Here is a 121,896-nt window from a genome sequence, read left to right as displayed (position 1 = left end):
TCTCTAGGCTTGAATTTTTTAAAATTAAGGGGAAATATCTTTATGTGCTTGAAACATAGTAAAAGTTGAGTAATGGATTATTTATTTTGGCTGCTTCTGACATAATTAAATGCTTATTGGGTGTGTGTGGGGGGTACCAGGTGTTGAACCCAGGGGCACTTAACCACTGAGCCACTTCCCCCAGCCTTATTTTGTATTTTATTTAGAGACAGGGTCTTACTGAGTTGCGTAGGGCCCTGCTAAGTTGCTGAGGTTAGCTCTGAACTGTGATCCACCTGGCTTTAGCCTACTGAGCTGAACAGATTACAGGCCTTGGCAAATTTATTCTTTACTTTAAAAGAACTGCCAGTTGCAGGTTGGAGTTGTTAAATGGGTAGAGTGCTTGCTTAGCATGTGTGAGGCACTGGGTTCAATCCTTAGCATCACATAAAAATAAATAAATTAATAAAGGTATTGTGTCCATCTACAACTAAAATATATATATAATTTTAAAAAACCTACAATGCAATGGATCTTGCTGCTCAAGTCATATTTATTATTGGCTGTTTTTCTGTACAATTCAGAACCTTGTGGATTAAGATATACCAAAAGTAACTGATATTCTCAGTTTGTAATAAGTATGAGTGATTTCAGTGAAGAATTGACAAAGACCATTTCAGAGGATGACCAGGTGGAAACATCTGTGCTCACTGGTACAGGAATGTATTTTCCTTGGCTTCAGAAGCATTTAGAAACTGTAGGTAAGTAAAATAACAGAACCATTTTAACTTTAGTGCAAGGAAGTAGTAGATTCAATATGTATACAAAATGAACCATGCTGGTTTAGTTTTTAAGAATATATAAGTTGTTTTCTTGTTCTGACTATAAGCAGAAAGGGAATCATAAGAAATACTCTTTTTTGTTCTGGAATCCTTTTCTTTTGAATTAATATACAGTCTATATTATGTTGCAGCCACATTTTTTTCAGCAGTGCTTTCTGAGCACTAATATCTAATATATAAGTCTAAAATATTGGGGACTTATACATGAAAAAGATATAGTCTCTTCTTTTGAGAAGCACATAGCTTTCAAAAAAATAATATTTTTCCTTATTTTTATCTAATGTAAATACAAGCAAAATTTTCTATAGGATACATTTCTTAAAGATATATACAAGAATCAGTTATTTGTACATTGCCATGTTGGGTGGTATAGCCCCAGGAATACGTTTGAATCAACACTTTCTTTATTGCATCAAAATGTCTTTCTTATCCCAGCCTTCTTTCCCCTTTGACAGTGATTCCTTGGATCCTAGGATTAATTCCAAATTCACTTTGGCATTTGTCTTTCTTGTTTAGTTTGCCACCCGACATATCACTGCAATGAATCTTGCTGGTCAAGTGATATTAATCAGATGAAAAGGTGGCTGTTTTTCTGTACAATCCAGAAATTTTTAGATTAAGATAAAAAGTAACTAATATTCTCAGTTTAGAATAGGTATGAGTTATTTCAATGAAGAATCCTAAAGTTTAGCTCCCATTAAAAAAAATTTTACTCTTTTTATTTGATGATCTCAGTTAATCCTCAGTAAATTTATGTGCTAGGCATTTTAGTATGAAGAAACTGAGTTTCTCAAACTTATACTCTTAAGTATTGCTATTAGGAATCATGTGTATCTGATTTTAGAGCATTCACTTCTAACCACTGAGATGAAGGGAACTTAACCTGAGTCTAATATTCTTTTAGATGAACAAAGAATATTTCAAGGAAAGTGTGTTTTGTTAGTTTTCTGGGCTAGTTGCCAGGGATTGTTGCTGATTGAACAGCTTGAGTATAGATGTTGTTAAATGAAGTCTCTGATTTGGAGATCTGGATGGGGCATATTAGTCTGCATTTCTAATTAGCTTCTAGGTGATTCTAATGTTGCTAGTTTCAGAACCACATACAGTAGCCAGGCTCAAGATCCCAAGGTGATTTATATGTACCTTATTAGTGATTTATATGTACCTAGATCAATATAGTCTTTGACCTTTTCCACTGTAATATTTCTTTTTTTTAATCTGTGTCCTACTTTGCACAATTTAAAAAATTTAAAAATTTGTCTTCTAAAAAGTTTATCAGTTGCAAGAGATAAATTTCCAGCACATGATGGTGTTTTAATTACATTAAATTAAATTACTTTAAAAAGTAGATCTGGTAGAATCTAAATAGCAGAGATGTAATGTCCTTCCATTGCCAACCTTAAAACATTCAATGAAAAAACTTTTTATAAATGGAAATTTTGTATTGTTCCTGTTTTTGTAGTACATTTTACAGTAAAAGTATGTCTGTATTTGCACTTAATTTTAACGTCCTATAAATTTTTTAAGTTTTAAAATTTCTTGTGGGTTGAGATATGTGTTTTAAGTATTCAAGTAAATTTTAATTTTTTAATCTTAGCCCAGTTACTTCATGTATCATTAAGAATGTTAACTTTAGAATGAGAAAACATCTGGCATTAATTCTATATTTTAATGAATGTAAACTCTGAGAAACTTTAGTCACATAGGGAAGTAGAATGGAGTTTAGTTAAGCAAGTATCAGATCTTCGACTCATGAGTTACTCACAAAAAATTACATGTTCTATTTAAAATTATTAGAACATTCTACAGTTTTGATAAAAGAATTGGGAATCACTTGACTTGCAAAAGTAAATATTAGAATCATTCAGTTTTCATCATGTGTTGAAAATACCTTCAGGTAATATGTAATGATTTTGATTGTGAGACCTTGATTATGGGCATAGCACTCTAGGAGATTAATTTCAGGAAACAATATACAAGGAGGTAGAATCTGCAGATTGATTGCTTTAAGAGGATCTTTGCTTTAAGAGGACCTATTGGTCTATTGTATTTGCAGGGCTAAGGGTACCCAGCTAGAAGACTGCTAGCCTAGAGGGATCTGGTAGTTGTATAGGAAGGAAAGCATAGTAACCAGTCACTTATATAATGAGGTTGTTAACTAAGTCCAGATATCCTTAAGGGAATTGCTAATACTTAAGGGATACAAATGCTAATGTCTATAGCTGTTTTAATTTCGTGTGCATTTAATATCATTGTGTTACTGGGAAATTGGTACTTAAAATATAAAAGCCTAGCTAGGTGAGGTGGCACATGCCTGTATTCTCAGATAGTTAGGAGCTGAGGCAAGAGGAGGGCAAGTTTGAGATTCAGCCTAGGCAAGTAAATTAGCAAGACCTGTCTAACAAAAAAAAAAAGAAAGAAAGAAGGAAAGACTATAACTGCTCAGCAGTGGTAGAATACTCCTGGTTCAATCCCTAGTACTGTAAAAATAAACAAGTTTATTTGGAATTTTCAGAATATTGGTGGATAATAAAGACTGTGCTTGCATAGGGTGACTGGTGATTTTTACCTATTCTAATTACCAGGGCTTGTGCTTTGGGGGATCTTATTGAGAGATTCTCCTCATTTCCTCCATGGGTTGTGTACTTGTTTTCTACTCTTTTGTTCAAAAAATTGCTTAATGCCAAGACAAAAAGATTATTGAATGAGATTTGAAGGATCTGGTGATTGTAGTAGCCCAAGAATGTAATTTAGATTTTTAGAAATTTGCTAAAAAACAGTATGTGTGTAAGAGTTTGTTTCAAATGAAGTTGACTTTGATACTTGGGGATGGACTGGGTCAAGTAATACCTACTGTTCTATTTATCAGAACTTAAGTTTTTGTAATAGTTGAATTGGAGTCACTGGGTGACCCTTATCCTTCATCTTTACAGTGACTGGAGGGAAAAAGAAGAAAGATTTTGCTCAGACAACAAGTGCTTGTTTAAATTTTATCCAAGAAGCCCTTCTGAAGCACGAGTGGCAGCAAGCTGCAGAGTATATGAACAGCTGTTTGCAGATCTTGAAAGATTCAGACACCTACAAAAAGCATGCTGCACCAGAGGTAAACAAAGTGTGAGTCTGCTGAAAGAAACAGCAGATTTCTGAAAGATTTTGCCTCTAGCTCCATTCACAAAGCTTTAGGGGGATTTCAAACTGAATTTACTAAAAGCTGCTAAAAGTAATGTTGGATGTAGAAATTATATCAAGACTAAAAATAGTCTTGAGTTGTGCATTCTCAAATTTCCCAGTATTCATTCATTCCAATAATAATTCCTTCTTACCTTGTATTATTTTACCCTCGGTATAGGGTAAAATTAACACCTTTGTAGATGAGGTTAAGAAAAGATCAAATGGGAATGGGTGAGCACATCACACAGGAACCCTGATTACAGTGTTTTTTAGCAGAGGAGTGAATGAGGACTTAAGGTTTTAAAAGGTTCACTCTACATCATTAGACATTAGGAAAACAAAAATTTTAAAACCACGATAAGATATCACTTTAAAACCACCAGGATGACTAAAATCAAAAAGAGACAATAAGGCAAGGGTGTAGAGAAGCTGGAACCCTCAACACCTTTCATCTACAAAGGTGTTAATTCTTTTTTTTTTTTATTAGAAATCATTTTAATTTTCACTTACTCCACAGGTTGTGCACCTGTTTTGTACTCTCGTTCAACAAAACTTGAAAGTTTTTTTCTCCAACCAGAGTGTTCTTTTTGTCTTTTTTAAAAATAGCTTTATGGAGACATTAGCAAACCATACAATTCACTGACTTGTACAATTTAATATTTTAAATATTTTCACAGAGTTGTGCAAACATTAGCCACAATTTAAATTTAGGATAGTTTCCTTTTCTACAAAAAGAAAACCTATACCTATTTGCAGTCTTTCCTCATTGCTTCTCTACTGACTCATAGCCCCTGGAAGCTACTAATCTACTATTTTCTATGGTGGACATTTTATATAAATGGAATCTTATAATGTAATGGTCATTTGTGAATGATTTCTTTTACTCTGTAAAATGTTTTCAAGGTTCATTTATGTTGTAGTAAAAATATTCGTGCTTTTTCCTTTTTATTGGCAAATATTTTATATGGACATACCACATTTTATATATCCATTCATCAGTTTGTTAGACATTTGGGTTGATTATACTTTTTGGTTATTGTGAATAATGCTTCTATAAATATTCATGCACAAGTGTTTGTGGATGTTTGTTTTGACTTTTCTTGGGTATATTCCTAGAGTAGAAATTTAGATCATGTGGTAATTGTATTTAACTTCTCAAGAAACTACCAGACTATTTTCAAAAGTGACTCCACCATTTTATATTTCCATCAGTAATATTTGAAAGTTCCAGCTTCTCTACACCTGTGCCTTGTTGTTTCTCTTTAATTTTAGTCATCCTGGTGGTTTTAAAGTGATATCTTATCATGGTTTTAAAATGATTTTTGTTTTCCTAATGTCTAATGATGTAGAGTGAACCTTTTAAAACTTTAAGACCTCATTCACTCCTCTGCTGAAAACACTGTAATCAGGGTTCCTGTGTGATGTGCTCACCCATTCCCATTTGACCTTTTGTTTTCTTAATCTCATTTCCTGTTACTTGCTCACCTGTATTTTCTTTTCCAGTCTTACTAGCCTTGCTCTTATTAGAATAAGCCAGGCATATTCTGCCTCAATCTTTACCTTATTTATTTATTTATTTTACTTGGAAAGATCTTTCTTCAGCTATCATCATGTCTGCCCTTCTGTATGACCACTTTTCTTTGACTTCTGTGAGGTCTACCTTGATTATTTAAAATTACAACTGCATTTCTTGCTTTCTTATTCCTACTTTGTACTGGCACTCTTGAACTCCATGTCCTTCTCACGCTTTTCCAGTAATATTTGTCAATATAATTATTTTTCTTGTGTCTTGTGTGTCTCTCCATATCAAATGTACATTTCTGAGGGAAGGGGTAAAACAGTGCCTGAAAGGTTGCCTGGCATATACTGCTAAATTTGTTTAGTAAAAAGCAGTTTCTCCACAAATAACTTTACTTGACTATTTCAGGTGCTTTTACTAATATAGTAACCAGTGCATCAATCTAATGGAGCCAAAACCAAAAATACCAAATAGTACATACATGCTACTTGGTGTGTGTGTGTGTGTGTGTGTGTGTGTGTGTGTGTGTAAAAAGAAAATATAATTATTGACAAATTTTAATTTAGGGACTAAAGTTACATATATCTGTAAATCATTAGTAATGATTTACATTACAGAGAGACTTTTTTTTTTAAAGAGAGAGTGAGAGAGGAGAGAGAGAGAGAATTTTTAATATTTATTTTTTAGTTCTCGGCGGACACAACATCTTTGTTGGTATGTGGTGCTGAGGATCGAACCTGGGCCACACGCATGCCAGGCAAGCTCGCTACCACTTGAGCCAAATCCCCAGCCCCTACAGAGAGACATTATATACCTCTCTTTTGTCCAGATTTTGTTTTATAAAATGAAGAAATTAAATGAGTGGCTTCCAGATACTTGTTTGAATCCTTTTGAACTACCTAGGGCATGTATTGAAAAATACAGATTCCATCAGTCACTGTGGAGTACAGCTGAAATCCCAAGCAGCTCGAGGCTGAGACAGGAGGATTGCAAGTTCAAGACCAACCTCAGCAACTTAGTGAAACCCTGTCTATCTATTGCATGCGCGCGCGCGTGCTCTCTCTCTCTCTCTCTCTATACACACACACACACACACACACACATATACATACATATGTACGCATGTATATTTATTTTTGGTACTGTACTCCTGGGGCTTTTAACCACTGGCTTAGCCATTTTTATGTTTTATTTTGAGACAAGGTCTCACTAAGTTGCTTAGGACCTTGCCGAATGGCTGAGGCTGGCTTTGAACTCATGATCTCCTGCCTCAGCATCCCAAGCTGCTAGGATTACGGGCATGGTGGCTTAGAATATTTATTTTTAATAGGTGCCCCAGGTAATTCTTATGACTGGGTTTAAGAACAACTGTAGATAACTATAGATAATGGATAATCTTTAAGTTTTTGTTTTGGTGGTGCTGGGGATGAAACCTAGTACCTGCCTTGCTAGGCATGCTTTTACCACTGTGCTACTCCCCAGCCCTCTATAAGTTTCTTTAAGCTCCTCAATGCTACTTTTGATATTCTACAATAAAGTCGTGATCTTTTTTTTTTTTTTGTAGTTGCAGATGGACAGAATGCCTTTATTTGTTTATTTTTTATGTGGTGCTGAAGATTGAACCCTGTGCATCATGCATGGAAGGCAAGCGCTCTACCACTGAGCTGTAGCCCCAGCCCTGTTGTGTTGTTTTTTTTAAATTTATTTTTATTATTTTTTTTTAAGAGAGGAGAGGGAGAGAGAGAGAGAGAGAGAGAGAGAGAGAGAGAGAGAGAGAGAGAGAGAGGGAGAATTTTTTTAATATTTATTTTTTAGTTCTTGGCAGACACAACATCTTTGTTGGTATGTGGTGCTGAGGATTGAACCCGGGCCGCACGCATGCCAGGCGAGCGCACTACCGCTTGAGCCACATCCCCAGCCCTTGTGTTGTTTTTTTTTTAATTGGAAATATGAAGTTATTGTACCAAACAACCAATGTGTGCCTTCTAGAACTAATTGACTTTGAAGTTCACTTTAAAGTTGGTATGGTTGAAGTACTTTAAATGGGGGTAAGAGAAATGGACATTTGCTTCCATGAAAAAAGAACTCCCAAGTTCTTTCACCAGGATTGGTGATCTGAAGAGAAAATATTTTTTATTAAAATTTGTTTATATTTGATGACAGTTCTTAAATTTGTGTTGTAAATATTGGAATAAATATACTCAATATTGATAAGATCTTAAGAAACTAGTCTGTTGCACTCATTTTGCTGAGAATAAAGATGAGGTTGAGACCAGTTAAGAAGCCAATATTACCAAAACCTAGTTTCTGACTTATTCTTCCTATACTAATTAATTTTTATACTTAATAATATCTTAACTGCCTCTTCCTCTTTTAGACTGCTAATCTAATAATGGCACTGTTATACTTACCTAGAATTTAAAAACTAGTATTGAAAAGATTTTGTTATGCGAGATCTAACTTTATTTTTACTGGGTAAAGTACGATAACATAGACAATTATGATATCTAGGGAAAGGAATTTTAGGTTGTTTTTATATGTAACCAGAAAAACAAAACTTACAGGAAAAATAGAATAAAAGCAGGGTTGGACTTTACATTGGGTAATAATTTCTGCTTTGACAGGTTACTTGGAGACTTGGAAGTGAAATTCTCTTTTATCATCCCAAAAGCAATGTGGAGACTTTCAATACCTTTGCTGACCGGATGAAAAATATTGGTGTCCTGAATTATGTAAAGGTAAGAATATAGACTTTGTGAACTTATATTTCCAGTGTTCATATTGTTTTCTGAATTGTTTGTATCAGTGTAAATTAAACAATAATGAAGAAAGGGTAAGATACTGGGATAAATAAGAAAGAAAGCAGTGTTGTGCCAGCCATTCCTTAGTTTCTGATCACCTTCCATGTTGTCTGATGGGAAATACCTCCTCTTTGTTTATCTCTGGTTGCCAAAACCAGTCCATCAGATGTTGAAGTTGTGCTTCTACTGTTTGCCCAAGTTATTTGTGCTGAGTTGGTATTTTTGGAAAAAGCGAAACAAGTGGGGAATTTGAATGTGTAAAAACATTTTAATTCCTATTTGCATTGAACCTTGTCTCCAAGTTAATGTTTTATTAAAAGTATTACCAAAAGGGCTGAGACATTTTCAAGATTATCTCTCTCTCTCTCTCTTTCTCTCTCTCTTTAACTAACAGAACACTTTTCAATAAAATTTTATAATTTGCTTTTAATTATTTTTCAAGGCCATAAGGTTTTACTGGAATACAGCCACACACATTCATTTCCATATTGTCAATAGCTGTTTTTTAATGAAAATGAGTAATTATGAAGAAGTCATGTGCCATGCAAAGCCTAAAATATTTACTTTGTAGCTAGTTTTAAATTTTGTTTTGTTTTTACTTTTCCTGTTTTCTGGAATTTTAAATTGTGGTTGTATATAATGGACCATGCTATCTTAACCATTTTAAGTATACAGTTCTGTGGTATTAACTATATTCACTATGTTGTAAACTATCACCACTATTTCTAAAACATTTCCATCACTCCAAATAGAATCTTTATATTTATTAAGCAATAGTTTCCCATTTTCTCCTCCTCCCCATGCTACTGACAGTCTCTAATATCTTTTCTGTTTTTATGAATATGCCCATTCTAGATGTTTTAGATAAGTGGAAGCATGCACTTTCCTTTCCATTGGAATTGACATCATTCTCCAACACTCCCTGTTAAGGTGTTTTCTTTTGAGCTGATTTAATATATTTAAAATAGTTATATTATTGGTTGTCTACTGTAGCCCAAACTAGGAATTAGTAGTATGCAAAAGTTAAATCTCATTTAATTTTTTAAATTAATATTAAATCTCATTTAATCCTAACAACACCCTTCTGAAGGATTAAGAATTGCCTCATAAAACAGGTCAGACAAAAGGACGAATTAGTTATTCAGATTTATTTAGCATTTAATTGGCATATGAGCCAGGTCACTGTCTTCAAAACCCCTGTTTTTTATTGTTGTTTTTTCACTATTGTACTGTCTTCTGTTTGTAAGTTTACATAGCTTTCATTTACATAGTGTCATTTCATCTGTCTGTCTTCTTTGTTAGGTTGAAATTGTTGATGACAGGGACAGTGTCTTATCTTTCATATCCAATCAAGGACTTAGTCCATCATATATTTACTGTGTTTTTTGAGTAATGGTTATCTTAATGACTTCAGTGACAGTGTGCTTTTTCTTATTACTGGTGCAGATCTCCTTACAACATGCATTGTACCTTATGCATCATGGAATGCTTGAGGATGCAAACAGAAATCTAAGTCAGGCAGAGACATGGAGATATGGTGAAAAATCGTCTTCCCAGGAAATATTAATCAACCTTGTTCAGGCCTACAAAGGGCTTTTGCAGTATTATACATGGTCCAAAAAGAAAGCTGAATTGTCAAAGCTTGATGAGTGAATATGAATAAATTATTTTCTTATGGTGAAGAGACTGAAGAGCAGAAGGGATCTTAAGGAGTAATCTAGTAATCTATCTACTGACTTCATTCAGATAAATTCTTGATCATCCTTTATGATATTTCTGATATATCATAAAACTTCTAGGTCATAAATGAGATGATTTATTGCTAAATTCATGACCATTTTAATGATTTTTAAAATTTTGGTCACAGGTAAACAGCTGGACCTCAGTGGTCAAAACACATTCAGTAGGTTAGGAGCTAAGCTCCATTGCAGTTTGTATAGAGGTGATTCAGTGTCTTAAATAGAAAAGTTGGGGGGATGACAGTGCCTTGAGTAGAGTAAGAAAAGTGAAAAATTCTAAAGAAGGGCAGTCCATGTGAAACCCATCTGGATTTACTAACTGGGTTTATGCAAGTGAGGCATATACTCTCCCACAGAGAGTCAGGAGCCCTATCTTTAGAAGTGTTGGCTAGAACAAACTAAATTCTTTAGGCAGCCTTGAGTATACCATTTAAGGAGCCCTAAGGTTATCCTAGGGATATAGCCTCGCATTAGAAATTATCTTAGTGTTTCTTGGGGCTGGGGTTGTGGCTCAGTGGCAGAGCACTTGCCTCACACATGTGAGACACTGGGTTCAATCCTCAGCACCACATAAAAATAAATAAAATGAAATAAAGATATTGCATCCATCTATAACTAAAAAATATTTTTTAAAAAAGAAGAAATAGTGTTTCTTAAAGTCTTTATAGGTAGGCCAGGATTGGGGCATAGTCCAAAGAGGGACTAGGCTTAGAGGAGCTGGTTGGAGTTTGATCTAGGAGAGAGTCTTTGAATTTATGAGAAAGGTTATAAATTTTCTTTAGCAGCCATTATTGCATGTAATAAACTCTTCTTCTTGTGTGTTTAGAGTAGAGTTTAGTGTGTTCCATATTATTGTTCCCCAGAATAACGTTTAAAGAATACGGCAAGATAAAAAGTAATTTCTGTACAAAGGTTAAAATGCAATTTTTTTGATTTACTGGCCATACCAAAAATTGAGCACTCAGTTCTCAGGCTGAGTTCCCCTTCTCTTAACCTTCTTCGGTGATATCATCCTCTCCTACTCCCAGGTATACATTCTTTGAAGCTACATGATTCTCTGCACTTTTCTTTCCCTTGTGTAGTTTTCCTCCATAGCTTCTCTAGAATTAAGTATTTTCTATTTTCACATCCTTCATCCCAATTTTAGCCCTGGTATTTATCACCTTATAGGTGATAAACACTATTTCCTTATTATCCTTATGTAGTAAGTAATATTTCTTTTGTCCCTAGGCATGTAGATTTCACCAATCTCGGTTCCCATCCTCCTTCTTGTGTTACCTCTTCTTGTCTCCCAAGATTCTTCTCGAAGGCCCTAATGTTAATCTTGTGACATTTTTGCAGTTTCTTCATCTATCATACCCTCTGTCCTTTAAGATTCTTCAAAACCTGCCCTGGCACCTGATTCATAATACTTTAAACCTTCTATATCAGCTGCCTGTTCAGCTTATGTCATTTGGCTTTTCATCTCTTGCTTTTTAATTGTTCTAAGTTTTTTCAGGTATATTTTATGCTGTATCTTCTTATTTAGATTAAGCCATATTTTGATGTCACGTGTTTGTCTTCTATTTCTTTTAACTTTGCTATCATTTCTGATATAATTTTCTTTTTTCCTCTATTTTAACCTTGCTGTCATTTCTGGTATAAATTTTCCTTTTAAAAAGGCTTGTTGATATTAATTTATTAGGTGAGTTTTACAATCATTATTTACTTTTTTTATTACACATGGTTAGAAAAATCTTGAGCAAATATTTGACTAAAGCAATTGTAATATGACATTTAGACTGTCACTCTCATGACTAGATTCAGTACTTTTATGCAACTGACATTTTGTTCTCTGGCTATAAGAGATGAAGGTGAGATACTGTATAAAGCAATATGGAGTCCATATTGGTTCACTTAGAAAAGAATATCAACACCTGTTTTTATTGTGGTATTATGTTATGCTTCTACTAGTTGTTGCTGTTTAAACCTTAATGTTATGGAATATAATGTAGACAAGAAAAACATATGAAATAAATGAGTGCTGTAATGCATAAATTTAAAGTTGCATTCCTCTAACTACTATCCAGATTAAGGAACACAGCATTGCTGTCACCTTAATGTAAAAGTTTTCTATGTATGCTTTCCTGATCATACTTCATCCCATTCTGTATCACGAAAATCATTGTAAGGTCTTTTAGGGTTTTCATTCTCTTGCTTTTCTTTAAATGGTAAACAAAATTGGTTTTGCTTATATGTGAATTTCTTGGCTATATATAATTTTTTTACTGTGTTTATTTTTGGGGCCTTGCATATTTTATTCAACATTGGTTTAAGACAATTGTATTGTTGAATATAACTCTAGTTTATTTTTACTGCTAAAAAATGTATGTTATCGCACTAATTATTCTTTCTGTTATTGATGGCCTTTAGTGTATTATAGTTTAATGCTCCTTTGAAATTAACCCTTCATAAGCATGCATTGCTAGGAGTAGAATTGTCATAAAGTATATGCATCTTTGTCAATGTATGAAATACCTTAGGAAGCTAACTTTACAAAGAGAAAAGGTTTATTTAAGTTCATAGTTTTGGAGATTCAGTGTCCAAGATTGGGTGGCTCTACAGTAGGTAGAAGCAAGTGGTCACATCTTGAATATGAGTGCCACAGAAAAGGAGGGTGGAGCCAGGCTGTTTCTGTTCTAACAATCCTCTTGTTAGAACACAGGAGGCTACATGAGAATTAGCCTGAGGACCTGAGGACCTCCCACAAAGCTCCATCCCCCACTGTTTTCATCTCCCATAGTACCACACTAAGGCCCAAGCCAGTAATCATAGTGTGTCTTTGGGCAACAAAAACCATGGCAATATATAATATGCTAAACTCTTTCCAAAGTAGTGCCAATTTATATTCCACTGGTAATCTGATTAGGGTTTTCTTTTGTCAATATGTTCCTTAACATTTGTTAATTTCAGAATTTTTTTATATCTGTTAGTTTATTGGGTATAGTGGTATCATATTTAAAAAAAATAATAGCTTTATTGAAAATTGAGAATATAGTTTATATGCCACATAAACATACCCACTTAAAGCATATAGTTTTTAATATATTTATAGAGTTGCCCAGTAATCTTTACCACAATTAAATTTGGAACATTTTCATCACCTCAGAAAGAAACCCTGAACTCTCCATTTCTTCGTAAGCTTCTAGGCAACCACTAATCTACTTTATATCTTTAGAGATTTATTTATTCTGGGAATCTCATGCAAGTGGAACCATTTGTACAATATGTGCTCACTTAGCATAATGATTTTAAGGTTGCAAGTAACTGTATTTCATTCCTTTTTGTTGTTAAATAACATGCCATTGTATAGAGATACCACATTTAATCATTCCACGTTTATCAATTGATAGACATTTGGGTGGTTTCTACTTTTTGAATAATATTGCTGTGAATATTTATGTACAGTTTTATTTTTCTTGAATATGTTCCTAAGACTGAGATTTCTGGATTATATAACTATGTTTAACCTTTGGAAGGAGCACTAGATTGTTTTCCAAAATAGCTGCACTATTTTAAATTACCACCATTATCAATGGAAGGGTACTAAAGTCCATGGTATCTGTGATTTTAATTTGCATTTCTATAGGGACTAATTATGTTGAGCTCTTTTTATGTGCCTGTGAGCCATTTGTATGCCTTTGGAATAATTTTTATCTTTGCATACACTTTGATTAAACCATTAATTTTTAGTTATTGGGTCATGAGTTCTTTATATGTTCTAGACAGAAGTCTCTTAATAGGAGATATTTTCTCCTATTCTGTAGTTTGCCTTTTTACTTGCTTGCTGATGTCCTTTGAAACACACAATTTTTTTTTATTTTGATGAAGTCCAATTATGTGCTTTTGCTTTTGTTGCTTATGGTTTTGATGGCATATCCAAGAAACCATTGCCCACTTCAAAGACACAAAGATTTTCACTTACAAGAGTTTTATAATTTTAACTCTAGCATTTAGGTCTTTAATCTATTTTGAGTTAACTCTTGTGTGTGATATGAGTTAGGAAACAATCTAACTAAATTATTATGCATGTGAATGTCCAGTTGTGCCAACATAGTTGTTGAAAACAAGTATTTTCTTACTGAATTGTCTTGGTACCCTTCTTGAAAATCAGATACCATAAACATGAAGGTGTTGTTTCTCTACACTCAATTTTCTGTCATTGATCTATGTATTTTCCTCCTTACACCTATATCATACTGTCTTGCTTACTGTAGCTTTGTAATAAATAAATCTTCCAACTTTGTTCTTTTAAAAATTTTTGTATTCTATTCTCAGTCCCTGGGATTTTCATATAAATTATAGTTAGCTTGTCCATTTATACAAAAAGATTACCTGTGGTTTTGATAGGAATTATAGGACTCTGTAGACTAGTTTAACAATAGTGGTCTTCCAACCTGTGTATCTGAGGTGTCTTTATATTTATTTGGGTCTTTTGAAATTTGTTTCAACAATATTACTTTTCAGATGGAACTTTTCATCTCTTTCATAAAACTTACATCTTTTATTTTTAGTTTTTGATGCTTTTACAAATGGCATTGTTTTCCTAATTTCATTGTTTGCTTCTTCATTGTAAATTTAATTTTTTTGTATTTATCTTGTACCTGGCAACATTGATGAATTCATTTATTAATTCTAATAAATTTTAATGGAATTTTAGAATTTTCTAGACAGAAAATATAGTTTTCCTTTTCAGTCTAGACGTTTTTTTCTATAATTTGCTGAAAGCCTTTGCTAAAACCTCCAGTATAATGAATAGAAATAGTGAGAGGGGACATTCTTATCTTGTTCTTGATTTTAGGGAAAAAAGCATCCAATCTATCACTATTAAATTTCATGTTTACTGTGGGTTTTTCATAGATACTGTTTAATCAGATTGTGGAAAGTTCCTAGATTGTCCATGGTCACAAGATGATCATGTAGTTTTTGTTCTTTGGTCTGCTGATTTGGTTTAGATCAGTAGATCTTTATTTACATTAATAGATTTTCAGTTGTTAAGCCAACCTTGCATTCCTAGAGTAGATCCCACTTGAGCATGATGTATTATTCTTTTAACAATAGCTCAGTTTACTATTGTCTTAACAGAAGTTCTCAATACTAAACGACTTTTCTCTCTCTTTTTTGTTTTTTTGTGATGCTGGGTATTGAACTCTTGGCCTTCACCAAATGACTTTAAAAAATATTTTCTCTTCGGGCAGATGAAAATGATTATGCATACAGTTCAGCAACTCAAAGTATGCTCAGTGACAGCTGAAAGACATCTGTAAATATTTGTGGATTGATTAAAACTCCTGGAGTTTGGGACCCTGTTGTGAAGAGTTATGTAGAGGTAATTAGACTTTTCATAAAATTGTATTGGTTTTATTTTTGTCTTAAGCCTATGCGAGATTGCATTTCTAATTATCTTTATTGATCAGGAGGAAATTTAATGGAGAAAATTGTTAGGGTTAAGGGTTAAGGGTTAGGGGGTGGGGGTTAGGGTGTTAGGGTTAGGGTGGTTAGGGTTAGGGTTGGGGGTTAGGGTTAGGGTTAGGGGGTTAGGGTTAGGGGGTTAGGGTTTAGGGTTAGGGTTGGTTAGGATTAGGGTGAGGGGTGGGGTTAGGGTTTAGGGTTGTTAGGGTTAGGGTTAGGGTTGTTAGGGTTTAGGGTTAGGGTTGTTAGGGTTTAGGGGTAGGGGTAGGTGTAGGGTTGGGGTTAGGTTTAGGGTTAAGGTTAGGGTTAGGGTATTAGGGTTAGAGGGTTAGAGTTAGGGGTTGGGGCTAGGGTTAGGGTTAGGGGTTAGGGTTGGGGTTGAGGTTAGGGCTAGGGGTTAGGGGCTGTGGCTAGGGCTAGGGCTTAGGGTTGGGGTTGGGTTTAGGGTTTAGGGTGAGGAGTGGGGTGAGGGTTTGGGGTTAGGGTTAGGTTTAGGGTTTAGGGTGAAGGTGTAGGGGTTAGGGTTTTGGGTTGAGAAATGAGGGTGAGGGTTTTAGGGTTAGGGTTAGGGTTTTAGGGTTAGGGTTATTGTTAGGGTTAGTGTTAGGCGTTAGGGTCAGGGGTCGTGTTTAGGGTTAGTGTTAGGGTTCGGGGTTAGGGTTGGGGTTGGGTTAGGGGTTTAGGGTTAGGGATTTTAGGGTTAGGGTGGTTTTGGTGGTTAGGGTTAGGTTTAGAGTTAGGTTTAGGGTTTAGTGTTAGGGTTAGGGTTGGTTAGGGTTAAGTTGAGGGTGAGGGTGAGGATGAGGGGTGGGATTAGGTTTTAGGGTTAGGGTTTAGGGGTTGGGGTTGGGTTGGGGGTTATGGGTTTGGGTTTGGGGTTAGGGTTTGGGTTTAGGGTTAGGGGTTAGGGTTTGGGGTTAGAGGTTAGGGTTTCAGGTTAGTGTTAGTGTTAGGGTTGTTAGGGTTTAGGGTTAGGGTTTAAGGTTTAGGGTTAGGGTTGTTAGGGTTTAGGGTTAGGGGTAGGGGTAGGGTTGGGATTGGGGTTAGGGTTAGGGGTTATCGGTTAGGGGCTGGGGCTAGGGCTAAGGTTATGGGTTAGGGTTGGGGTTGGGGCTAGGGCTAGGGGTTAGGGGCTGGGACAAGGGCTAAGGCTTAGGGTTGGTTAGGGATGGGGTTGGGGTTAGGGTTTAGGGTGAGGGTGAGGGTTTGGGGTTAGATTTAGCTTTAAGGTTTAGATTGAGGGTGTAGGGGTTAGGGGTGAGGGTTCGGATGAGGGTGAGGGTTTTAGGGTTAGAGTTTTGGGGTTAGGGTTTTAGGGTTAGGGTTAGGGTTTTGGGTTAGGGTTTTTGGGTTAGGGTTAGGGTTTTGGGGTTAGGGTTTTAGGGTTAGGGTTAGGGTTTTGGGTTAGGGTTTTTGGGTTAGGGTTAGGGTTTTGGGGTTAGGGTTTTAGGGTTAGGGTTAGGGTTTTTGGGTTAGGATTTTATGGTTAGGGTTAGGGTTTTAGGGTTAGGGTTATTGTTAGGTTTAGGGTTAGGGGTTAGGGTCAGGGGTCAGAGGTCGGGGTTAGGGTTTAGGGGATAGGGTTTAGGGGTTAGGGTTAGGGTTTAGGATTCAGGGTTAGGGTTGGGGGTTAGGGTTAGAGGGTTAGGGAATACTCTCATGGACAAAGCAGATAGCAGGCAGTCTTTAAAAAATTTTTAAATTGAGTTATAATTAGTAAATTGGAATATACGGACAGAATGTGTCAAAAATGAATTTTTGGAGGTCTGTCAAAAAAGCAAAGTATTATTCACTGTATCGGTTTGAATTTAATCTTGATTTTTCAGATGATGTCTAAATGTTTATTTTCATAATAAGCTTCAGTTTCTCATTTTTTGTTGTCTATGTGAGGGGAAATGCTGAAATATTTAGTTAAGAAAAACACTTTCAATGGAAAAATTTTAGACAACCAGTTTGGATGTCATGCATATTTTAAAACCAACATTGACATGATTCTTGGACATAAAATGATTCAAGCATAGAAACCAGAACTGTTATTACCCAGACAAGGGATTTAACTGCATACTTCCCGTGATACTTCCTAAGAAGTATGACAACTATTTGTTTTCAGCTCTGACCCAGTGTTCAGGAGTGCCTGTTTCTTCAAAAAATCTCCCCAGCCCCTCAAGCAAGAGAATGTTGACCACGAAGGCAGCAAGCAAAGAGCCCAGAAACAGAAATTCAGGACCTGAAAGCCCTCAGTTACATTACTCCCAGAGTGCTAAATACCTGGAGGCCTTTAGGTTACAGGAAGAAAGTTCAGGAGGGCTGCATCCTTTCAACAAGACTGTCAGCAGCATATTTATAACCTGGATTTCTAGTTACTGTAGACCAATAAATAGACTGATGATTTTTTGCAATTAATTATAAAGACCCTGATAAAGAGAACAGATCAGCCCCATATTAGACAGCACCAGACAAGAATGGTTTAAGACACACTGAACATAACCCTAGACCAGAGTCATTTAAACAAAGACACAAATCCTAGCCCAACCAGAAAATATACAAAAATATTAGTACAAAGATGTGATTGTACATCATACAGACATCTCCTGAAGTGGAGGTATTGTAGTGCACTAGTCTGAGCAGAGTTGGCTCAGATACCAGCTTTGGCATTTTCTAACTATTGAACCTGAGAACAGGAAACTAGCTATTGTGTGTCTCACAGTGGGACTTACTTTACTTTATTTGAAAGCCTCTACTCTGGTACCCACCAGGTTGCAAATGGACAGCAAGTAAGACCTATTTTTCTTATGTTCCTCATTCTCTTGTTGCCCTAGTTACTCCTTTGAGATGAACGAGTAAGATACTGTATATGGTTTTCATTCTGCTGTGTCATGTTCAAATAACCTTTATGTTTTCTTCCTAACCGCAGAGTTTAAAGAACTCCTCTGGTCAAAGTCAAGAAGCAAAAGTAAGTAAGCAATGCCTACTCCAGAGAGGTGGCCTAACAAACCAAGGTATTTTGGGGGGTGCTAAGAATAAAATGTTTAGTACTTAAAAGAGTTCAGGAAAAAGGAGATAATTGTTTGAAGTGGGTCACAAAAGTATTACTTTTACTATAATTTCTATATCAAAGAATACTAGACAACAGGATGTTTAAAACATCCCTTAGAAAGGGTTCAATATAAAGTATATAGTGGCACTCTAGATTTATTATATCGAGTATATGTGGAATTGAAAATCAAATAAAATAGGAAATGAAAAAGGAAGTACAAAGTAAGTACATACTGTTTTATCATTCACAATGAAAGAAATGAAAATTATGTCTACCAGTTACAAAATAATAATTTTACTTATTAAATGAAACCATGTACTGGTCTCCTAGTGACACTAAATACAGCTAAATTCCAGACATTCTAGCTAACAGGGAAATAGAAATTATAGCAAAATATTTAAGATTAGGATTATTTTTTAGCTTCTAGGGATCAAACCTGGGTCTCAGGCATGCTATACTAACATTTTTTCCACTGAGCTACACCCTAGTCCCAAGATTGGGACTTGACACTTTGAACATTTTAATAAACTTATGCCATTTAATAAGTGAAGCAGCAGAATTACTGTAACTTCACTTGATCTGGTGCTACTTAAATAAAACATAATTCGCAGGAATGTTTGATTTTCACTGTCACTAAGTATATACTAAGAATATGTTATTCACTTCTGAGAAGAAGGGGAATGAGAGGGTCTGAAGCAGAGGTGACAAACAGCATCGTAAACTGCTGTCACATCCACATCTGCATCTTCTGCTTCCACCTCACTATTACTGTCCAGAAGGGAGAGGTGTCACTGCAGTGAATCATTTGGGCCCCTGAAGCACAATGCTGAATCCATGAAGAGGGTTTTTCCTCCTTGATTTTTTTTGGTCTGATAAGCTCTTCAAAAATAAAATATAAAAAGACAAAAAAATAATATAAAATACTAGAATAAGTTCTAGATCATAGCCACCATAAAGAACAGTTCTGTGTTGCTGTGTGTGTGTGTATGTGTTTCTTATTAACTGCTCTTATGTTCCCATAGGTAGTCTGGGTTCAGATTTCTTTACATATGAAAATCTACAAGCTCAGAGATGGAGATGTGGCTCAGTGGCAAAGCACATGTTTAGCATGTGCAAGGACCTAGGTTTGATTCGCAGCCTCTCAAAAAAAAAACTAAACCAGATATAAATACACAAACACACCCCACATTCTGTATATATGTGTATATAATTTTAGTTAGCTTTTCCATTCTTATGACCAGAGATCTGGCAAGAATAATGAGAGAATGAAAAGTGCATTTTGGCTTATAGTTTCAGAGGTCTCAGTCCGTAGACAGCTGGGCCTAAGGTAAGGCAGAACATCACGGTGGAAGGGCATGGAGGAGGAAAGCAATCAAAAAGAAGGGGGTGCATTCTAAAAGAAGAGGGTGCTTACTGTTACCATGCAGTCAATCCATATCAGTGGATTAATCCACTGATTAGGTTATAGTTCTCATGATCTAATCATTTCACCTCTGAACATCCTTGCATTGTCACACACATAAACTTTTAGAGGACACTTCATATCAAACCACTATATACCACACATTTGTAACATTTTAATAAGCATTTCTCAAAATGGTCACCAGGTTAAACATCAGTGAAGTGATTGTTTTCTGCCCAGTTACTCATACTTTTAGATATCCAATGCAGTGCCACCCTTCATGTTTCTAAAAATAGAGTTGGGGATATTATTATTTTTTAAAATACACCTACAAAAGCAACATATGTTTTTACTATGTTAATTGTGATTTGTTACAGAAAATAATACATGTTTTCAAAATTTCTTAAATCTATCAAAGAATCTATAAACACTCCTAACAAATGGAAAAATATGACTTACTCTCACACTCTCCACAAGCTTCTCACAGATGTTAGAACTAAGAGACTTTTTCCCTGAAATTCTTCAAAGAAAGTTCGAAAAATTGGGTGAAAATGATTGACAGACTGTTTCCTTCAAAATAATTGACCTCCACATATAACTCAGTGCCATTCACATGGAAAGACCTTAACAAATGCCTATGATGGATGTGTATGTTTTAAGTAGATACTCCATTATGATCATCGATCCACATTCTTAGCACCATAATGCTTCAATTAAACAGAAGTGCCAGTGTTTTACAATTCTGGTTTAAATTTCAGTTAGTCAGTCATCCAGTCACCTGCTATTCATTTGTTCATTCAGCGCCTACAATATGCCTTTGGGAGAATCAGCAGTGAATCCAATTGACAGTTTCCATTCCCCTACTGTCCTTTGCAGATGAATGAGGACAGGGGGCAGGGAGACGAAAATAAATGCACCTGTAAGACCATTTGAGTAGTGTTAAGTACATAAAACAGGAAAATAGGATAGAGTAGGACTTGAAGGAGAGGGAAGAACGATTTTAGACACAAAAGTGCTAACTGTGTAAGACAATGAATGGGATAGAGTTCGACTTGAAGGAGAGGAAAGAACCTTTAAACTTTCCTTAGAGGAAAAGATTCTGACAGATTGACTTCTGAACTAAATGTAGTCAGCCATTCAAATACCTAGAGAAAGAATTTTTCAGGCACACCAAAGAGTTAGGGCAAATAGAAGAAAAAGTATTTTGAATCTATCTAATTGCAATGAGAAGACATCTGAGAAAGGATTTTTTAAAATTATATATATTTTAAAAATTATAAAAATATATAATTTTTAAAATTTATGTGTAATATATATTATACACACAGTGGATTGAACCCAGTGCTTTACACGTGCTAGGCAAGCATTCTGCCACTGAGCCACAATCCCAGCCCCTGAGGAGGATTTTAATTCAAGTTTATTGAAGAATAATTTGCACACATGAAAAAATTATCACACACTGTATGGATGTGATGTGATGAATTTTGTCAAATGTATATAATCTTGTAAACACCACTCCACTGCCACAATTAAGATATAAAATATTTCCATCACTCCAAAAAGTTGCCTCATGCCATTTTTGCAGTCAGTGTCTTCCCCTGCACAAGCCACTAGAAATCACTACAATTTGCCATATAAATGGAATCAAAAAGGCTACCAAATAAATTGCCTCATGTAAGTATACAATGTGTCACCTTCTGGCCTCTTTAACATAATACTTTCATTCATCTTATTGCATAAGATAACAAGCATTGGAATGATATGGAAGAGAGAAAGCCTTTTTGGTGGGGATGTAAATTGGTGTGGCTATTGGGAAATTGTATGGAAGCTCCTCAAAAAGTTAAAAATTGAACCATCACATGATCCAGAAATCCTGCTTCTGGGTATATCCAAAGGAAATGAGGTCAGTGTGTTGAGGAGACAGCTGTGCTTTCTTGCTCACTGCAGTATCATTCAGAATAGCCAAGAAATGGAATCAAACTAAGTAAACATCAGTGGATCAATAAATAAATGGTGAAGTGTTTTAGTCAGCTTTTTCACTGCTGTGACTAAAAGACCTGATAAGAGCAATTTTAGAGGAGAAAACGTTTATTTGGGGGCTCATTCAGAGGTGTCAGTCCACAGATAGCCAGCTCCATTCCTCCAGGATTGAGGTAAGGCAGAACATTATGGCAGAAGTGTGTGGTGAAGGCAATCATCTCACATGATGATCAGGAAGCACTGATAGACTAAATTCAGCTCACCAAATATAGACCCCAAAGACTTGAAACCCAGGAACACATGTCTTCCAGCTACACCTTACCAGCCTACAGTTAACACTCCATTAATCCCTGTTAAGGAGTTAATTCACTGATTGGGTTAAGGCTCTCCTAAACCAATCATTTCACCTGTGAATATTCTTGCATTGTCTCACACCTGTGCTTTTGGGGACACCTACTATCTAAACCATACCATGATGTAGATATAAAATATTATTCATCCTTCAAAGAGAAGGATATCCTGCCATTGATGACAATATAGATGAACCTGGAGAAGTTTATCCTAAGTGAAATAAGCTATGTACAGAAACACAAATACTGTGTGCCCTCACTACAATATGCCATCTGGAGAAAAAATCATACAAAAGGAGAACAAAATGGTGGTAACAGGGGCTGGTGCTGGGGGAAATGGGAGATGTTCAAATACATACGATTTTCATTTGTCAATCATACTTGAGTAAAGCTGGAAAAGAATATAAGTCTGGGCCTCAGGATAAAGTTAAGATCTAGAGAAAAAAATCTGGAGTCTCAACATCTGGATAGTATTTCAAACAATGGGATTAGTCATTATCCAAGGGGAAAATGGAGGACCAAGTATGGAGGCCTTCAGAGTATTACAATGAGGTCAAGAATCCAGAACATTGGGAAGAAACACCCAGTAAACAAGAAAGAAAATAATGTTAAACCAAAAAAGAAGCATTTCAGAAAGGAAAAAGATTGGTCAACTGTGCCAGTTATGGTGTAAAATGGGTTCTTATCATTAATTATCAAACTGGAAACTGTCAGTTACCTTGATAAGTACTTTTTTAATATCCCTGTGCCAGAAATTTATTTAAAAATTGGGAAAACTATGGAGACAGTAAAAAAAATAGTCACTGGTTGCTGGGGATTAGAGAGAGGGAAAATCAACAGGTGAAGCCCAGGATTTAGGGCCCATCACCACTCTATGATAATACAACGTTATTTTAAATTTGTCCAAACCCATAAAATATATAGCACCAAGAGTTATCCCTCATATAAATGGTGGACTTCAGGTGATAATGATGTAGCGATGTAGCTTCATCAGTTTTAATAGCTTCATCAGTTTTGGTGGGGGATATTGTTTAACAGGGAAGACAGAGAAAGGCAAAGGATGTTATGAGAAATCTCCATATCTTCCTCTTAGGTTTGTTGTGAATCTAGATCTTCTCTAAATAATATTATGCCTTAAAGTTTTTTTAAAAAAAAATAAAGTACTTGAAATGCCACAGCGAATAAAGCACAAGTGATAATATGTTGGAATTTACAGTCTAATATGAACACCTTCAACTTGGTTATTTAACTGCATACAGAGATTGGGAATTGAACAAGTAGTTAATGGTTCAAAAAAAGTTTAGAAGTTCAGAGAAAATTTGAATTCTTTGGCTTTTCTTCTATTTCCCCCTCAACAAACTTTTAATACAATTACACTAAAGAAAAATAAAACATTATAATTTTTATGTTAACCATAGTAACATTATATTTAAAGAGAGATATTTACTCTTTAGTAAATTAATAATTTAGAATGTATTTGAAGACACAACCAATTAGCTGCAAGTAATTTGCATTTTTGTTTTTATTAGTTTACTAGATTCTTTTTCAGTGTTTCTATAATGTAAATATTATCTTTCAAAGGGAAATGATTTTTTTGTATTTGCCTGGTAATGAGCTTTCTTTAATTATCAATTGGCAAATTTCATACATTTCAAAGTAAATATAGCCATTTTTGTTGAAAGACTAGCAAACAAACCCATGTGTATTCACCAGGATTCTCTAGAGAAACAGAACAGGATATATACAGAGGAATTGATTTTTAAGGAAGCGTTCATGAGATTATGCAGACTGGAAAGTTCAAGAGCTGCAGGGTGAGTCAGCAAGCTGGAGACCCAGGAGAGCTGATAGTGGGATTATAGCCTGAACCTGAAAGCCTACGACCAGGAAAGCCAGCGATAGTACAGTTACCAAAAACAGCAGGCTCAAGATCCAAGAAGAATTCATATTTCCGTTTGAGTCTGAAAGTAGAAAAAAAATTAACATCCCAGTTTGAAGTAGTCAGACAGAAAAAAAGTGTTTTCCACTAGTTGAAGGCTGAACCTTTTTGTCCTAATCAGGCCTTCAATTGATTAGATGAAGACCACCCACATTAGGCAGGGCAATAATCTTTACACAGTCTATAAATTTAAATGCTAATCTTAACCAAAAATACTTTCACAGAAACCCCCAAAATAATGTTTGAACAAATCTGGCAATCTCGTAACCCAACAAATTAATGCATTGAATTAACCATCACTCTGTGCACAGCATTGTTTCGTTCCTTAGCTTAGTATCAAATTATTTTTCCATTAAAAATGTGTTGCCAATTTTTCTTGTTTCTGTATTGTGATTATTTTTTATTTTATTGCCTTTTTTCTTTTTTTTTTTTGAGCATCTACACATACTGAACACAGACCAAGAGTCATCTAGCATCAACCATGAACTCCACAAAGCATTGTAGACATGATTTATTTCATCCACACCACAGGGAGAAAAATCTCATTATTCCTTCCACCAAATGCACACAAATTTTTATTCTTGGGCTTAGTCTATTAGGGGCAAAAAAAAAAAAAAAAAAAAACTGAGATGTGTAGAGTGTATTATAAATTTAAAAGAAAAGCTTTAAAAATATAAATCCATCATTATCATTAATAAGTGTTTGGCACATTGGAAACTATATTAACCATCTGTGGTTTAATTGTTAATTGTTCAGTAAGCAAACTTTCACTCTAAGTGGTATCTTTAAGCAACTTAGGGGGCTCCTCTAATTACCTGGTTGATTAAAACTGGAAGGCAAAGGCTAGTTGCAAATATGTATAGATTTATGTTAACAAAATAAGTCTCCTAATTCTTTACAGCAGCATAAAAGAGAAATAAAGTATAAGCCAAAATAAAAATTGAAAAGGACAGGCTCTTTACAAAACAGTAACTCAAAATGGATCATATAGACCTAGGTACAAAACACAAAACTCGTAGAAGATGACATAGACAAAACCCTAGACAAATTTGGGTGCTGTGATGATTTCTTAGATACAAAGAAATCAATAAGCTGACGTAGTTAAAATTATAATTTTAAAAAGTTAAAAGTTGCTCTGTAAAACACACTGTCAAGAGGAAAAGGCTAGCCACAGACTGGGAAAACACATTTACAAAACACATATCTGGCAAAGGACTGTATCCAACATATATGTGAAACCCACCCTCTAACCTATTCAAGACTAATAGCAGATGAACTACTTCCATTCACATGGATTACTGAGAAGCCCAATTTGGTGATTCTGATAGCACTTACCTTATAATAGCCAGTTCTGACCAATCGTTTAATGTCCTCTGCTAGGGGGTTAGCAAAACAGTATCGGGTTTTTTTCCAAGTGATACATATTTATCTGCTGCAGAAGGAACGTGTTTTTTCAAGGATCCTAGGGATCTATTCTAAACTCTCCTATCTGGGGCTTGGCCCAGGCTTCAGTGCAGCCTTCTTTAGCCCCACCCACAGACATCTCTAATACTGTGAAGTCTGCCTGATCATTTGGTCAAACAGCAGGTTCACCTGTGCTACAGCCTCAATGTGCAATGGAATACTTTTTTGCTCTTAGCCCCACACAAATTTAGCTATCTTTCACATCACCTGCAATATGGTTGCAGCAGTATCTAAAGTGCAGAATGTGCTAACTCCAAAACCTGAAGAGGCTTACTAAGTATTATCCTATTTTCTTATTCATTTGGTGGGCCCTGAATGTATTATGTTATGCCTTCCACTCTCTGCAACACAAGTATCTTACTAAAATTTCCAGAGTACTTGCTATCTATAGCTCTTTGATGGTTAATTTTAATGTGTCAACTTGATCAGGCCACAGGGTGCACAGATATTTGATTTAAAATTATCCTGGGTGTGCCTGTGAGGGTGCTTCCTGATGAGATCAACTTTTAAATCAGTAAACTGATTTTCCTCCCCAAAGTGAGTGGTCCTCTTTCATTTCACTAAAGGAGTGAATTCAATAGAAAGACTGAGTAATGGAGCCTTCACTCTCTGTATCTGGTGTCTTCTAGCTAAAAGACCAGTCATCTTATGCCTTTGAACATGGACTCAGATTGGAACTACACAACAGGCCTCCTGAATCTCCAGCTTCGTGCAAACTGTGAGACTTAGCCCCCATAATCACCTCAGCCAATTCCAATCAATCAATCAATATTATTGATTCTATTTCTCTTGAGAAGTCTTCCTAATTCAAGGGTATACTCTTACCCTGGAAATATCTTGCACTCCTGGAAGCACACACCCTTGGAAGATATTTAAATAGCAAATAAAACAAAGAGCAAGTCAAAGAATTGTGGAAGGAAAAAAATGTTTTTTTTTTCTGTTTTTTAAACAAGAATCCCAGATGTTTTGTTTACCAACACTACTCGGTAGTTCAGTTCTGTAGCAGCAACTCCTGCTGTTAGCTCAGCCTGCAGAAAGAAGTGGCTACTAAGCTTCTTAATAATGCCAAGGTCCCCCTCACAGTGCATCTCTTATCACCTCAACAGAATATCCCCTGGGCCTCCCAAAGAATACAGTCATCCTGTGAGTTCACTGTTCTTTCATTTTAAAGAGACCTTAGCATGACTACTTCTCTGTGTCTGCTTGAACCCTTCTTCTACAGTCTGTTTTGACATTTCTACTTCATTTCATGAGGACCATCACTTCTTCCAAGCTTCTGGATATCTACCCCAGCAACATAAAATAAATCATACCCTGGGGCTGGTCATAGTGTCACATACCAATGATCCCAGTTACTCAGGATGCTAAGGCAAGTTTGAGGCCAGCCTCCTCAACTAACTGAGACACTATCTCAATAATTAAAAAAAATAGAGAGAAAAAAGGATGTAGCTCAGTAGTAAAGTGTCCCTGAACGTTGAAGAAAAAGAGAGAGTGCACCCTTTCCAGGGATTAAATGCTGTATTATGAGAGAATGCCCCCATAATGACAGTTCTTTATTATCCAGCTTTATATTCTGACCCATCAACCCAGAACTCTCAGGAGCCATTCTTGAACATACCCTCCACTGATACAGATGATCCAGGTCCTTTAACAGTCCCAATAATTTCCCAGTTGGGTCTTGCTGAGATAGATCCCTGGTAATTGCTCCAGCAACCAGGAGAAAAGTTGGGAAAAGTCCTGAGAAAAACAGCATAGTTTTATAAAACATTTATTTTATTTGAGGCTTCTACATATCTTTGAGTAAAGGGATTGAGGGATCCTATCTTCCAATAAAGGGGAAGACCCAGAAGTTTCAAGAAAATCTGCCAGTTCAAAGTTCTCATCATAAACCCTGGGGTATACTCTTCCTCTCAGGCCCTGACTTTGATTCAGTTTTTAAAAAGCTATACCCTATAGAATGCATTCAAACACTATCAGAACTAATTATCATATTTACTATCAGAAGATCAGCCAGCCAACAGCTCAGTCTACATAGCTCCATGTGCAAAATTAACTTCTTCATTTGTTACACAGCCCTTGAGGTCTCCTGTTTCAGAGCTGGGTGGCTAACACCCCTACCCTTACAATTACCCAAGCTCAAGTCTCACATTTTTCTTCTGACTCCTCTTTCTCAATCACTAAACTCTCAGTGTTGCACTTCCATTTGTAATTCCTCACAGCCTCTTTGGCAATTTCTCATTGTCATTGTCACTTCTTTCACTCCAAGTTATGTTCTCTGTTATTGATTATAATCTCCTTAACTGGTCTTGCTACCCTCTATGCAAGTGTCATATTCATCTCGCATGTGACTGTCAGATTAGTCTTTCTACAAACCACGTATGTCATAAGATGAGACCTTTCAAAACCCGCCAAGTATAAAAAGTCAAGATTCACCCTTTAGAAAGTGACTTGATTTCCTTTATGACCTGATTCTAGCCTAGTTTTATGTTAAAAATTTTCTTATTTACAATGTCTTCTCTTCGTATATCTCTCTTTCTAAATTGTGTGATCTGACACCCCATGTTCCTTTCATCTTTTCCTATATCTCTACTTGCTCTGCTAGTTCTCATGTGCAAAATCCACACCCCTCATCCTCCAGGACACAGCCACTGAGGGTTATCACTGTGTGGTTAAATGGCCAGACTCTAGAGCTGAACTGCAAACTGTTTACTGGCAAGTTATTTAACTTCTCTATGCAGTGGTTTTTCTTAATGGTCAAATAGGAGGAGGGAAGGGGAGAGAATGATAGAAGCTATCTCACAGAGTTTTGCAAGAATCAATTTAGGCTTATGACAACACAAGCTTGGAATATGGTTAGCAATTAATGGAGATTGGCTATTCCTACTAAATTTCCCTATCTTCTTATACTTTTCACTGATGCTTCTAGGAGGAAATAGCCTCTTTCTTCTCTTATATTGTATAATCAAATCCTTTCTATCCCTTTCTATCACTTCCTGCCATAGAATATTTATGTTGATAGCCTATTTCTCCATAGTGTGTGTGTATATATATCTCAGTTCATCATTGTATATCCCAACTCCATAATTTAATGTATTCACCATTACATTGAGTGAATGGATTTTGGGTTGTCAGATTAAATTTAACCAGGGTAAGATCGATCTCTCTCTCTCTCTCTCTCCCTCCCTCCCTCCCTCCCTCCTTCCTTTCCTCCCTCCCTCCCTCTCCCTCTCCACTATCACTACAAGGAGAAAGTATTAGCAAAATACAATAACTATCTGCATGCCCCATCCCTGCCTAGATCCTCTTTTGCAATCTTGTTTCTCACCAAAACTTAGGCTAATTATTAAAAAAAAATAGCAATGAGAGTGAACCAATAAAATCACCTTTCCTCTGCTCCCCATCCCTGTAAACACTATGGCAAACAAAACAAATCAACCAAGATCCAAAGAGGAGAGGTTTCTGGGGTTGCTTTCTTCTTCTTGTAAGTTTCTATCATGGGCTCAATAATGATACTTTTATTCTGTCTCCTACTGTAGACAACTGTATGCAGGTTATTCCAGCTCATGTTGTAACGATTAAAATAGAAGTTCCCAAGGTTATCCACAGATGCATTTATTTTTGTATCCCATACAGTGCCTTGCACAGTGATAAAAATAGTTTGACTCAATATTATATATTTGAAATACAGAAAAAGGAATCTTGATTTTTGTAGAGGCTGAACAATGCTAGAATTGAAAGGGAGAATAGAAAGTAGAACAAATAGCCAAATAGCATGAAAGCAGTGTTGTGATCCAGCCCTCCAAAGGCAAATTCTCAGTTACCAAAACCTAGTGAAGGAATGTAGACTTTGAAGTTGACCTGAAGGGGTTTTGAATATGTATCTATCATTCACTAGATATTTAAGTTTAAACATACTAGGTCCAAACTCTGAGCTTCAGAACCTCTTATGGGGAGTAAAATGAATATCTATCTTGAAGCCTTGAGAGAAGACTCACATGAGGTAACATAGATGATAGACCTCAGTATATACAGCATATATAGTGTGATAATGGTAGGTCTGTCTATAGTGACTTCATAAGGATTAGTATGTAATAAAGTAAGTGAAGCAACTCAGACACCCTTTTGAAAATAGCCAAGAGATGACATCAGCAATTAATTGAGGTAAAGGAGACAAGATGCAACAACACAGGACACAGTAGAAATAGGCCTTTCAGAATTGGGGAAAGACTAGATCTATGTGCTAGATATGCAAAACACTTAAGATAAAAAATAGGAGTCAATTTTATCAAAACAATTCACAGAATAATTGAGCTAGAAAATGTTTATTTCACTTTTGCAGAGGTGATCTGTAAGAACATTCATAGCTTATGTAGAATTCTTCATGGAAACAAAAAACACAGAAGTGAGGTCTTGATCACTGACCACAGAGAGGGAGACTTGCCTCACCACACTAGTAACCAATAGCAGGCATCTGCAAAGGGGACAGCCAATTAATAATTGCAATTGTCCATTGAAATTAAAAATATCAAAGCAGTTTTAAAAGTATACTCCGACAGGTATTCTCAAGTTCCTCAAGCCAAGTACAAGAGCAAATTGGACACAGAAAGGCTCGCTGATCTGCAATGTTCCCTTCGCTCAATTTTTTTTTTCTTTACTCATGCCTGTTGATTCTTGTGCCTCTCTGGTCATGGCAACTGGAAGACATAAACAAAGAAGTTACCAACCAGGAAGTCACCAATACCAAATTTTCACAATTAGAAGGGTCTCACCACTATATTACCACTGACACCACCTTATCTCCCTTGCCTAACTCTCTTGCATTCCGACCCTCCCTCCCCACAAAACCAAAACTGCTACAGCAGAGAGAGATCCCTGGCTATAATTAATAGATAATATACCTAATACAGCAATGGGCATAGCAGTTAGACTTACAGGAGCTTTTATTAGAGGAAAGGTTTCCTGGAAGATTTCAGCAAATAAGTTTATGAGAAACACTAGGCAAAACAATCATATGAAGAAATAAATAAAGCAAATAACTTAAAAACAATGATAACATAGGCCATGACTTTTGGAAGAGAAAATCATGATAAGTTTATAAAAGTGTATCTTTGAAGCCTAGTCAGTTGGTCGTCTTTCATATTAATGAAAGTGTAGTCATCATTTATAAAGAGGGCACTTTCATTAATACTTCGGGCAACAAATTTTCACTAAATACAAATGAATTCACATTAGGCTCTTCTAAAGTGTCAACGTACTCTGCTTACAAGAGAGCTAAGAAAATCTATTTATGTTCTTTTTTGTAACAAATACCCACTAATCAAAAGGAAAATATTCTCTCTCTGGCCCTTCTTCCCAGGTACTAAGCACTGTTTCTCTGATTAATGATCCAGGAATCTGCAATAACTGCAAAGCCAAAATTCTGTAGTTCTAACAGTGTCAGCTACCTCTGCCCAGGTGTTAAACTAAAGCCCTCTTCCTGAAGGGGCCTTTGGTAATTAGTAGGGCCAGCAGGTGTTTGCACTTGCTGCTGTTCCTGGTAGTTGAGCATATGTGTCAGGCCCCTGTTGGGAGGAGAAAGAGAGTGAAACAAGTGGTCCTCCCCAACTCCAGCAAGGTCAATTCCTCCCAGGAAGAGAAAGCAAACTTTCTATCTCTGCATCAAGCAGCAGCCTAGCTTACCCTCTAAACTCCTCAGCTAACTTTGAAGTTGGATTTGGCCCTTCTCCTGCTCCCATTAGTAATACTTTCTTATCATTGTTCTTTGCAGACAGCTCCCTTAGAAGTTGCTGTGCTCTGGGCCTTTCTGACCTGATTTTCTTCAACTGAAATCATTCTGTCCTGAATCTTACCACATTATCTCAGATTCTACTCCCTGACTTCCAAGGGGATCCTCAACCAGGCTGATAATGTAATTTTGCTGAGGTATGAGTCCTAACTGTAACCAGAAAAGGGCTTAATCCCACCTTAATCTCCTTCCCAATATATTTAAAGGTCTGCAGGTAAACTGGCTCTATTGGTGAGAGGGAGCACAATTTAAAGCACTGGCCAGTTTCCATGGTATAAATACCACCATCATTGCCAATGTCAACCATCTAGAGTTGCAGAGTTGGGAAGAGATGTACAGGACCAGCATTCACAGATTCATACAAATATTCTGAACATTGTATGGTTTATAACAGTTTCTTAAAGAAAGTGTCATTACTCCTTGGGAGTGAAAATTTTATGACTAGATTTAGTTGGTTTAAGATATTTAGCCATGGGCTGGGGTTGTGACTCAGCAGCACAGCACTTGCCTAGAACTATCTTCCAGAGAGATGTATATTAGTCAGTGCCCTTGCCTAGAAGGTGGGAGGCCCTGGGTTTGATCCTCAGCACAATCAATCAATCAATCAATGTATTGTGTCCAACTACAACTAAAAAATAAATATTAAAAAAACACACATTCAAAAAACAAACAAACAAACAAAAAAACACACATTCAACTTAAAAAAAAGAAAGAAATATTTAGCCACTCTGGTGGGAGACACCTGTAATTCTAGCTGCTTGGGCAGCTAAGGCAGGAGAATGGCAATTTCAAGGTCAGCCTGAGTAACTTAATGAGACTCTGTCTTGAAATATATTTTTTTTAATGTCTGGGATGTAGCTCCATGGGAGAGTGCTTTCCTACCACGTATGAGACCTGGGTTCAATCTTCAGTGCTGCATGGAGGAAAAAAGAGAAAGAAAAAGGAATATTTTAGGGCAAAAGAGGTCTCACAGAACACTTTAGATTGCATCGAGGACTCTTGCAAGACAGCAAAATTACCTTCATGCTTTATTCCTCTCCCTCTGGGGAACCCTTTAAAAATGCTGAAAGCTAAAAAATGTATGAACCTACAGCAAGAAACTGGAGGATGGGAGCCATCAGAGGATGATAGATAATAACAGGTCTCTGTGATTCAGAGAACAGATACAGCTGCGATCGATGCCACAGAGAGAGGAATCTGCTCCAGGAACTGGCACAATAGGGACTAGGATAGAAACCTGACAGCTTCCCAGCAGCTCCCTCCGAAACTTCCTTGACACTTTTGGGAGGCAAAAATGAGGGAGTGTGGGAAAAAGCTGAAAGCCATAAGGAATAGAGGGAAAGTCAAATGGTTCACATTGCTAGAAATGTTCAGCCCCTGCTGGCTGACAAATAGTTGGGCGAGACAGAAGAGAGGGAAACCTTGAAAATCTGGTGAAGCTTGCACAAAAAGAGCTCTGTCATTCCAACCAGATCAAAACCTTCAGAGATCCAGCCTAATAATTCAGACTAACTGCAAAGCATCAGTGGTAGGGGCCGGGAGGAATCTTCCAGATAGATGTAGATTAGTCAGTGCACAACAGTGCTCATGTACACTTTGAGCAAGAGCAGCCTAAACACCTTGTAAGCGTAGCCCATCATCCAAGAAGAGAAAATGTTAGAAAAGATGGTTGGAGTGCTTAGGAGTCTAATTCATATTTTGTGAAACTCAAACCTTAGGTGGCAGATAATTTTACTCTCAGACAAAAGGCTGTAACCATGTAGAACCTGCCTATTGAGTGAATGTTCTCAGCTCAAAGGCCCTGTGAATCCAACAAACAAATATGGGCACACCAGCACACCTACCAGATACAAGTTCTCAGCAGCTTGTGGAGATAAAGCATCAAGTGAGGTTTGATTTCAGTGTGCTTCAGTAGAGGAGGGATGATACCATTGCCCCTATGTAATCATGGGACCACAATGCCTTAAGAGAGGAAGGAGGTGAAAGTTCATAAGGGAGATGAAATATTTTCAGCTGGGTTAAGGTATTAGAGTGCTAGGGTTGCCAGATAAAGCACAGGACACAAGTTAGATTTTAATTTCAAAGCAAACACGAATATTTCTTTGTGTGCAAGTATATACCAGTGAACTCACTGGTACTCAGGGAATTGATTTCTGGAGGACCTACTGTGTACTGAGTCCTGTTCCAGGTGCAGAAGATTGAACCATGAATCTCCACCAACCTAGAGTTTTATGTACAGAAAACAAACCAAGTTATTAAAGCATACCACATGCCAAAGGAGATCAGTGTTAGGAAGGAAAATAAACCGAGAAAGGGGCAGGGATTATAGTGGTCAGGGAAGTCTCTTTGTGAAGTTGAAGCTGATCCTAGATGTGAAGGAATGAAAGTGTGAACCCTCCACACACCTGGGGGAGGAAATATAAGCGCCAAGCCCCTGAGGATGCTGTGATCTGGGAAGATGTGGTGCTGGCTACACAGTAGAAAACAACTGGAGGTCAGCTGGGGCTGGGCCTGGGCCACTTTTACCAGTGTGAGGAGTTGGACGGGACTTCATAGGCAGGAGAGAGCCAGCATAGGGTTTTAGGTTTGGTTTGTCTGTCACCACTGAGATCTCCAAACTAAGTACCCATTGACTTGGAGCTGGGTCTGTTAGGTTTAGAGGTTATAGTACTACACAAAGGAAACTCCAATTTTGTGAGAAATGTGCAAATACATTTTCAAGCATGTTTTAAGATTTTCAAAAAAAATTCTGTATTGTTATATTTATTTGTATGGTTTATTTCACATGCATTTTGGGGCTAAATTAATGCTGTGTGAATCAAGGTTCAACCAAATTACTAATGTTCCTTTCTTGACATACCCTTGGGCATGAATCCTGCTTTTCATTGTCCTCTAATTTACATTTGCTGCTTTCTGGAGAATTGCAGATGAATTTTAGGGACTTGATGCCTTTCAAGTTAAGGTATCAGGCAGGCTCTGTGTAGCTGAGTTTTCTTAATAGGCTAAAGTTGTTTCTCTGGTTCTCCTTTGATTTTAAAAATCTGTAGCCTTCATTAACAGATTATAGCAGAGTGTTTTAAGAATAAATTTAATGGCGTTTTAAGAATAAATTTCTAGACATATACATCAAACTTTCAATTATTATAAAAATGGATAACAGGAAATTGTATGCTGTGCACAAAACAGTATTTGTTGAATATTTTTGGCAAATTGTGCTTTGTTGGCAGGACTAGTTAGGAAGAGATTCCTTGAGTATGTAGGCACACATGAGATCAAACAGAGATAAATTTACTTTATATAAAAACACAAAAACACAAAAGTCTTTTAAATCAGAGGTTTGGGGTTTCTTGTGAGGGTTTTGTTGTATTATTTTGCAATACTGGATTTGAACTCAAGGCCTCCATGCCAGACATGTGCTTACCACTTAGCTCTGCTCCCAGCTTTAAAGATTTAGGTTTTTAGGTAAGATATTTTGGGAGGGTATTTCTTTGTAGAGCAGTAGTAAGGATCAGTTAGAGAGATAATTGTTGGAATATTACTCTTTTACTTATATTATCTTCCACTTGGTTTATTTTAAAGAATTTAGATAAATTATTAAGGTAAAGTTCACAGAAGTGTTCAAGTCTATTTGTAAAAACATTCCTTACAAAACAATTGCTAACTGATTTAACAAAGTTATTACCCTGAAAAGATTCCTTAATCCTACTTACAGACTATTACCCATTTAAAAATCATTATTTGCTCCTCAGAAGTCTGGCTGTATATGAAGGCATTGTTTGTCTTAACAAAAAAAATCCTGTTTTCCTGGAGGACAGAAGAGTTGAGATCATGTTTATGTTGTTCGGTTTTCTCTTCTTTGGATGGTTCCAAAGGTGAGCCTGCAGCTTCATTTCTTGGCTGCAGGATCTGTCTGCCTGTCCCCACAGTCTGGGGACCATCCAATGTGGGCCTGGAGGCCATGTTCCCTGGAAATGGACTTGGCCAGAGTGAATGTCAATGGTGTCCCTGCCCCTTTTTGTCCCGATGCTCAGGTCTTGTGCATTCACTGGAACTTGGAACTTTGCCCAGCCCTTGGCCGCCTCACTTCCCACTTCCTCGAATTGCCTGCCTGATGATAGCGCTGTGGAATTCAGCCCTGCCTCCTTCAGCTTCTGTCCTTAAGCAAGCTGTTTAACCCCTGGGAAGCACTGACTCCACTCTCTGGCACCTGGCTCATGCTCACGGAGTGCTAGCTGTTACCAGAAGCTTTGTCTCTGGGGTGCAGTGTGCTTCATTAATCTTGTTAACTGCTCAGTTGCAATGATGAAAAAATTTAGATCTTTCAAAGTGCGTATTTTCAGAGGACTGTATTTTTGTTGTTGTTGTTGTTGTTGTTTGAAGTTCTAATCACATTTCTTTTCACTGTAGTAGTTTATACTTTTGGATGAGTGCAATCCCCATACCTACTCTGCTGGTTTGCTCTTGGTTAGTTGACTAACAGATTTTAGGTCAGAGCATACATTAATATTTATAAAATGGTACTATAAATTATTCATGTCCTCAAGTACCTTTCTGACAAGAAGTATTAACTTGTGTCATATTATCTCATGTTGTGACATACAGAAGTGGCAGAAAGGAAGATAGGAGAGTTTGTCATTTAAGTTAGTATTTGTCTGACATGGTAAGGTGTATTATATTCATTCACTCACTTAGAATGTCATAAGTATTGATAAGTGCAAGGGTTTGTACAATGTAATGTTGAAGTCAAAAGAAAACTTGCGTTCATATTAATATTTTACAAGTAGGAAGACTGAGATCTAAAGATAATCCTCAGTTATTTCTAAATAATCAACTTTTTTTCCCCATCACCAAACTTACTTTCCAGAAAAGGTTTGGCCTTTAAAGACTCATATTGCTTTGCTTAAATTCAAGCCCTTTTGTCTTCCTCCCCGTTCCTGTTCATTCTTCATGTAGATTTTTATTTTGTTAAGGTATTACCTATTGAGTCTTACGATGGCTCAATGATGAAGAGTAAAACTATATTCTTATTGTCAAAGAAGTCACTTTCTGGTAGAGGAAAATTGATGATAAATTTCATTATACTGCTGTAAGTAAAAAATTTTGAATATATAATAGAAGTCCTACAGAGGAAATAATACATAATTCAGACCCTGTAGGGTGGATGATATCCACAGAAGTATAAAAGACTGAGAGGGGTTTTCAAAGCAAATGAAAAGAAGAAGCTTTGTAGGCAGGAGAACAGTTCATGGAAAGCCACCAGTATCATGCAACAACATGGGTGGCATAGGAAACACAGGTCACCTAGTGTTGTTGGAGAAAGGAGGATATGTGCTATGAAAGACAAGAGGTGGAAGAAGTGGGTTGTGATCATCTAAACAGACCTCATGTTCCGTGCCATGGATATTGGGCTTTATTTTGTAGACATTGCTTTGAAACTATGTTCTTCAGAAGTTTGATAGGGCTGTTTTCTTAACACACTTTGCTGGTGTTATGTACATTATAACCGGTCTGTAGGAAGATCCAACTCTGGGGACCAGGTATAGAAGGGGTAGCTAAAGATGGCTTTTAGAGCATCTTGAACAAGAGATGAACACACAAAAAAATAGAACACAACTAGAAGCTTCTCCCAAGATCATTTTCACCTCAACCAAGATTTGTTAATTTTTAAGCATCATTTGGTAACTGAGACTCTTCAAGGCTGGATTGACATGGAGTTATGTGATTTAAGGAACAAGTACAGAGACAACTACGTTGCTTAACAGTGGAATGAATGTGTCTGGATGTGTCTGACCAGTCCAGCACTGCCCGGATGTGGGTCAGGGGAGGAGACTCAAGGTTTTCCTTTAAAAATATGGGGATCTAATGTCAAAGAAAAAGATATGAAAGAAAGGTTGAGTTCTGTGGCACAGAGTACAATCAAACTAGTTGTAGCTGGACAAAACTTAAATGGACATTCAAACAATTGTTTTGATTGTTTAAAAAATCAGAAATATAGCCATTTAATGACTAACTTTGAGTAACTTTCTGGTAAAAACTATTATCCAGAAACTAATTGAAAAACATATTTATAAATATCAAAATAAACCAGATGAGCTAGTGTGTTCTCTGAAACTGTTAATCACAAGCCATTCATGAGGCTACTTAATCTTTTTGAAGAACTAATTTTTTTGTTTTGTTTTATTAACCACCTTTGTGGCCTTCATTATTTCTATCCTTCTTATTTATTTGGACTTCCTCTGTTGCTCTAATTACTTCCGTTGAATCATTTATTCACCTTTCTTATGTTCCCTGAGTTGCCCATTAAACATTTTCTTGGTTGAGTCCCATCAGCATTGACATGTGGGGCTTCAATTTTTCTTCATTTTAAGTATTTGTAAATTTGCCTAGAAATTACCCTCATTAAAAAAAAAGTCTTTCATAGATATGTCCAAATATATACAGTAGTGGAGATAATTGTATAATAACAGAGTGTTTCGACATTGCCAATTCATGACCATTCCTGTTTTATTAAATGAAAATTTTTTTGAGACCTTAGCTCATGAATTTTCTAAGACCAGAGGTGCTAGGAAGGTCATTGAAAGTTACCATTATATCAAAAAAACACTCCTGGCTCGTCTTACCTATGTGTAGTAATTTGGATTTTTCAAAACTTTTGATATAGTGTAATAATGGGAAAGTATTTTAAATTTAAATTATGACTGTCATAAATATATGATTTATGACATATATTGAGGGTAGTCTCTGTGACTACCCTCAATACATTGTTAACATTGTTCAATTTCAATAAAGATGGCAGAATCAAAGAAACATGAAGTCTATCGTGACCTCATGAATTATCCTTTCCTTCTCCTTTTTAATTAAAAAATTATAGCATAGAGAGCTACATATCTTGTTCAGGGTCTTCCAAGGCCAGATTGTGGTCTTCAGGCCAAGGCCCTGTCTGTTACACACCCCATCTCTGGATTGTCTATTTGTTTGTAATGTGGTTTAAGAGAGTTCCTGGTGTAGGCAGAATATAAAGAAGGAGGACAGCATGTTCTGGAGTCCCAGTCTCTCCTGTTCTCTTTTCTGATTTCACAAAATTCTTACTTCTAGAGACTTAGGTTATCTTATTTTAAATGCCTCCTCCTTGTTCCCCACTAGCTTCCTGCTGTCAGAAAGGAAATTATCCTTACCTTAACCTTTTCCTCTATTTCAGCAGTCTTAGGAACATTTTATTAATATATTTGGTGTGATTTTGATTAGAATACTGGAACTTTATACTGTAAACCTCTTTGCTTAGCACCTTGCTAAGGTTTTGATGCATAATAGATAACAATATGTGTTTAAGGAGCACATGATTGAAAGAAATAATTAATGAATGATATGCATTCTATAGTGCATTTCTGGTTCTCCTGTTACTTGTATTATTAAGGTATCTGATGAAAACTACAGTTTTGGAACATGTGCTTACCATTAATAAACATTATGTTGTAAACTGATTTAGTAAATTGGGCCAGTACTGCTTGTTTTCCAGTGAATTCCTCACTGAGACATAGTAGAGACAGATACTCCTGTCATTTGTTTTATGTTTAGAAGTTTGCATTTATTTAAGTCTTTAACAAATATTTGTGCATTTTAGCATTTTCGTTATTTTAGAGATTCTAGCTTTCTCCACTTTGGAATACAGTTTCATATACCTAACATGGTTTTACTTTGTAGAAATGCCTGTAAAACAGATTTTTTGGAACTTAAGTAATTTCTACTGATAACCATAAATTTGCCCTTCCTGCTTTGCATTGATTACAATACAAGAAAGAGAGGAAGAGGAAAGAACCAGCTTTGGAACATCAGCCTTAGGCCCAAAGCAGGGAGAATGAAAGCTCAGTGCATTAGAGTCCTCCTGGGGCTGAACTGAACACCCCATAACAGCCAGCTGGGATCCGGGGGAGTTAAGAGCAGCAATTTTACATTACACTGGAGTTTCTAGGCTGGCATGGAAAGAGATACCAGTATTAAATATTTGCATCTTACTGTAGCCACAGGGATATGTGGACAGCTGAAGAATTAATTTGATATATATTCCCAGAAGCCTCTCTGCTGCCAACAGAATTCCATTACTGTGAGCTTCTTAGTGTGTACCGTGAATTTGTTTTTTGTTTTTAATATCTCCTGTAGCATATTTCTGGTAAGTGGATTCCTACATAATGGGGTGCAGCTATCTCTTGGTTTGGAGTAAACTCCATTAACCTAAGCAGGTACAAGGTAGAAAAGGTAAGGCTATGAGTGTACAAATGCCTTCCACCTTGAGAAAGGCAGAAATTTTAGGTTAACACATAGTCCTCTGTCCTGTAAGTATAGTTGTAGCTGAAACATTTTATTTCATGTTGGTAGTAATTCAGACTTGAGCAACATGATGGAAAGATATTTTGATGGGCAAAGAGTTTGACTCCAGGAGCAGTCAGGCTTGAATGTGCACAGCTGGTCCCTACAGCTCCTGGTGTGTTGTGTGTGGTGGAGGATGCACCCCAGAGCTGCTTTCCACAGGTCTGGAATTGATGTGCTCCATACATAAATGAGGCCCCTTCCTTCACATCCTTCTTAGTCGCCCCTTTCCTGCCCTTAGGTTGGAATTTTGTTTTCCTACTAGCCTTTGCATTAAAATCTTCCATATAAATTGTTGGAGGAAGAAACTTAAGGCGTCTGCTTTGTGTGACAGAAAGACTTAGTCCAGGGCAAGACTGGATGTGGCTGTTGTAAGGACAATGGTTTTACTTTGGCATCAAATGTTTGCTCTTAAACAAAGAAAAAACGCACATTCTGCAAAATAATTTATTACACTAAAAATAAGAGCTGTTGGAAACAACAGTTACAGGAGGCCACTTAAAACCTGTAGAACTATGTACCTGGAGAATAAATGTAAATCATAAAACCCCAAGTAAAAATACTGACACAGGCAAGCCACCCTGGATTTTGCACCTGTGTCCCTGCCAACCCATCTTTTCCAGCTGCACATACTTCAGAGCTCATTTTGCTTACTGTCAGAGCACAGGTCCTTGAAGTCAGTTACTCTTAATGGAGACCCATTTCATCAAAATTAAACACAAGATCCAGGAGTCATTTTTTCCTCCTCCTTTTTTTTTTTTTAATACAAGGGGAAATGTCTGTACCTCTTTTGTTTGTATGTGCAAGCTCCTTAGATAGTTAATTGTGGAAATTTCAGCTATTAGAGCTTAAATGAAACATTTTTGTACTAAAAAAGGAATTTGAATAAAATTAGCAGCCTCAGGTCTTCATATATTTTAAGATTTTTTTCTTTCATCATGGAGGAGAGGGGAAACTCCTTTGGATTTTTTTTGTAACATTGTCCTGGGAAATGCCACGTAGAAACTAGTGCAACTTTTGCTTTATGTATTGACACCATTTTTCTATTAACCAATTGTATATTAGCTAAGTCACCTTACAGAAACATGCATTTTTATGGTTCAGTGAAAACAGGTACCCGGTATCCTTTGCTGTTCCTCAGACCTGGATCCTGTGCTCTGGTGGCTAATGTGTAGTAGCAGGTTACGATCATACTCTTTAGAACGGCATTCTCAAATTGTGGGCTCCCAACCCCTGGGTAGCCCCGGCACATTTTCAGATGGTACATGAGGTCAAGCTATGTCCATTATAATATTTATCTGTCCATATTCTGTCCTCTTTATGCCAACAGTGTAAAAATGTGGTATGTAAAACTATTGGCATCTTAGTCTGAAAAATTGAAGCCATGGCACCTAATTGTACTTTGTGTCCTCATATTTGCCACCATGCACTGTGATAATAATAAGTAAGTTTTTTAAAAGCCAGTTTCCCTTAAGGATACCTTTGATTGAATATAGTACAAGTTATTAATCTCATTAAATTTCAGCCTTTGATTGCATCACTGATGTTTTGTGGGATGAAGTGGTTATTCATGAAGTAATTCTGCCACACCCTGAGCCACAGTGGTTGTGCCAAGGAAGGGCATTGTATTGCCAGTGGCCTTCTGAGTGGAGATTTTGCTTAGCAGTTAGATATGTGTCTTTGTTCTAGTACTCACATATGTGGACAAATTAAATGTATGGATTTGAATTCATACCTGAAATTATTTGATTTTTCCTTTTCTGTGTACTTAGAGAAGATAATTTATTTAGTGTCCTGATTTGTTACTGTAACAAACTTTAAAATACATTTACAGAGGTACCTCTGTTATTTTCACCTTTCAGTCTAGGAGGCTACATTCTGTCATGTGTGGAGCATGAGGGGAAAAAATCATTTGTTTTAAATAAAGAGCAACACCTCTGTTTTTTAACCCTTTTTTCCCTGACAAGTCCAGGGGGAAATCAGGAACTAAATTGGAGAAGCAGAGCTAGGATCCTTTGCTGTATAGCAATTTCAAAACAGAGAATTTGCCAAGTACTGTCCAACACAACAAGTTGAGCATCCCTTATCTGAAGTCTGAAGTGTTCTGAAATCTGAAATATATAATGTAAAGTCTACTGAAATATTTCAGAGCCTGAGAAGCTCCTAAATTTGAAACTTTTTTAATACCAAGCATTTAGATAAGGGATACTCAACTTGTCTTGGGCTCAGATTCACTCAGATTTCATTTAATCTGTGATTGAATCAAATTTCTCATTATACTTTTGCTCCCAATCCCCGTTGATTTTCAGTTAAACTATTTTAAAGTATAATGTTCTTTAATAGAAAACTATAAAAGCATTTGTCTCAGAAGTGTATTGTATTTGATCCCATAAAACAGTTGCTGTGAAGGGAGCTATTTGTCAAAAAGAAAAAAAGTATTGATTAGGTGGGGGGGCAGGGGATTGAAATGTTTTCTCTCAAAAAAAAGTGTTTTAGATTTTGTGACTTCCAAATCAGTGATGCTTCCTTTCCAGGCAGATCTGTGATGTTTCTAAGTCAGACTCACCTATGCTTCTTCCAGTGCTGCTACCAGACAGTTGTTGCTGAGAAAGAAGCAAATGGTATGGAGCCAGGGAGTGATCAAGGGCAGTTGTCATTTAGTTCTGATTCCACATTCAGTGGAAGTGGTCTTCCTACAGCAAGGCAAGGAAATGCATATGGAAGGGAAAACAGTTTGGCTCTGAGAGGGGCTTCTTGGAAGGATTCTTGATGCCAGTCCTGGGATAAGAGGTTGCAATCTTAGAGCTGAGCTGGGAAGGAGGATAATGACAGATGATGCTTAGTGAGAAATGCACCAGCATGTCTAAACATTTCTTTAAAATGTGTGTCTAATACAGTTCTTTGATGATTAACAGTTAAAATAATATTTGTATTTTTAAACATGTTCTTTTAATAGTAAACACACACATATATGTATGTATGTATGTGTTTATGTACGTATTTACTGTTTTCCCAAAGTTTGGATAAGACCCCAGCTCTTGCATCTGAGAACTCTGTATATTGAGGAAATTTGACTTAAATAAAACCGCTGCAGGAGGGAGTGAGAGGCTGGAATAACTCATTCTCTTGAGCCAGTTGAAGATGACTTTTCAGAGAGGTAGCAGATAAACTGGGTCTTGAAGTTTGAATAGAAGTCATAAAAGAAAGAAGGGAAGGAGGTGTTCTGGGTAGATTAACTTCATGAACAAAGCATGGAGGCTGTTTCCATGAGTTTGTAGAGAGAATTTTGTGCTTAGAACATTAGGCTGTGGCAGAGACGGGTCAAAGAGGAGTCTGTAGAAACAGGCACATGTCAGTCCTGAAAAGGTTTGTATTCAACAATAAAAACTTCGGACTTTTTCTTCTTGGCAAGAAAGAAATACTTTGTTTATGGAGAAAGACAATTCTGGTAACTGTGAGAAATGAGGTGGAGAGACAGGAAAATAGTGGCAGGGAGACAGGTTAGAGAATTTTGTGGTAGCCCAAGAGGGTGATGTCTGCAGGAAGTTCCAATTTTAGTGGAGGGAAGGGGTTTTCACTGTGGAAACATTTCTTGGTAGATATGCAATATCTCATTGATACTGCATATATTTACCAAAATGCTAATAAGGCTTTCCTCTGAGGAATATGAAGTCTTTCAGTGGCTCAAATGTTACTTGAACTTCTGAGTTTGAAGGATTTTTTAATTACAGATGGACACATTCAATCACAGAAAGTCCTTCATGGAACATTTCACTGAAGTGTGTCAGGATAGTGGTACTAATAACACGTTGACAGGTAGACACAGAGATATCATTTAGACGCACCATTTTGTTGAAACTGAAGACAAAAAAAATCACCATTTCCACATTGAATTTGTTCCTAGTTTTCCTTTTGGAGTACTTGAGCAGTTGCACTGCCACTTGGAGATAAAAAGTTCCTTTCTGTAAATATTATATGCATTATATGCTTCTAGGATCAGATGCAGATTAAGGAGGAAAACATTTTAAAACAGATCATTTGTGTTTCGGTTGAAACTCTGAAGCCAAAAGATAATCATTTTACTGAGAGCTGAGGCTCTGGTCACATAAAGTGATCTCCTAAAATCAAAACACAGCAGATTTTCTCCTTTTTTTCTTTCAGAGAATCACCCTGAAGCTCTTTGTATCATAAATGATGTTCTTCTAAAGACATCTTGGCAATAAAATTATTTCACTGAGGGATGTTTGTCTAGTTTGTGCATAGAGCAATAACACCAGAAGCACATGTTAGTCCCATAAAATCCATAGCTGTTTGTTTATGCTCTCTTCTGTGAAAACACATTCCTTGTTTTTTTTTTTTTCTTTTTCCCCTAGTGCTGAGGATTGAACCCAGGGCTTTGCACATGATAGGCAAGTGTTTTCCCATTGAGCCACACCCCCAGCCCAACACACATTCTTAGGATGGCATTTATTCTTGCCTTAGTGTGTGCAACAGGTTTAAGGTTTCTCAAACTCAAGCACTTTTTAAAATTCTCTTCAGATATGGTTATCAGAAACATGTTTACTATTCAACAGTCAATCCTTAGTTCAGGTGTGATAAAGTATCTTTTAAAGATAATGTTAAGAGGGAGAAAAACCCATGTAATTTCCCAGAGACCCATAGAGAAACAGTCTGGTTTCCTGCAAGAGTTACTTTAACTACCGGGATTTGAGCCTGACTATGGTTTTGTCATGTTCGTTGGATTCTTCTGAGCTGGGCCCAGCAAAGCTTATTTTAAGATCTTTTGTATTTATTAACATCTACTCTATTTCGTGATCCTCACTCAGATTGGTCTCAGCTTTAGAATGAGAAGTTCTCAGTCTCTCACTAGGCCTTAGCTCATAGTGTTGGGGGCATTGCTGGCTTCAGCTCTGGGCAGTATTGGACACTAACAGTCAATTCCAAAGTGCAGCAGAGGAGGATCTCCTCCATTGTGTCTCATTCTTGACTCTTAATGGTATCTGATTTTTTTTAATGTTCATTAGTGCCTTAATGTATTAAGTTGAAGAACTGTCTCAAACCTGAGGCTAGCATCTACTGATGGAGAAAAAAAATGTAGTTTTAAGAACAATTTTGTAGTGCATGCCTGTAATCCCAGAGGCTTGGGATGCTGAGGCAGGAGGATCCAGAGTTCAAAGCCAGCCTTAACAATGGTGAGGTGCTAAGCAACTCAGTGAACCTCTGTCTCTAAATAAAATATAAAATATGCCTGGGGATGTGGCTCAGTGGTCTAGTGCCCCTGAATTTAATCCCTGTATAATAATAATAATAATAATAATAATAATAATAATAATAATAATATCATTATTATTTTGTAAATTGACAAATGTTGACTTCTTTAATTTTATTGATGATGGAAAAATCCAGGAAAATCTATTTAATGAAATCTTATTTAAATAAAAAATTCTAAAGGGATTTCAATTATTGTTATAACATGGAGGTAGTAGAATTTGAACACAAACATTTTATATGTATCTATCCATATGGCTATATTTTAGTCTTCTCCATTATTGGTAGGAGGTCAAGTTTCATTCTTTTGTACAATTTCAGCCAATTAAAATTGGCTTTCACAAATTGAGGTGTCAGAATTGGAAGTTCATCTTGACACCCCTGTATATTCTTGCTCTTAAACAGGTCTTTGAATGAAGCAGCAAGAAAATATTATCTGGGTAATTGTCTTGCAGATGAGAATTGGGATGATGACTAACTGCTTAGTTTTGAACCATGCATTGAAAACCTTATCTCTGGCTGCAATATTATCAATGGGAAATGTGAATGTGACACCATTCGGACCTGCAACAATCCCTTTGAGTTTTTAAGGAAGGATATGTGCCTTTCAGCTTTAAAGAGAACTGAAGGTAAGACATATTTTTTTGTTAACCACTCATCTCTAAGGTATAGAATTGTGTAACTCTGAGCCATGATAGTATCTGAGTTTGAAAAGGCAAAGACAAGCTTACAGAGTTCGGTCACTTTTAGAATCCTGAATGAGATGCATTAAGTGTACCAGGTGCTGGTGTGAGGTTGAGTGTATGTATTCCCTAGGAGGTGGAATGGAAATGCTGTGGTCCCATGAGCAGGGTAGCTTGTACCAGCCAACCTAGGTCACCCCTGCATAATGAATAATCTTGTGAGTGTTGTGCTTGAGATCAGCATCTGTTGTCATCAGGTCCATTCTGCTTGATTGACCGTAAGATGGTACTTTATGAGGAGAGCCTGCTAATTAGAAAGGCAGCTCATCTGTCAAAATGAGGAACTCTATAGAAGAGAAGGGAGAATTGTGCATTGAGGATTGAAGGCTGATGTTGATTTTACCAGGGAGCAGGAATCACATAGGTATGGCTAGACCATGAGGCACTTCACCTCTCGAGAGAAGTCAGAAGTTACATTAAAGTAACAAGAAAACTACACTGAAATGACCCATGACATTTGTACATTCATGCATAAAATCTAGAAAAAAATATTGAGAATTTTAAAATATTATGATTCCTAAACCACAGTAATACCAAGTGGAGTACCCAGAAGTTGGTACTGTGGCTCACAACCCATAATAATGATGGGGAAGAACTAAGCTTGTGTCTCATCTCTGTCTATGACCAGCATTGGATTATTCTTTAGCCCTAGTTTACTCTTGGGGAAAAAATAGAGAAAATGAGTGCTAATAGGACATTTAAAAATGTATCTTTTATCTCTGAAATTATGTCATTCTGAGGTGGAATGGTTGATAGTACAGTTTGGAATACCAATGATTTTTAACGTCCAAAAGACAAGCGTATAGGACAGTAGGGAAGGACTGAAGTTTTGGAAATGTGTTACATTTCCAAGTTCTATTAAATGGTAATAAAGAACAAGAAATTTATAGTAACCTGTAAAATAACATTATTCTTTGTATTTACCAGTGCTGCCAAATCATTAAAATTTAGCAGAAAACAATGAAAATAAAATTTTAGAACAGTTGTTACTTTTATGTAACTTTTAATCCAATTTTTGAATCTGAACTATACAGAGGTTTCACATAGTGGATGAGTTGCAGGCCTAGTAGTAGCCATGCCGTGTACCCTTCTGATCCCATCGTGACTCTGAGCCAGTATAGTCTGTTATCTGTCCTGATCGCCCTTTGCTCATCTCTGCCCCGTCCACCAAAATGAATGTTTTGCCAACTTCAGTACAGAAACTCAGATAGTTATATGTAGTTACATGTCTATTTCACTAGTTAATTTTGTTACATAAACGTATTTAAAATCATATTATATGAAATAAAAGCAATTAAAGCCATTGCTTTTTGCTATTTTTATATTTCACAAAACTATTTGATTCCAATGTTTCCAGTGCCTCATGGTGACATGGCTATCCTTGTTTTTATTTGGGCCACTTTCCAGTCATTTAATAGCCTGCTGATCATTAATTAACCTGCACATCCTCTGCACAGCCATCTAAGTTGATTGAGATGCAGCAAGTCTAAGTATGATGCTATCACAGGAAGTTATGTCTGCAAATACAATACCTGTACATTTGTAATAAGTTAGGTGCATTTTTATGATCTTTGCAGGGTAGTGATTAACTTCATTGATTTTTTAAAAGTAATTTTAAAAGCTTTTTTAAAGACCTAAGTAAATTTCTTTACACCTAATTGAATTTCTTTACTTTTAAAAAGTTTTAAATTTATTGTCAGATGACTTCTGTATACTTCAAAAGTAGAATTGGTTTGAGATCATTTGAATTTAAATGCTTTGCTATTGAACATAAAACACTTTGTAGCATGTGAAGTTTATAAGAAATCGGGATTAAGGGAGGTTTTCCTTTACTGGGAAATAACTTTGAAGGAAAAAGCTCTAACTTATATTCAAATACATATCATATATGAAAAAATTATTGATGACATCATACTTATAAATAATTAAATCATTAATATTATAAAAGTTTGACATTTGTGATGCCATAGGCATTCAAGGTCAAGAAGCATGACCCAGAATTGTATATGATAAGGTATCATGAACAGTTTGGTTAATGATGGATTTCAGAAATGAGAACATCATTGATAAAAGAATAAAATGTGGAACAGAGGATATGTATGACTTATGTGTAAGCTACTTATAGAACTGTTCTAAAAGAGCCAGGTTTTATGTCCATAGGTGGTTAATAGGAAATAAAGATGGGAAGGCCAAATGGAACCAGATTATGAAATGTCTTAAATATCGTGCAGGGACCTGAAGCCTAGTAATATTAGCTATCATAAATCATTACAGCTTTATGAGCAGAGAGAAGCAGAGTGTGGTCAAATCAATGTTAGGTAGAATGGGGACAGGGGCAGGTGCAGAGTGGATGGCAAAAGGAGATGCTACCTTCAGGAGGCTGTTGGAGAGCTGTTTCCATTACCTGTACATGGTGCCTTCAGAGGCTGGGCTAGAGTGGTAGCAGGGGAGACGGCAGCAAAACATCGATGAACAAACAGCCTTTCAATGAAAGAACTGACAGTATCTGTTAGTGGATAAGGGAGGGGTAGCAAAGCAAAAAATAATCCTAAGATTTCTAACCTGAAATAGTAGTATGATTGTGCAAGTAATAGAGATAGCATTTGGAAGTAACAATACCTGGTGATGTGGGTGGGAAAGGAATGATAAATCAAGGATGTATATTTTCCCTTTAGTAGGGAGAGGAGAAGATTGAGGGAGGCCTCAAGAGTTTTGTTTTGGGCAAATTAAATTTGACATCTACATAGAGCTGTTTGTCACTTAAGTAATTGCTAATGTAATTCACAGACTAGCCTTCATAAATGAGTTTCTCATGTTAAGTATACTGAGGACTATAAGGGTACGTCCCTGAGAAAGTTAGACCTGTCTACAAAGAGGAATAACCCTAGTTGGAAGATTGAAGAGAACAAAAATAACTCAAGTTCACACTGATTTATCACCAGATTGATTTATCAATAATAGAAGATATTTGTGTGGAAACCATAAAATGTGTTCTGAAATATTTTAGTCATTGCTGCATCACACATCAAGTGGGTTTCTACAGTGGTATAGGTTGTGTAAAATTTATTTCTGTTTTGGACCTGCACAGTGAATATTATGCAAACAGGAGTATGACACTTGGGCCTTTTGCAATCGTTTCTTTCTTTCTTTTTGTTAAAAGCACCTAGAGATAACCTTAAATGGTGCATAATTTTTGCTGTTATTGAGAAAAGATAGAGAGTCAAAAATTGACTTGTGATACTGTATATCATTGTCATATACATGAGTGGACAAATAACAACTTGGCATTTGTAAGATGGTAAGTCAAGAAAGGTTTTGCGGAGAAACTGGAAATTGATTCCAATTCTTGAGAAATTTGTTGATTTGTCCAACAGAAGGGAAAGGAGGGTGTAAGAACATCCTTAAATAGAAAAGATCTTGAGCAGAGGGCCCATGTAGAAGAAAGTGGACGTGATTAAGTCAGTGAGTTTTGGTGGCTGATTTGACTTCTGTGGGAAAGGATGGGAAAGACTCCCATATTTGGGGGGTGAAGGAGAATGATTGTGAAAATAAGTGCTTAGGGTGGTGATAGTCAGGATCAGTGTTTGGGGAGCTAATGCCCAGGATGTACTTGGTGTCATTTGCTAAATGTGGGATACAAGGAGAGCAGCTTTATGAGAGTTTGAATAAGGTACATACTGCATTTGTTTTGTTATGTTTGCAGTATCTATGGAGAATCAAGGGGAAGATGAGAGTTATGTGTCTGGAACTCATAGAAAGATCTGAACTGGAGATAAGGATTTGTGAGTCATGCTCAGGCCAGGGAGAATGTGTGTCCTTAATGACTTCCAAGTACCTTAGTGACATGAGGAGTAGGAGCATTTTTTTGGAAGATTAATGTGACAGTAATGTGTATAATGGAGGGAAAATGTGGCTGGCAACATTAACACAAAAAAAGTGAGATAAAAGGGTGCATGCAGTGAGGCTGGTGCAGGAAGCATTGATAGTCTGCCACACAGTCAAAGAGAGGCTAAGGGCTAGTACTGTTAGCCAGCTGAAAGGGAACCCAAAGCACTGTTGTTGACACTCATGATACTAGAAATATAAAGTAATAATTTAATTGATTATTATTTGGTTGACCCATTTGCATGTCCCTGTTTAGAAATGTCTTTACAAGTGTTTGTTAGAGTAATTCAGACCCATCCCTGGGATTAGAGTAGTTCAGAGGAGAGCACTAAGATGATTAAATAGCATAGGAAGATAAAGAAATAAGATTATTGTCACAGACTCTTTCAGTCTAGCAGAACCTTTTCCTTGGCATTCTTCATAAGTCCCTTGATGTCAGAGCTGCTTTCATTGTTTATTCATTCAGAACATGACTTCATTCAGAAAGAAAGTTTTGAGCACAGGCCGTGGGCCACTACACCTCCAGTTGGCCAGTTTGACTTTGGTTTGCCTTTAACTGAAGGACCTTACTGGCCATAATGGTGCCAAGTACAAAAATTATGCCACATTTTAGTTGTGCTGTGGGAGCTTGCTTTTGATTTTTTATTTTTTAAAAATATGCTGTAAATTCCTCAAATAACACTTTAATCATTTACTTATTCTGGAAATGTCTATTGCATAGGATATATTCCTCTAGCTAGTAAGGATTGGGAGTTAGATGAGAAATACTTGGTTCATATGAAGTTTGATGTCTGTATTTTTTTTTCTACTGCTTAAGATAAAAGAGATAGTTGGATTTTATGTTGGATGGCTATATTCTCTAAGCTAAACTAGTTTTGACATAGAGACAAATGGTTTGTATTTTATAGATGTTTTCCTTCCAGATTATAAACACCTCAGAGCATTAACTTTTAATTATTCCATGCTTTAATTTTTGCTATTTCAGTTCTACCTGAGGAAATGTTGCTATAATGAGTCTCTTATTCCTTGTTTAGTGTTTTCATTATTTTTCTTTCACATTTTTTCACACAAGTGAAGTTTAAGTGCTGAATTTTATACTTGGTTGTTATCTTTTTTTGGTCTGTAGCCTATGGAACAACCTGTGCTGTGTGACCTCATCAAATATTCTCTTGATACTATCTATAATATTTGTCAGTAAACAAAAATTTTGTATTTAGAGAGGAATAATATACTGTATGCTTTTATTCTTAGAACTTTTCTTGTCAAAAGTTTGAGACTGTGTGTGTGTACATGTTCATATATATATATATATATACATACATACACTTTTTAGGTGAATGTGTGTTGGGAGGAGGGCAGAAAGTCTCACAGAAAATGTGATGGAATGGAGCTGGACATACTGTTAGCTTTCATACCACCTTTGAAGTAATGCAACAGAATTCCCTTTTAGCCTCTGAAACTGCCTGGTGGAGATAGATGCTTTCAGCTATGGCAGGGGACCTGATGTCATTCTATAACATAAGTACAGGGAAGGAAGATGCCCCCAGCCCTGCTCCCACGCAGTTGCACCTGGGCCAAAGGTCCATGGAAGGTCTGAGTGTCATGCATGGAAAGTGCCTCCTAGGTTTCTCATGTAGAGGTGAGGGCTGGGAAATCTGCAATTCCAGGAAACCCCAGGAGAAAGTGCACCTGCCCAAGTCTCACCACACATTGAGAGCAAAGTGTTGTTCATGGGAGTCCACTTCCCTGTACAAATAAGCAGTTTGTTGTGCACCTCTTCAATCCCTGTGGATTTCTACTACCACTTAACATTTTTTAGAACAAAGCATATGCTAAAATTTCTCTTTTTTTTTTTTTTTGAGAGAGAGAGAGAGAGAGAGAGAGAGAGAGAGAGAGAGAATATTTTTAATATTTATTTTTTTGTTCTCGGCGGACACAACATCTTTGTTGGTATGTGGTGCTGAGGATCGAACCCGGGCCGCAAGCATGCCAGGCAAGCGCGCTACCACTTGAGCCACATCCCCAGCCCATGCTAAAATTTCTTTATTTCAAATATTAATACCTAGTAGTGGGTTCACTATGAAATTAGATTTTTTTTCCCAAATAAATGTTAAAAGAAGTTAAAATACAATGGGGACCTTTTATCTTGTATGCATAGCACCAGGTAATAAACAATCCTGAAACTTGGATGCTGAAAATCATTTTTTTAAAACTTTTTTTAGTTATAGGACACAATACCTTTGTTTTTTTTTTAATTTACTTTTATGTGGTGCTGAGGATTGAATCCAATGTCTCACACATGCTAGTGCAAGCGTTCTACCATTGAGCCACAATCCCAGCCCCTCATTTGTTTTTAAAAGAGTTGATCCTTTATGTTTGCTCATTTGATGTTTTCTAAACTTTTTGAATATATCTAAGGGATTTTTTGGTCTGTAGGCTATGGAAACACCTGTGCTGTTCTTGATTTTCTGATTGTCATTAAATATTATTATCTCCAAATCTTTTCTAATATAGTATGGACTATAGGAGAAATGATCGAGTGTAATTATTAATTCATAGGATCAGAAATACTAAGAGTTAAATTATATATATTTCCTTTCAATATAGTTAATGTAGTAGGGTGAGACTCTGGTGTACCAGAGTTAAAGTTAGGAGGCTCTTCTTACAACCTATCATGACTGTAATTATTCTGTTGGAGCAAGAATGGAAATGGAGTGGCTACTGTATATTTTATGAGGTTTATGAAGTTCAGGGAAAGCTCATGGTCTTTCCAAACTTTTGTTAATGTACTCCTTGAAAAAGAGAATATGTGTACTTACCATATTACCCCCCCAAAAAAAAAGAGAACTTCTCAAATTCTTTCTTTTTTGTTCAGAAGCCAGGCAGTCAGTTTTGCAGTGACCATGCTTTCTCTGTTTTAGGTTTTAGACTGCTCATTTTTATGTTAGGGACTTCATTAAAATTTCTAGCATAAATTGTTTCTCTTAGGCTAGTTACATCTTAAAAGCAGTAATGAATTATGCTTGTGAATATATTCTAAATTAAGGCAGCAATTTTAAGTCTGTATTGCTAACCTACTTTTTTTGTAAAGACAGTGACAAATTGATAATACGGTATGTCTTTTTTAAGAGAATATATGCTTACATATATGCATGCAAAGACACAAGTGTGTGTGTGTGTGTATATATATATATATATATATATATATATATATATATATATATATACTTTAAAATATAAATATAAGTATTTCATGGGGAAAAACTATAGACAAAGTTATTTTTATAAATAGTAGACTCTTAGACTGGTTGAATCAATATTTTAAGTGTTTATATTGAAGGTACAAATCTTTAGGAGAATTGCCGTTAAAAACATGTTTTAAATCATTGTTGTTTTGATGTCTTGATAACTGGTAAAAGGAAAATCAAAAGGGCTACCCAAAGGCAGAAACCAGTTTCAAATATCTGGGAAATAAAAACAGGAAACTCAAGGGACTTGGCCTAAGACCAGTTGGAGAGGAGCAGTTAGTTGGATAATTGTACCTGCATTTTAGCTGTGGGACATCATAGAATGACCTTCTGGTAGTTGCAAATTCTTGTGCCCATCAAGAAAGAAAAGTGATGATTAAATGTTTTATATCCTTTTGCCAAGAGAAGTGTGGGTAGATGGGTACAGGAAAGCATTTTATTCAACCACTTCAAGCTTACAGAAAATGAAGGGTGTAGAAACCATATTTCCAACGTTGCATGTAGAAAGATGCTTTCTATATACTCTACAGGTAAATAAAGTAATAATGTTCTGTACTATGTGTCAATTTTCCCACCTTTTCTCTGCTTTAAACTTTGTGTTTTGTTTTAACTCTTAACTCTAGCTTTTTCAAGCTATGTTTTCTGTCCTAAATTGTGCCTAGTCCAAACACCTGTATGATCTCTTTCCAAACCTACTCCAGGTTAGTTAAAGAAGTACCAGCAGTTGTAGATGGGCACTGTTTGCTACGTAACTATGCTTTAGTTTAAGATTAAATATCCTGTACTTAATATGAATTTTTAACAAGATTTTTTTTTTTGTCATTGTTGAAAGGCCAGAAAACCACCTGATACTTTCAGAGAAATAATATTCTTCTGGAACCTTTCAATTTCCATCTCTGGGGTTACTTACCAAAATGTTGTTCTAATGACCCACTTGAATAGTTTAAGGTTTCCACCATTGGATAGCCCTGAGGAGCCCCTCCAGTGTTTGTGGTTCCTGACTTGGCTTTACGTGACCTCTCAGTTATTCCTGGGGTTCAGTAAGTGCTCTCATGCAAGGCTGCTGAGTTGCTGCTGGACCAGCTGGGTCCAGCTAAGGCCTGGCCCCTGCAAAGGTTTTTCCTGACATTAGCAAAGAATCTGGAATCCTATCCCTTCTGAGCTACTGTAAAAGGTAACTGAGTGGAGATCACTCCCCAGGGTGGGACTGCCTTCCTCCCAGAGGCTTGGAGCTGCCTTCTGTATCTGGGTTCTCCCCAGACCTCTGCAGAACAGAGGTCTTCTGCCAGGCCAACTTGTCTCCATCAGCCAGGCTAAAGAGACTGTGTTCCTAAAGAGTGTACTGTCTCTCCTGAGCTGTCCTTAGTTGGTATCTCGGGCCATTGGAAATTTCTTCATTGGTGCAATTAGTATTCCCAAACCATTATCTGGGATTGTGGACAACTCTTCCAAGACAAACTGTTTTTTATTTGTTCTGCTGAGGGAAAAGAAGTCTGTGGAAGGAAGATCCAGAAAGACTTTGGGAGCCAGCCAAGGTGGGGCAGTGCACCTATTAGCCCAGGGATTCTGGAGGTTGAGGCAAGAGGAGCAGGGGGATTGCAGGTTCTGGGACAGTCTGGAAAACTTAGGGAGATCTTGTCTCACAATAAAGGGATGGGGTTGTATCTCAGTGGTAGAGTGCCAATTATTTCAATCGAGTACTGCAAGGAGAAAAAAGTGGCGGGGGGAGAGGGGCTGAAAGAGTTCAGCAGGAATTTGCATTTAGTCAAAGTGGTATTTCAGTGTTCTTCCTATTTTATTACTACAGATAAAAATTCTCTAGTAATATTTTTGTTCCATTTCCCAATCTTGCCAGTATTATGTATTTACTAATACCTTTAGGAAGACATTCTCTGAGGAAAAAAGCTCTTCTGAATACAGAGGGTTTTAAGTTTTTTAATGAAAGCAAAAGCTAAAATCTTTATTAAAGGAAGTAGGGGTCACACAAAAATGCACCTGTAGGCCAAGCTATAGTTTCTTCTGCTTCCCGTTGAAGGTTAATAGAGCTAACTTTGTATAAAACTTGTGAAGATTGCCACATTTTCTTTTTTTCCTTATATGATTACCCTATTCTGTTTGTCCCACTTCAAAAGTCCAGACTCATCTTTGTCTTCATCACTCTTCCCTTTAATATGAGAAAAGGTTTAAATTGCTGGTCTTTAGTCACTGATTAAATTGATTGATTTAATTGATTGATTGCATTTTAGAAGGTTTCCTTAGCCAACATTCACATTTTAATCCTTTCTAATTGAGAGAGCTCTTTAGGATGGAGCAAGGAGTCCCTGTATTCAGACCTGCCCCTTTCTGTGTCCTGCTTACCTGGTGAGGACAGACCTGCAGCTGGCCCACTGCACAGGAGCATTTGAAATGAATATGAAAAAGAACTCGTTCTAGAACATTTGAGGGGCCATGAGATAGATACACAGACAGTGGCCAGAGGGATGGAACAGCCATGGGAAGGCTGAATTTTGTTGTATAGAGGTAGACATCCTGGGAGATAATCTTTAAAAAATCTAATCGAAGCTAATTTAATCTTATGATTTTAAAAATGTTTAGAACTGCTGCCTCTGCCTTCTTTGTGAAGTGTATACCCTTCTCAAGAAAGGTATTTGTGGGCATTAAAATTAAATACTTGGACTTCTGAAAAATTTTTGGAATTGTTCTAAAAGCATAGTAAGCTTCTCTAAGCATACTGTTATGGGGTATTTGAATAATGTATTTTGAGGCTATTATTTGAGTGGTGGGTACTAAGATAGGAAGAATGGGCTCATATTGGTATGCATCTGAAGCTCAGGACATTCTCTTGTATGGGGTACCTTCCTGCTTTTGATTTGTGGCCTCTATTGCTAACTGCTTTTAGCATCAGGAGGAAGTGACAGCAATAAGTGGTGCCTGTAACATTGGAAGAGGGAAGGGATCAACACAAGATGAATTAGTGTCTGTGTGAGTTTTTAAGGGACTGGAATGTTTCTCCAAATTGAGAACGTATTCTTTGTTTCTGGCTGACAACTTCCTAGTTTCCCAAGTGTCAGAAAATTTTTTATTCTTTTCTCTTTTACTGGAATTTTTTAAATTCCCCAAAAAGCAACCACAGTGCTTTCTCCTTATCAGTAGCCTTTCTTTTCCTGTTCCAGTAATAAAAGAACAATACAGGAATTTAAGAAATTGATACTTCTGTTTCTTAGTATGTCCATATATTTGCAGATAAAATTCAGGTTTTGTAGACATAGAGTAAAGTGATTTGTCAGTAGAATGAGCTGCTATGGTGTTGTACACTTTGTCAGATTTCTCTCTCTTGTATGCAGTTTAGAAAATGAAATCAAGTTATTCTCCTCAAACTGTGTTTCCATGTTCTGTTATAAGGTCCTGGAAATTTGGAAGATGGGTAAGAACACTGGTTGATCCTTAATAAAAAGATATTTTAAAGTCATCAAACACACTCCAATCTTGTGTATGTCTTTATATTATATTAAAGACTGTTATTTATTGTTCCCCTCTTTTGGCAAAAAAATAAAAATATCTAGTCTACCTTTTATAAACATGAGAGATGTGTTTTTTGCAACAGCAAATGTGAAAGGGTGCTTGTTTCAGTGTTGTGATGCAGTTTATATTCTTGGCAGAGGATAATTAAATCATCCTGCAAGTGTCTCTGAAACCCTGCAGAGCAGAACTGGAATCCTGTCCACAGGTGGTTCTGCTATGACCTCAGGGGACCTTGCTCACTTTTCTAATGCATGAAACAAAGTCTCTATTGTGTCTGACCCAGATCTGGGTAATTAGAATTTTTAAACTGCCTAATACCTTGGATATAACATTTAAAGAAATGTTTATAAAATATTGTATTATTCCATGTTCTCACTGCCCTTTGGCATTCTAATTGCTAAACACAGTGGAACCATCTGAATCAATTCTTTCAGATGGAGAGCCAACTTGTTTCTGTCCCATCAGGAATTTTTCAAATGAAATTATGTTGTAGTGTTACATCTCAGTGTGTCATGGAACTCCCCAAAATGTTATCTGTATGTTCTTTTATATCTCTTGGTATCTCTATATCTGCCTATCTGAAAATACTCTTATGTTGTCCCTGGGGGACCTTTAAATATCTCAAGGACTATTCAAATCTCATTAGTCAGGAGAGTGCATCCCATGTGGATTTATACAAGTCAGTCTTCATGTGCACAGGAAATAATGTGTTTAAAAACGATGCATGTCACATGTGTACTTGTGTACTTTCTGTGCCAAAAGAAATTGCAAATATGCCCATGTATAGCTAGATTATGTGAGCACACACATATGTGGTAACATAATAAGTAGTACCTGGAAATAAATGCAGTTGTGTTTATTTTTATCTTACGCGATATGTATATCTCTGCATTTACCTTTGTGCTATTAAATATGGCAGAGATCATAGTGATATTACAGTTTTTGGTTAAGAATTTCTTGAAATATTTGCTCTTCTTTGACAGTGCACATTAGTCATCGACATTAGCCACTGGCTATACCTACATTCCAGTGGTGCTTTTTAAGAATTGATGTAATATTATGTGCTTTGTAAACAGCTCATGGGGAATAAGTTATGACTCTTCACATAAATATTATTTAAACTCTTTCCACTTTCATTTCTCTTATCACTGTAACAACCACACCCAAGCTTGCTATTAAACTGTGTTGTCTATCTGCTTCCCACATGCCAGGGAAGCTGACCCTGTTGAGTAGCAAAGGAAATATGAGAGAAGAAGTTGAATACTGTCTTCCTTTTGTTGACATTTCTAGAGCAACAAGTCAGAAAGCTCATCTCCTCCAGATAGATAAGAGCTGCTACAGGGTCCTGATCAGATGCTATGTCCTTTAGTGACCGCGATGACTCCCAACACAATTATTTAAACCATTCCTGCAAATAACTCACAGTTTTAGTAAACAAGATGGGAATGGTTGCTAACTTATCAGCTGTTGGCTTCAGTTTTCTATATGTGGAGGAAGATACTGGTGACAGAGGTAAAGACAATAGAGGACTCTGGGTCTCCAAGATTACCAACTTGAAGCCATTCTGGCTCTCAAAGTGAAATCTTGTTTGGGGAGGCCTCTGTATTTGGCCATCCAGAAGTCTGAAATGGGAATTCTTCACTGTATTTTATAGCTCTTTGTATTGAAGTGAAGTCTTTGCTACCTTAATAGTTGTAACACTGTTGTCCAGAGGATTTTCAACAAAATCACATATAAACTTTGATGCTTTATGTGTTTTTGTTGTATGTTCCTAAATCATATTAACCTCTCCATTAAGACTTTTGCCATCTCTTAAAAATTTTCTTTTCTTTTGTTTCAAATATGTTTTAAAAATTTCAGTATGAGTCCTATCACCAAATGGGTGGTCTATTTGACAGTGCTTTGCTTAACATAATGATTGACTGTCATATTTCCTATGGGAGGAGGTACTGTGTTCTATTACCAAAATAACATTTCATGTCTTTATAAATCTTGTGTGAAGTAACTCCTATAAAGATAAATAAAATTATTGTATTTCATGTTACTTTCTTCTGTCTGCAGCATCAAAAATAAATGAATGTCCCAGGGGGGAGATTATAAAGTTATAACACATAGACATGGGAAGGGGTTTGGAGGTAGTAAATGTGAAATGGGCTTAAGAATGACTTTATTCACTCACTGGCATTTTGGAGGGACTTGGGCTGTAAGGAACGTGAGCCAATCTCTATTAATATAAGGCATAGAAATCTAAATAAATCATGTTTGAAAGTAATACCAGGATTTTCCTTAAATGCTGCTGAACAAATTCTGTGATAAATGTCAATTAAGTATTTGTCACTAGCATACACAAACTGAGAGGACCACAAATATATGCTCTTAAAACTTTAAAATATCTAAGCCCTTTAATGTTCTTTTGACCTTTAGTTAAAGAACATGGTCACATAGCAGAGGAAATGCCTCAAATTCTAGCATCTGGGTTTGTTTCTTTATACTTTTTTGGCACAGTTACAACAGTAGGACTTTTCATTCCTTGAATTTTTTTTCACAGTACAGTCAACAAAGGCTTTTCACACAAGTGAGGAAGAACATTCGTGAAGCCAAAAGCGATATGTTTCTGCCCTGTGCTCTTGTACTCTGTGGCAGGGCCTGATTGAATGGCTTGTTGTTTCAGTGGGAGTCCCAAAAGCAAACAAATGGAATCCCACACAAACACAAATTCTGTATAAAATTAGATATCTACTGCAACAGACATAAATATATTTGTATGTACTCAAAACTTCCTGCAATGAATGTGGTGTTGTTTTTAAGCCTTTGTCCCTGTGGTCAGGCTCCTTCATCTGCATGTAATTTTTGGATCTTCATCTGGACTTTCAGCTCTTTAAAGATTCTTCAAGAGTATTTTTTCTGTAAATAAAAAATAACTTAGTTTAATTAAAGTACTCATGAAGTGTGTGTGTGTGTGTGTGTGTGTGTGTGTGTGTGTGTGTGTATTGACAGGAATCCTATATTTCAGTTCTGTTAGTATTTCAGCCATATTTTTCATTTATCCTAGAATATATTTATCCTATAATATATTTTAACTGACCCTAGAAAGGGTCAGTTAAACTCTAGAGAACAACATAGTGAGATCTGATTTTTCCATTAATTAAAATACTCAAAACAGTGAACTGGAAACATCTTTATACCTTCATGTTTTTCCAGCTTTTTACATCCACTAGATTATCTGTGAGCTTTTCTTTTAATAATATGAAGCAGTGTCCCTGGGATGCACTTTTCGGGTGTGGGTGTGGTTCAGTCTGGTACCATGCACCTTTCTTATCACTGCAAAACCCCTTGCTTTGGAATTATCCATCACTGTCTTCTTACCAGTGTTTGTGGGTCATTTGTAAATTTCCAACCTGAAAAAGTTAGGAAACAACACTATTATGAATGAACTTACTGACTTAAAATTAAAAACAGTTTCAAAAGTAGGCACAAAAGTTGTTTTCTAAAAGCTTGCTTTGTCTGAAGTTTGTGTGTTTATTCTGTATAGTTCAATTGAAAAGGATAATCATGTGCCCTTAGTGAATGTTTCCTATACACTTTTCCCTGATTTGTTTATTCAGTCATTCAACACATATGTATTGGGCACTTGCTTTGCCCCATTGTGCTACATTCAGTCTGAGCAAGATGCATGAGTTCTGGTCCTCCCAAGCTTTCAGTCTTATGGGGCATAAATGAAATTACAATATTGCTGGTGACTTCCAGGGTGTTGAGACTGAGACAGGATGGTTTGAAAGGACCTTTCTCTGAAGAGATGATATTTAAGTTGGACTGAAAAGTAGGAAGGCATTAGCTATACAGAGTTCTTGGAAAACATTCTAAGGGGCAGGAAAGAGTTCAAACAGACAGTAAGGTTAAGAGTTTGTATTTCATGCCCAAAGGACTAGGAGTCCACAAAGGAGTTTTAAGGTTCATATGAAGATGATAAGTGTGCACTTTTCAAAATAAACTCTGGCTGTTCTGTGGGAAATGGGTATTAGAAGGAGGCTAGAGTAGAATTGGAGGTCAGTTAGAACATTGACCATTTTAAATGAGTCAGAGTATACCATGGTAGAAGTGATTTTTGAGTCCTTTTCTTCATATGGGGATGATGATTTGACAGTAAGTCATTTAAATATTTCCCTGCCTGAAGCCCATGAGCAAACTTGTGAACATTTCAATTCATCAACTCCTGGTTCTGGTTCCTTGGCTTTGTCTTCTGCTATTTTGTGTATTACCCCTGCATCTTTCATGGACCCTGGTTCTCTCCTGACCTTTGGAGAATGTTTTTGTCACTCCCCACCCCACACCCCATCCATGTCAGCAAAACTCATAGCCTAATTTGCTCGGCTTCTTTTTAAATGATTCACAGATTATTTCTGTAAGTTTGACAATGCATATCTAGTGTTTCAGGCATGGTTATTCTGACACTAGAATCCCAGGAGAATCCAGGCCAGCTGAAGGAAACACAAGTGGATATGTGCTCTATCTCATACAGATATAGAGCACATGCAGACCCTCTTCTCCTGTGTGCCTGCCTGTGTCCCCGGCAGAATCAGTGCCCGGCACCCAGGAGATCATTAATAGATGGTGAATTAAAAAAATAATGGATTAAAACTAATTTATACCAGATAACTCAGATAAAGCTAAAACCTATTAGACTTTATCTTGTGCCTTTAATGGAGGTGCTCTTGCAGGCTTATAAGGAGAGGGGGGAGCTTGTGGAGTTAAGAATAAAATATTATTTTTCCTTAATGGAGAACAGTCAATAAGGAGTTGCTATAAACAGACTGATTTTCAGAAAGTATCCTGAAGTATAAAAACATGTTCAGAATTTAACAGTATTTCAGGGTTATGATCATGAATGGTAATTTTCATTGACCCAATAAGAAGAAAAGTATGCAATGACTGGACATTTCCAGTCAGTAGAAAACAGGACATCAGCTCGTGCTGTCCTCTGAAAAGGAAACAACATAACAGGTTTGGTATTTTTTTTTTACCTGGAGTTGGTTTTAGTTATGCCTCATTTTATTTAAGCTCACCCTTTTGGCCTTGGTCACATTTCTTTTCAGTATTATCACTTGCCATCTTTTTAGATACAAAGGGAAAATCATATTTGCTGTATGCAGTTAGAAGAAACCCTGGCAGAGGTCCTCCAGAAACCTAAGAGAGTAATTATTAGCCATATCCAGACCAGGAGCTGACTGGCTCCGATCCTTCCTCCCAGGAGCATTCCTGATTAATGGGAGAATCTGTTCTGTTGTCAAAAAGCCTCTTTACTGAGCCCAGTCTGTCCTGGCTTCAGAGAATGACCAGCTTCACAGCTGAAACCACTGCCAGGACTCTGTTTCTGATTCCATCCTTGGCATGTTCAGAGGAGGTGGATGGGAGCAAATTGTGGAGAGAGCATCCAGATCAGTTTGGACCTCTCAACCGACAGCAGACGCAGGGCACCCTCCACACAGAGCCCTTTGGCCCACAGTGGCATGGGTCCTCTCAGGAGCTTGCCCCTCTCTAGGGCCTGGATGTCCCAGTTCTTCTTCTTTTGTTCTTGACTGTCATCCAGCTCCTGTGTCTGTAGAGAGTAATTTCCTCTGTGATATTTTTCCCCCTGTCATCCCCTCTTCACCTCTCTCTTCCACCATACCTCTAATTTCTGTTTGCCTTTCATCCCCTCCACTACTGCCCTTTTCACCTTTACACCCAAACACCCTCACATATTGGCCTGTTTCCAGCAATAATAACACACGTTTTACTAACCTAACATTTACCCGTGTAGTAAAGCTGATGGAGTTTGTGGTAGCAAGGGTAGGCTGAAATGATGAAATCTCATCATGGCAGATCATAAGTTTCTGTCACATTTGTCCTGTAGCTTTTCTTTCTCATTCTAGATGCATCTGCTTTATTGCAGAGACCTTTTATCTAGGTGGTTAGAATTTGAGATCCTCGTGAGGTCTTTAAAGCTAAAGAACTATCTCCTCTGCATCTGAGATACCATGACAGTGATCTAGGATAAATTGGCAACAGATAAATTCTAACCAGAGATTTAAATGCAATGAAAACTAAAGTGTATAACAGCAAGTAAGACAGGGGTCTAACCCAAGATATTTCTAGTTTTTGGGGAAAGACAGCCATAAAACTCATTCAGTAGAATGAAAAATGCACTTTCTTAATTCAGAGTCACAGGAAAAAGCACTGAGAAAGGAGTCATGCTTTGGGGAAATCAGGGGTGCTTATCCTTTCTGGAGAAGGTGGCATTCTATTTGGACCTTGAAAGATGGATAAGAAAAACAGAGGGCCTTGCAGAGCCAAGGGGATGGTGGTGGTGGTGGTGGTGAGGAGGAGGAGACTCATGCAGAGGAGTGCAGACCCTCCCCAGTTCCATAGCAGTTAAGTAGTGGGTGGGGTGCACCAAGTGTGCTTTCACAAAGGTCCTAGGAGAGCATCTGGTGCAGGTCAGAATTGTTGCCTGAAGGCAAAGTGAGAACTCAAGGAATAGTGTATTTTTACTTTCTATATATTGGAAATTCGAGCCTGATCACAGACAGAGGGGAAAGAACCCACAGAGAGGGAGGAACACAGGGCACAGAGCAGGGTGTGAGGGCCCACTTCTGCAACCCTGCAGACTTTCCTTTAGGCTTTTGGCAATTGAACTCTTGTGCTGCCTTCCAGGCCCCTTTTTCTGTGCAGTGCAAAGATGGCATAAAACTGCTAAACGAAACAATCAGCCCAGAGAGGTCAAGCTGCCTGCGGTCCATAGGAGATCATATCTGCAGATCTCTACAACTTTGTAGGCAGGGTTCAGAGAAGGAGGCATGATTGTCTAGATTTAGTTTTGTTTCCATTGGGCCTCAGTCCTAACGTCTCTGTGAATTGGTGAGCCTGGGCATATTCTTTTGCCTCTAGGAGCTTTGTCTTACAGGTTAAAGTGAGGTGGTGATCGTGGCCACTGCGTCCCTCCTGCTTAAAGTTGTTTGAAACTTGGGCTCCTCCTTCCCCTCTTGGCCCTCTCCTCCTTTCTCCTCCCCCCACTGCCTGCTTCCCTTCCCTTCTTCTCTTCTGTTGTAATTATCAACCAGATTTATTCAGACACTATCACTGTGATAAATGTTAGTGGATCTGCTAATTAAACACTAGCGTGTTTAAAGAACATTTCTAAAGATTCAGTAAAGAAGCTTCATGTCCAAGGTGAAGGTATCCTAAAGTTTGAAACTGAAGTTCTCTTTATTCTTAGGACAGCATAGTGCTTTTGTGGAGTGAGGACCTGTTGGTTCTGTATGCCACTAAGATGTGTGTATACTTTACTCAATTTCATCTATAACTTTGTCCTTTTTGTTTGTATCTCATACCTCTTGGGACAGCTGCAGTTGATGTCAGGATGAGCTCATGGTTCAGTATAAACTGCAGCTCCTTGTAGTAATTACATTAATATTATTGCCCCCTATTTGCATTATTGACAAGGATATCTTTTATTGTCCCTTTAAATAGATTCATTGCCTTCACAGAATAGGTTGTTTTGATATTGGCAATTTGATAAGGCTTTACGCAGATTATTCAAATTCCATGTTCTTCAAGTACCAAATTTTTTGCATACCTACCTTATGTATTATGTTCAGTGGACTGCACTGATTTTAAGAAGATATCATGCAGGGGGACTAGCTCTTCTAATATTACTTTTCTGATTTCTGAAGTTTATGCTAGAGTTTGAACATAAAGTTTCATTTTACTTAATCTGGAGCCAGTTATTATTTTAAAATGAGAAATCCATGAGTAAATAAATCAAAGAGGGGCTTTGGATGTATTTTTGCATGGGTGATTTGTGCAGTACAACCAAAATACCTGGGATGTTGGTACATACAGTATTTATATTCAGTGGTAAGATTAAGGAAAGAAGAACTATTTGCAAATAATTTTAATTTATACCAGATTGATTGCATTAAAGCCCCACAATATGATTGCTTTTGTTGTTATTCTACTGACCCTGCAACTTGGAAATTCCATTCATTTCTCTGTACATTTTAACCATTCATCACTTCTGATTCTTATTTCCTGTTAGCCTTATTGTTTCCTGTCTTTCTTTGGGCCCTTCACTCACATATATTTATTCTCTCTCCAACTTCCTGACTTTTTTTTCATCCCTCATCTTCTCTTTCCATGTTTAATATGTGGATTTGCCTACTATCCAACTTCATATTTGTTCGAGTCATATGGTTAAAAGCAAATATCTAACTGGGGTGTAGTTCAGTGGAAGACTGCTTGCCTCATATGTGCAAGACCCCTGACATGATCCCCAGCACCACAAACAAAAATGCATAAATAAATAAAAACAAATGTCCTAATTCTGAGATTGGGAATATGATATAACAATAACTAACATTTATAGCATGCTTCTCATGTATCAGACACTATCAAGCACTTTCCTACAGATTTTAATTTAATACAGGAACCCTGTGAAGTAAAAGGGGTGAAGGAACTTGTGCAGGGGCTCGCGGCCAGGTCAAAAGTCTTTTATTGCCTCAGCTGCTTACTCCTTTAGATCTAAGTGTAAAAATCTTTTTTTTTTCTTTTTGCTTCTTGGGACTTTGTCCCTGTAGTTTGCTATTATATCTTATACACTAAATATTGTTAATAGTCTTCAATTTAAAAAAGAACTTCAGTACACTTTAATAGATCTTGGTCTCTAATTTGAACAAAAGTTGGTGTATTACTAATTACATTTGGTTATCTGCAAAAGTTAGTTCCAATGGAAGGAAGCATGATAAACCAACCTTTCCACTGCAAAATTGAATGGTTTTAAGGGTCATTTGAGATGCTAAATCCAAGACTGTTGGTAACTGCCATCTGAGATGCTTTACTCTCTGTAACTGACCTTTTTTCTGTTAATTTGGCTACCTCTCCCTGCTTAGATTGTCCTTTACATTAGGTAGTGATTTACCATGGCTTGAAGGAGTGAACACTCCTCCTGAGGGTATTTATGTTACCATAGTGTTTGTCAGTGATGTGATTTCCTGAGATTAAAAATTTTTAAATATGTGGCAGGTCAGCATCATATATTGAATTTATGAAATTTAACAAGGCCCATTTTACTCCTGTGCTGCTCAGCTACAGATCCTGGAATGCTTAATGTCATGCTTTGGAATAATGGTTCTCATCGGGGTCTGCTACTGCTGAGTCAGAACTGGTTCTTGGATTAAAATTGGTCCTCTTTATTCTAGTCCATTGTGTCTTGTCTGGTGCTTCCTCAGTTTCCTTACATAAGTCAGAACAAAGGCTCGATATGTAAATACTGCATTCAGCCTAGACCTGTTTACTTCTTTCAAATTAGCTTTTAAGCATATAAGCAATAGAAAAAAATGGAAACAATATGTAGATCTCTTGGAGAAGAAAGAAATTGCTTCCACTCTGGAGTGTTTTATAACTTTGTGGGATCTACTCAATGTCTAAATCAGAAATTCTTAGTACTTTAGGATTCATTTCCATGCTTTATATAGTGCTTTAAAAGTTACAAATGAATTTAGGCAGTTTGTTTCCAGAACTGATTTTAAGATTTTCTTTGCACCTGGGGAATTAGTTCTGTACTGGAGGCCTTAAGCCAGAGCCAGCCAGGTCGCCTTGAACCACGTGACCACTTAGGGCTTTCGTAGAGCATGCTTTTAACTATTTAAAATAATTACCACGCTGAACCTGGAGACCTTTGAAAAGTCCATAAAGTTAATTACACGTTAAGACATACCTTCTCCTTTGCTGCTTAAGCCCTATGTCAATTTTACAATATTTCTTTGTTAACAAAATCACCATGGTTGAAGTACTGTATATAGTGACGTGCAGTTCATTTCATGCAGACACATTGAAGTAAGGTAGTAGAAATAAGTGCATGGTTGTTAAGATCCCACACCTTTGGTGATCATTGTATGGCTAGGAGACAAAGGCTTTTTGTAAACTTGGTACATTTTTGCCTACTTTGAGTTAGTGCTTTCTGATTATTGTACATAATCATTTGAGACCTTTGCCCTTGTATCATTTGATTCTTAGAGTTTATATTGTTGATTTGGTTCCATGACATAGAATGATCCCAGAATTTTTTGTCATTGCTTCCAAGTCAGCAACTAACAATGATCATAGTTAACAATGGAGGCTCACTCATATGCCAGGTATTACTCTGTGAAACTTGTCAGGGAGCTCATGAAGTGGAAGTTTCTCTAATTCTCTTACATGGGAGGAGACTGAGGCTAGGAAAGGTTACTTAGGATCACTCACTGTAAGTGGTGCAACAAACTAGACAGAACAGAGAAAGAGACTGATGGAGACTCATCCGTTGTCTAGATATTAAGTTAGGCAGCAGAGAAACAAAGATGTATAAGATTCAAGTCCAGGCCTCCATGGAAATTACTTTGGTCATGGATTGCCATGATAGACATATAAATAATTAATGATGCAATGTATGCATTTCATAAAATAGGTATACGTGCAAAGTCTGTGAGAAAAGATTAAAGGAAGGAATCAGACTTATTGGGCAGACAGAGATAAAGGAATACTGCACAGAGGAAATGGCTTTTGCTTGAAGATGACCAGAAAACTCTTGGAAGAGTCTGCATCCCTAGCAAAATACCCAGAATATCTCAAGTCCTCACTAATTTTGTGGGGGGTGGTGGTGACAGTGGCACTCTGGCCAGCTAGATGAGCATGGAAGAAGAGCATCATAGGGGATAGATGTACTTGATTGAAAGCTCAGAGGCTGATTAGAGTGTGATGTTCTCTTCCTTGGTATAGCATTGGTCAGGGGCATATGGGAATGTGACCAGTGGCTACATCACACATAACTCCTTTTACTTAGACCAAATCCCCTACTAGAAATCGCCTGCACTCCCAACATTCTCACTATACCTGAGGTAATTCCTGTCTGCAACTGCCATGCATACTTATCTCATCTCTTCTTTCTCTCTAGTCACAGTTCTTTGTTTCTCTGCCATTCTTGATACTTAATGACATATTGCCCTGGTAACCCCTTTGATTACCACACTGTTATTATTTTAACTTTTCTTATGTCATACTCTGCTTTTTGGTGTACAGAGAACCTTAAGAGTTCATATGCTCACCTTGACCCTGATAAGGGAGGAGATGAGGTCCATGGTAATGAGTATTGTACAAAATCATGTGACAGGCCTGGTGGGTTTCTGTAAGCTAGTGTTCCTCTCCCTTTCCTGAACTCTAGTGAGTGTATGGAAGTGGGAAGCTGTGTATCATGCTCACTGTGGGCCATGGAGCCGCTTGGAAATCTGTAAGTGAAAGAATGAAGACCTCTGTGGCTTTGAGTCACATACAGATGATGTGGTGCCCAAGCTTGGAAAACAGCGTCTAAGCATATAAAGAATACGACCACACTGTTAGATGTGTTTGCTCAGAAATATAAGAAGAGCAACTGCTGGGCAGGATTTTCTTATTAAAACCTTTTCATTAGGAGTACTAGGAAACGTGGAAGTTGAATGCATTACTTACAAGGCACTTGACCACCTCAAGCAGCTTAATAATATTTCTGGTACATTAAACTTGGATTTCTTATATAAGTCATGATTATAAGTTTAATGTGTTATTTTCCAATGTAAAAAGATCATTTCCTTGGGCTGGGGCTGTAGCTCAGTGGCAGAATGTTTGCCTAGCATGTGTGAGGCATTGGGTTCAATCCTCAGCACCACATAAAAATAAACAAAATAAAGACATTCCATCCATCTACAACTTCAAAATTTTTTTAAAAAATCATTTCCCCAATAGTTTTCTTTTTCCACAATGATATAATTAAGGATTGAAATTAGATTCCACAGTGCCCATGTAATTGGTAATTGGAAAGTCCCTCTCTGACTCAAAAGAAGGGTTATTGGTAACAAACTGTTTTCACTACTCTCTCCTCAGAGGCTCAGAGAAGGTGGAGCTTCCAGATTGCATTCTTAAGTGTGCACTGGGTAGAAGAGTTAGGTATTAGGTTCCTGCTAAATGTGAATAACCATAACCATGACTTATACATGATTTATTATAGATACCAACATAGTAGACTTTTATTATTTATAACAACATTCAAGAATGCAATTATTCATTGAACAGTGACCCAGAAGATCCATGGCATGTAGTAATTTGTAATTGGAATCACATGTGCTTTGAAGTGCCTGCCCAGGAGCAAATCACCTACCTGATGACAAGCCAACTGCCCATATGCTTTAGTTCACTATCATATGTGCAAGAATCCCAAACTAGTCAAAAATCATTACTTCATAAATGACCACCAGCTTCTCAGGCTGGTGCTGAGAGTGAAGAGGAATAACAAAGGGCTAGAAAGTGATTTTTTAACCAGAAAACAGAAATCTGGTACAAATTGAAAAAAAAACCCATCATCCTTGGATTTGGCAGTAGGTTGAGTCACTGAAATACATATATGGAACCAAGAACAACAATTCTGGAGATACTTCAATGAATACACTGGTCAGGGTAAAATTGTGCTTTCTGGGTCAGTGGTAGCCTGTTTTGTGGTGCACCAACTAGAGCCTTTGCAAAGACCTCAGGACTTCTGTCTTGAGGGATTCCCCCAGCTGCTGTATCATCATAGCTTTTTGCTAGGATCCTGGCTCAGTAATGGTATGTTGACTGAATAGCCTTTTTGAATACAGACATTACTCTACACCATTAGTCTATTTGAATACCATTCAACCATTTGTCTTGAAGGTCAGTTGAGATGTCTCAGATTTCTGGTTTAGGGCTTTATGATGGGATAAAATTCCCACTATGTATGTATCAGTAGTTGCTTGTAACAAACATTGTGTATGTTTTTAAAAAAGAGTATCAGGCTGATGGGATTCTATTAGCCACCTAGGAGGAAACATCTTGAATAGGAAAGATAATAAAAAATGGCCATCTCTACATAGGAATTGGAGCAGTAGTCAGTAGTCAGTGTAGATGCTGGAACTGACACTGGGCATTAAGTCAAGGAGAAAAGGTGGCTTCTTAATCTGTTGTTGAAGGATACTTAGAATGGAAATTCACATATCCACAGTGTACTAAGCTTTGAGTATCACTGAAGAACCCTGTAGGATTTCCTTCCCACATGTGCATGTCTGCCCCCTTATGAGGCTCCTTTTTTATATGTCTGCTTTTCCTTTCCTTTTCTTTTTTTAATATTATTTTTCATGGTTATAGGTGTACACAATATCTTTAGTTTTATTTTTATGTGGTGCTGAGGATCGAACCCAGTTCCCCATGCATGCTAGGCAAATGCTCTACCTCTGAGCCACAACCCAAGCCCTAGGAGCTTTTCCTTTTCAAGGAAAATTTTTCTATTCTTAGTTATAAAAGGGACAGAAGATAGCCTTGACATCAACCTTGAATTTTAAAGAGTAGCTTTCTTAGGAGTGAGAGGAGCTGTGCCTTGGAAGACAGAAAATCAATAAGAAAAGAAAAAGCGGGAAATGGAGTGGAGACAGGGAAGGCTGGCTCTGTCTTCCTCATTTGTTAGGCCAGACATCTGCACTGTCTCTACAAGACCAAGTAGGTAAAAGCACATATTCAGTGTCAGGACAGAGTCTCTCAGCCATCGGGAGATATTGACAGACTTCAGGAGCAGAACAAGAACAAAGCAGCACCATTTAAGCTGTGAGAAGCCATGGCAGCCTGATGGGGCTTTGCAGACAGGCTTTCAGAGTGGCATTTACACCAAGCTGAGGCTTTGGAGACAGAGATCCTGCCTCCCTTAATAAGGTATTATACCATCATTAATGCTGAGGCATCCTATCTAGTCTTACCAGAGCCTCTGGTCTTAGTGTTCCCATTTTAGCCTGCCTAGGCTTCTTGTTCTGAAGAGGCTGAGGAAACTGCCAGAGATTTTAATTTCCTGAGGATTAGGCTGTTACAGAGATGTCCCTGAGGTATGGAGACACAGGATGTTCCTGATAGGAGCTGTCTCCTCTGGGGCCCCAGTCCCAAAGCCCATGGTGTGCAAACAGATTACCTTTGTGTTCCATCCCTGTGGGCCTGCCATCTATCCTGTCCCTAGCATGTTTATTCACCATGTCTCTCAGCCCCAGGCTCTTGCCTGTGTGGGTGGGCATCCTGTCAGCACTTGGCTTGTGGACAGCACCACAGCCATCCCTGACCAGAAGTTACTCTTCTGACCTCTTTAGCCACTACTCCACTTACATAAAGGTTATTTTTGTTTGGGTTCATTTGTATTTTTAGCTGGTTTTGCGATGAAGGAGCTTCATGAGCAAGTCATTTTTAAGCTAGATTCTAATCAGTTTTAAATATTATGAAACAGGTTTGAATAACTATCAGGAAAAGATGCTGATGGCAGACTGAAAGAGGAGGCTGAGATGGTGACTGTGTATCATGATAGAATCACCGCAGAGTTCCCTGGGAGACCTGGCTTTTGGCCATTAGCTGGGTGACCCATTAGTCATTCATCTGGCATTTCTGAGCCACTCTTCATGCACATGTAAGAATCCCTGAGAATATTTTACTTGTCTGTTGACAAGTAAGTCCTATAGGCAGAATCATTCCCACATTTTTATGTAAGAACAACCATATTTATTCCCCCTTGTGGAAAGGATTAGATTGATTTGTTGAAAATTCTGAGTTATAGAACATTTCAAAAGAAGTCTAAGATTTCCACTGAAAGTTCAAATGTATGGAAAATCTAGGTTCAGAGATGACTAAAGGTTTTCTGTATGTCATTGGTTTTCTTAAAATATCCAACTTATTTTGGTGTTTCTTGCACAGTAGTTGATTATTGACTATTTGTGAAGTTAAAGACTAGATAAGAATCTTCCAGGTACTTTTAACAAATAGATGTAGGGCTTTGGAAAGAAACATGTACATTGGTTATAGGAGTGTTTCTCAAGGGTTTCTTCAGAGTGTTTTATTTAATTTCACTCTTCAAAGGGCAAAATACTTCTATTGTTCAGACAGTTCATGTTCATAGGAAACTTATTGCCAAGGTTTCTAGTTTTCCCCCTATGTGTCCACTCTTCTCTTGTTTCATAGAAATACAATTTTAGCTATGGAGATGGCCACCCAGAACACACTTCCTAAACTCCCTTCCAGGTGGGTATGACCACATGACTAAAACATTCTGTGAAGTCAGCATAAACAGTGCACATCCTGTCATGTAGAGTCAGGCCCTCCCCTCCACTTTCCCCACTGGTTGGAATCCTGTACAGACCAGGCAATACACTAAGGGTTGAGGAGGGTGGGTGGGTAGATGGATGGATATATGGATGGATAGAACATAGATCCTTAACTGGATCCCAGTTTCCGTAACTTACATAAAGTTAAATTTCGTGTCACTGCTGCTTCAGCTTAACACAAATTTTAAAATTAATTTGATGCCCTTTGACATTTTTGAAAATGGAAGACCATCCTAGAACATGGGAGCAGTACCAATGCTGAACATGGTGTCCACTTTGGCAGCAGCTGTGACTTCACCTCACTCCTGGAAGCCCTTGATAGTTTGCCTTCTCTCTTGTTATGCACCTTCCTCCTTGGATTCTATCTCAGGATAAAATGGCAGCCTCCATGTGTGCTTCCATTCCCTGCAGAAGAGGATGAGCTTGGGTGGGGCCTCTGCTGTTCAGGTCTATTAAGCATGTGGCTGTCTATCCACTTATACTTAAAGCCACCTCTGCTCTGTAGCTATAGAAAAGATAGGCAGGCAGGACAGAGGACAACACGTTTTCCTGGGAGAAGGAGAGAGAATGGCACAGCTTATAAGAGACTGAGGTTTTCAAGCCGCTGAGGTCTATAGCAGCTGCTTTCAAAACATGCTACCTGGACAGCAACCATAGGAACCTGTGAATTTGTTAGAAATGCTCCTCCTCAGGCCTTACCACAGATCAACCACATCAGTAACTCTGGGCATGAGATTCAGCAGTCTGCTTCAGAAAGCACTCCAGGAGGCTCGGTTTGGGAACCATTATCCAAGGAGGGTTGGAAAGCCTGATAGTGGCACTTACAAGGAGAATATCTTGATGAAAGTCCTGGCTGCAGAAAAACTTCAGCTAGAGGTAAAATGGCCAGGTGAGGAATGAATGAGGAAGCATGCTCTTCAGAGAAGAGTTTAAATAGGTGGGGGTTCTTGTGGTACTCCTAAGAAGAGTCTAGAAATGTTTCCTTCTGTGTTTGATACCAGGGGCATATCTAGCCTTATCTTCTGGTTCAGGAATATTGTATCAGCCAGATATGCATAAGTTCCTTCACACTCCATGTGGGAATTGTGATTCTTAAATGGTGGGTATTTTTGGAGTGGAAAAAGTGCTATACTATAGTGAATAGGGTGGACTCCTTTCTCCCACCTTACCCTGGAGGACAGCTTTGAACCAGGAGCGAGGTTTTTAATGGCTGCAAAGAGAAAAAAAAAAGTATGATTTCCATGTAAGGGCTACCAAGAATATAAGTGCCTATTTGATAAATTATTTTTTGAAATGACTTTTCCATTTTGGTAGTTGAAGTTTGAAAAATGTTTGGAGTACTATAATTATCATTTCTGTGAAAAAATACACATTGCAGTATTTTTTTTTTTTTTGCTACAAGTCAAGTTGTAGTTTAGGATGGAAAGTAAACACGTTCCTTTGCTCAGCTGCAGCTCACATATTTATAGTCTGTGGGTGCCCTCTTGGCAGTCATGGTGGACCAGGGTTTACACAGTGGGTACACAAAGGACACAAAGAAGGCATAGAAACACGGAGCCCTTTCATGGACTTGTCCTGCTGCAAGTCTGATTAGGAAGTTTGTGCTGGAGCTGAAGGAGCCATCTAGAAAGGTGGAGACACCTTCAGAGAAAGTCGTGGGAAGAGAACGAGGCAGTTCTCAGAGGCCCTGATTGCCTCTTGGGAAGCCTTTTTCTAACCAGGGAAAGCCCTAGCAGGGCAGGTATAGATGTTGGGAGGCCTTTCTGTGTTTCTGTGCTTTGGGATGTACTCATTACCGTTACATGTCACCTTTGTATGTAATGAAAGCTGGCGAAATATCTCCAGGCAGAACTACCTATATGAGGCAGTTTCCTTACCTCCAGGTGGAGTGCAGTTCATCTTTTCAAAAGGCTGCTTCTTCTTAAGAAATTAATGAAGTAATGGAAGCTTAAAGAGAACTGATGCATGAGTAGAATATTTGGAATATTAAGATGATTGCATGTGGCATGCTATACTAAATGTGTGTACCTCTTTTTGGGTCTGCCTTTCATAATCAGCTTCACCATTATCGATAATTGTGAGTATTAATGATGGGATACCTGTGTTCTGGGACATCTTGTTAGGCATTAAATCAAGTAAAAAGTAGAAAGTATGACAGCCTTAAAGTTCTGTGTATGCCTGTTTATTTGTCTAAGTATGTACGCATAGGCATACATACACACCTATGAACATACAAAAATATGAATTTTTAAATATTTTTAATATAAATATATTACATATCTGTACAATATTAAAGGTTACAAACTTGTTTATTCTCTAAAACAATATTGTAAAATAAGTGTCTTTAGGCCCTAACATCTGGGTATTTCATGAAGCCCTGTGAAATTAGGTGGCTTGCTGAGGATCTTAAAAGAGTTATAAGTGATGCACACACACACACACACACACACACACACACACACACACACACACACTCTGAGGTTTCTGACTCTAAGCCTAGATTCTTTCTAGTATTTAATTATAATGGTGATAGTCCTGTCAAGAGCTCCTCTGCTGAGCACTTAAGATTAGCCAGGCATTGAGTTACCTGCAATATCTGTTAACTTGCTCAACTCATAACAATCTTGAGGAAACTCTGACCCAGTAATGTCAACAAACTTTCCTGAGATCACATAGCTAGTTGTAGAAGAGCCATGATTTGGACATAGTTTAGCTTGGATCTTAAAGCTTTCTGGTAAACCAGTTAGCTATATTGACTCCTAAATAAATAAATAAATAAAGTTGCTAAAAAGTAACCTCTATTAAATGTCAAGTTAGTGGTTCTAAAAAGTAGATTATCTACAGGAAAACAGAAATTAAAAAGAGAAAAGGATGAAGAGGCAGAAAGAAATAAATGGCCCAAATATTTTTTTTGTCTATTTATAATTTTAGCCACATGGTTGTTTTCAGCATGTGCAATAACCCTTGTGAGACCTATCAATTGCAGTTAAGTATCTTGCAGTTCTTTATTTTCTGCTGCTGCCATCAGCAAGGACAGAATAGCAGCAGCATATTCTGCTGTTCTCTTTACCTGTCCTTTTTTTCATGCTGTTCTGCATCCACTCCTTATTCTTGATATATCATTTTAATTGCACAAATACAGTCACTTTCAGGAGCCACTGAAGATCTCAGATCAGCACATAATATTTTTTAGAGTCCTTCTAAAGACTTTTGAAATCCATTTATTACCTCTGGGGCTCAAGTTTACTGTTCCTTATTTATTAAGTATTCCACACTTCATTCTGTACTCATAAAATCCAGAGTGTCAGGAAATCCTGGTGATTTGAAAGAACATGATTGGTTGCTCCATTAATTCAGTAAGCATTTGTTGGTCTTCCTTGAATGAGCAGGAGTCCAGCCTCATGGGAACCCAATTGAGTAGGAAGTGCTCTTAGAAACCCTGGCTGGATTATGTTCTTCGGAGACATCTACAGTGTCAGCCTCTTGTCTTACAGATGAGGAACACCAAAGATTTCATTCTCATGTATTTGAAATCTGACGTTTTATTGTATTTTTTTTCAAATCAGTGTCATCATTACCCAAAGGAAAAACTAATTTGAAGCATCCATTTCTCAATGAAGGAAAGATCAAAGTGTAGGAGACATCCCACCCAAAGTCACAGGATCCCTCTGCAAAAGTGAGGGATAATGTTTGTGTTAGATAATGGACATCTCCTTCCATTCAATACCAGCGGGAGTTTCATATTTCTACTGTTTATGCCACTGTGACATTTTCCAACTGTTAGGAAACAAAACATTTTTGTTAGTTAGTGTTAGTTAGTATCAGTGGTTTTTGTTTCTGAATTCATTGTTATGGCAAAGAGAGATGAGAAAATCCCCAGTGTTGGTAGTGGGAGAAGGTGGAGAAAAAGAGTAGAAAAACAGAAAAAACACATTCCCTGGTTATGGTAGAAAGAGAGGTGACTGTGAGGAGGTGGATCCTATGAAGACAGGATAGGAAAAGGTATGGCTACTGAATGGCGCCAGCCCGGGACAGGAAAAGGTGGAAAGCAGGTATTAGTGAGGGAGAGGCAGGCACTGGGCAAAAGAGAATCTTTAAAATTATGTTTTAGGAAAGTTGCTATAGAGAGTGGTTAGTTGGGAGAGGAGAAATTCTTTGGCCAGATGACTCTTTTGGGTTAAAAAAGATATTTTATCCATCTAAAACTAAAAAAATAAAATTTAAAAAAGTAGTTTTTTAAGTTTAGTTATTTATAAATGAGTGAACACTTGTAATAGAAAGTGATATTTTTAATTGATTTGATTGTTTTACAGGTAGAGCTTTTTATACTCCTGAGACTATTGATACAGCTAGACTTCATTATCAGAATCCCTGGGCCCCAATTCTTCATGCGGTGGCACTTTGGTTAAATAGATAAGGGTTTACGTGTGCAGAATTCACAGAAGCAGCAGTGTCTGGTTTACAAAAACGTTCTGCACCCATCAGTTTAAACCAGGCATCAGGAGCAATGGCCACTGCTAAATCTTTGCCAGAAATTAACAAAGACCAAATACATCTGATTTTAGGTAGAGTGTCATATTAATATATTTCAAGATGTATCACTTTTGAAAATTCAAGTTTTCACTTTAATGCTTTGGGAAACTTTTGTACAGCACAATTCAAAGAAAGAATCATAAAAAGATTTTTAGTTCATCTTATAAATTAGCTGAATTTTTACCTAAAAATTATTTAAAACTACTCTTTAAAAATTGTAGATGTCATGTTCACTCACAGAGCAATACTAAATAATTTGCAAGAAAAAAAACTTAATTTTTTAAATTCTACAACAGATTATCTTTATACTTGGCACTTAACAAATCATCATCCCATAAAGAAAAAAAGTTTAAAAATTTAAAGAATTCTAATTTACAATTACTTTCTACATGATGTTTTAGTGTTTAAAAATTTATTGGGCTGGGGATGTGGCTCAAGCGGTAGCGCGCTCGTCTGGCGTGTGTGAGGCCCAGGTTGGATCCTCAGCACCACATACAAACAACGATGTTGTGTCCACCAATAACTAAAAAATAAATATTAAAAAATTCTCTCTCTCTCTCTCTCTCTCTCTCTCTCTCTTTAAAAAATTATACATTCTAATGAAGATTTTAGTGATTTCTTATTTTCTGGGGATAGAAAAGGACCACAATTTGAAAGGTATAATTGTAGAATTTATCAGTAGATTCAATAAATAAAAATGTGAAATATTTCCAAAACCTTAACCTCATACACATAAATAGCACTTTTTACCCATGACATTTATTGGGCCTCTAAAACTACATAAAAGAGATTGTGAGGGGAATTGGAAGAAAAAATAAGGAGAGAAATGAATTACAGTAGATGGGATAGAAAGAGAAGATGGGGGGAGGGGGATAGTAGAGGATAGGAAAGGTAGCAGAATACATCAGTCACTAGTATGGCATTATGTAAAAATGTGAATGTGTAACCTATGTGATTCTGCAATCTGTATTTGGGGTAAAAATGGGAGTTCATAACTCACTTGAAACTATTGTTCGAAGTATGATATGTCAAGAGCTTTGTAAGGTTTTGAACAACAAATTAAAAAAAAGAAAAAAAAAGAAAACTTGGTTTGCATATAAAATTTCTTGGCAACTATTAAATGAAAAGTGTAATGTTATAATGTTCATAAAGTTACTTTTACTATACTGTAATTTTAAAAGGTCCCAGAAATAGAAATGTTAGTTTGAATATTAATCAATGCAATGCTACAACTGTATGTTCAGTTTGAATGCTTAGCTTAGAAACCATTTTGAACTATACTTTAACAAATAAATGTAGGTTAAAGTAATCTATATGAAAAATAGAGGAAAAACGTGATGCCAATACAACATAAAGTGTCTTCTATCAATTTCTATTCTGTGTATTTCAGATGTGAGTATACAGTTTCTTTGTTCCCCAAGACCTGAGAAGCCTGTGGAGCATGTTACTACATGTCTACAGGCCTTGCACACCTTGCTGATTCTCCTTGTGCCCGGATCCATATTGCAGAAGATCAGGTACAGTGTATTTCTAAAATGAAGGGTTCCATATCACAGAAGATCAAGTACAGTGTATTTCTAAAATGAATAACTATTTATATACTTTGTTTTAATTATATTTATATTAGTATAATGTTATCAGATAGTAAATATATATTGTATTAATTAATAACAGTAGTATATATTAAATTAGTGAAAGACAATATATAATAAGTATTCAAGATTTCTCTGTACTTAATCTTGGATGACCAGGAAGCAGTAGACTATAGATATCATTATACCTTCTTTGTTTTGTTTATCATCAATCAAATAAAACTAAAACTTTAAGGAATAACTTGAGAGTTAGGAAATAATTGAAGTAGTAAAAGGCTAAAGTAACTTACAAGGCCATTAAGTAAATTATGCCACTTTAAAAAATATATTTTTTTAGTTGTAAGTGGATCTTTTATTTTATTTATTTATGTGTGGTGCTGAGGAATGAACCCAGGGCCTCACACATGCCAGGCAAGAATTGTACCACTGAAACACAACTCCTGCCCCAAATTATGCCACTTTTGAATGTTAGATAAAGTTTTCTCTCTCATTTAATGAAATCTGGGAGGTGGCCAATAGCTCATTCACAATTTAAAGAACCACCTTTTCTAATTTCAGTGTGTAACATCTAGGGAACTTAATTCATATTACAAAACCAAGCTGCCACTGGATTTGTTATTCCTTGTAACTAGAAATTCTATATCTTTATAATAAAGTTCATCTCTTGACATCACCACTACAATATGGTGTCACTTGGATAGTTTCCTATAAAACACAAAAAGATAAAATACCAACCTGATACCAATTTTTTATGTCAAAATTAGTTTTGCATTTTATTCTATCTAAAACTAAAACATAACATATGCTGTGTGAGTATAGGATTCAATAACTGATTAACTCTTGTTTGAACCCCAACCCTGTGGCCTCAATTTGTGCTTCAATTTGAACTACAAGTTACTACAATTAATATTAGAATCGTTTTCAGATAGTTAAACCTATAAGATTTGATCTATGAAAGAAGAGTGACTACTATATTTAAATTCGAGCATTTGGGTTATAATATAGTATATTACACAGCTAGCTATTTTTTGGATTTAATGATATTTTATTCAAGTATTGCTATACTGTGGGAAAAATGGACTTTTTAAAAAAAAATTGGGTCCTATAATTTCAACATTGTCAGAGTGCACTGATTCATGTTGTATTTATTCACCTAGCTGCTGTCACTCTTTTTCTGTTCTGCCTCAGACACAGTTTGAAACTATAGATAATCAAACATAATGTTACAGCCTCTAAATTAAGTGATAACTATCATGTAATATGTACTTTGTTCATACATATAAGGTGTTCTTAGAATAGGAACTGTCCTGAGAAGGATATCTCCTCAGGAAAGACAATAGTTGAATCATATCTTACAGAGGAATTATACTTATTTATTTATTAGTTGTTATTTTTAGACATACATGACATATTATACATACATGGAATATTATTCTAATTAGGATATCATTCTTTTGGTTTTACATGATGTAGAATTATACTGGTCATGTATTAATTTATGAACCTAGGAAAGTTATGTCCAATTTATAACTTTCACTGTCTTTCCTATTCCCATCCCCACTCCTTTCCCTTTGTCTAATCAAATGAACTTCTGTTCTTCCTCTCCATACACTCCCTTGTAGTGGATTACCATCCACATATCAGGGAGAACATTTGGCCTTTAGGACTTTGGGACTGGCTTATTTCACTTAGCATGATATTCTCCAGTTCCATCCATTTTTTCAGCAAATGCAATAATTTCATTCTTCTTTGTGGCTGAATAATATTCCATTGTGTATATATACCACATTGAATTTTCTTTATCCGTTCAGTTACTGAGGAATTATTGAGGCCAAAGTAAAGAATTGGGTTTTCCTCTAAGAATAAAGTAGCAAATATAAAAACTAAGGAAGCATGAGAAAACAGGAGAAGTTCAGGGACACTGTAGTCATTTAGTGTGGTTTCTGTGAATGCAAAATGTAGAGGTTATTAGATGAGGCTGGACAACAGGGCAAAAACCAAATCATGAAGATTTCTTTTTAGCATATAAGAGAATTTTGACTGTATCCTGAAATTGATGGGAAGTAATTAACAATATTTAAATAAAGGAATGACATGAATGATTTTTTTTCAGAAGGAACATGCTATCAATCTTGTAGAAGGTTGTTTGTGAGACAAGAACGGAGGCAGGAGACCAATTAAGTGACTCTTTATAATTTCAGAGAAATAATATACTAGTCTAGGAAAACTGATTAAAGGAGGAAGAAAAGAGGATCAAGATTGAAGCCTTGAGGATAAATACCATTTAAGGGTTGAGAGGAAGGAAATAAATCAGCATTGGAGATCTCTAGCGTGGTAAGAGAAAACCCAAAACAGAAACAGTTTATCAAAGATAAGGGAGAAATGTCAAGAAAGGCAGATAAGGCCAGGAGTGGTGGCTAATGCCTGTAATCCCAGTGACTCTGAAGGCTGAGGTAGGAGGATCACAAGTTCAAACCAAGCCTCAGAAATTAAGTGAGGCCCTACACATCTTAGTAAGACCCTGTCTCAAAGTGAAAACAAAACAAAACAAAAAAAGGAGGCTGGGGATGTGGTTCAGTGGTTAAGCACCCCTGGGTTCAATCCCCAGTACCAAAAGAAAAAAAGAATGCAGATTATATCATCTAAAGAAACAGTACATAAATGAGGAAAGAAAAGGGTCCAGAGGAGGTTATTAGAGACCTTCTGCAGAGGATTTTCTTGGGTTGGTAAAAGCTAGATTGTAGAAGATCAGGGGGGTGAATGAGAAAGTAAATGAAGTAGAAACATCTAGGCTGGGAAAGGAAGGAGCAAGACAGAGGAGGCATGTGGGTAGATAAAAGGGTCTGAGAGACTTTGGGAGCTTTGGATAAGAAAGAATTGAACATTTTCTTTATATTGAGGAGAATAGTCTAACTAGACAGGGAGGTTGAAGACATATGAGATATGATTGAAATCCTTAAAGAATCCCTGGGAAGTCAACTAGGATGGGAACGGTGGGATCACATGAAGAAAGATGAATCAACTTGGGAAAGAAGCTGGGCATTAGATAAAGTGGAAACATTAAGGGAAGAGGTAAAGGTACTTTATTTGCTATTGAGCTTTCTCTGACTTTGAAATTTAAGGCAGACTCATTTGGCAGATTACCTGTGAAAGCTGAAAGTTTGTAATCCTTGCTGAGGTGAATAGAGGAGGGACTCTCTAAAAATCCCTGTTGTCTGTGGCACACAACTCTCAAGTACTCAGCTTAGATTTGGTTTAAGGGCACTAAACTCTAAAAGTAATGTTTAACTCAAGTATTTTTTTAACCTGTGGGAGAATGATTCAACTTAAATATTCAAGACATCTGTTGCTTAAAAATCTGTTAGAATGAAATGTGACCATTTCCCAGGATTGTTAATATTCTTACTTGTTTCACAGTCCTCTATGTTGATATTAATTGTAAAATACTTAGTTTTCATATGTATGTTTTCTCAGTTTTTAATAATATACATTTATTCTTTAAAATTAAAATTAATTCAACTTATTTGATTCAATTTATAATAGCTGATTGGTGTTGAGTTGCTGAGTGTTTTGCATCATCTCCTTTTGACCTGGAACCCACCATCCATCCAGCTGTTGGTTACTGGAGTTGTAAAACAGATAGTAAGAGCTGCTCAGGATTATTTGCAGGAAAAAAGAAATACTCTAAGTAAGCACTGTAAATCACACTAACTTAAAGTAAACCTTATTTACACTCTAATTTTTGAAGTAGTAATGCCAGGAGGTTTATAATTTAGAAAATGATCATACATTTAGAAAATTTGAAACTGAGTTTGTTTTCATTAGAAAGGACCAAATGAAATTGCTGATAGCTGATCATTTTTCCCCTCCAAAAATGTCAACTTCACATAGTTCAACCTAGCGTATGTGTTATTTTTATTAGGAAATAATTACCTAAAATTTTCTAAGTAAAAAATAACTATCCATCTGTTTAGAGAAGTTAATACACAAAATTCTAGTAAGACAGAGAATTATACTAAGAAAGACATGTAGCATTATTTAGGCATTTACTTGTAAATCCTTTTGAAGGAATTTCTTAAAGGTATTTATTGTGATATTTTATATGCCATTTTCAATTTTCTGCTGAAAATTTTACTAAAATTATTTTTTATCTAATATGAAGATGACATGGAAAAAAGTCCTGTCCAGTATTAGGAGAAGGAGGTGACAGTGGTGGCCTCATTCCTGGAAAATCTCTTGTGTTTGCAACTATGGAGCTATTGATGTTCATTTTAGTTCGGCATATGCCACATCTGATGTCAGACTCTCCAAGTCACATAGCCACTAAATCCCAGCTGTCAGAAGAAAGTGCTTGTCTGGTGGCAGCCACAGTCACCATTCTCTATGATTTACCGTCCCTTTGTTCACCTGCTGGTACAGTATTGATCAGTATTTCAAAATGCATTATATGCAGTAGTGAAAGTGATCTTGCCTTAAATTTTAAACACTTATAATTTATTTTTCTCTTAAATCTCAATTGTGGAATGAGAAGTTAGTCTTTTAAAAAGATTTATGTACTTTTAAGATCCTATAAAGATTAAAGATTCAAAACATGAAAGACCTAAGCTGTCTTTTCAGATATGTTTCAAACAAGACAGAACTGCAGACTGGGGAAGATAGTAAGGTAGAATTACAAAGCTCATTATTTTCTAATCTGGTTGACATTCATGAGCAACATTGAAAAGCTAAAGAATTTCAGAGGAGAGTGATAGCCAACTCTAAGGAGTATCTAAAGAAATCATGACTAGTAAATATAATAGATATTGAAAAACTGTTGTATGGAAGCAAACTTTCCTTGTTTTGCTAGAAAGTAAAACTAATTATTAGTAAACATACTGGTAAATTTCAGTATAACCAAGGGACAATTTTTTTATTCTTACAGTTACCCTACATGTGTAAAAAGAATGACTTTCTCTCCTTGGAGTTTTGTAGGAAGCTGCCTATAAGAATAGTGAAGGGATTCTTTTGTTAAGTGGATGGTTGTTATTTTTTTTGGGTTGTAGTTGGACACAATACCTTTATTTCATTTATTTTTATGTGCTGCTGAGGATGAAACCCAGCACCTCACACATGCTCAACCACTGAGCCACAACCCCAGGCCCCCCACCCCCACCACTATGGTTGAATTTTTACCCACAAATTCTGGGATCCTATAATTTCTTCTTTGCTTACCTCAGTAGTCTTCTCATTTTCCTGGCTTGATTAGGCTGGCTTTGGTACACTGAAGGTTAATTATATGTTTTAGAATTACTAATAAGTTTCACCAGGTAACTTAGATGGTTCTCAAAGTATATGGTAGTATTCTCCTTCTGTTTTTCTATCTTCCTTTCTCATTTTCATTATGAAGGGCAGGACTACTAAATAGGTGAAATATTAGCAGTAATAAAATGGCTGGGTTGGAAAAAAGAAATATCAGTTCTCTCTTCTCTAAAATAACATGGTAATTTCTTATGTTCTTTTTCAAACATTGAATTATAGTAAAAGTAATGTAGCAATTTTTATATAAAAACAAAGAAAATAAATAATATGAAACCATAGTCAGCCAGGCATGGTGGCATGCACTCTAGTCCCAGCTACTCCAAAGCCTGAGGCAGAAGGATAACTTTAGCCTAGGGATATGGGGACAGCCAGAGAAATGCAGTGAGACCCTGTCTAAAAGAAGAGGGAAAAAAGACAAACATAATTAATTGTAAAAAAATAAGGAATGGAAACTTCTACAGTGGCATTGAGTAATTATGAGGTAATCTGCTTTGTTTTTATTTTAGGATGTATGACAATCCTGCCCACAATTCTGTTCTTAATTACAAGAATATTAAAAGATAAAGCAATAAAGTCTGCAGACAATCAGGTTCCTCTACCCATCAGTGCAGCTTTTCAAGACATTAAAATTATTGTGACACTTTCAATGGCCAAAACTGAGGAAACTCAAAAACAGTGGACAGCTCTAATTTGTAGCACTTTTGCATGTATCCTGGAATATTCACAACCAGGTAACCTGTCAGAATTTTTAAAAATATTGATCTGTTCAGATATCTATCTGTTCCCTAATTAATTAATTATTTAAGTAATTGTATCAGAAAATTGCTGTATAACATTGAATTAACTCAGAGAGGTGCATTAGTCACATTTTTTTGGATTTGAAATTTCAATAACTCTGTCTGAATTATTGACTTTAAATATCTTTGTCTTAGAACTTTCATACATACTGGAAAGTTTTAAAAAAGGATATAATATATATCCAGAATTGACATGTATTAGTATAATTGATATAAAATTGGAAAGAAGTTGAAGTATCTGTCACTATTTCAATGTATCACAAATGGAACCATAATCTTGGTATTGATATATTTTATTCTACAAATTTCCCTATTATAAATTATATTTTCTATGTTAATATGCATCAATTATTTTAACAAATATACTTAGTTTATATATATATGCATTATATAGAAAGTGAGATAAGTAACCATGAATGATATATATATTTTTTACTATTTAATTTACATAAGTAATGTTATAATATCCCATTCTACTTTTTTTCCCTCTGTAATTAAGTTTTGGTTCTATTAATGTAGATAAATAAAACCTTCATTCATTCTTAACTCCTATGTAGCTTTACATCACATTTATTTGTTCAATTATTCATTCCTGTCAATGGATATTTTTGCTGTTTCTAGTTTCTCCCAATTAAAAAAGTTGCTTTAGCAAACATCATGGATTTCTTTTGCATGTGTTCTGTGAGAAATTTTCTAGGGTATATATCCATAAGTGGAATTGATGGCATATATTAACTTCCATTGTATCAGACATCACCAAATTGTTCTCCAAAGTAGCCAAGTGAATTTACACTCACATCAGCAGCATAAGATGATCTTTGTTTCTCCGTATCCTGACCAATACTTGGTATTATTTGGTTTCCAAATTTTGTTATATGATGGCTACTATGTCCTATCATGTTGTTTTAATTGTTACTTCTCATTTTCCTAATGAATATAAGTATTTTTCATGTTTGTGTCTTATTTGGAGGGAAATCCTTAGTCATGTTTTTGTCCATTTTCTTTGGTGTTTGGCTTTTTCTCTCAAGTTTTTTTTTGGATATAAAGAAAATGTAGAAAAACTAAAAAAAGAATAATAATGAAAGATTTGTCATGTTGCCTAATAAAAAAAATTCCACATTATTTAAAAATGTTTAGTAGCCCAGGAATCAGTGGATGGGACAGTAGAACAGAAGAGATTTCTATAGAAGACACATGTATCCTCATAAGAGTAAAATAAACAATAAAGATCATTCATCCATTATTCTTCAAATGGGTGTACCAATTAACTGTTTGAGAAATAAATTCTCATCAGCCCTTCATCTTATATCATAATTTAAAATTGACACGAGATAAATTTAAATGGTAATATAAAATATTTAAAATAAGAAAACAAAGAAAATACAGATGACCTTTTTGTGGCAGAATGGCAAAAGACTAACTATAAGTCAGTGAGAGATAATGCAGAGGAAATATACATATACATAGACTGATATATTGGCCTATGTAGACATCAAAGCATCTTACATTGAAAGGTATCTGAAAAATTAATAATAATATCTATGTAACTGTTTATTCTATTAACCAATAAAGAAGTCTTATAAGAGAATTAATAACCAATAGAAAAAATAACAAAGGAAAGAAGGCACATTAGTTAAAAGTGGTGGTGCACGCCTGTAATCCCAATGACTAGAGAGGCTAACACAGGATTACCAGTTTGAGACCAGCTTCAGTGACTTAGTGAGGCCCCGAGCAGCTTAATGAGACCCTGTCTCAGATTTTAAAATAAAAAGGACTGGGGATGTGGCTCAGTGCTTAAGCACTTCTGGGTTTAATTCTCAGTGCCAAACAAACAAATTATGAAAAAAAAATCAGCCACATTAATGGGTAAAAGAATACAGCCAAAACACTAATGTAATTTTTTACTTGTAAAATGACTTTTGAAAAATCTGAATATGTTCAGCTGAAATTATTACCAAACATTTTTATACTTTGCTGAAGAGAATTTAAACTGATTTAAATTTTCAGGGACTAATTCTGCAAGATGTATAACGAGCCTTTAAGAAAGCCAGGTGTGGTGGCACATAACCTATAATCCCAGTCATTGAGGAGGCCAAGGGAGGCGGATTGAAGATTTGAAGCCAGCCTCAGCAATTTTTGCCTCACTTTTCCTACCTGTAGAATACCTACAGGTCTATGGTCCGGTAATAGTAAGAATTAGGTAGAATAGATAATATTTGTAAGGTGTTTATCCCAGGGACTGGCACAGAATAAATGTTCAAAAATGGTAGCTTAAAAGCCAGTCTTGATACAGAAATGTAAACGTCAGCACACGCATAAAGACCCGAAAAATAAAGGCTCCCTAAGGCTAGGAGTGACCTGAAGGGACACATTGTTTGGTTCCTCTTTTCAGCAGAGAGATGTCTAATAATTCAAGGGCAACAAATGTTATCAAGCCTGATATTGCAAGGAGACTCCTTAATCGGTTTTGGTGACCTTTTCCAGCGTTATATAACCTTGAAATCCAGCTGCGTCACATGGCAACCCCTAAGGACTTGAGACCCTGACTGGCTACCACTGTATCACTTCAGCACCTCGGACAGTGCTCCAGCCAGCATTCAGGCTCCATGAATGTTTGGTAAATGAATGAAAGAACATCATTAAGAAAACACACCCTATGGCCAGAGTGAAATCCTTCTAATTCTAACTTAGTTTATTTGCTCCCTTCTGTTTCTTGTCCAACTGGTTAATAACTTTACTACTCAAAATTGGAAGGCAGTATTTTAGAAATCCCTTAGGCTTCTTCTCTCTATGTTAATCTATCCTTGATTCCTTTATCTTGTTCTTTTCTTTGACTCAGTTTTAAGCTCTATTCTTGATAGGCATTGGGCTACATGATTCCACTCAGCTGGAGATGCCTGGGATGACTGAGGGTAATAATTCCCAAGCCATTGCAGATAATATGCAAAGCAGAAAATTAAATTATAGGTAATTAGGAGTCAACACAAGATTCTTTAGAAAGTGGCTTGGAATTGCCTTATGGCCATAAACAACTGAATCTGAATGAAAATTAATTTGAAATAACTTGATTAGTAATTTATATAATTATAAGTTTCCCAGGACTTCTCGCTGCCATTCATTCAACCTCAGCATTCTTAGACACAAGAATTGCAGATGTCGGAATGTATTTTACAGGTAACAGGTACTTTGTTTGGAACTATATTAGGATCTCTTTGTGCTATTTATGTGGTGTTAATAGTTTTACTATTAAAACTTCATAGTAGTAAATGGAATGAATTAGCTCTGCAAAGCTTGAATAATAACTCACTGCTCACTCTCATTTCCGTTTCTTTCCACCCACAGCAATTTTTCAAAACAGAAATAGCTTTATTATGAAAATCTCTCTTATGCATATTGAAAAACTTCAGAATTTTACAAAAGACAGAGATCACCTTTAATTTATCACCTAGAGATGATCATGATAAACTTCTTGGAGTAGATCTTTGGTCTGTATCTATGTGTCTTATTCTGTCTCCTCCTCTATTGAGAAACATAAAACCCCTCATATATTCTGTCTTGTGATAGGGTATTTATCACTTAACATTCTTTCTGTCATCAATAAATTTAGAACTTTGTCACCATTTAAAATGGCTGCAGGGTAATAGTCCATAGTTTATGTATTTCAATTCTATCATTAATTCAAAGTCCTCACCTCTCCACCTCCCATTTCAGCTGCAGCTGTATGGTCACTTTAAATGGAGGACCTGACCAGCTTTGTAAGGAGACAATTCAGGGTGGGAGACCATCTTCTCAGCAAATGGGGCTGGGACAACTGGTTCCTCACATGAGAAACAGGAGCCTCAATCCTGGCCTCATTTCAAACATAAAAACTAAAGTGGAATATATCAGAGACCCAAGAGTCAAATCTGATGAAAATCAACTTTTAGGAAAATTAAGAGAAAAAAAAATGTTTTGATCTTTGGTTAGGCCAAGACATTTTAGAATGCACACAAAAATGATGGACCATAAGATAAATAAGTGATAAATTGGACTCTGTCAAAATTATTAACTTGTTCCCCTCATGGAATTATCAGAGCATGAGAAGTTAAGGTATAGGCAAGTGAAAAAAAGCACAAAACAAATAGTTGATAGAATTACTTGTATATAAAGAATTCGTATGACTCAATAAAAAAGGATAACTCCATCCAATATTGGAGAAGACTTGAATAGTCATTTCACCAAAGAATACACACAAATGTCAAATAAGTACATGAAAATATCCTTGACATCATTGGTCTCTAGAGAAATGCTAATTAAAACTATGCAGATTCTTTTCCTCATGTACTAGAATGACTAGAACTGAAAAGACCAGTAGTCTCAGCAGTTGACAAGACAGGAATGGAAGGTGAGATGGCTTCTTTAGAAGATGTTTTGGCTTCTTAGAAGTGTCAACAACACCCACCGCATGACTAAATAATCTCATTTCTAGGAATTTTCTCAGAAGAAGCAGAAACGTAGGTGTTCACACCAAGACTTTTACTTGAATCTTCAGAGCCCCTTTGTTCATAGTAACACCAAACTGGAAACATCCAGATGTTTATGGGTAAACAAGATGTGTATCTGTACAATGGAATACTATTAGTAATCAAAATGGCTAACTGTGAATGCACACTGCAAACAGGATGGACTTCAAAGCCTTTATTCTGTGTGAGGTCAGCCAAACACAATAGTCTCGGTATTGCATTATTTCATTTGTGTGAGATTCTAAAAGAGGTAAGATTGTATTTACAGAAACTCGTTTGGCAACTGCAAGGGCCCAAGATAGGGCTAGGGATTGTAAAAAGGCATGGGCAATCTTTTTTTATTATTATTTTATTCTAATTTGTTATATGTGACAGCAGAATGCATTACAATTCATGTTATACATATAGAGCACAATTTGTCATCTCTCTGTTTGAACCCAAAGTAGAGTCACACCATTAGTGTCTTCATGCATGTACTTAAGGTAATGATGTCCATCTCATTCCATCGTCTTTCTATCCCCATACTCCCTCCCTTCCCCTTCCTCCCCTTTGCTCTATCTAGAGTTCATCTAATCCTCCCTTGCTCCCCCTGACCAACCCCACTGTGAATCAGCCTCCTTGTATCAGAGAAAACATCTGGCATTTGGTTTTTTGGGATTGGCTAACTTCACTTAGAATTATATTCTCCAACTCCATCCATTTACCTGCAAATGCCATGATTTTATTCTCTTTTATTGCTGAGTAATATTCCATTGTGTATATATACCCCATTTTCTTTATCCATTCATCTACTGAATGGCACTCAGGTTGGTTCCACAGTTTAGCTATTGTGAATTGTTCTGCTATAAACATTGATGTGGCTGTGTCCGTGTAGTATGCTGTTTTTAAGTGCTTTGGGTATAGACAGCGGGGTGGGAAGCTGGGTCAAATGGTAGTTCCATTCCCAGTTTTCCAAGGAATCTCCATACTGCTTTCCATATTGGCTGCACCCATTTGCAGTCCCACCAGCAGTGTATGAGTGTGCCTTTTTCAGCATGGGCAATCTTTTGGGGATGATGAGGATTTCATCATGATTTCTCCTGGTGGTCTTGTGACCATGTACATTTGTCTGAACTCATTCGATTATACGTTTAAAATGACCTAATTGTATTGTAACTTAAACCTCAGTAAAGAGGATAAAAATGTGGTTCCTGCTCTTATGGAATGATTCACACAAGCTTATGAATTCAGGATTCTAGAATTACCTGGCAGGCAGGCATTTCTTGGGCGGCAACACTCTAGCAATTGTATTCATTGGAATCCACAGTTACCCACTGCTGTTAGAATTTTGATCTCTTTGTGTTAACTCACCCGTGGGCAGTGTTCTTGCCAGAAGCATCCTGAGCCTGCTCTGTGCATGGACAGAAGTTGGTGGTAACCCAGGCAGCAGGGAGATCCACACCACTTTGTGTCGGGAATCATGTCTAACTTGATTCATGAAGGACCCCAGGGAGCTGGAAGGTAGTGGAAATGGAAATGTCCCTTGACGGACCCTAGATAGCCGTATCATTTATCTTTAACAAGTCTCCACTGAAGGTTAAGTTCATTTTCATATAATCAGTTGCCAATCTTGACGTAAGCATTCAGATGTGGATGAATTCTGAGACTGTTAGCGCCCTTGAACTGGTACTTACTTTCCCCTTTCAATTCCCCCTTCAATTTACCCTTTGCATAGTTTGATACACATCAGTGGCACTAAATAAATAAGCCATAACTAATACATATTTGGCTCTTGTACTGTTTATTTTCATCTTCTGAAGCTCAGATTACAATACCCCACAGCTCGAATATTTAAATACTAAACCAAAGGGTTTCTTCTGCCCTCTTCTTTCTCTAGCCTTATAGTAAACTAATTATTTTAACCAGGGGAATGGCAGTGTCCCAGACCCCTTCAATTTAGCACCTTAATAATTAGATGACTTAAAAGAAAATACTTGTAGGTTGTGTGGACAAGTAACACATGTGTGCTTAAGGAAATAAGAAAGTCCCCTTAGGAATATTAATCTCCCCCTAGAAAGGCCTCACAACCAGCAGAGGTGTGTTGTCCACATGAATCTTGACAGATTCAGGAAAAGCACCTGTCAGCACCTTTCCGAACTCACACATTTGCGTTCCCAAATGTACGTCGAGTGAGAAATTATTTCTGGTGTGGAAATAGTTCTGAAATACTGTCTAGGGAAGCTTCATGAATGAACCCTCATAACTTCTGGGAAAGGGAAGGAGAAGGCAATTGTACATTTGATATGGTTTCTCAGAATCAAATCATCTATTCAGCCCCTGCTATGTGCTAAAAATTTAGTACATACCATGCTACTTGATCTTTACAGTAATCTTACAACTTCAAATTATCTCCATTTTACAGATGGGGAAACTGAGGGTTACAGAGATTCCATAACTCGCCCAAAGCTATGGCACTAGCAAGTGGAGGATGGAACCTAGGTCCACCTCGTTCCACCTGTGGGTTCTTAGCTATTGGTCCTCTGCTTGTCCATAAATTCATCCTGTGGGAATCTGACACCACTGCCAAGCAGCGGTGTTGGTACTTCCCCGTTGGAGCTAGTGAAGAATTTTATTTCCAGCAGCCAACAGTTGGAGTGGCAGTCAGATCATTAACTCGTCTCCCCTGAAGGAGCTTTGCTCACAGGACAGTCTTCAAATGGAGCGTGAAGAGGCACTTGGCAAATTGCAAAAGGAAATAATGCTTCAAAATGAAAAATGGGTGCCCATTTATCAATTGTGGGCAACACAAGAGCAGGTGCCATCCATCCTGGGCCATTGCTGAAGTCAGTTCTAAGGAGTTACGCGGGCGGTGGAGCCTTTGCATGCCTGGATTCTAATCTTCCACCAAGATAGATGTCATTTCCATCTCTGTGTTTTGTGGGCCCTGAGTGGACTCCCTCTTTGCTCTCTTTTATTTATTTATTTATACTATTTTAACAGTGGGGGAGACCCTCCATGGCATCCCAGCAGGCATTGCAGTGCAGCCACGAGCTTTTAAAATGATTTCTTTCATATCAGTTTAAACAGAAATGCCATTTTTAACATCTAGAGGGGGTTTGCCTCTTTCCCAAATTAAATTTTGTGATAGTGGAGCTTGGGCCTGGTGTGAGGTTGAGCTTTGTGGGTGCCAGGACTACAGAATACAGGTCCCATGCTCGGTTGTCCAAGGAAGAGTGAGTTTCCGAGGCTTAGGAGACTACTGTTTTTCTATTTGGTTACTTTGAATATTAGATGAACAACCTGAATAATTTATTCTTCTGTTCTTCTTCCACTGCCTCTAAATAGGCCTTCCCACCTCATGGGCTCAGGACCAAGAGTGAGGGATTTAGAGCCGATTCGTAAAACTCCGTCAGTAGAAACCAGCAGAGGAGAACCCACTGCTGGGTGTGCTGGTTGTTAGCGCTGGAGGAAAGGATATTTATGCGCATTCAATAAAGGAAGTCAAAATTGCCTTTCATAACAAAAACGTGAAATTAAACTCCTTTGCCATTAGCTCAAACACCAAACAACCCAACAATTGCTTCTTTCTTAAAAAAGTGAAAACAAATATATAAACATACAAACACACGAGCAGGCAAAAACCAATAGCCAGCAGCATTCTGAGGTTCTTTTACCAATGTTTCTCCTGCACACTGAATCCAGCAAGGACTTATTGAGTGTCTACTACATGGCCTGCTTTACAATTTTTTCCTCCTGCTTAGACTCAGAGAGGCTGATCTGAGGTTCCCTATTTGATTGCAGTAACTTCCTCCTCACAGTTTTCAAGATGCAGTTCTAAGATGCTGTGAACTTCCATGCTAGCTCTTGGCATTTGGTTGGATATAAATAGACAGCTTTTTCACAAGCTGCTGTGATCAAAAAAAACAATACCAAGGTTTCCAATCTACATACAGAAATACGATTTGAAAATCCTCATACATCTGTCTGTGGATGGGAGAAAAGCGATTAACATACGATGGTTTTCTATCTCCTCTTGCCCTTGTCCTCTGGAGGGAAATGGGTCTTGCTTGGAGCATCAACTCAGCTTTCCTTTATTAAGCAGAATCTGAATAATGGGTGAAGGGAAACCAGAGTGGGAGCAGCCAGAGAAGCCCAGGGATGGCCTCACAAACACCTAAAACCTGGGGCAAAGAGTAGTGGGAGGAAGCGGAAGAGCAATGACTCGTTCCCGGGAGAGACTGCAGGAGCGAGTGATTCCACGTGGAGGACGAGGGGTGTGCTGGACGCAGGAGCTTTAAGATGTATGTGAGCCATGTCCAGAGTTTTACCAAGTTCTTAGCAGTTATGTGTTTTGTTGTACTGCAGATATTATTGTTATGGTTATCATTTTAATAGATAGGGACACAGCTTGTCAGCCAAGATCACTTGAGCTTCTGGTTATAACCAGATCATCATTCATTTATCCATTTGTCTATCTAACCACCCATCCATCCTTCCTTCTGTCCATCTATCCATTCCATCTGTCCATCCATCTGTCTATCCACCTGTCCATCCTATCCACCCACTCATCCATCCATCCATTCGTACCATCCATCTGTCTGTTAATTCCATCCATCTATCCTCCATCCATCCTTTTATCTTTCTTTTTGGTTTATTTCACAGTTTTCTGCTTCTTTTGTGTGAAGCATTAAAATTAACCGGGATTCTTGGGCAGGTAACCTTTTTATGTGATCATCAACTATGTGACTTCAGGTGATACACAGATCTTGCAGCACCCCCATTACACTCTCCTGACCTGCAGCTAATTTACCTACAGTTCCAGTCACAGAGCAATATGTGCAGATGCACAGCCACTAGAGCAGTGGGCTCCTCTGAGGGTCCTGGGTAGTCACGTGGTCTCCCCTTTCAAGGTACCCCTGCAGCACCTCTTCAGACTCCTGTCATGTTGTGGTCCAGGCAGTCCATGGGGTGATGAGAAAGTCACTGGCAGCCTGGGCCTGGGTTAGACTGGATGTCCTTTCCCACTTAAAAGTATCATGACTTTATATTATGTAAGGAATTTTAAGTTACAGACAAAATCATTTCTTGGGATTAATTGAGGGAACAGGGAACAGTGTGCAATTATTAGCTCTACCCAAGAGCTCTGCTTTTGACATTGGATACATTTGATCCATCTGACACTGTTGCAGAACCTGCTTTTGTATTTATAGATCTCACAGTAAGTTGTTTCCACTGACATTTTATTCATATTATCAGGATGGCAGATGTTCAGGGAAGTTTTGAATTTCTTCCCTCACTTGTGAAAAGCAAGGGCATTTTTCTGTCGTACAAATGTTGCAGCCCTCTCTCGACACAACCTGATGCATGCTAATCACAGTGGGAGGGAGACAGGGTCGCCATGGAAGTTTGAAGATGGTACAGGGAATGGCAAGTCAGGGTATGCTGGAGTCATCTTGGATGCACTTAAAGAACAATCAAGCAGTAAGTGGGTTCTGGTAACGCTAACTCCATGCTAAGTTGGTGGATGGTTTTTTGACATGCTGTTGGGTTCTTGCCTTCTCTAGATTTTTTAGTCATAAATACTAGATTAATTCTGCCTATATTATCAAAGGATGAAGGTGACCAAGTTGTTGACACAGAGTCTCGTGTAAAGCATTAAGCATCATACCTGGTAGCTATGACGATGATGATGGTGACTGGCTGGTGCACAGCAGCACCCACTCCTCCTGGTATATTTAAAGATCTAGTGTCAGCTGCTGGATGGTCGAGCATTGGCTTTGGCTTGATTCCTGGGTGTGCCAGTTAGCAGTGTGATGTGGCACAGGTGGCTTAATCTACGTGAGCCCAGTCCCTTATCTGAACAGGAGAGGATAATGACGGAAGCTCCCTCACAGGGCTTTGAGAGAACTAAGTGGGTTGGTGTGTAAAGGTCTCAGCTGAGTGTCCATCACAGAGGAAGTGCTCAGTAAATAACACTGGTGGTTGCTGCTATTATTGTTATCAACCAGATGTAAGTTGTAAGCACATTCTCTCTAAATGCAAGTAACATATGCTTTTAGTAATATTTTCAATAATATGGAACTGAAAAGCACTAGCCCTCCATGGTTCCAAGTACAAAGTATTTCATAAAGATAGATAAGGGAGGAATTTGAAGGTTCCCAACATAAAGAAATAAATGGTAAGTGTTTAAGAACATGGACATGCTAATTATCCTCATTATTTTACATTGCATATGTGTGTCAAATTATCACACTGTATCCCATAAACATGCATAATTTAAAAAGAATAAAAATAGCAACAATAAAAAATCTAAAACACAAGATTGCTAGCTGTTTGGAAAGTTTCATAGATCCTTCCCCAGGCACATGAAAGCATTTAAGTGACATATATTTACTTAAATAAAAGTTTATATCATTAATTATTATTTTTACTGTGCTTCCGTGTGATAGTGACACATGTATTTCTGCAATCTGCTTTTTTCCCTTCACCCTCAATCTTGGCCATTGTCTTAATCTTTAGAATATAGGAAGCATTGCGTGTTTAAGTCAGCTTTTTTTTTTTTGTTTTTTGTTTTTGGCTACTGTGACCAAAAGACCTGACAAGAACAATGTTAAGGAGGAAAATTTTACTTGGTGCTCATGGTTTCAGGAGTCTGGAGGCTTGGGGTGAGGCTGAACACCATGGAGGAAGAGTGTGGTAGAGGGAAGCTGCTTAGGCATCATACCAGGAAGCAGGAGAGAGAGAGGGAGAGAGGGAGGGAGGGAGAGGGAGAGGGAGGGAGAGAGAGAGAGAGAGAGAGAGAGAGAACACACAAGAGAGCACATGAGAGCGAGTGCTCCCCTCTGAAAAAATATAAACCCCCAGGGCACACCCCAGTGACCTACCCCCTATAGATATACCCCAACTGCCTACAGTTAGTACCTAGTTAATTCTTATTAGGGGATTAATATTGATTGGGTGTTAAGGCTGTCATAACCCAATCACTCATTTCTAGTCTCTCTTATATGAACTTTTAGACACCTCCTATGTAAATCATAACACTCCCTGATTTGGAAGATCCTGGCTCTGTTTCACACATGAGTTTTAGGGGATACCTCATATCTCACTGTAACACTTCACAAGAGCAAGAGCTAGGACAAGTTTGGATGGTACTGTTTCTTTTCTATCCTGTGGTTGTTTCCCCTGGGTTTGACTCAGGTATTGAAGAGGTGACAGGCAAGAACCAAGTTTCACTCCTCTTGGCATCATCATTGTGGGTAAGCAGGAAGGACAGGGCATGCACACTAGCTGTCAGGAGAAGGAGCTGCTCAACAGAGGCTGCACCCCAGCAGTGTGTCCAAACCAAGATGGCACCACTTCTAAGAAGAGTGTTTAGTGATCTCTCAAAAAAAATGGTAGCTTTTAACAAATGGAGGGTATGTGCATGGCAGGTGGGCGGGCAGCATGGTTGATTGGGTACTGTGAGATGGTTCTTTCTCATCTTGGCCCTTCTTTCCAGGACTCACTTCTCTAGCAGCCTCCACCTGCCTTCTGATCCTCTGATGAAGAATTCAGACACTCTATTTGGCCAATAGCTGAGCTTTGTTGTGCTCTTTGTTGTGTCCTATGTTTCATTATATAGTATCATTGTTATTTGAAACTGAGGAGAATCCAGGGGTGCTTTACTGCTGAGCCACACCACCAGCCTTTTTAATTTTTATTTTCAGACAAGTTCTAAGTTTCTTAGGGCCTCAGCCTCCCCAGTCACTGGAATTATAGGCATGCACCACCACATCTGGTTATGCTTTGAAATAGTTGTCAATATTTTAAAAATATCAGGCGTCTTTCACATGGAAGTCTGGGATCTTGTCTTCTCCTGAGAGTGGATAAGCTGCAGTTATTCCCTTTCTGGGGGACAGGTGCTCTCTTGCCAGGTTCATCACGCATGTCACCTGCTAGCTCAGCTTTTGTGCTCCAGGCCATCCCCTGGTGCAGAGGGCTTGCTCACAGGGCTCTCTGGGCAGGACAGCCAGCCTCACCTTGCCTGCTCTATCCCTCCCGGCTGAAGCCCATGTACTCTGGAAAGCCTCACTCAAATGACTCTGTTCCCTGGCATGTCTTAGACAGGGTTGGAGAAAGTGTTCCTCCTCAGGTAGGAGGAGACTTTATCACCACAAATGTTTAGGGTTTCCAACAAAAGGTGACTATATTCAAATCCACCATTGACAGAGGACCTCCCTTCTGCCAGTCCCTGGTGGAGAGCTCTCCCTGCCTGACCCTGTTCTCCAGGGTCATGTCCAACACTCACGTAGGAAGTTTACGTAAATTTATCTAATCATATGATTCATGGATCCTTCTCCCACTCTCTGAATTGCGGGGTCAGCTCACTATTGTACCTGCTGGGTCTCACAGGTGCCGGGCCCACTGGAAGCCTCTACGAGATTTATTGAATAGATGAACGACTAAGTAATAGCTTGAGAAATAACACTGCCTGATCCATCAAGTTGACTTGGGAACGGAAAGCTTTTGCATATTAAAGTTCTTCCCAGAGAAGATGGGAAGCATGAAGGCAAATTCCTACTTTCTCCTCCAGAGGAAATTAGAAATTATGAGGGAAATGTGCACCCCTAGATCAATATATGGAAAGATTTCAGCTGTGTAACCTTAAAGCCCAAGCAATTAACTTTGTTTGAAAAGGTTGGCAGCAGTGCTCTTCCCCTTGACAAGCTGAGCTGTCTACCAGCACTCCGCTCCAATTAGAAATCTCTTTGGCAGAGTTAATCAGAGCCTTATTTATGCTGTCATACTTCAGGGAGGTGCATCTGTCCCAACTCCAACCTGCTGGGGAGAAGGTAGGGTTTCCTTGGTCATTCCTAATACAGCATGGGAATCTTGCCACGACTATTACAGAAATCAGTGGTAAAAGTGGTTGTGTGTTTTGAGTCTCTGCTCTGCAAACACTGGAATCCTTGATAGATATGACCTTCAAGCTGTCCATTACCTGTAAGGTCAATATCACTCTTGTTCTTATTTCAGGCAGAGGAAACTAAAACTCAGGCTTAGCCACTGGTCCAAAGCCACAGTCTGAGATGTGGAACCTCTTACTGGTGGAACCTGGATAATATGACCCTTCTGTGTATGATCTCTGAAATTCTGGGCTGGGGGAAGTGGAATTGGGGTTCCAGAGGGAAAATTGGCCCCTTAATTGAGTTATGATCAATTAGGAAGCTGCAAAGGAGTAGGTTGAAAATAATAATAATAATCAAAGATACCTGTTCAGGCTGGTATGTGAAAAGAAATTATGTTCTGTTTATTTAATTAATATTTGTGGTACAATTTAGAAATAAGGATTCATCATGTAATTGATAGTTGAATTTAATGACTAAATTAAAAATATTAAATGTCATCATTTCCACAGTCCCAAAGGGAACACTCTTCATTATTACTGTAGCTTCTACTTCCAGATATTCTTAGCCAAATTCTGCCAGGTCAGTAGGATGGTCACCCTTATAGTCCAGTACTGTGGTCTCTACCAGAACCATCCATCCTTCAGCCACATCTGCAGAAGCTCATTTGAGGCACACTCAGGCCCCATAGGAGGACTTTGATGTTTGAGAAAGAGCACGAGGAAGAGATGGTGCTGGCCTGTTGGCTGCAGGTCACTGGACACACAGAGAGTGGTTACTTTCTTTCTTTTTTCTTTTTGGTACCAAGGATTGGACCCTGGGGTAGTTAACCACTAGTCACATCTCCAGCCCTTTTTTATTTTTTATTTTGAGACAGGGTCTTGCTAAATTGCTTAGGGCCTTGCTAAGTTGCTGAGACTGGCCTCAAACTTGTGGTCCTCCTGTCCCAGCCTCCCAAGTTGTTGGGATTTCAGGTAAGGTGATACTGTGCCTGGCCTGAGAGTGGTTTCTATTTGCAACTCTGTCTGGTGAATACTAACATTTCCAAAAGGACACATCTGTGCCCTGGAGAGCAAATGAGATGGTTTGAGTGGGCTTGGAAGAGACTCATTACAATAGTTATTTCTTTTAATGTGCTTCTGCTCCTCAACCATGATTGATGGCTGTTCTAGCCCAGGGCCAGGTGTCAGCAGGATAGAGGAGCGAGCTGTATCCCAATGGCTCGCTCAGGGTTACGTAACGAGACATCCGCAGATGCATTACCAGGTGATTTTAGCACAAAACAAGATTGAATAACACAATCAGAAAGTTATTCTCTTTTCAATTATCTTTTAATGTTTCTGATTATAGAAGGAAAAGTCTCTTCTGGTGCTTGAACACTTGCCAGCCCTGATTCATCAAGGAGCCAGCGAGTTGTGGGCTCAGATGGCTCTACAGGCAAAGGCCAGGATCCAGTGACGTGCTGGTTTTCATTGTTTATTTTAATTGTTTTCTATTGGTGGCAAGCAGTGCTGGTTTCCACTGGTTGTGATACAACATTTCAATCTGTATACTTTTATTTAAGTAAGATATTGAATTGACTTAAATAAATTCCATAAATGATAGAAGAGCAGATCGTGGCTGATGTAGTAATCAGGAAGGTAGAGCCCATAGGATGCTTGTGGCAGAAGTGGGGGTGGTGTTGGGCTCCAGCCCAACAAGGGTGGGGCCCACCAGGCCCGGCCACACTCGTCTGGGTTGTGCCACTAATCTGGGCAGGTTCTGGCTCCTGGTCCTCTATCGCCTTCCAGTGACTTTGAATCAGGCCCCCAGGTGCTTCATGCCAACAATTCAGACCCCATAGCCTGCCCCGGGTCTTTGGGAAACCACAGTGACCCAGTTATTCAAGTCTAAGTGGCCCTCCTGTCAGTGTTCAGGGACTCATTAAAACATAGTTGGAACAGCCTGAAGCGTGGCATACAGCGCTGCCCTTTCTAAGAACTAAAATCTGAAGTCAAAACATGTTTCTGGGAATGTCACCATGTGCACATTCCCATCTTCTTTTTTCCCTGCCTTTGTACTTTCAAAAACCTGTCTGGGCAACCTGTGACCTCCGGAGGAGACAATCTGATGTGATGAGACTCCACATCCAGTTCCGCTCTTGGAATACCACTGAGGTGCCAGGCAGTGGGCACTCGAAGAGCCTGTGGTTGTTTTGAACCACGTAGCTACCCACAGTGCTGGTGAGTGACACTTGGGACAGCCATTCTGCATGGAAAATGAGTGAGGGGACGTCTCTCTGGGTTCTTCTGATGTCCTGGTGAAGCGACAGCTGTGGTCACCACAGGGCTGTTGACCATGTAAAGCAGCATTTGTGGTCTGGTTGGTATAGCAAAGTGAGGCATTCTGCTGAAAGAGGTGAGGGACCAGCATGTCCCTCATGACATAAGTACCTGTGCTTAATTCTCATGGCGATTTTAAGCAGCATCTGGTATTGACCCCATTTTGTTGATGAAGAAGTCGAGATGCGATGGCTGTGTGTGGCTGTGAGCAGCAGAGCTGGGCTCCCGCATGCCTCCTGTGCCTGTGCTCGTGCGCCCTGAGGGAGATGTGATTTCTGTGTCTTCAAAAGTGATTTTAAGATTCCGGAACTTAATGTCCCAGCTCTGCCACTTCCCAGCTGAAGGGTGGCACCATGGATACACTGGCCATAGGCAGGTGGCACGCCCATAGGGGAGGAACAAGGAGAAGCAGAATTATGGGGAAAAGGCCACTCCCTAGCTGTGGCGATGGTGGAAGGACCCAGCCAGCCGCAGACTGCACTCTGTGGGGGCCCAGGAAAATAGAGGCTGACCCCTCCTTCCCCTTGCCCTCTGCCTGTCACCTGATGCCCCACCAGAGGCCCTGGGGCTGGTTGACGCAGCCCACAGAGTTCACCTCCCAGGGGAAGTGCAGGGTGGAGGGTGGTGGGGACAGGATGCGAGGCGTCAAGGGAGAGCCCCACGCCCGCCCTTCCTGAGCCTAGTGGTGACCACAGTCCTGAGAGGAGTGCAGCAGAGCCTTGTCCTCTGGCGGCTCCTGTGGGTCATGAGTGCAGGCCAGACTTGGCGAGTCCCTACCTCCAACAGGTGCCGCCCAGGCAGTGTGGCTGCAGTCACTGCGGTACTTGGTGCTCCACTGGGAAGGGAGAGCTTCCAAATGCACAGGCGGCTCACACCTTCTCCCTGGCTCCCGCCAGAGGCGGCTCTGAGCTCCCTGCTGCTGTGGTAGTGTGGGTAGTGTCCCCAAAGTTCACGTGTTAAAGGCTTGGTGTCTTTGGCACAGTGGGCCTTAGAGATGGGGCTGTGTGGAGTTCCTTAAGTCACTGGAGTGGGACCTCCAAGGGGAGGTCTTCTTGCCCCCTCTCTGCTTCCTGACTGGTGAGCTCAGTGGTTTGCTCTGCCACAAGCCCCTGCTTTGATGTGCTGCTCTCATCAGGGCCGAAAGCAATGGGGCTGTCTGGTCTTGGACTGGAACCTTCAGAACTGTGAGCCACAGCAAACCTTTTCTCTTTAGTCAGTTGCCCCAGGTGTTTCATTATGGCAACACAAAGCTGGCCTGTACACTTGCCCCAGCAGCCTGCCAGCACACAGCTGGCCTTGTGAGTGCACCTTCCATGGAGGCAAAAGTCTGCTCGCAAGAAAGAAGCTTTTGTAGCCTAATCCTGCAGTGGCAGCCTTTGCTGTGTCCCAGTGCCTAAAAAGAGGGAATTACACAAGGGCATGGAGACCAGAAGGTGGGGATGACTAAGGGCATCTTAATGCCTACCACAGTGACCTCATCTGAAGAGAAAAGCAATCATACCATGATGTGACAGAGCAAGACACTTTGGATAAATCAGCGAACACAGAGCCACACACACAAGAAATCAGACTCACAGAAGTATAGGGGGTGGGTCATGGGACACTGTTCATGTGAAAGTGCTTTGCAAATAGCTCTGAGGACCTACCAACAGCCTCCATGCTGCAAAGTCATCTGGATCCGAGGCTCACTTGCTTTCTCTGCTCAGCTGGGGCCTCACATGGGGGCCAGGTTGATTTGGTCTTTTTTTTTTTTTTTAATTGTAGGAAGACTTTAAGACTCCTGAAAAGTAAGTGGCTGAAGCATCTTTGAGAAAATGTAAAATATTAACAGGTGCTCATCAGCGATTCCTGCAGAAACCACCCACACACCCTGGTATTTCAAGGCTGGGACTCATTCCCTCTCTACAGGCCCTTGATGGAATGACTCAGCATCATGCGGACCAAGACTTAATTTTTAAAGAGTAATTTGTCACTGCAGCTCACAGTCAAGAAACATTAGGATTGAATACATCTGGAGTAAGGAAAGTGGAGGCAGGAAAGAAGAAGAGAGAGAATAAGTCAGAGCAAGAAGTCAGGGATAGAGATGACTCCACCTCTTAAGGACGCCTCGCCACCAACCAGCCTCTGATGGCATCCGATCTCCGTGGCCATTCCACACGGTAAGCTTTGCTACTTCAATGGGGAAATGAACTAACACAGTGAGTGCAGCAGCCAGCAGTTGAACTAGGTATTCCTGACCCCAGGAATAAGGAAGGACAAAGACCATCAGAGTAACAAAGCAGTCAGTCCCGAGATATGGAAGGTGCTAAAAAAGAGTGTGGCCAAAGCAGAGTTCCGTGGATGGGAACACAGTAAGGGGTCCCAATTAGAAACAAAAGTAGAACAGGTAAGGGTTGAGCTGGGGACCTTCACTTTTAATCAAGGTGAAAAATTTGTCCCCTGCCTGAAACAAATGAAAAAAGAGGCAGAATATATAAATAACAATTTATTTTAAGAACTTGAGCACCAGACAATGAAGGACAGTGACCCCTGGCAGATGGGAAACAGAAAAAGGTAACCCTATATTTGCCTCAGTTTACTATCTAGAGAGTCTACAGACTGTGGCTAAGAGAGTGAGCCAGGTGGACACCTGCGGTCTGCTGTAGCTGAGGGGATGGAAAAGAATATTCAGGGAAATCGGGGGCGGGTAGAAATTGTAGGAGGCCAGTTGTGAGTGGGAAGTAGAGTTGCTGTGTTAGTCAGCTCTCCATCACTGTAACAAAACACCTGAGGTAACTGCATTATAAAGAGAGAGAGGTTCTTTTGTCTCATAGTTTTAGAGGTTCCAGCCCATGGTTGGCTGGCTCCATTGCTGTGGGCAGTGGTGAAGCAACATATCATGGTGGGAGCATGTGCTAAGCAGAGCTGTTCCCCTCCTGGCCAGGAAACAAGAACGCAAGGGAAGGACCAAGGCCTCCCACCCCCTTGCAGGGCTCGCTCCCAGTGGGCAAGGAGCTCCTATCAGGCTCCACCTCTTTAAGTTCCAGCACCTCCCAATAGTGCCAAGCTTTTAACATGTAGGTCTTTGGGGGAAATTCTAGATCTGTATCATAGCAGCTTCACAGAGAAAACAGCAGAGGGCCTTTGTTAACATTCAGCTGGTGCATGATTGATTGACACATGAAGTGATAACACTACCCAAGGCCAGGTAAGGAATGAAAGAAAGGAAGGAAGGAAGGAAGGAGAAAAGAAAGAAAACAGCAGCTGGCATTTATATAGAGCCAGGGATAGTGCTTGTTCTCAACAGTGGCCCTGGAGACTCTCGGATTCAGTGGACTTCGGGTGGATTTCATTGTAGGTCTTGCCCAGTCATGAGGTCTGAGCATCCCAAGACTGCCCAGTGCTCTGCTCATCTAACAGATCTTAGAAGCCAGACCCAAAAGAACTAAGCTGTTTCCAGGTAACTAATTACATCCTAAGACAAAGGCTGAGAGTATCTGAAAGAACTACTATATATCATTCCACAATGCAAAATGTATAGTATTTGCATCCAATAAAAATTTCCTAGGCATGCAAAGAAGCAATAAACTGACCCAGAATGAAATCAAATGAATCAAAATTCACCAAGAACTGACAGATATTAGAATTAGCAGAAAAGTATATTAAAATAGCTATTATAACTGTAATGTATATGTTCAAAAAGTTAAATAGAGGCATCAAAGATATAAAAGACTCAAGTATAACTTCCAGAAGTATAATTATACTGTTATATGAAATTAGTGACCTTGAAGACATATACATTATATAAAATGAAATACTTTAAAGAGAATGTAAAACTGAACTGAGCATAAGTGAGCTGTGGGACAATTTTAGGTGGCCTAAAATGCATGGAACTGGAGTTCCAAAAGGTGGAAGAAAAGCATGAGAAGTTGTGGTGGCTGATATTGACAAAAACCATTAATCCACTAATCCAAGAATGCCAACAACCCCAAACACAGGAGACATGAAGAAAACTGCAAGATGCATCATGATCCAGTCGCTGAAAACAAGTGTTAAAAACCCCTTCAAAGCAGTCAGAGAAAAGGGAACATAAGGCCTAGCAGCACAAATATAGGGATGACAGCAGATTCTTGTCGAACGGCACAAATGAGAAGACAGGGCAGAAATAGTATCAAAGTCCTGAAGAGAGAATCTGTCAATCTAGAATGCTCTACCTAGAGAAGGCACCTTTCAAAAAAGAGCAAAGGCAAAATGAAGACGTTTTTCAGGCATACAAAAGCTGGGATAATCTGTTCCCAGAAGACTACAGAGATGGAAAAGGAGATCTGTTGGCCAGAAGGACTGTAGTAGAAGGTGGAAATGTGGATGTGCACAAATGAATAAAGACCACCAGAAATTGAACTTCATGAGCAATCACATCAGATTATTTTTTTTTACAATTTAAATATTTTAAAAGATAATTGGCTAAACAAAAATAGCAACAATGCAGCATAGGATTTTGCAACACTGCATCACTCAATGTATAATGACAATAACCCAAAGGTTGGTTGGGGAGGGATGGAGCTTACTATTGGGAAGTTCATACATGAGAAGGTCTTCTCAGGAAGACTGAGAGGGAAGCCTACTATAAGTCCTAAAGTAACCACTAAAATAACAACAACAACAAAAGAATTATAGCTAATAAAACAATAAAGGAAATAAAATAAATTATATGAATTAGTCAATTAATCCAAAAGAAGGCAGAAAAAAACAGAAAAAAAGAAATCAAAAACAGATGGGATAACTAGAAAGCAAACAGCAAGGTGATAGGTTTTAGCTATAATGATATCAATAATCACTCTGAGTGAAATGGTTAAAATATCCCAAATAAAAGGCACCGACCGTCAGACTGTATAAAATAGCAATACCCAATTATATTCTGAATACAAACATGTGCTCTCAATAAAAAGTCACAAACAGACACACAGTCCTCATTCATTTTTTGTGGGTTCTGTGTTTACAAATTAGCCTGCCTGCTAAGATTTATTTGTAACTGTAGACTCAGTACTTTCAGTGCTTTTGCAGGGTAGATACACAAAGAAATGGCAAAGCATTAAGTTGCCTTGTTAACATTACCAACTGGGGTCCACTAAGGCAATGTTCTGGGGTCTGTTACCTACTTTCAAACAGAGGAAAGTTATCCATTTCAAATAGAGAGTCTCTCATTTAGAGACAGAAGGTGCTCTTGGGCCAGTAGGATTTGATTCCCACTGTTATTTGGTAGCTGGTTAGCCTCAGGAAAGTCCCTTAACACATTTAAACCTTCTTGACTTTTTTTTTCTAAATAAAAAAATATGATTTATCAGGATGAGTTTTTAATATTTTAGATGATAATTTTAAGTGCACTTATGTTTTCTTTAGGAGCAATGATTCCATATTTGTTAACTTAGTGCTCACAGTGACTTGAAAGGACATAACTGCATAAATGATGAGAATCTACTGTACTATGCTAACAGTGGTCAAGAGAAGGCTGGAATAGCTACAGTAATGACAAGAAAGAAAATCCCAGGCTGAAAAATGATACCTGAAAGAAAGAAGATAATTCCATGGTAATAAAAGGGCTAGTTCTCTAAGAGGACATAATAATTTACTTTATAACAGAACTTCAAGTGCATGGAATAATTACAAATAAAATTGCAAAAACATAAACAAATACTATAATTGCATGTATCAAATAGGTCCTCATAATTACTAGAATAAGTAGACAAAAATCAGTAAGGATATAAATATTAGAACAACCCACTTGACCTAATTAAATTTTATGAATGTTCCACTGATTGACAGTAGAATATACATTGAACATCTAGAAAGATAGACCATATGCGGGACCACAAAACAAGTCTCAGTAAATTTGGAAAGATTTAAGTAATCCCAAGCATGAAGGCAATTAGAAATCAATTACAAGAAGTATTCTGGAAAATCCTCAAACCAAAAATATACTTTTAAACAACCCAAAGGTCAAAGAAGAAAATTAATGGAAGCTAGATTGTATTTTGAAAAGAATGAAAATGAAAACACAACATATTAAATTTATGATTGTCATTAAACAATACTTAGGGTGAAATTTATAGTGCCGACTATATTAGAAGAGAAGAAAGTTCTCAAATTAATAACCACAATTTCCACCCTTAAGAAACTAAGAACAAATTAAGCATAAAGTGAGAAGTAAAAGTAAATAATACAAATTAGAACAGAAATCAATAAGATAGAAGTAGAAAAGAAATAGAGAAAAATCAATGAAACAAAAGGTGTTTCTTTGAGAAGATTAAAAAATTGATGCACATCTCATAATACTGACCAGGAAATAAAGATAGAAGGTACAAATTACCAATATCAGTTATAGTTATTACAAATAATGCAGGTTTTAAAATGATAATAAGGGGCTACTATGAGCAACTGTGCAAATAACAGTGTAGATAAAATTATCAAATTTCATGGAAAACATGAACCATCAAAACTTACTTAAGAAGAAATATTTATAGCCTAGGCAAACCTATAGCTAGTAAAAGAATTTAATTTCTGGTTAAAAATTTTCCCTCAGGACCAAATGGCTTTATTGGTCAAATCTATCACTTAAGGAGTTAATGATACCAATTCTGTTCAAACTCTTCTAGAAAACTGAGGAGAGGACTGTGTTCCGACCCATTTGATGAATACAACCTGAGCAAAACCCAACAAGCAAAACCCAGCCAAGATATTTAAAACATATGAAATTATAGACCCAAATAATAGATATGAAAATTCTAAATAAAATTGTACTAAGTAGAGTCCAACTGATATCCACACAAGCGCGCATTCGCACACGCACACACACACACACACACACACACACACACACACACACATTCTCATACTACATGATTGACTGGGATCTATCTTAGGAAGGCAGAGCAGTTCAAACATTTACACTTAATGTAGGTTGGTGATATAGCTCAGTGGTAGAATGCCTGCCTAGCATGCGTGATGCCCTATATTCAATCCCCAACAACTCAAAATAAAAAATACTAATCAATGCAATTTTCCATATTAAAGAAAAGAAAACAAAATATGATCATCTCAAGTGATGCAGAAAAAAACCTTCAAAAAATTGAGTATTCATTCCTGGTTCAAACTCTAAGCAAACTCAGAATAGAAAAAAACAGCTTCATCCTAATAAAGGACATCTACAAGAAAACATACAGCTAATACATACGCTTGCTGGTGAAAGGGTATCAGATTAGAAATAAGAAAACGATGTGTGCTTCCATCACTCTTTTACTCAACATTGCTTCAGAACTTCTAGCCAGGGAGAATAAGTCAAGAAAAAAAGGAAAAAAGCTATATAGTTCAGAGAAGAAGAAGTACAAGTGTTTGTTTGCAGATGGCCTGATAATTTATCATAGACTCTAACTAGGTAAAGCAGACCTAATAAGTAAATTTAGCATGTTTACAGTTTTAAGATCAATATACAAAAATCAATTTGCCATATACAAATTGACTATATATATATATATATATTTTTTATGTATAAAAGTATATATATACATATATATATATCTATATATATATGTGTGTGTGTGTGTGTGTGTGTGTGTGTGTGTAGACTATATATTGTATAAAACTACAATTAGACATTTTGGTTAAAAATAATATAATTTATAATAATATCAAAAATATGAAATACTTAGGGGACAAATCTGACAAAAATGTGTCTGACATATGAATTGAAATGACATGAATAAAAGACCAAGGTATGAAAACTACATTTCTGAAAGAAATTAAAGAGCACATTTCTTAAAGAAATTAAAGAAGGTCTAAATGATGTAGAAATATACCATTTTCATGGGTTGAAACTTTTTTTTTGTCAAGATGTGAATTCTCCAGGATTAATCTATTTACCTGATCCAATCTCAGTCAAATCCCAGCAGGTGTTTTGATATAAATCAGTGAGTTGATTCTAAAATTCACAGAGAAATACAAAGGACCCAGAATAGCCAACACCACGTTGGGAAAGGACAATGTTGGCAGACAAACATCATTTGACTTTAAGGCTTATTACAGACCTACAGTAATTGAGACAGTGTGGTGCTGATGTCAAAATAGGTAAGTACATCATGGAACACAGCACAGTTCAGAAAAGGCCCACATATATATGGATGACTGATTTTTGGCTGAAGGTGTAAAACCTTTTCAACAAATGGTCCTATAGCAATTGGTTATCCAAATGCAAGTAAGTGAACTTTGGTCCACATCTCTCACCATGTGTAAGGATTAACTCAAACAGGATCATAGATCTAAGTGTAAAACCTAAAACTTTACAAAAAATTCTAGGAAAAAAAAGAGAGAAACCCTATAGGACTTAGGTTGGGCAAAGATTTCATTGACTCAAGAGCAAAAGCATGAGCCATAAGAAAAACCAAATGATAAATTGAAACTCATCAAATTTAAAAAGATCTCTTCTTTAAAAGACAGTGTTAAGAGATTAAAAAACCACAACACACTGGGAGAAAATATTTGCAAATAATATACCTGATAAGACTTTTTGTCTCAATTAAATCAAGAACCCTCAAAACTCACTACTGAGAGATCAAGCCACCCATCCACAAACTGGGCAAAATATTCAAAAAAAATGTCTCACCAAAGAAGATGTATGTGTGAATGATAACCACATGAAATGACACTCAGCATCATGGTCAGTAAGGAAATGGAAATTAAGATCTCATCAAGACACCTCTGCACGCTGGCCAGAAGAGATAAAATGACAAAGACAGACCAAGCAAAGCTGGCGAAGCTGCAGAGAAACTGAAGCTCTCGTACATTTCCCCCAGGGACTGCTCGATGGGACAGCTTCCAGAAGAGTCTGTGGATTTCTTAAAAGTGCAACATATATGTTCTATAAGATCCAGCCTTTTTCATCCATTTTCCCAGGAGAAATGAAAGGTGGTGTTCATACAGAGATTTACCCATGAGGGTCTGAAGTGGCTTTATTTATAATAGCTCCGAACTGGAAACAACTCCAATGTCTTTAACTACAGGTAAACAGATAAACAGTCTGTTTTACCCACGTAATGAAATACTATTCATCGATGGCAAGTAATGAACCAGGAATAGATGGTAGAACACAGATGAATTTCAAAATAGTTATGCTGAGCAAAAGGAGCCACATTAAGAAAGGGTATGTGCTCGATGATGCCATTTATATAAAATTAAAACAAACTGCCAACTAATCTCCCATGACAGAGCAGATAGGTGTTTTGCCTGGGGATGGAGGAAGATAAAGAGAGTGGCTGTGATTTTTACAAAGGAAATGTTACCTCATCTGTGGTGATAGTTGCACAGATATGCATAGATCAAAATTGTCAACTTCTATAACTTTAAATATTTGCAACTTCTGGCTTGTCAATGATCACACTTATGATTGTTGCCAGGGCTAACAGATTGTCAGTGACCAGCACAGTCACTTCCAATTCCGGGAAGATGTTTACTAAAATATATAGCCATAATCCTTATCACTGTTCATCTGGAGTTTGTGTTGTGCAGCCGCAGTTCTGTCCCACATGTATTAATAAATTTAATGGTCATCCACAGAGGCAAACCCTGCCATGGTCCCCATTTTACCTAGGAGGAAACCGAGTCAACACAAGACTAAGAACCTTGTCTAAGGTCCCAGAGCCAGCAGTGGCTGTAACCCTAGCCCTTGGGGATCAGTTTCCTCTTACCTAGCTGTGCATGAAGCCAAAGGGACATCTGTATCACTGTAAATGTGATTCTAAGCTTCAGACTGGGGAAAAGGATGGAGCTGTAGAGAAAAACCCTACTTTTAAACCGGAAGTGGAAATTTGTAGAATCGGGGTTGGTGACAGGCTAGTTTTTTTCTTTTTAAACAACTTTTAACAACATTTTATTTGTTGTTGTTGTTGTTGTTTTTTATTATTCCAGCCCAACTTGCCTCCATTCAGACCATCCTCTGCACTTTCAAAGCTTCTGGCTAATCAGTACAGTGTTCATCACACCAGGTTGGAATGATTGTTCTTGCTTTTTTTTTTTAACCCCCTCTGATCTGAGGCATCCTAGAAAAATAATAGCTATAAAAGCTAACATTTTATAGCACTGGATGTACCTGCCAACCACTATTCTAAGTCTTCTACATAGATAACTGGCTGGGTTATCCCACTCTCTCACAGGGAGTGTTGTTACCATGCATATTTTACAAGCAAGATCTTGACTATCTATCTGGCTGGGGAGTTGATTCCTAGACATGGCACCGAGCTGTTCCTCCTGATCTTCATGATCTCAGAGCCTAGCACACAGCAGGCACTCAATGAATGCTTATTTCACTGAACAAGAGTAATACTGGTCACTAAAAGTGTGCACCTCCCAGTTCTCATTGACATCTAGACACACAGCACTTATTCAGATGAACAGAGTACAAGATTTGGGGATGAAATAATAAGAGAAACAAGGAAATTAAATATTGATGAACTCTTACAGTGCAAGGGTTGGGGCTCAAAGAGAACGTGGGAGCTTCAGGTGGAGGTTTTTAATTCCTCTGTACCATCCGCTCTGCTTTCTATGTCCTCCGAATAGGGTCTCTGTAGTTGAGAATAATTCATGCTTTATTTAAAACCAACTTTGTGTGTGCTGGTTCTGGCAGAAATTCTCTCATTACATTCCGGGTTTCTTTTTAATCATCATCTGGGTAGACAAGTACAATTCCTCACATGGGCCAAAGGTTGGACCCTCTAATGATAAGAAGATTTCCAGAGTATGTGAATGATCCCAGCCTGCAAGTGGCAGCCACACTTACTGTTTTGTTCCTTTGTAATTGAAACCCATCAATTAGATGCTATTAAAGAGCCCGATGCAAATTGTAAAGATTCTCTGGGAAATGAGCCTTTCTCTGAAAAAAAAAGTTTCTAACTTTAATATTGCTTCTTCTTACTGTAATGATCCAGCCTCAGCTTCAAGATGCCATTTGCTCCATTATTCAGAGGCAGTTTACAAAAGGGTTTTGATCTCTGGCTTACAGCTTTTAAAGCCAAGGGAATCCTAAGTAGCGTGAAACTAACTGAGAGATGGCACGGATTAGAAAGCACAGTCGCTCTCTCGGCTCCTGATTCAAAATCTGCCTTGGGGAAGACTCTCTGTTCTTATCACAAGAGGCCTCATTCGGGGCCCCTCCTCTTCTATTACCACCAAGCAGAAGTTCCCAGCTACCCTCAACCCACCTTGAAGCTCTGTTAAACACACAGGTTCATGGTAAATGAAGAAGACAGAAACCCAGCAGACTGGCAGAGCAACTGGCCAGCCAGAAACCAACAGGAAACGTCTGGGGGCCGGGTGGCGCCTAATAAGGCCCTAATAAGGCCTTACCTTTTATGTCCCACAATGCAGTTCAACAGCCTCAGACTGGACCTTGCTGGTGTTGAAATGATCAATTATGCAGGTGTTCTAATGCAATTAAGCCTCATTTACTTTTGCACTTTACTTTCATTCACTGGAGTTGAGACTCTCTAAGCTCCAAAGACGCAGGATTATTTTAGATATTTATAATTTCTATACACGTCTCCTTGGAGAATATCACTGGAACCTTGGGTGTATAGATAGAACTGTTTAAAACCTGCTGTTTACCTCAGCTGGGGAATTTTCTTCATGATTAAATGATTCATTTTATGCACGGCTCCGGTCTGAACTTAACTAAGATTTCTGTGTTTCAGTTATTAAAGCAGAAAATTCAAGCGTGCGAGTGGCTGAAACCCAGCCAGGCAGTTGCGGTGGGATGGGACTATCTTGTGGCCATCAGTAACTACTTAAATGAGAAGCTGGGAAAGTGGGAGCCAGAGGACTCAGGTTATCCTCCCTTTGCAGAGTGAGGCTGAGTTTCCCGTCTCTGCACCAGGTCTTGCGGGGTGCCCCAGAATGCATCTGTCCTTTGTCTTGGTTCCTGACATAACTGCTATTAGAGGGAAAGGTCTGTTTTGAGAAGCCAGAAAATGGAGCAGAGGAGAGACCGACTCTGAGACCTTCTCTGGGCTTCTCGGGGCACATAGCAGCAATTAGCTCTGCGGTGGGGGTGCGTGTGCGGCCCGGGGTTGCATAGTGATGGGTCTGAATAATAGGCTTTGCTCTTTTGGAGCATGTGAGGCGTCTTTGAAGATTATTGTATATTTTTTAAAAAGAAGCATTACCTATTTTGTCAGAGGTGATGCACACTCAGGGTTGAGAACCACTGATTGGTGTAATGGGTCAAATACTGGATGAGAAACCATTGGTAGGACTGTGATTTAAATACGTAGGGGAGGCGCATGCGGTGTCTTCTAAATCTAGCCAGAAAATGGAACAGGAAGTACAGAAAAACCAGAGAAGCCTTGTTTGGGATGAAATCACACACACACACACACACACACACACACACACACACACACACCAGTGCCAAATGGAACCTCTGTGGAAGGCTGGCAGAGTGGTTTCCCTCTTCGACTTTGCATTCTTATCACCAGTGTTTGCCATGTGCACATTCAGGTGCTTTCATTCAGGTACAATCTACAATTAATGAAGATTTGCTCATTAATCAAGTCCCTTTGGATTTCATAACCATGATTGAATCTTACCAAATTTGCCTTTCAAAGCAGCAAGGCCAGTCTGCCACTACTGTCACATGCCATCTCCTACAATCAAGGGTGATTTAAGCACAGGAATGAATCTCTAATGTGGGATTCCATGTCTTGAGAACCCTAAAAAGATGAAAAAGATATAGTCAGATCTACTGGGTCCAAATTCCAGCTCTTCTATGTACTAGGAGTAGGACGGGCCTAGTTACCTAATAGAGTTGGGCCTCATGTTTTCCTTGGAACAAACTATACAAAACACTCACCAATTTCAAGGTTGTGAGAAGTAGCTGAGATGAAAGTTTCAGTGGTCACCACCTCTCCTTGGCCTGCACTCCCTTCCCATGCTGGTCCCTTCAGTCATTGTGTGTGACAGGGTTGGGGGCGTTCTCTGGGGTGTTGATTGACAGGCCAGCCTGAACCTGGCACCATGGTCTAATGATTCTCCCTCTCAGGGAGCATCCCAGGGAGCAGAAGGCACATCCTTCCAATAGATGGGGATGTTCTTAAGTGCTTACCACTGCACTGTAGGGTACAAAGTCCCACCAAGGAAAAGGAGGAATGCCGACATTCTTCTGGGACCTTTTGTTTAGAAACATAAAGTTCTTATGTCTCTGTAAATAATGCAACCATGTCCAAGAGATGAAAATGAGGCTGGAATCACAGTTTACCCTGGCTCAGGACCACTCTCTTTAAAGGAAGAGAGAGAGAGAGAGAGAGAGAGAGAGAGAGAGAAAGAGAGAGAGAGAGAGAGATAGATAGATAGATCAGACTATCTGGGGTCTGCCTGGGTAACTAGACCAGGGTTTCAATCTCGGCACTGTTGGCATGGAGGGTGTTCGGTCGCTGGGCCATTCTGTGCCCTGTGGGAGGTTTGCCAGCCTCCGTGGCCTGCACACTGGATGCCAGTGGCACCTTCTCTAGTTCTGATCACAAAAAAGATGCCTTCAGATATTGCCGGCATTCCCTGGGAGGCAAAACCCTGCTACGTCCCTTCAGTTTTCACCCCCAGCCCACCTCTGCTGATGAGAAACTGGATGGCAGATCGTCCTGACCCTAAATGGTCCCCCTTTTGTGAGGGGGGTTAAAAGCACACGCATCACAGTCAAATAGATCAGCTTTTGATAGAGAAAAAGGCGAGTGCAGTTCTGTGAAGGGTCTTACCTCTCCTGCCCTTCCATTGTGTTTAGATTGTTCAAATTCCAGTCTGTCCAGAGGCAGACGGTCCTCCCTCCATTGGGAGCACCTGAGTCAGGGCCTTCTCAGCCCAGATGAAGCCACATGTTCAGGTGGCTGCAGAGGCAGAGAGAAACAGCAAGGTCCACACACACTCCCTGTGTACCAGGAAACCCAGTGGCCTGGGTACACCATTGCTCGTGTGCATAACTTGCTAGTTCTTAGTTTCCATCCTAGCTGGTTTTGCAAATGTGCGGCAGCTCCTCTGTCCTCCATCTTCCAGAAGCACAGCCTTTCTGTCCCTTCACGTAGGAATGCGTGGCAGAAAATGGTCACCCTACACGGAGGCTTCCTTCCCGCCTCAGCGGTAATGGAACGTGATCTCCTGATCCTGGTGGAAGTCCTGAATACAGATTCTCTAAGCTGCCTTGAACCTTGAAGAATAATACCGAATTACACCTAGCCTGTAAATAGGAGAAGAGGGTCTTTTCCTCCCTCCAGTTGCTTTCCACAGACTTTAATATAAAAGTGAGTGATTTATAGTATTGGTGACAAAGCCGCAACACAGCTTGAAATTTTTTATAACGGCTGTAATACCACATCTATCATAATGAAAAATGTCTATGAAATCATTTTCTGCCAAAGAACATCTTCCCAGATTCTATTAAGAACTCTCTATCTACATGAACACCACATCTTGCTGAAACACATCGCTTTAGAATGGCCCTCGTGGGTGGGGCCTGCTGCAGCCTTTGGAATCACTAAAATCCAAATCAGTGGCAATCAATGAGGAAGCTTCTGGAAGTGTGCAGAGGAGGAAGCCAGGAGCGGAGACGAGATGGTGGAAAAATGTATTCCTTTATTAAAAAAAAAAAAAGAACTAGTTTTGTCAGGATGTTCCTGAGTGTGGCAGTTGGATGGATTTAGATTCTATTGCCTGTTCTTGTCACATTTACCTAGGAGCTATTGACTTCCTGCTGTTCCCAATTTTTAAAAGAACACAATGGTCCCACCTGCCTATTATTACTGCATTCTATTTGTAGTTATCTCTGCTTCCAGGAAAGGCGGAGAACTTCACCTTGATTTGTGCCCTTGTTGAACAAAATCTTTTGCACAGAAGGATTAGCCCTAGTTTTCTGAGGACCAGGGGAACCTGACGCTGCTCCTCGGTGTCAGAAGGTCAGGGTTCCCGTTCACGGAAGCCTCGGGGTGCTTGGGTAGGAGCCTCAGAGAAGTGCTTCCTGTGCCTCCTCCTGCCCTCAGAGAACTCTGCAGGAAAGTGGGAGGAGGCATTTAGATGCAAGTTCTGGAAAGTCCAGCAAGAGGGTTCATGGATTGGCACTCCTGTGGAAGGATTTCATTTTCTTCTGTTTTGCCATGCAAACCACCTTAAGAATATCGATATTAGGCTGTTTTCTTTGCAATATTTATTCTGGCCAATTTGGAGGAAGGCACTTTAAATAGTAATCATTAAAAATAATGCTCATCTCCCCTCCTCCCTCCCCAGGCCCATTCCCTCTACTCTATTGATTTTTCTGTTTACTTATAAGATTTTTAAAATTAGTGCCTTGTGGATATACCTGATGATGAGATTCCCTGTGGTATATTTGTACATATACATAGGAAAGTCAGGTGAGATTAATTCCACTGTTCTTCCCTTACCCTATCCCTCCCCACTGCCACTCAATCCCCTTCCTCTACTTCGCTGATCTTTCTTATGTTTTGATGAAATCCCCCTCCCCCCCACACTTGTCTCTCCTTTTGTTCCTCCTTATTTTGAATTAGCTTCTGCAAATCAGAGAAAACATTGTACCTTTGACTTTCTGGGTCTGCCTTATTTCACTGAACATGATAGTCTGTACTTCCATTCATTTACTGGCAAATACCATAATTTCAATCTTCTTTATGGCTGAGTAATACTCCATTGTGTATATATGCCACATTTTCTTTATCCATTCATCTGTGGAAGGACCTCAAGGAAAAGGGAAGTAAGAAGGACTGAATTAGTAGAAATTATCATGCTTTTATAATTATGTCAAGATAAGTCTTAATAATTTGTGTAACTAAAAAGAACTAAAATAATGTTCATCAGCATTATTTATCTTTAAAAATAAAATCTCTAAAATATATGGAAAAATGCATATATTTCATATATAATCAAGTGTACTATCAGACTCTGAGCTCAGAGTGTTGCCCTTGTAACCCTATAAATACCAAGGTCTGGGCCTGGTTTTAGTTTACTGTACCATTATTTTGCTAGCTCTCTGTCTTTCCCCAGGACTTATTTTTCTCCCCTTGTTCAGTGAGATGTCTACATTACCTATCTCACCCACCTCCATGATGGGAAGGCATTGGGAAGTGTTTTGGTGCCTAGTGTTGGCATGAGGAAGGCGGGTGGAGCATCATTCCCTCCTCTCCAAGGTCCTGTTGGCACTGACCTTGGTGTACTGGACTGAAAGGTTCCCCTGTCCTTGGTTCTGAATACCACCCTCCCCTGCCAGGGGACATGCTTTGAATTTTCAAAAGAATGCTTTGAACTGAAGACACTAGTAAGCCTTAGACAGCCCATAACCGCAGGAAGTTTCTATTGGTCTTTTCCCTTATCTTGTTTTCTTCATTTCTATTGATAAAACAGAAGTTTGGAATAAACAGAATCATGACACACTTCACGATTAGATGTGTCTCATTTACTTTTTGGAAGCTCTTCTCTTTCCTAACTCATAGATTACTTTTTGACATTTCGGGGTATGTGCCACCCTCTTTACCCACCCTAGTTTTACGCTCATTCCTCCATGTGTCAAGGACTGTCACTGAGTGTCATTAAGTAGAAAAATTTGTGAAACCCTAAAACAAGGCAGGGAAAGTAGCCTGCATGAGGTGCCTACTGTGTGCAGTGGCCTCTGTGAAGGATGCAACATATTCTGCTTTGTTTATTCCCCACAACCACCCTGGGTGGAGGTCTTAACAGCCCTTATTCCACAATGGATACATCTTGGCCTCCATGAAATTAGTGCATCATGTGTGCTCATAGCTGATGAAACTAGACTTACCTGAACAGCTTCCAGAACAGTGGTTTTCTATGTGCCATACCAGGGAAGGGTCATGTTTTGAGACAGGGGCCTGAAAGCCATCAAGTTGCTGCTAATTGTTTGTGATCCCAGAGACATGGAATGAAGAAGCTACCTCACTTTGAACTTGTGACTTGTAAATTGAAAATTCATTTTACATATGCTGCCTCATTTGATTTTTGCCATAACCCTGTGAGGCAGGGAGGATAGAGAGTGCATTGCTCCCTATTTTGTAGAAGAGGAGGCTGAATTCAGATGAAGTGACTTGCTCAAAGGGCTATAAATCATGCTCCTTTATGCAAACGCACTGCCTCTGAGCAGGAAAATCACTTGTGTTTTGAAGTACCTCAAACTTCTAAAACCTGCCTTCAAGTTTATTGTGGAATATTTGCATTTTGTATAGTCTTTGCTTGTTGTCAAGTTTGGTGCAGTGCATAAAAGTCTGGGGCCAGGGGATACTGTGGGTGTGGCTCTTCATGAAGTTCTGACAACCAGTCTATTGAGAAGCAAGGCTCCCCACTTCCTGGAAGAGCTGGGTTATCAAGCTAACCTTGCATGACCTTGTTTCAGATGGTGACTTCCTTTCAAATGTCAGTTCTGGGAAGTTCTTTGGCATTTTTACATTGGTGGGGCACCATTGCCCTGTGACAGAACAGGGAAATCACATAACTCTATGCATATATTCATACATACATTGTTTATACAAAGTTAAGATTATATGAATATGAAGTATTCTCTGCTGCTCGTGAATTTTATGTTGTCATGAATAATTCCATGCATGAAAATATGACTTTTATTTGCTACATCCATAATATTTCCTTAAAGGGATGTACCATCATTTGTCTGGCTCTGGATTGATATTTTGATTGTTTCCAGTTTTTAAAATTAATTCCTTTGCTTCTTAATATTTGGAGACATTCTGATTATTTCTTTGGGATGAGTTCCAGGAAATTTAAGAAAAAAACAAGATTGAAAGGAGACACATTAAAATTGTTAATAGTGAGTAGTGAGATTGCAAATGCTCTGAGCTGTGAGGTCCTCACCATATGTAACAATTCTGTCACCCACATCACCCTTTACCCCATTGAAAGTATTTTATTCGCAACTCAAGGAAATCTCTGATGTGATTTCCATCATTATAGTTTGCCTTTTCCAGAATTCCTTACAAATGAGATCATACAGTGTGAAGTCCTTTGTAAGGGCTGCTTTCATCTTAGCATGATGTTTTTGAAACTCAATGTGCATTGGTGGGTGTATGAATCATTATTTCTTCAAATTTCTGAGTAATTATTCTGTTGAATGGATAGTGTGCAATTTGTTTATCCCTCCACTGGTTGATGTACATTTGAGTTGCTTCAATTTGTAGTTATTATGAATAAAGCTGCCATAAACATTTGGGTGCACTTCTCTATGTGATTATGTTTTCCTTTACCTTAGGATTACCTAGAGATCACTGGATCATATGGAAAATATCTTTATGAGAAATTGTCAAGCTTGTTTACCAAGGGGACTAATATTTTGCTGTTTCACTAAAACTGTATGAGAATTCTAGTTGCTCCTTTTTTCAGCATTGACATTTGAACTCAGTGCCTAATTATGTAAGGCAAACACTCTACCACTGAGCTACATCCCCAGTCTCTAGATGTATTTTAGAATCAGTTTGTTCTTTTTTAAATTAAAATCCATGCTATAGATGTGATTAGAATGCATTGAATGTGTAGGTGAATATGTAAATAATTGACATCTTAAAATAGCTAGCCTTCCTATCCATGAGCATGGTATATTCTTCATTTATTTATGCTCACTTTAATTTCTCTCACAACATTTTAGTGTATAGATATTATTCATATTTTCTAAATTTATTACCAATTTTTCATATTTTTAATGCTATTTTAACTTTAAAATTTTAAATTTTCAATCATTCAGCACTAATGCACTTAAATATAAATGGTTTTTTGTATAATGACCTTGACTCCTGAAACCATTTAGTTTCTAAATTCAAATGTTAGTTCTATCAGCTATTATTTGGAGATTCCTTAGGATTCGTACCGTGTTCTGAGTCAATACTGTTTTACTTCTTCCTTTAAAACCCACACACATTTCTTTCTTTCTTTCTTTCTTTTTTTTTTTTTTTGATTATATCAAGATGAAAAGAACCTTTAGTGTGACCTTGGCTAGGAATACTGAGAGAATTCCTTTCTTTTTCCTGTTACTAAGAATAAATATTTAGTCTTTCAACATTACATTCTGATGCTGTTTATAAGTGTTTCACAGTTGTCTTTTATAAAGTTGAAGAAATTCCTTTTTGCAATTAATCAAATATTGTTTTCCCCTTCCAAATTCTCATGTTGAGGTTCCTCACCAAGAAGCAGACTCTCCTAATACTGTAATCTTAGACTTTCAACCTCTAGAACTTGAGATGTTTGTTGTTTCCAGCTACCCAGTTTCAGCCACTGACTTTGAGATGTTTCTGTTGTTCTGTGCTCATATCTGCATTCTTTGGACCCTGAATTCCACTAAATGTACATTTAGTTTCAGATATTATAATTTGTATTATGTATTGTATTTGTAAAAACATACAATAATAACAAGCTTTAATGTTCTCAGGACTATTATTTTTCAGAGGTACTTTAAAAAATTCCTGACATTGAAAAACAAATTAGCTGAACAAACCCAATATTTATTTTGGGCTGAATTCTGGTGATGCTAGAAAAAGTTACGGAGAATAGAAATGCACCTGTAGGAGCTTGCGAGGATGAACTATCACTCCAAACACTAATAAATGGAAAATCCTGTCACTCAACATTTGGCTCTTTTCAAATCATTGCACGTGCACTGAGGTCACACCTTCCTTTACGTATGGAACATATTTATAATAGCTGCTTTCACTCCATTTGTTACTTGTTTCATTATCTCTCACTTCTGATTCTACTTATATTGATTGGTATTTTTAATCTTCTGGGGCATTATTTTTTTTTTTTTGCTTTCTTTCTTGCCTTATAATTATTTTTTGGATGCTGGACATTGTGAATTTTATGTTGCTGGAATTGATTTGATTATATTCCTTTAAATAGCATTGGATTTTATTATGGAATGCTGTTAAGTTACTTGTAATCAGTTGACTCCTTCTGAGACTTGCTTTTAGGCTCTGTTAAGTCAGGATCAGAGCGTCCATTGGTCTAGTGCTAATTTGGTTTCACTACTAATGGGATATACATTTGAAGATTCTTCCCAACACCTACTCCTTGTTCATGGAGTCTTTTCTCTCTGGTTTCTGGGAACACACATTCTGCTTTGTCCTGTGTCACCTGTGGGGATGGTCCCTTTTTCGCCTGAGTGGCTCTTCTTCATCTTTGGGAAGTGGCCGATAGTGTCTAGTAATACAGGCATATCAGAGTTCCTGAGACCGGAGGTGACCCTCCTGCAGATTTCTGAAGCTGTCTCCTTGCAGATTTCTGGAGCTGCCTTTCTGTGCAGCTCCTTTGATCCTGAGAGGGTGATACCCACATCCTAGCTGCCTTGGGCTCCACACACTTGAGTTTCTCCTTGTTCATTTCTGTGAGACCATCAGACTCTGCTTGGGTTCCCTCTCCCTATTCTGGGGTCTGGAATCTGCTCCCTGCAGTGAGCAGATGCAACCAGAGGGCTCTCCTTGTTTCCCTTCTCAGTCCAGGGCTACCTGTTCAACTTCTATAAACCACAATTCCACATGTTCTGCCTACTTCTCCAGACTTTTAAAACTGGATGGTAAGTTTGCTGCTTTAGTTTATCTTTGCTAAACTATTTTTCTAGAAGTCCTTACTCTTTTTCTTAATTCCAAAGAAGAAGGCCTTCTCTCTGGCTTACAGGGTTATGAGTTATCGGTTCCTTTGTTGTCAGCAGGTAAGAGGGGAAAAGGTTATACTTGGAAACCAGGACTGGGTACTGAAACTCCTCAGAGGCTTCAAACTAGGGACCGCCCAATCCTGCCAAGTTGGAAGGTGGGCCTAGTTTAGAAATAAGAAAATCTTGCTCTCTGGGCCTTGCACTGTTCATTTTGGCAAAGCCCCCTGCTCTCTGTTGTGCTGCCCCGCCTACTCTCCTTGTATCCCCTCTGCCCTGTAGATACCCAGCAGCTCTTCACACCCTGGCCCCCTGTTCCCTGCCCCTCCTTTCCTCTGTGGCTGGAGTTTCTCCCATTATTTACCCCAGCTTGTTTTCTCTTCTAGTTACATTAAAATTCATGAAGACCATTCACACACTGCACTGTGGCAGAATCTCCGAGAGCACCCACCATGTTCTAAGCTGAATGCTTGGTACCTCGGGTAAAATGAGTAACACTAAATCTTAAAAATGTGACAACAAAATGGGTTAAATGCAGTGATCCAGATGTGCTCAGGGTGCTTTGGGCTGGCACCAGAGGCAAGCCCATGCCCGTTCCACTCTGAGCTGAAGGGAGGGCTTCCTGGAAAAGAACCCTGAACTTCTTTGGAGGATGAATAGGAGTTTGCCAGAAGGTGAAGTGTGAGCTCAGGATAACTCTCTAAGAAGTACTAGGATAACTCTTTAAGAAGTGCTTGTTGAATTGTGTCTGACTGTGGTCTAATCTCTACTCCCTGGACTTCCTAGCTCAATAATAGCAAGCTTTAATGTTCTCAGGGCTATTATTTTTCAGAGGTACTTTAAAAAATTTCTAACATTGAAAAACAAATTAGCTGAACAAACCCAATATTTATTTTGGGCTGAATTCTGGTGATGCTAGAAAAAGTTATGGAGAATAGAAATGCACCTGTAGGAGCTTGCGAGGATGAACTATCACTCCAAACACTAATAAATGGAAAATCCTGTCACTCAACATTTGGCTCTTTTCAAATCATTGCACATTATTGGAATACATGCCCAAGCTCACTGTCTCTTAATATTACTGCTTAATTATAAGCTTACTGCTGGCATTTTGGGTAGCGTAATAAAACTGTCTCAAGTCAAGATTGTGCATTTAATACAGGATCTAATTTAGCAGTATGAAGGAGACCTTTCTCAGCTGTCAGAAAGCTGTGATGATATATAATCATGTCATTAGCAAATAGTATTAGTTTGAATTCATCTTTACCTATTTGTATGTGTTTAATTTCCTTTTTTTTTTGTCCAATTCCTAGAGTTTCAAGGATGATGTTGAATAGAAGTGGTAAAAGAGGACATCCTTGTCTTGTTCCAGTCGTTAGCAAGAATGCTTTCAATTTTTTTTTCCATTTAGAATGATGCTGGCCTTGGGTTGAGCATATATAGCTTTTCCAATATTGAGGTATGTTCCTACTATCCCTAGTTTTTCTAGTGTTTTGAACATAAAGGTGTGCTGTATTGTGTCAAATGCTTTTTCTGCATCTATTGAGATTATCATATGATTCTTGTTTTTAAATCTCTTTATATGATGAATTACATTTATTGATTTCTGTATGTTGAACAAACCCTGCATCCCTGGGATGAATCCCA

General features: G+C 38.0%; 1 protein-coding gene and 1 long non-coding RNA gene across 3 annotated transcripts; both read left to right on the top strand.

The window, feature by feature from the left end:
• The first annotated feature begins 581 nt into the window (after positions 1–581).
• On the top strand, positions 582–9,965 carry LOC144370520 (TATA box-binding protein-associated factor RNA polymerase I subunit A-like). The gene is made up of 4 exons (XM_078031329.1): positions 582–740; positions 3,755–3,924; positions 8,136–8,249; positions 9,759–9,965. The coding sequence occupies exons 1-4, from the start codon at positions 620–622 to the stop codon at positions 9,963–9,965; spliced, it is 612 nt and encodes a 203-aa protein (XP_077887455.1). The 5' UTR covers positions 582–619.
• Positions 9,966–18,414: 8,449 nt separating this feature from the next.
• LOC120886476 (uncharacterized) lies at positions 18,415–84,724 on the top strand. Of its 2 annotated transcripts, none has more exons than XR_013430350.1 (4): positions 18,415–18,455; positions 45,544–45,717; positions 77,595–77,721; positions 81,340–84,724. It is a non-coding gene; the product is annotated as an uncharacterized LOC120886476 (long non-coding RNA). The 2 variants fall into 2 exon arrangements; XR_013430349.1 differs by having other exon boundaries at positions 77,595–81,484; positions 83,601–84,724.
• Positions 84,725–121,896: the final 37,172 nt, after the last annotated feature.

This window comes from Ictidomys tridecemlineatus, chromosome 14, assembly GCF_052094955.1.
Source record: "Ictidomys tridecemlineatus isolate mIctTri1 chromosome 14, mIctTri1.hap1, whole genome shotgun sequence".
NCBI lineage: Eukaryota > Metazoa > Chordata > Mammalia > Rodentia > Sciuridae > Ictidomys > Ictidomys tridecemlineatus.
Note: the sequence above shows the minus strand (reverse complement) of the source record. Positions and strands in the feature narration are given on the sequence as shown.

What these genes read in the sequence shown, in the direction of transcription:
- LOC144370520 (XM_078031329.1), top strand. Translation starts at nt 620, where the DNA reads ATGAGTGATTTCAGTGAAGAATTGACAAAGACCATTTCAGAGGATGAC. An exon ending in GAAGCATTTAGAAACTGTAG is followed by an intron (nt 741 to 3,754) that starts GTAAGTAAAATA and finishes TCATCTTTACAG; the next exon opens with TGACTGGAGGGAAAAAGAAG. An exon ending in AAAAGCATGCTGCACCAGAG is followed by an intron (nt 3,925 to 8,135) that starts GTAAACAAAGTG and finishes CTGCTTTGACAG; the next exon opens with GTTACTTGGAGACTTGGAAG.